Below are 123022 nucleotides of genomic sequence, written 5' to 3'. Positions count from 1 at the left end.
ACCTTCAATTTATCGTACCCTATCTCTCTCCACTCTATCGCGTATGTGTATACCGCTTTAAATGAGGTCATAACACCTAAATACGCTAAATGCAATTATTTGAATGTTATATAATCACCAGATTGTTCACTATATAAAGATCTAATCTTACCACAATTGGTAGAAGTGATTTGCTAAAACGAAGAATCGAATGTATTATTGTTTAAACCAGTAAATAAGCCATTTCACTGGACACACGAGCTTTAGAACTGTTTTAATTATATGCTGATTGCCTTTATGATCTGATTGGCTAATGATTGCCATACAGCCTTTAAATAGGTTTGTGTAAAGCCTGTCTAACATCCGTCTTGAAAAAGTCTCCGTTGCCATAGAGACGAAACGCGTCGACGTCACATCCGGTTGCGTCAGCAAAGCCTCCGTGATTCCCTTGCTTCCCCGACACCACCACCAGCTGGTCTGCCGCGGTCTTCAGCCCACAAGCCACCGTCATCTGGCAGCAGCTATTACCTCTCCATCTAGCGGTCGAGCGTCCCTCCCGCTATTCCATCCTGCCGTTACTTCTCCTGGTTATCCCCAACAAGCTGGTCTAAAACCATCAGATCCAGCACACAGCGGGTAGAGCTTCCCCAATTCAAGCTCCCCGCCAGCAGCATCATCTTCCGGGTACGAGCTGTTACCAACCTAAAGCTCCCCGACGCCTCCCACTACCATATCAACGGAGGGTGAGATAACATCCACTATTTAAAGTGCCTCATTCTGGGCACCGATTTACCAGCTTTATTAACCCCGCATGTGCTGTGCATTCATCTACTAACTCTGCTATTCACCCATTTGCATCATCTTTTTCCACCCCTTCCATTCCCTCATCATTCTGGCTACCCCCAGTGACTGGTATTATTAACCCATCACGGAGTACTCCATAGCTTGCTAACGTAAACCTAATGGCCATTTAGGTATTTTATTTTGTTGTATACATTCATGTTATTAATCTATATGTATGAATTGTTTTATCTTGTTTTTCTTATATATAAAAAGATTTTTGTACATTTTCAGCAGTGTGTCCAGTGTCATTCTATCCAGTGGTATTAGCTTCTAATTGGTGTACTAGCAGCGCAAGGTGGTTTAAAACACTACAGTTTCGTGCACTCTGTACATAGCTCAGGTCTTACCGCTCAGGGCCGGAGCTGACATCACACGACTTCCCTTCAAATGCCTTGGTGCGCCTGCGTTTTCCCTGACACTCTCAGAAAACAGAAAGTCACCACCCACAAATGCCTGCTTCCTTTTAATCAACTTGCATACGACCAGCTATCAAAAAGTAGCATGATTTTTTTATCACAAGATGGCCTCATGCATGTGTTCTATGAGCCGTACGCATGCAGAGTGCTTTGAATATCTCCAAACCTGCGAATTTGCAGCCGCGCGATCATAGTCTCCTGCCTGGCCCAAATTTATTGTGTGTCCGAAAAATGGGATGTGATCAAATCACCTAGTTATATCTGTTGCATTTTTGGAAAAGACAAATCCTAAGCGGGGTGAGACATTTTTCTATCCCTGAGTTTTTCGAATAGATTCACACTGGTATGCCTCTTAGTGATGCCGATTATACAGAACGTACACTGCCTTTGAATGAGTTGGCACTCTTGAGTTATATATTTCTGCTGCTGCAGGCAAAACACCCATTTATTGAGCTGTCACAGTCATATAATCTTTAGTTTGACCACTACTGCTTCAATAGAGATGGAATTTTGTAGGGACTCAGGACATGAATTAACGGTCTTAAATTAGATGCATTAATGGCTAATTCGACAGAGATCTAATACTAGCATAGCGGTCATGGCTTCAGTGGTTCACTGTGCATCTGGATGGCAGCTTTCGTAAATCCTGGATTAGGAAGGAATCAGTCTTTGCAAATTGTTTGTAGGACTGATCATTAGATGTGGAGATTGTTGATGAAGCGGTTGGAGGTGGAGATTGCATGTGCTGGGATTGCGTAGAGAGCTAGGAGCAAGATAATGCTGGACTGCTTGTATGACATTGCTCCAAATTATGCAACAAGGTGGAGATTTCTAGATCTTTAACATCCCTACCTCTACTTACTTTGGCTTTACAAATGGTACAGATGGCTTGACAAATGTTGTCAGGATTTGGGTAAAAATATATCCACACACAAGAGGTGGCTTGCTTCGGCATCAATTTTTCCATTTTAAAGAGGACACCTCTACTAGACTCAGAACGAGGAGGTGTTGCATCATCATCAAATGAAGTTACAGAAGAGGAGGCTTGATTTTGTTTTTTTACTGAGCTTCTGCAATAGCTATTTTTTCTGGTACATAAAACAGCAGTAACACTAGCTGGACCACCACTTGCAAACATTGCTTGGCACTGTGTGTAATGTATGGCATGTTGGCAATTTAAGTTTTTCAGCAGTAAACATTCTCTTTATTATTAGAAGTGATGTTTTCTTTAACATTGTGAAATATTTAGATTTCAAGTGCCTTTTTTTAAACTTTGTGTCTGCTGCACCACCTTTAGTTGATGTTGAAGTACTTTCATGACTGTCAGCAGACTTTGTGCTAGTACTGGGTTGCTGCTCTCGCTCTTCTATCAACTGCACCATTTCTACTCATGGAGGCACACTGGCACCTAAAGAAAGTTATTATTTTACAACACAATACCTGAATAACACGTATTATTTATTTTTACATACTGCGGCTCACAACTTCTATCAACCCTTTGGGTGCCAACATCTCTGTGAGAGATGGTCAAAATGTCCACTTAAAATACCAGTGTCGCTCACATTAGTTATATAAAATAAAATAAAAAATGTAGTGTGAAATAAGATTATATTTCCTATATAAAAGGTAAACATTAGAGGTCGTTATGATGGATAAAAAATTTTGCTTGCCAATTTTCACACCAATTTTGTCAAATTCACTTGGCAATCGAAGAGCTAATGGTGGCACACTAGCACTTAAAATTTTTTATTTTTGAGAGTTTTATTTATCTTTTTAACCCAGAGCCTGTACTGAACACACACAGTTAGGGACTTTTTAGAATCCAAAACATCTGACACTGGGAAGATTATGTTTTTCCTTGTTTTGAATCCAAGCCTAGTGTGAAAACCCAAGCCTATGCCAGAACTATTCAGATATGCCAAATTCAGGTGGGAATCCGCACATCTCAAATGGCGATAGATTGTAAGCATGGCCCAATTACCTCTTTATCTGTCTGTTAAGGTTTTGTTTATAATTGTAAAGCATATATGGACTTTGAACCTATTGTTTGTTTTATTTGAGTTATCAATTCATATGCATACTGTTGCTCTATATGTAGGCAACAGGCTGTTTTCTAGCAGATGCAAATGAGTCACAAGACAATTTCCTTCAGGTTGTTAGTAGATTAGAACATGTTTTTAGTGTCAGGATGAACTGGTCTAAGACCCCAATACAGTTGGATCTGGGATGCTAGGTCCTGTTTGAGATTTAAAGAGGTGTACCTTTTACATAGTATATTTCATTACTTTTAGCCAATAGGAGATGGGAACAGAACACTGCTCAAGGTTTGGAATTATAACAGGATCATTACTGCTTCATACTGCTGAGGTAATGAGTTAAATTCCAACCAAAGCACTGGATGTGGAGTTTATATGTTTTATTTGTGTTTGCATGTGTTTTCTCTTTGTATCTATAAGGATATAGAATTAATATTCCCAGTTATACTTTTGTTTGCTATAATTGCAGACAGTGGAGAATGTATGAGCATACTTAGATAGGTACTCCACCGATTATCCATAACCTCTTTTAATCCTGACACATATCATTTGACAGGGGGAGGTTAGGTTGCGGGGGAAATAAAGCCGTAGGAGGGCTCATTTAGTTTGTAGGAGGGCTCAGTTAGTCCATGGGGTAAAGTTGAGCTGCGGGGGTAGTCAGGCTTTGGGAGCATTAGGTGCTGCAGGGGGGAATTAGGCTGCGGGAGGGCTTGGTTAGGCTGTGGGAGGGAGTCAGGCTGTAAGAGGTTAGGGTTTAGGCAGTGGGAGGCAGGAGGGAAGCAGTCAGGATGCCTCTGTATTCCAACAAAATGGATAATCTGGCACAGTGCTGGAACCAAAGGTGCCAAAATATCTGTGGTCTACCTGTATTATATGCGCACTTTTTGGATTGATACCTTGGAATTTTCTCTCAGCTGGGTATTTGCTTAGTAAATTTAACTGTAGATCACAGCGCTGCTGAATATGTGTGCGCTATATAAGAAACTGTTAATAAATAAATAATAATTTGAGTTTTATTCTTAAAACTACTTACATTTTTGCAATAAAAACGCACTTGATTTAAAAAAAAACAAATGTAGAAGCATTCTATGCATACTTTATTTCATAATTGTACAAAATTAGTTTTCTATTAACTTACTCTTCCAGAACTGAGTATTTGTGAATCAGGACCAGTCTGTAGCTGATAACTTTAATTACTCAAAAACAGACTTCACAATTTTGCAAAACTTACACCTTTACTAGCAACTTTAATTACTTCATCATTACATCATAAATTACGCAGTGTAAAGTCCGCCTCCATCAGACTCACAGCTTTATAAAAAAAATCCTCTAATCAAAGCCAGAGATCCTCACTTGAGGTTACTAACCCAACGGTGGATTCAACACATTTACATTTATCTACATTTCAGAAAAAAATTATGATATTGATCCTTTTCATAAGATTTTTTTAGAAGATGATCCAATGTACAATTACTGTATATTTGTAAAATAAAATAAGATACGTTGTGTCCTAGTATGACCAGAAAGTGCTGTTACCTTTACGGTTCCTGGCAATTCCATGAATTACCATTTCTACAAACTGACATACCCATTAAAAACTAGGGTCAATGATTAGATTAGATCATTTCAATTTGTCAAGATAGAAGGCAACATTATATACAGTAGTGTGAAACAAAAATGCTATGTAACAGCAAAATTCATTTAAAAATGAAAAAGAAGATCATTAGCAAAATCATATTGTATATTGCCCAGGAAGCAGCAACGAATATCCTTCCTGGGGGAATATCAGAACCAGACCTGTTCCCGCAATAACGGTAGTTGCTCCACAATGAGATTTGGCCAGTAGGTTGGTGTGGTATAAAATGCTGTACTGATCATTCCCCAGGGCCACAGTCAAATTAGGCTTTGAGACTATTATACAAGTATCTACATTTTAAATTCCTAATCCTAGAAATGATAAAAGATCAGCAACTACATTACTTTTTACTTCATAAGAAAAGAAGAGTAAATTGCAAGAGTCCTATTAATTCCACAAGGTCTTGCAAAAGGCTCAGAAAATGTATAACGAGAAGTGTGTAGATTCCGATGGTCACACAAGACTCCCCGGCCAAGAGACCACCGTCAGCGTGACCCTGTTCTTCTGCTCTTTCAGCATAGGGATCAGCTCTGCATTGCTCATTCCCACGGCGGACACACCATTCACTTCAACAATCTCATCTCCGCACCTAAACAGAAAATACACACTAAATGTCGTTTCCAAAAATTTCGGGCTACCCTATCTCATTCATAGGGAAACAAAACTGACAAATAAGCCAGGAACCCTGTGATAATCTTTCACAAATGATATTTTGTATTGGATCACCATACTGATAAGGTTCTATCTACATTTTAGTTATTTGAATATAAGAAAATAGCTTAATCATGACAGGACATAAAAAAAAAATACTGTATGTATTACATATTAATAAATATTAATGTATCCATGTTCAATTGCTGTTGCACTAAAGTAAGCTGGACACATGATTGTAGTAGAATTATTATAATGACATTAGATCATATTTTGGGGGGATTTTAAATCTAGCATATGTTTTGCCTGAGCCATTTCTTTGCTTCATGAACACTACCAGATATAGGCCCTTATTCTGGTTGGTGCGGATATGTCCGCGTGCGTTCGTTCCACCAATGTTTGTGTCTGCGCATGTGCAGAGGCATATCTGCGCATGTGCGAAAGAGACATACGTCCAAATTCCGCATTAATTGTTTACACTACGAACAGGGGGAGGAGAGGGGCGTGAAGGGCTGTTCGGCCTCATTAACATATGCATACGCCCCGCGTTTCATGGGCGTTCCCATGGAAACGCTGGGCGTACGTATGGTAATGCGGCTGTGACGCACGTGTAGGGGGCGGACATATGACATTGCCGGATGTCAGCTGCCCGCCCAGATCCCTGCTTTTGCACGGAGAAATGCCCGAGTGGTCTGAGCTCGTGGGAGCTGCCTGACCGCTCGGTCCTGCATTCGATGGTATGCGACCATCGAATGATGGGGGAGGTTCCCAGAGATGGAGGAGGTGTATACATGAGAAATCCACTCGTGCTCCGTGCGGTCAGCGGCTTACCGCATTCGGACGGAGTGAGCGATCCGTACGGAAGGCGGGGTTTAGGACGCACGGTCCAGGCCGCATATTTGGCTCCGGCCGCACAGACCAGAATAAGGCCCATAATTACACAATTGTTTAACCTATTTATATTACATAATATTTTTATTTTTAGTATGTTGAACACATAGCCACTGGCAGAATATGTTGCTATATTTGTGAGCAACACCATTAAGAGATATCGGGGGGTATGTAATCTGCCGCCGCTATTTCCGACGTGGGAAATAGCGGCGGCTCCCTATTCAATGCTGTCATTAACGACAGAATTGATGCGGGCTCACGGCAGAACGGGCCTGACTTGTCGTTATCCGGACCGCAGATCAACAATCTACGGCCTTTTTTGCGGCCACGCCCACTTTGCGCCCATCGGCAGATGGGACATTGAATCCCGTCTGTCGTTATGCGGTCAATCTGACTGCAAACGGGCCAGGATCACGGCTGATGGCAGTTATCGACAGCCGTGATCCCACATTGCATACCCCCCATTGGAGGGGTTATTTAATTAGCCCCGATAATTGTTCTCCTGAGGGAAAAAAATGGGTGTAATTTTTGACCGATGGTCATTCTCACACTATCCAATAGAATGTCCTGTTTTCTGGTGATAACACATGGAATCCAAGATAAGTATGCAGATTCCATGTGTTATTGTGGTTCAGATGGCTGCTTTTTGTGGAATAGAAGTGCTGGCAACTGGGCTAATTTAATAGTTCCCAGCGAATGCATTAGCTGCAGTAAGTTACTGCAACTAGGAAAAATTCCGCAAAGGGAAAGGGATCAGGCGCTTATGACATGACATAAATGTTTATATATGTGTGTTTTTTTATCTATTTTGACAGTAAATAATATTAATTGATTTCAAACTATTGTCTTAAATTTTCTAGCGCTGCTCACATGCCTTGTGCGTGATTTGTGGTTCAAGTTACTGCAACTAATTTAATTACTCCCAGTAACATACCTCCCAACTGTCACGATTCCGTCAGGACAGTCCCTATTTCATCCGGACACAAGTTGGGAGGTATGCAGTAATTAATGTAAAAATAATGTTCCAAAAACACATAAAACACTGCTAATGAAACCGCTTCAGCTCAAACACTTTCAGACATAATCAGAAAAGGACAACAAATTTGTTTTGATGATCTAGAACAGGGGTGGGGAACCTTGTTTGTGCCAAGGGCCATTTGTATGGGGGGGAAAATCCTTCGGGGCCATATGTAAAATTTCTCTTACAAATTGTCCTGCTGCAGCCGTCCCACACTCCGGCGGCTGCCGCTGAATAGGACTGACAGTCTCCAGCTGCTGCTGATTAAGAGTAATCTCACGAGAACTACCGACCTCTCGGAATACCCCTGTACTTGACAAAGCCACCGGGTTGGTGGGTGGGCCCACTCAGACCGACTACGGGGGCCACATACGGCCCCCGGGCCTGAGGTTCCCCACCCCTGATCTAGAAGGTTATCCAAATAATGCAATTTGCAAGTGTATACTTGCAAAATGTTACAATGCAGTTATTTAAAAAATGTATATATAATTTCAGCACATGCTACTTCACTTACTTCAGTCGTCCATCAAAAAAGGCTGGTGTAGCCGGCACTATGGTTTTAATGAAGAAAGGCTGATTTCCCTTGGTCTCTTCATAACCTCCAACAATGCTGAACCCCCAGCTTTCATAGGTACTCTTCCGTAAGGAGATGTGCTTACACCAGTGCAGGGAGCTGTGGTTAGTAAATGAGAAATTGCAACTATAATAACTGCAAAAGATTTTGTTATACATCGTGTTGCTACATTACAACCGATTACAAAGTGAATTATGTTTTGTAAAAGCAGTTCAGACAGTTTGGGGTACATGTGAACTGTTGGGGAGTAGTATGGGAATGTTAGAGAAAGCTGAAATATGTCCCATTCAAATAAAATCACAAAATAAGTTTTTTTTTTTTAATAGAATTGATCCATTGTGAAGACTAATGGTGTCCACACACGCACCGATTTCACTGCTATGCGATTTTGGCTGTACAATGGTTCTTTACAATTTTTCTGCCAGAATTAAGCATGACCCGATGCAATGGTTATTTTGCTGTCTGCGATGCCATGCTGTGCGATTTAAGCACATTTTTTCACTTGATTTTTCTGACCTTTATTTTGTTCTAGTTCACATGTTTTAAACCTGCAATAAAGTTGTTGATAACAATTTGTATGTTGAAAAAAAGTAGTCTGAGGTACTTTATTTCCCAAAAAAAAAGCATCGTATAGCATTGGCTCGTATGCCTGTATAATGCTGAGCCCGATGCTATGCGATAATGTCCAAAAAAGTAACTGCTGCACATACTTTTTTGGACATCCTAAACCGGGAACGCGCATAGCAAAGCATCGCGTCACACACGCCGCCCGAAAACACCCCGATAATTGTACGCACGATGCGTTTTGTACTTTAAAAGTATAAAACGCATTCTATAATCGGTGCGTGTGTGGGCTGCATAACTGCCATAAAATGTTATTTGCAAATATAAACATGGTTACAAAATACCTGGGTAGACCAAGCCAATGAGCCCAAAGAGGAGACCAGATGCCCCCAGGATCTCTCATGACAACACCACCTTCTGAGGCCTCTACTAGTCTCTCCCCAGCCAACTCCAAGGCCTTCAGGACCACGGTGTGGGAGGCAGCATTGGACTTTAGTGCAGACACGGCATCCAAATAGCTCAGACAAGTCAGGTCAGTCCCATTGATACTAAGTAGCACATCACCTGTACAGAGGAGACACCATTATAACCTGTGCAGGCAAGCAGCATACCGACAATTTCTATTAACCTACAATTTTGGTCTAGAAATTATATTGTTGAAGATCTGGTTTCATATCTATAATCTTCAGTCTTTTTTAGACAAGTGTTAAGTCCCATACACACTCGGCAACTTTGAGCTAAAAGTACAATAGCTCACTTTAGCTGTTTTGAGCTCAAAATCGCCTAGTGTGTACGGTGATGAGCGCTGAATGCTGCCGCATTATTGCCAGCTGAGTAAACCACATTCCTCAATCTCCTAATGTGAAAAGTGGTTCACCTGCAGTGAAAATCGCTGGGCTGGGTTAAAATCAATCAGTGGGTATGCACCTTAAGTACTCAGTGAATGTTTGGGTTGCTCCTGAGAATACAGATATTTGTGCATGTCAGTAGACAATATAAACAGCTACAACTGCTGCTATATGGATATGAAGATACATAGGGAATGATAAAACCGGGTCCCATTCATAAGCCTTTTCAAACTATTTAATGTAATTCCTGACAATGTAAGCAATTTCCAAAATACACATTATAAGAAAAACACTTGTGGTGTGTTGCTGCATACACTTCATTTAAAAAAATTGTAACATTTTGTTAATTAAATCCCCACTCCTTTTCGGGCAGGTCTCATATGTATGGCCATTGTTAGGAGTGATTTCTAAATAAACATTTCTACTATGTATTTTTACCTTAGAAATAAATGCTGCAAACTGCATATAATTCACTCATGACGTATTACCTTTCTTTATTCTGCCATCTCTGTAAAGACAGCCAACTTGCTGAACACTGGACACATAGACGGGGAGCTTGTTTTTATGATCCCGGCCTCCTCCTATGGTGATTCCCAGAGACTCTTTGGGCTCTTTCTTCACAGTGACCGTCTTCTCTGGGCCAGAGTTTACCTGATGCGGGTCCTACATTATAAGTATGGGATAAAAAGTAATACTGTCAGTTACAATACAACAGGACACATTCTATGGAGAAGATGCTTGCTCCTATATAGAATATAACTAAACTTCAACACTAGAATTAACTAAACTTCAACACTGGTCTAGCGTAACCTTTTATATTCAAATAGCTAGTCTGACAGAAGTGAACAAGTCTGCCCCTAGTTGTTGTAGTGAATACTCAATATTCTGCTGTTGTACACTGCTAAATGGTCATATAAGGGGTTTGGGGGTCCAACCAGCCCCTCCATAAAGTTACAGAATTAAGGGGAGCTGAAGGCTGCCTAAGCATGAAGCAATATAAGAGCCCTGACTTAGGGTCAGTAAAAGTTCAGGCAGTGAAAAAACTCTGTTTCAGTTTTCTGCCTAGTGATAAGGTTGGCAGAAGTAGTTAGCCTATCAGGAGTTAAGGGGGAGGGTACAGTATAGCACTACTTAAGCCCTAGGGATCATGTGACCTCCACCTTCTTACCTTTGGAAGTGCTGGTATCCTGTGGTCTCCTGCGCAGATCTGGTAAGTGGAATATTCTTTTCTCTGTCACCTTAAGCATTAGAATGCCTAGGCCTAGACGATCTGCTCCCCCTCCCCGCCGGCTGGTGGACGCTGCCAGGCCCCTTGCGGGGTACCGGCGGCCCAGGGTGAGAGTAGTGGGCACAGAGGATAGGGCCGAGGCTTTGCCTGCCCCCTCTGGGAGCCCGGGAGGTGGCCTGGTTAGTGTGGTGTCTCCCCCTCCCTCCTCTCCCGCTCCGGCGCCGACCGGGGTGTCGGGGGTGGGCAGGGAGCAGGCCGGCAGCCTGGGGAGGTCCCTGCCGGAGGTTTCAGTGGCGGGTGTGATAGTGCAGTCGGGTTCCCCGGCGGGGTGCTTGTTTGCGGCTGAGGGGCAGGACGCGGCGCTGGCTAGCGCGCGCCCTGCTCTGTCGACGGGTGACGCGGCGGGGTCGCTCGCGGGGGTGTTAGGTCAGCCGGCTCCCTCGGCGGGGAGCGTTCCAGCAGGTGAGGTGCAGGGCGCGACGCTGGCTAGCGCGCGCCTTGCGCTGACGTCGGGTGACGCGGCGGGGTTGATGCCGGCGCCTGCTGAGAGAGGCGCTGGGCAGGATGCGCAGGCCTCGGCTCTGGTGAGCGCGAGGCCTGACGCTGTGAGACAGACGGCGGGGACTCCCTCACAGCCTGCTGAGGCTCGGGGGTCCCCGGCGCTGCGGGAGCACAGGCCGGAGAACGTGCAGGGGGATGTGTTTGGGCAGTTGCCTTCCCTTGCGGGGAGCAACTTGAATGTGATCATAAATGCTGATGCTGTGAGGGAAGTGATGTTGGGTGAAGGGGGGGGACGGGCGGGGGGCGGCCAAGCAGTTTTGGGTATGGGAGGAGCGGGCAGAAGCTATGTGGGTGGGAATGTTTCTGGAGGCTGCGGATATGGTGATCCTGGATTAGGGGGTTTGAGTAGCTGCAGACCCCAGTATATAGTGGGAATGGGGGGGAGTGGTTTGGCTCCCCCCAACTCTGGGGCTAGCCAGGGGTTTCCACCTGAATCAGGGCACAGGTGGATGGGTTCCAATGCCATGATGGGGCAAGGGGGTAGTGCACCAGCGCCACCTGCAGGGGTAGGGGTGGCAGGAAACGTTTTTTATGCCAGTAGTTCTGTGGCCACTTCTGTGCAAATGCGGGGTCCTGTAGCAAGTGTTTACCCGGGCTTTCCCTTAGGGGGGGGGGGTTACATCTTCAGCAGCCTGGCAGGGGGCTCATTCCTTCCCAATGCCTCAGGTTTCCCCCATGTCGGGTTGGCAGGGACAGGGCCCCCCCCACAGCTCCCCATATTTTCAGTCACATGTGGGGGGTAGTGGTCAAGGGGTGTTGTCACAGGGGCCCCCCCTTTAGGCCCGTTTTTCCCACGGGTTATGGTTTTCAACATAGAGCAGGGTACCAACCGGGGTTCATGTCCCAGCCAATGTGGGGGCCCATGGTTTCACAGGGGTACAGCTCACCCAGTTTAGCGGGCAGTGTCTGGGAACAAGGGTCAGGTTATTCTGGTTTCTGGCAGCCTCACATGGGTCAGGGTTACGAGTGTTCCCAGGGAGCCGGGGTGGTGGGGGGGTTCCCTCAAACATCGCGGGGAAATGGTACACATCAACAGCGGATCCCGGTTTCAAGTGCTTTTGAGGTTGTCCCTCCCACCCCGGAGGGGGCTTCGGCCCCCGTCGTGGCCGAAGGGGGTAGTGTTGTTTCTCCCCCCCCCCCCCCCTTCTCTGGTTGTGTTTTCACAGGCGAGTGCGGGTGCAGGGACGACAATGGCATCCAGGAGGAGAAGTCGGGAAGTCAGAACAGAGACAAGGACAGCCCCCGAAACGTCTGCAGCAGTTTCCGGGTCGGCCGTTGCGGCCGATGAAGCTCCAGGGGCATCGGGCACGGGTGAGTGTGCGGGTCATTCATCTTGTGATTCCACAGATAGCGACACTAGTAGTGTGGGGTCGGATACCCCTCGGCGCCCGCGTAAGTTAGCCAGGATGATTGCGCGTCAGGTTGCTAAAGTTACCACAAAAGACAAGCCTGTGGGTGCAAGCGCTGCTCCTCCATCTGCGGAGCCACCTCTGTTCACCGAAATGGTTCATTGTGCGAACACAGCGGTCACCAGGGGCATCCGTAAGAGGATGAGGGAAAAGATTAGAAAGGGGAAATATGTGGATATTTTTACACTAACTGATGATATTAAGCAGGCTTTTGAGAAGGCGAAAAAGGCCGATGGAATAGGGGAGAATGCTTTTAGAAATTTTCACCAGTGGCTGAAAGGGTTTTTAGTTTTTGCAGCCTGTTATGCTGAGACGAGGGGATGCCGCTGGAAGTCACAAGTAAGGCCCCCCTCGCCTATAGTGGTGGCTGAGTTAGGCAGGTGGCTTAGGAGCTACCCGGATCGGGAGGCTTCCAGTTTCTTGTTGAATGGTTTTCGCTCGGGTTTTCAGTTGCCGATCGAAGGTTCTGTGCTTGTTGTTTCGGTTAGGAACTTAAAATCGGCCAGGGATTTTCCTCTCATTGTCCGCCAGAAAGTGGACGCGGAAATAGCGCTAGGGCGTATGTGCGGTCCATATGCGGTACCGCCAATACAGGGTTTATGCATTTCTCCGGTAGGTGTTGTACCCAAGAGTACCCCGGGTAAGTTCAGGTTGATCCAACACCTATCTCACCCCCACGGTGGGTCAGTTAATGATGCTATACCGGAAGAACTGTGCAGGGTTAGGTATCAGCTGTTTGAGGAGGCCTTGCAGTTAGTGAGAGGCTGTGGCCGTAATGCGTTGTTAGCAAAGGTAGATGTTGAAGCCGCGTTTAGGTTGTTACCAATACACCCGGATTCCTTGCGGTTCCTGGGTTTCAAGTTAGGTAGCGAGTTTTTTGTAGATAGATGTCTACCTATGGGGTGCTCGGTTTCTTGTGCGTATTTTGAGAGGTTTAGTTGTTTTTTGCATTGGTGCATTCAGTCGGCTTCAGGGCATCAGGGTATTGCTCACTACCTTGATGACTTCCTTTTTGTGGGTCAGGGCGGGAGCAAAGTTTGCGAGAAGTTATTGGAGGTTACTGAGAGGGTTTTTGGAGCGTTAGGGGTTCCCATAGCGGAAGGGAAAACAGAGGGTCCAACCCATTGCCTCAGTTATCTGGGAATCGAAATTGATTCCCAGGCGGGATGCTGCCGTCTCCCGGCGGACAAGGTTCAGAAGCTGTTGGGACTCATTGAAGACTGCCTGGGTAAGCGGAAAGTGCGGTTAAAACAGGTACAGTCCTTATTGGGATCTTTCAACTTTGCGTGCAGGATCATACCCATGGGGCGTGTTTTTTGTCACAAATTGGAACGGGCAACAGCTGGTGTTGCACGGCTCCATCATTCGGTTTACCTTTCCAGGGAAATCAGGGAGGATTTAAAGGTTTGGTCCTCGTTTTTGGTTTCTTTCAACAGGGTAGTGTTGTGGCCTGCACCTCCTTGCTACAACAGTGCGTTGCAGTTATTTACGGATGCGTCAGGCAGTTGTGGGTTTGGGGCTTTTTTCAGGTTGGAGTGGTGTGTTTCGGGCCAAAGTCCTGGGTGGATAGGGGCTTTACCAGGAACCTGTTGTTATTGGAATTGTTTCCTATTGTGGTGTCTCTGGTGTTGTGGGCCCGCGATTTGGCTGATAGGCAGGTGGTTTTTAGGTGCGACAACATGAAGGTAGTGCACGCGATTAATAATCAGAGGAGTTCATGCCCGTTCACCTTGCGGCTGCTCAGGCATCTAGTATTGCAGTGTTTACGTTTTAATATTAATTTCTCTGCCAGCCATGTGCCGGGCATAGACAATAACATTGCGGATGCATTGTCCCGTTTCCAATGGGAGAGGTTCCGGGAATTGGTACCCGGGGCGTCTCCAGTGGGTTTGACATGCCCGTCTTATGTCTGGCAGATCATCAAACCGGGTTAGTGGGGCTGGCCAGAAACGCTCTGGCTCCTTCCACACAAAAGGCATATGATGCAGCATGGAGGGATTGGCAGGCCTTCCTGGGTAGGTATGGGCGGGAAGGTGAGTCCATGGAAGATAGGTTGGGTGTTTTTGTGTGGGAGCACTACGAGGCGGGTAGGGCTAAAGGGGCCATGTCGATTGCCCTTGCGGGCATAGCCTTTCATTCTAGGCTGCGAGGTCTGGAAGACCCCACTCGGTCCTTTGTGTTGGCCAGGGCCATGAAAGGGTGGGCCAGGGCCAACCCGGCGCCAAAGGACGCAAGGCGTCCCATTGATTTGGCACTACTGAAGGATATGGTTAAGGTATTAGCGGATGTGGGGGAATCTCCTTTTGAGGTGCTCCTGTTCAGGACCGCTTTTGTGTTTGCATTTTTCGGGGCATTTAGAGTAAGCGAATTAGTGGCTAAGAACAAAGCGGGCAAAGAGGCAGGTTTGTTGGTGGGTAACGTCCAAATGGCTAGTGGCAGCGTGTTATGCAGGTTGGTCAAGTCCAAAACAGATCAACTGGGAAAGGGGCGCTGGGTCACATTGCAGGCGCAAAGCGTTAAGGATATCTGCCCGCTCAGCTTGGCGCAAGCTTATTTAGGAATCCGCCCTGCGGGGATTCAGGGGCAGTTTTTGTTGCATGCAGATGGCAATTCACTGTCAAAATTTCAATTTGCTGCAGTTTTAAAGCAGTGTTTAGAGGTGCTGGGACTAAGGCCCCAGGAGTATGGGACCCATTCCTTTCGGATTGGGTCGGCTACACAGGCGGCGGCGTCCGGATCGTCGGTAAGTGAGATCCGGGCGCTAGGCCGGTGGAAGTCGAATGCATACAAGTCTTATGTTCGTTTAGATAAGTTGTAGATGCGCCTGTTGCGCCAACCCTAAAACGAAGTTTACTGTCGGTTTTGGAACGGCAGCGTTCCGGAATCGATGGTGTGAAGGTTGCTTTTACTTTTTCCTCCACGGGGGCCTTAATTCAATTGGCAAAACTGGTCCACGGGAGGTTTTTTAAGTTTTCTCCTTCACATGGGTTGATTATGTATCAAGTTGTGTTTTTAAGAATAAGATACTGAGGTTAGGGAATCTCCTTATTTTTTCAGTTTCAACGGATTCATCAGGACAAATACGGCTCATCGGCCATTCTTTTATTTATTGGGCCGGTAGGCATCCAATGGCGAGGAGGTCACATGATTATCTTGGTGATAGGCAGGTCAGGTGGATAGGAGTCCGGGGCCTGCGTTGGGTAGAGTTCCTGAAAGTGCTCATGAGACATGAGAGGAACTGGGGCAGGCCTGAGTGGCTGGTCATTCATCTCGGTGGTAATGATCTGGGTATTACCAAAGGGATTGACTTGATTCTAAGTATCAAGTCGGATCTGGTAGCTTTGAGGGCACACTGGCCTAGTGTTAAGGTGGTGTGGTCAGAGATAGTCCCCAGGTTTCATTGGCGGGGTGCAGTTAGGATCTCCGCCATTGAAAAGGCTCGCAAGAAAGTGAACTCCGCCATAGGAGTTTTTGTGAGAGCCATGGGGGGAATTGTGGTCAAACATCCTTCACTGGTTTTGGGCAGTGTGAGGTTTTATCGTGAGGATGGGGTGCATCTTTCCCCTGCGGGAAATTGCATTTCCTTGGAGGATATTTTTAGAGTTTGGGCCTGAATACTCGGGTTAATGTTTTTCGGGATCTTTCCTGGGGATGGCGGTGGAGGTTGCCTTGAGGCAACCTTGTTGTGGCGGAAAGTCGCTACCAGCCAGCGGTCAAAGGGGGGCATAAGCGGTCATCGTGGGACACCACCCCTTTCGTAGGACGGCGAGTGGTCCTCGCCATGCGGGTGGACAAGGGGCGTTCCCCTGCGGGACCGCCCAATTTTTGCTCTGCCAGGTTAAGGGGTGGTGAGATCCTCACGATGCAGGTTGTGCCAGTTAGGAGGCGGTGGTGAACCCCTCCTTAAGTTTAAGTCACGTGTTTCAAGTTGACTGGAGCTGGCGTGTGGTAGCGACTATAATTTTTTGCCATCCTCCATCTTTTAGCTTAACGTTAGGGAACTGATCTTTAAGATCCCAAAAATTCCAAATTTAAATTCTAGTTTAGCTTAACAAGGTCTTCAATAAATAATTCCTTGACCTTTTTAAACGTAATTCTGGTGTCTGAGTCTTTATTTTGTCAGCGTGTTTTATTTGCGTCAGTCTCAATTATTTTAAGTAAGAGGTTTTGTACTTATGGTTAAGTAAAAGGTTAATTAAGTCATGGGCTACTTAGGGGAGCTGAAGGCTGCCTAAGCATGAAGCAATATAAGAGCCCTGACTTAGGGTCAGTAAAAGTTCAGGCAGTGAAAAAACTCTGTTTCAGTTTTCTGCCTAGTGATAAGGTTGGCAGAAGTAGTTAGCCTATCAGGAGTTAAGGGGGAGGGTACAGTATAGCACTACTTAAGCCCTAGGGATCATGTGACCTCCACCTTCTTACCTTTGGAAGCCCTCCCGCCCTCCCTATTTTAACACTCAACGGTGTGGGATGGTTATCCCTTGGAGTGCTGGTACGCTTGGTCCTTTTTAAGCAATTTTTGTGGTGGCTTTTTAGCCAAAATGGCGGAAAGTCGCTACCAGCCAGCGGTCAAAGGGGGGCATAAGCGGTCATCGTGGGACACCACCCCTTTCGTAGGACGGCGAGTGGTCCTCGCCATGCGGGTGGACAAGGGGCGTTCCCCTGCGGGACCGCCCAATTTTTGCTCTGCCAGGTTAAGGGGTGGTGAGATCCTCACGATGCAGGTTGTGCCAGTTAGGAGGCGGTGGTGAACCCCTCCTTAAGTTTAAGTCACGTGTTTCAAGTTGACTGGAGCTGGCGTGTGGTAGCGACTATAATTTTTTGCCATCCTCCATCTTTTAGCTTAACGTTAGGGAACTGATCTTTAAGATCCCAAAAATTCCAAATTTAAATTCTAGTTTAGCTTAACAAGGTCTTCAATAAATAATTCCTTGACCTTTTTAAACGTAATTCTGGTGTCTGAGTCTTTATTTTGTCAGCGTGTTTTATTTGCGTCAGTCTCAATTATTTTAAGTAAGAGGTTTTGTACTTATGGTTAAGTAAAAGGTTAATTAAGTCATGGGCTACTTATAGAACTGCAGTAGTGTTTCTTTTCCTTCAAAGCACAGAACTCACAGGATTCTGCAGTTCCACCGCACCCAGACCACTGCACTGGCTTCGGAAAGCATAATATTTGAAGAGTGGGCTGAACCTCATGGCATCATTTTTGAATATACAGTATACCAGCAGCTACAATTACAGCACCCATGTATCTTCTTGTTGCCACCAGACTTATTTACCTGAAAAATCTTACTTTTCTACACAGTAATTCTTATACCCAGATTAATAGATTTAGGGGTGTATTCAATCTGTGCAGAAAATCAGCACTTTTTCATTTAGATCCAACCTATTCAAATTGAGGTGACTATTTTCTGACTGTCGGAAAAATCGTCACGGTCATAAAACAGGTGGATTGGCAAATTACTCACCGATCCACATGCTTAGGTCGAAAATGCATCTGCTTTTGACTATTTTCCACAGATACAGATTCTACTTAAAACAAAGTTGAATCTGTATCAGCGGAAAAGCCTTCCAAACAGGGCCGCAATTTATAAAAAAAAGTTAAAAAACAAAAGAAATGAATGTTGAAGCAAAAACACAAAACAATAATGCCAAACAATGGATAGCATTGCTGCATCAGGGACAACATCGCACCCTCCGTACACACAGTACAGTGGATGATGGCACGATGTATCTTGCCACATTAAAATGCATGATGTCATTCCCTGAAGCATGCCGGACAGGAAATCCCAGGATGATCCGTACGATCATGGGTAAACACTTAGCCAGGCACGTCCAAACTATGGCCCTCCAGCTGTTGTGAAACTACACGTACCATCATGCCTTGTCACAGTTTTGCTATTAGGGAATGCTAAAACTATGGCAAGGCATGCTGGGATATGTAGTTTCACAACAGCTGGAGGGCCACAGTTTGGACATGCCAGCACTAAGCAATGTCATAATAAATTATTCCGATCCAATTTGAAATACTATTTTGTCTGATTAATTGCCTAGGGCAGTGGTTCCCAAACTGTGCGCCTAGGCTCCCTGGGGTGCCTCGGAGCACTTGGTCCAGAACCAATTCAAATTATTTGTGGCCAATAAAACAGGCAAAATCAGTGCTTGGGGCTTCCAATTATAAAATATGTGGGGAAACAGAAGTGAATCGTGTTCCCCACCACGTAACTGGACCTAAGGATGACATTTAAGCACAACTTATTGCATTTAATTTTTTTTATTATTATTCTTGGTAACAAACTTTGGCCTAGGGGTGCCCTGAAAAATATTCTGATACTCTAGGGTGCCGTGATTCAAAAAAGTTTGCGAACCTCTGGCCTAGGGAGTACACGGCTTAAGAAAAGCATGGCCCCTAGAGAACTACAGGAATCAATCTCCCATACCCATATTGCTCCAATATTATGCTAACATACACTTATAGCAAGTGTATAAGCTACAAATAGTGTGCGCACGGATAAGTCAGAACTATAGTAGTAACCAAACAATTGTTATATAATTAGTATAAAAATAAGACTTTTCAGGACACTATTACTAATTCTTTTTTTTATTTTCTTTCGAACAACCATCTTCAAACAACCAAATAACCAACTTCCATGGTACGTTACTTTTGTGTACATGCCCTTCCCATCACCTGCTGTAAAACTGCTGAAAACATAGCAGCTACTTTACAGCCACTTAGTGCCCAGGTCTCTGGGTATGCATTACTGACCCTTTGGTTTGTGGCCTTCCTTCGGTATGGACGCATACTGGGCCTCTTGCGTGCATGTACAGGGCTTTCTCCATTGCTACTGCTGCTTCCAGATGACGTTCCTTCTTCCATGACATCCATAGGCAGTACTGTACATTGTCTGAGAACCACAAAGTTCACCCGCGCCTCACTCATCTACACAAGGACATGTCACACAAGATGAATACCAATGTGTCATACAAAACATATAAGAAACTCAAATATACAACACAAAGGCAGGTATATATAGGAGGTAAAGAAAACAGTGTTTGTACATATTAAAAAAATCCAATTCACAATCGGCAGAATTATAGAACTACTATAGACTTTCTAAAAGGACTCATACTTTTCTACTCTCCCAGAGGAAACAAGTATCAAACATTCTGAAGGGGGACCTGTGGAGAAGCTGCCCATAGGTAGATTGTGGGCAACTTTTCCACATGTACTCTTTATTATCTCAAATATTGGTGGCATTCTCCCACATACTCAACCCTCACTGATCCTACATATTAGTGCTACATGGACGGGCCCCGGAGATGCGGATATTGGTGCAAGTGCTCATATATGGCTTAATGCATACTCGCTGACTTTTACAATTGCCTCTCTGGGAGAAGCCCGGGGAGGCCAGCCGAATCTCCTGGTCAGGGGGCGGAACAAGACGGCTGACAAAGTCCCACCCCCAATCCATGCAAATGAAACAATTCGCGGGTCCGTGAGTAGGGGGTGGAGCTAAAGTGACGCAAAATTACGCAATTTGAGTCATTTTGTCCCCACCCCCTCTCCCCGAAGCCGCGATTTGTGATAAACGCCAGAATACGATCAGCGGGGAAGTTGGGTGCAGGAGCTCTGGCCGGAAAGCGGGAGACTTGCCCACCTTTCCGGGGAACCGAGAGGCGGACCCGATTTTCGGGAGCCTCCCGGCCATTCCGGGGGGGTAGGCAAGCCTGGCTTAATGCATCTTAATTTACCAGGTATGAAACACCAGTATCTGGTCACACTGCAGAATAATCTACAGGTCATCAAAGGCCCCTTATTGTGATGTCTACAGGACATAGAGGTTCCACAATGAGCAAAAACTAGATATTACAACTGGAAACATAACAGCCAACAGCAGAATTCTCTAACTTTCCAAAAGAAAAACCAAAGGGTGAGAGATACAATGCAGTCAACACTTTAATTTACAAGTCAATTTAAGCTAGTCACACCCTGATATATAACAGATCAAATAATGGATAAAAAACCCTCAGATTGTAGCTTCAGGATGAATACTAGTAGTAGTAACAGCCACTAAAAGGTGATTCCGCCTAAAATTTAATTATCACAAATTTTATTCCTCAAGTTTTCTTGGGGTTCAGAAAGTCCTGGGAGTACCCTAAACTGCACAGGTGCCACTCTCCTCCTGGGTTCTTGCAGGCACAGATCACATGCTCCTAGTCTGATAAAGAACACCACACTGGCAGGAACAAGTTGCTGATTTTGCGTGGCAAAAAAAGATAAATTATAAAAAGGGCACTTGGAGGTGAGCGGATTCGTCAAGCAGCAGCACAGTAAAATGGGAAGTCACTCCCACATAGAAACAAATATAGTAACGGGGAATTTACTGCGCTAAATGACTGGTGTGCAACATTAAAATAATATATGCATGATGTAATTAAAAAAACACAATTGAAAATACACTTGTAATAAACAAATTCAAAATACACTTATAGTAAAATAATTTCATAAGTGTCCAATTGGCCCAGACTGGAATGAAATTAGAACTAGTTGGAACAAGTGTCTGTTCCAATAGTGCCCCTCTTGTGGAAGGTGGATATGGCGGCTCCACTTGCATATAAACGGGGTTTCTTTTTGTATCATGGCTTGTAGAAAGGTGGCATTCCTCCCAAGAGGGATTGGCCAGATGTAAGTTGGAGTCTCTTGGACAAATAGCAGCCAAAGTGGATATCCTGCACCATTCCAGTTTTTAGAGGGGGGGGGGGGGGGGGGGGTGTCTGGTTCGGTCACTGGTTCTGTAGCATATTTGTCAGGGTGGTCTTGTGCTCATTAGCAACACCAGCCCCTCCCCCCCTTTAAAAACTGGAACGTTAGATTGCATTCTGGACTAAGGGTGAATATATTCAGGGCCTAATGCAGAGCTATGACATTATTTTACTGTAAGTGTATTTTGAAATGATTCATTCCAAGAGTATTTCCAATTGGGGTTTTTTAAATTAAATTCAGATTGTCTGCGTGGCTGGTCCAGTCTCTGGATATTTGTCTGTGTGGCCACTCCTGCCTGTATGTCAGGGTTGCCTACTTTTGAAAAATCATTTCAGGGACAAAATTAAAAGCCAGGGGGCGGGCCTTGCGACGCCAGGGGGCGGGCCTTGCGACGCCAGGGGGCGGCCCTTGCGACGCCAGGGGGCGGCCCTTGCGACGCCAGGGGGCGGCCCTTGCGACGCCAGGGGGCGGCCCTTGCGACGCCAGGGGGCGGCCCTTGCGACGCCAGGGGGCGGCCCTTGCGACGCCAGGGGGCGGCCCTTGCGACGCCAGGGGGCGGCCCTTGCGACGCCAGGGGGCGGCCCTTGCGATGCCAGGGGGTGGCCCTTGCGACGCCAGGGGGCAGGCCTTATGACGCCAGGGGGCAGGCCTTATGACGCAAGGGGGTGTGCCCTACAGTATTTTAATAAGCATTACACGTAAGCATACACTTGGGCAGGGATGGAGGCACACAATCAGGGGCACAAATGGCAGGAACTGGCACACATGAGGAGGGGAGAACATGGGCAGGGGTAGAGGCACACATGGGCATTATGACAGTATGTCAGATAAAAGGATTATATGCCACATTCTTAAATGTACAACACAGTTTGTATAATTAATTGCATGGTCTGTATTTTTTGTGTAAACCAAAACAAGGTCATGATGGTACCGTTATATACATGCTGCACTTAAAGAGGAATCTGAAGGGGAGGTGCCAGCATGGAGATAAAAGGCTTGTACTGTATATGATGACCTATGGAACTGGCTGGGAGGTAGATGAAGGATGTGGCATAGGGAAGGCACAAGCAACATGGAGCTGATAGATGATTTGGCTCCATCTGTGTAAAGTCAATAAATCACTACATCAGCTCTCACTAACCGATCTCAGAGGAGGAGAGCAGAGGATGAAGAGGCTGCGTTCATATTATATGATCGAGAGAGGCTGAGTGCTGAAGCCGTGCTGCGAGTATACTGTACAGACACAGACAGAGGCACGCAAGAGGATCCCTTCCTCTTTCAGTTTCTCCCGGCCGCAGCTGCGGCTTCCTTCACTTCCGCGATGGCTACGGTGCATGCGCTAGCAGCTAGATAACCGCGATGACGCGCCAACGTGATGATATTGCGTTGGCGGTGTCAGTGATGTTAACTAGCGCATGCGCAGTAGCCATTGTGGAAGAGCAAAGCGGCAGCTGCGGGAGAAAGGGGCCGACCTCCGGGAGTCCGTGAGATGTCCCAGAATTCCGGGAGTCTCACGGACATTCCAGGAGGGTCGGCAACCCTGCTGTATGTGTGTCAGTGTGCCCGGTCCTGTATCAATCTGAAAAGCCAAGGCCACTTGCTTGCACTTTCCCCCCAGACTGGAAGTTGTCAGCCAGCCCCAGAACAACATGCCCATACTATGTTACATCTGAGTCTGAATAGTCAAACCTCTGTGACCGTCCAACACATTTCTAATACACTTGAACATGTACTGCCCCTCTGTATGAACACCATTAGGAACAGATGCACAGATGAGAAACATACTGTAGCACAAGAAATAATGTAATAAAATAATAAGCTGAGTTTCAGTGAAAAGATAATACAAGAACGGTCTCTGCAGGTGCAACATCCCATTTACTTATATCAGACAGGGATGTTGAGGTGTGGGTGCTTACTAATATACTGACAGTTGTGAGCGAATTGAGGAAGAGGCCACTTTGCATCTACATTCTAATCCAGTGGTTCCCAAACACAGTCCTCAATGCACACTAATGTGACATACACACAGGGCGGTACTTATATGTTAGTTGGGCGCCCGCTATAGTTAGTACGCTCATAACCCCACTATCCATGTCGGCATGGAGTTGATGTTACATAGTGTGGCGAGCGCAGCGAGCCACCAAGCCCGAAGCCCAAGCCCGAAGCGTAAAAGTGTAAAAGTAAGCAAATAGCTTAGTGGGCGCCCAACTAACATATAAGTACCCACAGGGCAAATTTAGGCCTATTTCTAAGCGATCTGTCTAGACTGCGATGGTGATGCACGGTTCCGTGCGTCACCATTGTCTGAATAGATCTTGAAGACATGTAGTCAAGGGTGATTTCCCTAACCTGCATTGCTCAGCCTTGTAAGATCTACTGGAGGCAGGAACGAAGGTCAATGGCTGAAATGTTCTCTGTAAAGTGGTGTGTAAAATGTGTGCTCCACATAAATAATTGTGACAAACATAATTCAATATGCAGTATACCTTCATATAGATACATTTAAATCTGTTCACTGCATTGATAAAATGACTTCCCCTCTCATAATAACAAAAACTGCTGTTTAATCCAATGTTCGTCCCGTTGTCAGTGGCTGTAAAAGTCATAAAGAAGAGACAGCTGCTAGCCAGGGGGCAAAGAAACACTAGCATTTGTGGAGAGTGTTAGAAGTGGCACAAGGAAGCACCTTCCTTATACACAGCCACTTAGCTCTGCAGACTAAGGAGCATCTGCTTATTTGGAATGTAGTATGTAAGTGGAGATTTCAATCAGCTCCTAAAAAGCCAATTTACATTCCTAATGCCAGGTTTTACTTAATAGAGCTTATATGTGGAGTACGGTTCTTCCAACCCAAGGGCATAATCCAAGCCAGAGAACATCATGGTGGCTGGATCATACCATGTTAAGATTGTGATTGCCTCGCACTTGATGACATCCTTGGAGAAAAGAAGTCAACTGGCTTCGCTGAAACATGTGGTTACATTGTTCCTGAGATGTGGTCTGGCATGATATATAGTGCCACTGCTGAATGGTTTTCATTTGGTGTCATATAATAACCATGTTGACCGTGTTGACCAATAGTGGTCTACTATTGACCTTATTGGTGTCAACCGCATCCCCTTTTACTGAAATTCTAACTTGACACCAAATTTAAATCAAATACCCAACTTTCAATATAAAATATGCAGTATAAATAAGTCTCTCAGTACAGACATTGGCCAAAGTAAATTGTAGTACCTGAATAATTTGTGCCGCTGTCTCTGGCGTCCCCTGCCTGAGATCATGTCCATTAATAGACAAGATCTTGTCATTACACCTTAGCTTTCCATCCTTTGCAGCCAGACCACCATCTAACAAATCCAGGACAAAGACCCCAGGCTCCTCTGTCTTTCTGACTAGCTTGATGCCTAGAGGCTCAGACCGATCCCGTTTCAGCAGAGTCACTTGGATGACTTCCTTGTTTAGGTTGGCCGTGGTACTGCCCTCTGCACGCTGGGACCGTTGAGAGAAGCCTTTCTCTTGCAGCACAGTGAGGTACAAGATCGAAGAAGGCTGCCGAAGCAAGGCGATGGCTTGACTGTGGGACACGTTGCTAATGTTCAGTCCATTCACCTGACAAATAACAAAAGCAATTACTATGAATCAGGTAAACATATGTGCCAATCAAACATGTCAGAAATGTCGCTTTTAAAATTGTGTACGTATAAATTCCTAAATAAAATATATTATACTTCTAACAGGCTTAGGAAAGGTTAAACAAAAGAATGTCACATCTAGTTTTCAGTAACTTGCGATCATGAAGCAGGTGACTTGTTAGGGATTAACTTTTTTGACCCGCTGACAATTATAATTCATGACAAATTGGTATTTAAACCCTTGATTCAATATCTTCTTTATCACCAATATGATCTGCCAAAGGCAAGTATGCAGTACCATGATCTCTTTTTTTTTTATAAACACTAAAAAAGATCTAGCTATCCATTGTACTCATTAATTTGGAGTATTATGGTGAGTTTTGAGACAATGCGAGATGCACAAAACAAAAAATGCCGTAAAAAACTGTTTTAGTGGTTTTTACCACATTTTTCAAAAGGCAGCAAAGCCCTTCTGTCGGGGCTACGCTGCGGGTGGGGGGTGTTACGCCAGTTCTAGATGGCGTAACCCCATAGAAGCCTATGGGCTTTCCTTTGTATCCCCCGGCGCCCTGCAAGAGCTGTCCTTTGCGTTAATAATCACATATGTTATTGCATATGCGATTATTAACAATGCGAATGACGGCGATGTATGGCGTAGGCGGTTAGAGAATCCCTAAAAAGAAGAGAAACGGTGGTCCACAGACAGTGGGCAACCGTTCGCAGAAAGGATTCCTTTTTGGAGGCACACTTTTGAATTATCATCTCTGATAATTCAAAAGTGTGCCTCCAAAAAGGAATCCTTTCTGCGAACGGTTGCCCACTGTCTGTGGACCACCGTTTCTCTTCTTTTTAAGTATACTAGTACTTGATTCCTGGGGGCACCTCCAACACTATACAATTGTTGTATGTCATCAACTATATTGTCTCTCCAGTTGGTTCTTTAATTATTGTTTATCACTCTCTGTCCTGTGCATGATACTACTTCTACTTGCCCCGGTTAGAGAATCCCGCCCAGTGTATTAAGCCTAGGAGAAAGAAAAAGTAACATCCAATAAGCTTACGCCAAAGTTAAAAGCTGATTGGTTTGTACTTTCCAAAGCGTGATAAATCTCCCCTTTTAAGAGGTAAAATAATATTTTAGAGTTTGATTTTGATTCCATGGAACATTGAATGCCACTAAAAGTCTTAGGGTGGGATGCACGAAGGTAAAATTGCGGTAAAACTCCCATTTTCAGGGGTTTTACCGCATTTTCAAATGTATTAAGACCCGGCCGTGTGTTTTCACCGACCAGGGTATTGCCACCTTTGGGTGGCGATACCCTATAAAAGCCTACAAGTCTATACCCTATAAAATCGCCACCTGCCCCACTCCCTGGCCGGCATACCTCTGTCAAATTCCTACTCCCCCTAGCAACACAGCTGGATGTCCTTCTAGCATCAGAGGGGAGGAATGCTTTTTAACTTGAACTGGCTGTTTAAGCTTTCGTTTTTATCCTGTTGTATTTATATTTTATATCTTTTATTTTATCTTTATTAATTTAATTTTCCGCTGCTATATTTATTTACCTGCTGCTATATTTATTACCTGCTGCTATATTTATTACACTGATACATGGACTTCTAGTTTCAGATTATTAGTCCTATGTAAAGAATGTTGGGGCAAACTTTGCCCTTTTCCAAGATGGAGTCCGCGGCATCACATTACACTTCGTGTCATTAAAAAGGAACCCGCGGCTACAACAAATGATCTGGAGAAGGAAAAATGCCCCCTGACGCTTTGGAGATGAAGCGCCTTGTGTATTAGAGGTATAGAGAAGAAAAACGGAGACCGCGATTAAAGCGGTACTTCCGGGTACCTCTGCTGAGTATAGGAACCTAAATACCGGCGTCTACGGGGGATGACGTTTATGCGCACACCCGGCCACCCGCAGTACGTGCAGTAAATGCCGCAGGGTGCGAATTCATTGACGGACCATCCCCCATGATCAATATCCGGTTCTGGGTCATAAATACTGGCAGCGGAACGAACAACAGCACTCTTCTGAAGAAGGACCATCTGGGTCCGAAATGCATTAAGAGACTGTGCTGTTTCTTTTGGATCCCTATCTGGCTTACTGGCGAAACCTGCTCCCTTGTTCCTGGACTGTGTGGAGGATCGATTCCGGAGTTGGACTTCACATCAGACTGGGGTTTGAACTGTGGGATACGTGTGAGCAGCCTGTTGCCTTGGGATAACATATTTGTGCCTTTTTAACCGTCTACCTTTGTGAGTGTATCTTTATATTAAAAACCATCAATGTGTTTAAATACTACACTATGATCTGTTTTTGATTTAACCCCTAATGCTGTACCCTTGATTGGGGAACAATATAGGGGTAATCTCTTTTCAGAGTGAAAAATCTCCTTTGAAATAATCTGCTAACCATCACTCATAGGAGAAGGTCATGTATATTTAAACCTATCACTATTGGTGTGATCTTGGTTCTTGGGAACATCCCAAAATAGCGCTATAGGGTGAACAAATCCTTCTTTTTCCAATATACTCCCCCTAGCAACACAGCTGGATGTCCTTCTAGCATCAGAGGGGAGGAGGAAGAGCCCAGGACACCTGCTTCCTGTCCAGGGAGAAGAGCTGAAGAGAGGGAGCCCAGGGATGGGATGGGATGGGATGGAGACACCCCCCCCCTGCACACCACATCACAGGTATTGCGGGGGCCTCTGTCACCGCATTTTGATGATAATCGCATATGTTAGTACATATGGCATAACATCGCAGCGGTGGCGAGCTGATGTATTTTAATACATCCCGCCCTCAAAATATATAATTTGGGGGTTATTATAAATTACTATCCAAATCAAAATGTATTTCAAAGTTAAGAGTACAAACACTCTGTATCTAGGGCCTGCTCAGAAGCCAAACACACACATTGAAGGTTATATAAATACTAGGTTACAATACGTGCTGTGTAATTAAGCACACCAAGAAAAGGTCATTGCCCCATAGTGCTTACATTAACTAGGGAGTGCTTGTCCCATATAACCACAAGTGACAAAGATTCTGTGCAGCACTGTGCAGATAAAGATTCTTTGTGCACTGTGTATTACCATATGAATCTGAATGTATACAGCAGAATGTATCTGTGCATTGTGCTGGGTATTCACTTAACAACCCACAAATTTATTTTGGTAACCTAACTTATGAATTTATTGTACAGTGGAAGGTGTAATGATTAGCATTCATGCATCCAAGAACTGGGGTCTTCAGTTCAATTCCCACCATGACCCTAACTGCGTGGAGTTTGTATATTCTCTGTGCTTAGGTGGTTTAGATTGTATCTAAATTGGGTAATTTTGGCCCAAATTGTTCTGGTGTGTACCCTACATGACTCTGCCCAGTGATATACAGTGCAGAGAAATCAGGCCCTGTAACGCGGGGGTAGGGGAGAGGGGGCAGCTACACAGGGCAATTCAGCATCATACATACATACACACACACGCACAGCTACAGTTGTACTGATAAGTTTACATACCCTAGCAGAATTTGTGATTTTCTGGCCATTTGTCAGAGAATAACTCACAAACTTTTCTTTCTTTTAAAAAAAGAATAAACACAGTTGTGTGGCAATAAATGGTTTCACCCAACCACTAACCATGAGTGAAAGAAAAGTTTGTGAGTTATCATTAATATTCTCTGACAAATGGCCAGAAAATCACAAATTCTGCTAGGTTAGGTGATCTTATGAGCACAACTGTGTATAAATATAGCACACATGTATGTCACAAACATGAAAACACACACATACTGTATATAACTATATATAGCACACATTTATGTCAAGCTCCCGAATATACACACAGTGTCACAAACACCTCTTTCACATTAAACAAAACAAAGCAGCCATCAAAGCAAACAAAATACAGCAAATAAACCACAATCAGTTATTAAAGATGCACCCCCCAAAAAAGTTAAATTCAGACACACACCTGTAAAGCATAATACAGTGAGTGTGGATCTGGTCAATGTCCTTTTTCACCTCCCCCCAGTACCCCTCGACATGAAGGACACATACCTGCTGGCTGCTGCAGAGAAAGTGGAAACAGTCACTACCTCAACCATCCAGCCAACTGCTTGAGAGGAGCTGCGTGCTTGAGCTCCCCCTACTGTACAGAACGGATGGCCATCGGTGGGTTACCCATTGATGGTACACCTTGATGTTGTTAACCCATCTGCAAGGGAACCATCAATGGTTTTACCTATTAATGGTCATCCCTGCTTTACAATACAGTAGGCGGTGGGCCAATAAGAGCCTGGGGAGGACCCTCGCAGGACTGTCGGGGGCAGAGCAAAGCTCCGTGTCCCGGCACTTTGTAAAAACAAAATGTAATTATATTTTTTTCTAGCTTCTGCATCATATATGGTGGAAATCCATCTGGTTTTCCCCCATCGATGGCACAGATCATCAATGATTTCAAACCAAACTGTTTATATATGTAATTAATTAAAGAGAGACAAGGAACCTTACATTCAAAATTATTCACCATTGGTACCGTCAAGTGCTCTTCTGTAAGTAGCCTCCTCTATACAATAACAACTCAGTTGTAATATATAAATAAATAAAAAAAAAATTAAGAAAAAATTAACTTTTAAATGTCTGCAGATGCCCAGAAACACATCACACAGATAATTTAACGGATAAGAGACAACCAGTTTTGGGTAAAAAGCAAAAGAAGTCTTGTGGTTATCAGTCATGCAGAAACCTTTTTTTTTTGCGCGATTTTGACAAATAATTATCAAGTGTCCAGAAAACAGGCAGCCATTAAATGCATTGCTTAGTAATCTCTGTGCCCTGTAAAACAAGCCTGTACAGATGGAATGTTTATTTTCCTTTTAAAAGATCTACAAACGATCTTTTCTCATCTGCAGATCTCCTGTATCTGATCACTTACATCAGTGATTCCCAACCCTGGTCCTCAAGTACCCCCAACAGTGCATGTTTTCCAGGTCACCCAGCAGGTGCACTCATTATTCAGACACATTTTAAAGGACCTACAGGTGGAGCTAATTATTTTGCCTGTGATTCTGTGTGGAGACCTGGAAAACGTGCACTGTTGGGGGTACTTGAGGACCAGGGTTGGGAACCACTGACTTACATCTATAAAGCTGGGTACACAACACATGGTTTGTTGGACAATTTGTCGATCAGCAGAAAATCAGAATAATGAATTGTCCACATCATCCCCTACATGCTGCTTTATCTGGGTTTTGGTTAGCACAGTGTGGAATCTGTACCCACTACCTACTTTATACCAGAGATGTTGTTAACAACCAAACAATTATTTAAGGGAATTTAAGAAAAAAAAGTTAAAGACATTGCATCATTTGCAATTCGTGTAATGTGTACCCAGCTTAAGATGTTAAGGTAAACTGATGCGGCTAGACATGAAATCTTCACTTAAAGATCAACTAAAATTCAAAGATTCCTTTAAAATATGGCAATTGTATCACATGAGGAAATCCAAGTTTAAATCAAACTGGCAAAGGGAATTGAATAAAAAAAACAGTTTTATGTTCTTTAAATGTAAGCGGATTGTGAGAGTCTAAGATTTTGTGTGGCAGAAGATACCTCCAGAATGTGATCCCCTGGCATAAGTCTGCCATCCGCGGCTATTAGAGAGTCTTTGAGCACATCCTGTATCACGATATTCCCAAGGGGAGTATCTCTGCCCCCCACAATGCGCATGCCAAGCTCCTCTTCAGGGTCATCACGATGTATCTCTACTGTACTCGTCTCTGCTACCAGACTTGTCCTATGAGTATGATCTGGCAGAGACATGAAACAAATTAAGACACAAGGTAAGAAAGACCGGTCAGACAAGACCACCATTTTCATAACTTATGTACCAATCACAAACTTTTTAATACTCACCATCATCATTTTCATCAAAGGCTGGGTTTACCAATCCTGGCTCTGATGTTCCAAGAGATACCACAGCAGCCAGAGAGGACTCTGCCAGGACCTCAGCAATGCCACTAGTTGGGGAGAGTTCAGTCTCAGGTGAGTCTTTTCCTGAACCTATGAGGGCGCTCCTCTCTCTAGCTGCCCTGTACTTCCTGAAGCCTGTGCATCTGACAAAAAGAAGCATGTTTACCTGTAGATGGAAATTGCTTTATACAATAAGGCCTTACTGAAAAATATAGTCTAAGATTTAAAAAAGCTACATATGCAATTGTCATATCCAAAGTATAGGAAAAAATATTTAACATGTATTTAAAGACGTTTTTAAAAACAGCAGCATGGTGCCTTCAAAAAGGTGTTTGTGCTGTCTCTCTCTTTCCTGGAAATATCCAAAGCCCTTCAGGCATATAACTTGTTTTCATTTATTTAAATGTACTAAAAAACTTACTAGATCTGTATTTAGGCATATACATACATGGCAAAAAATAGTATTTTCATTTTGGCACACACACACATATATATATATATATATATATATCAGCATATCTCAAGGAAATAATGACACTACGCTACCTCCGCACTGGACACGGTATGTAGCATTGGGGACTGGTGCGCAGTTCAGAAATGGGGAAGTAGTCACACAGGGTCCCTCAGGGCTTGCAGAGAACTTAACAGCCAGACCAGAAGCAGGAAGTGTGCGATACAAACAGTGATCCCCATACATTGCAGAATTGTTTTACGCAAAATGAACAATAGACCCAGCCCATAAGCTTCAGGTCTAGCTTATAATGGAAATCTGTTGCATTATAAATTTGTTCAAATTGAATAAATTTTGATAAAAGACGACTAATTGCCTATGCACAATTTGTGAGTTAGATTTGTAAAAGGTGCCTATACACTAGTGCAATTGTGAAATTTGGGCCCTTTTCACCCTCTTCTGAAGAATCGGGCTGAGAAATCACAAGAAAAATATCAAATCCTATGTGTTTTACCTCTAATTAAGATCCAATGGGCGGTCCCATGTGCATCAGATCGGAACCGGAGATAGCTATGGCTCCTACAACCTACAAAGATTTATCTGATCTCGCAACCATGACTGGGATCCCATACAATACATCGGTATCCGTTTAACAGTGTCTAGGTCAACAGTCAATAGGTCGATCGCTATAGGTCAACAAGAAATAGGTTGACACATGAAAAAAAAATACACTAGTCAACATCGACAAAAAGTTGACATGCCAATGGCCAATACATGAAAAGGTCAACATTAATTTTAATGTTTTTTAAAGAGACTTCTTACTTAAAATATCCACGTCGGCATAGAGGGAGGATATAACAGTGTGTCACGTATATCAAGGCACCGGGCCCAAGGTGCACTCACCAAGCAAGGGGTATAGTTACACTGATAGGAGGTCCATGTTGTCATAAACAAAAACTTGTGTTGACCTTTTACTGTGTCAACTATTTTCTTGTCCATCCGTTGCTTCTGTCGACCTTTTGAGCATGTTGACCTAGTGCATGTCAACCATTTTGTTTAGTCAACATTTTGCCTGTCAACCAATAGTGGTCGACCTATTAATCCACACCCCGATGCATCGGATGCGTTCCTGACACCGCAGTTCACGGGAAACTGCATGCGACGGCAAGCCCCCGATAAGTTGCACTAGTGTATGGGGGCCTTAAGTGTTATTATCAGTGGAGTGATGGTAGCTGTGTATCATGCAGGGTACACAGTGGGTAGTAAACAGAACACAGTATCACTCATTATAATGACTCATTAGAAACATGGACTCTGCTTTTTCCAAATGAACAGTTTTAAGTTCAACAAGCCCGTCATACGTAGCTCCAATGCAATGCTCTGTGACAAGTGTAATATTTACAGAGCTGTCCCAGTGAGCTCTGGGTAATCATTAATCAAGAACATGGATTGTAGCAGACACCCTTGATCTTCATGTTCTTCTGTAGCTGGTGCTACATTGCACAAAATGTAAATGTTTTGAACTTTGATATCGGTCTTGGTGACAGCAGTATGCTTTCCCCTTCAGCTTCAGGAGCTACGTGGAAATGTATGCAAGAAACAGGCACAATCGGGGCTCATACCAAATCAGTGAGTTTATGAGTGGTAATCCCCGATTTTACACAAATGGAAAAGGCTATTTAATTAGGGATACGGTCATTTGGTCATTAGGTCTTATGTCGACACCTGAAATAATTGGAACTGGGTAAGGTTGACAGGGTCGGAAGGTCGACACAAGCATTAGGTAGACAATGGGAAGGTCAACAGTCAAAAGGTCAACCTCAGTTTTTCATGTTTTTTGAGCAGACATGTGCTGACAGGCGGTATTTCATGCCCTACCGTCCACTACAACGTGGTGAAGAATAGAATAGCGTGGCGAGGCGGACGTGGTACACTTAGATGATGTCCATGTCAACATTCGGGACAAAAATGTGAAAAACTCATGTCAACCTTTTTACTGTAAAACCTGCTCATAGTCGAAACAGGAAACATAATGCTTGTGTCGTCCTTCCGACCTTAACCATGTAGAACTATTTCAGCTGTCGACCTAAGGCCTGTCGACCTTCAGTGCCAAACCCAATGCATGTCGACCTAACTTGGGTCGACCCAATGACTCATACCCATTTAATGGAATAGCCTTTTACCACCCCAATGCGGTAATTAGCTGACAATTATCTGCAACCCTCGTGTACACAGTGCAGATTGGCCAGGTATTTTTTACTAGATAGCCAAAATTGCACCTTATGTACACTATGGGCAATAGCGATGTGTGGCCCCACGATCACCCGGCAGACTAGACTGTGCAGGTAGTAATCAGTAAAAGGTAATTCTGCCTATGTGTGTATTCTGCCTATCCACAGATCAAATATACACAAAATCACTTAGTGCACAAAACCAAAATTGCCAGCAGCCTGCACGTGAGTACACCCCTTTAGGCTAATTGAATATGCCCCACATTATTATATAGAGCTTCAATACGTAGTTGCAAATATTCCTCAGAACTAGAGATGTGCAGAGTCGGATTTACCTGGATCTCAAAATGGGATCTTATTGGCTATCGGCTGTCACATGTTTTGGCTCCAAAAGACGTAACAGTTGTATAGCCAATAAGATCCTATCTTGAGATCCGGGTAAATCCGAACCTGCACATCTCTACTCATAACCAGTTTAACAGGTCTTTCCACATGATAAGCCAATTTCTTCATTCGTACGCATCCTCATAAACATTCTATTTTTATTTTCTCCTTTTGTACTTTATAGTTTAGTACATCATTACCATCAAGCACAGCAGTTTATTTAGTTGCTCTTGCAAAAAACGTAGACTGCTTTTATTACATAGGGATCAGGGGTTAAAGTGGGGGGAACTTAGTGGAACAGAGTTCTACCACCTGTAATGGTAAGGTTCAACATTTCAAAATCCATCTAGGGTGCCCTGGCTCTGCCTAATTGGCAAGGAAAAGGAGTTCCACTACCTCTCCAGGACTACTTAAAGCCATGATAGGCATACAATATTGCAGGTCTCCTTCAAGGTTTGTTCACATAGTATGTAGTGGAAAAATGTGCACTTTTACGAATCCAAGCTTTTGTGTGTGCAATAAGGTATAAGAAACAGGTAACATCATAAACCATTTAATGAGGCCTTACAATTTCAGACAGAATGACCTTATAAAACCTACATAACCTGCATTGTTGGTGTGTCTTGAGGACCGTGGTTGGGAATGCCTGCTGTATAGTGTAAACTTGGATCCTCTGTTTGGGGCGAGCACCTCTAGCGACGCAAGTAACCCGTGGCTCATACAACATCTAGCCCTACAACATCATTGGGTTCGTGCCATTGTGGCCCCATTGTCGCATCCATCTGAGGACTTCTCTGCAACCCTGCATTCGGGATTGGACAATCCCCAACCATCAGTGGTAAATATCAGCCCCGTGGGCACCCTCATCTCACTAACCAGTTGCACCCCCAATCTGCTAAACAAACTTTTCATTGGTCCCCATTCAGCCTCCGGTCCAGATTTATCAATATATAATCACCATTTTTATCTATTGTTGTGTTATTTATGTCTTGTTTTTTAATTGTTATTAAATATCGTATGATCTTTCATCAAACCAGCGCCACTTTTCTTTATCTTCTTTTTGCCTGGGTCTATTGGGGCTGACAACCCCAACATTAAGTGGCAGTTCTTGACAGAACACCCTTGGTAGCGCCTGTCTGTGCACCCTAGGGAGCACACCCACCTTTCTGACCTTATAAAGAAACCACTTATCCTAATTTTTGCATTTTTCTGTAACTACAGTAGTTAGTATCTGAGAAGCACACTGACAGTACATAGGTCAGGGAATGGCAATGTATGTAAATATATGCACTCAACTAATTACATTCAATTCTAATAGGGAGAAATCGGATTGGACCCTACAGATTAAACCTGCGGTTGGGTCTGATCTGTAGGTAAGCGCCAGTGGTGAAGCCCCATTGGCACACACCTGTGTGCAGGGGGGGCAGGCAGTGGCAGGGTCCATGCTGTGCTGAGTGCCTGGGGGTGACCATGCAGCAGCAGGATGGGCAGTGTCCAGGAAGCACTGAGCTGCAGGTGCCTGCACCCACTGCACGCTCAGCCAATCAACGGTCAGTCTGCCTTTAGAATTTTTTTTTAATTCTGCCACTGCTGGCCGCACAGCACCTGCAACTCGGCGCTTCCCGGACATTGTCTGCCCCGGCGCTGCACGGTCATCCCCGGGTGCTCAGTGTAGCCTGGTACCCACCACTGCCTCCCCAGGTTTTTTTATTTTATTTTAAATCTCCCGCCCCCGCTGCTCCCCGGGAGTTTACATGGGATCATTCACATGCGATTTAATCCATGTAAAAAATGGCACATCAAGTGCCAAATCATTAGTGAGCTCTTCTAGTGTATGCTGGGCCACTAGTCTACACTTCAAGAAACGGTCAACCAGGGTTTTTACAGATTGGACCATATGGTATTGTACATTGGAAACATGTGGACTGAACATTGCCTCTCGCTAGTCAACATCCCATTGTCTGTATCAAATATTAAAGCTAAAAGACCATTTTTTAGGTTGTCCTAAGTGGGAACAAGCCATGCCTTCTTTATTTAGAGAAGATGGCCATACTATTCTACATACCTAGAGCACTACTATCCAATGAACTGGATAAGTGCTGTCCCACTTGAGCACTGGACAAACTTGCAAACACACGCAGGTACATTTCAACCAGAGTTTTGTTGAATGTAAACTACATAAAAAATATTGGCAAACAGATGGGCAAATGCTTAGTACCCATTAATACGGCTTTCACACTGCCAAAACGTTTTAAAAACCCGGTATTTCATATTGCAGTAGATTACCGTTTTAAATACCGTTCAAGTACCATTCACATCAGTCAACCCGTTTAATCTCCTGAACACGTTTCAAGGCAGAACGCAGGGGCCAGTCTATCACTGTAGTCTGTTGTTTTTACCAAATACAGTTTCAGAGACATTCTCACTGCATAAAAAAACGGTTCTGAAACGTGTAGGATGGAATACCGGTAAATGAACTCTGGCGCTTTCCCACTGCAGCGTTAAACGTTTTGAAATGGAAAAAAAAACGGCAATGTACCATTTAAAAAGTGCGGTGTGAAAGGGGTATTTGTCTGCACTTGAAGTGTTTTAAACATATGTAGTGCTTTTTTGGGTTAACAGCCATATGCTTATAGTGTTTTGTACAGCTCTATGTCAAAAGGTAATAGCATACAGTTACATGAAGCCAGTCATTCATTTAAAGAAGAAATAACCATGCCCTGATTAATGTGAAAGAGTGATAATACCTTGGGTTGGAAAGATTATGAACAGCCCTATTATTGTGGAATATTACAGAAGGTATCCTATAAAATATAGCATCCAACTCAAATTCTTGCAGAGGCCAATTCCAAAAATGGAACACTGTCTGACACATAGGAAACATAAGTTTGACAGTATCTAAAGGCTCAGATAATGGGAACTTCAGGTGTCATAAAGGAACATATTGTGGCTGTACATGTAGAACTTTAAAAATGTCTGAACCCCTGGAGCAGGCCAAGGAAATCTAGAACTTCCAAACCTTATGGTAGTCCTTTGTGAATGCTGGCATGTTGGATCTAAGGATTCAATCTTCCAAAAGACCTTTTCTTCAGAAAATCATGACTTCAACAGGACGGTCTGTGATCAGATCATGTGAAATATATTCTTTGATTATGCATTTTGAATATTTTGTGCAAAGTAAATGTTGATTGTTTGGTACATGATATGCTTTCATTTTGATGCAACGCTTGTGTTGAAACTGGTAAGTAACGTTACATGAAAAGACCATTTTCCTGGAATGACCCATGAGGCTATTTATTGGTCTCAGAAGAACAGGAGATGAGTTCTGACCAGAGTCAAAGCTGGGCAAGACCGAACTTCCCAATGCCATGTGCTCTCAGAAGGATTCGATTTTCGGTCTAGCAAGGAAATGTAAGAAGCAAAATGATATGTTCTTAGATCTGGAAGCATCGACTTGAAGAAAAGAGCTCTTTCCTCCAAGCAGCTTGACTCATGGTCTAGTCAAGTTCTAGTCCAAATATCGCTTTTCAGGGTGGGATTATCACGCATCACATTTCGAAAGCTATGCATCCTGACACAGATAGCATGCATACTGAGGTTTATTTAAACTGTACTGTATGCATATTTAAGTAAAGGATGATTCTCCTGATCAGAGCTGCCCCTTGGGTGTGAAGACTTCTGGGTTTATGACAGTGCATGTACGAGTCGTGGGGGGGGCATTGGGAGGAATTTGATCTCTCTGGTATCATTGCGGAGAAACGCAATGCCATCTATAGATAATGTTGCCTATTGAGCATCAACTCCAGAACGTTTTCCTCTCTGGGGCTTACTGCACATGGGGCATGCGTCCAAACCTCTGAGAACAAAATTTCTGACATTTTCACTCCATTTTTGGCATTTGGCATCTTATTCTGAATATGAATAGCAGCCAAAGCTGCCACACCCAAGTAGGAACTGCTCCATTTGTCTGACATGGTAACAGGAATGCAATAGTTCAAAATAAATCCGCATGGTACAGATAAATAGAGGAAAATATATTTTTCATCTACCAGAAACCAATCCTGTGGATGATGAAAACAGGCAGATAATTCCAGTACAAGAGCAAAACATTTCGAAGACGTTTGCACCAGTTACTGTATTGCAATGAGTATAATGATAAATCATTTCTAGGGGGATATAAATGAAGAATGGAGTTTCACAAATTGTAAAATTAAACTCTAAATGGGCCTAGCTCCTACACCAGCCTCAATACCACCATATTCGCAATGTCCACCAATGAGAAGTGAGAGAAAAGGAGTATAGTAGGTATATACAAATACATACAAATATATTCATGGACAACACAATCAGCTTTTTTACAGCAGGAGGATAAGGAGGTAGTAAGACAAGAAAACAGCATTTACTATCACCAACAAACATAAAGGAATTCACTGTTAAGAAGCTGGTAAGGGGGCTTTCCCAATAACACTACATTTGTAGATGCTTAAGAAGGTATTTTTTTTCTTCAGGGGAAACACAAGCAGAATTTACAGCCTCACTAACTAACTATATTATTGCAGAATTGTAGATTTGCCATAAGTGGTCCATCTACACCAAAACTAGGAAACTAAGTTTGGGCTCCAGAAAAATGTCTGACGCCCAAAGTAACCCGATTGGTAAAAAAGTGAATTCACCTGTAACTAATCTTCAGGGGAAGCTGTATTTAGGATTCTGATTTCCTATAATAGGGTGAAAAAAAACACAGTTTGCTTAATGCTTCTTACTCCGTGCAATTCTCAGCTTCCATCTCATGACAAAGGTAGGAGATTGGTCATACAGTATGGATACAGCCAAATATCCGGTTGTTATATGGAGGGAGAACAGGCCTGGTTATGTAGCAGTCTGCACTGTATCATACGATCAATATATTGATGTGAGCGGCATAGAACAGCTACATGTTCTGCATACTGGATGTAGTAATTAGTATCTGTGTATACTAAATGTTCCTCTCAGTCCCTACTTGATCCAGTGGGAGAGGTTGAGGACACAGGATAGCCTTGCATCACTTAATATGTATTTGCACTTGGTTAAACAATGTTTAACAGACACTACTAAAATTCATATAAACCTATCATCTACCTAAATCTTCTAGAGCTGGGAGGGCCCGTCCATTCAGTTACATTGAACCACACAAATACTCATACACACATCATTTTCTAATGTATATGATTTAACTCACAAGTACACAGTAATCAATATACAAAAGTGACCAAAAACAGACACTTTTCAGGTGTTTTTTAAGGAAGAGAGCGATCAGCAAAGTGTCAGAGCACCACGAGAAGTAGAATGATATGACAGTGTAATGTATGTGTGTACCTGTTGCGTAGGTGCGGCTCCAGGTCACAGCGCTGCATGATCTCTTTGCATTCCCCCAGGATGGGACAGATAATGCTCAGCTTGTCCAGCAAGTTTCTCACCAGAAGACTGGATTTGTGACAGTCCTGAAAGCATAACTTTTTGCGGTCCATAGGACAAAAGTCTTTCTCGTGTAGAAAATTCTTTAGGCACCTGTAACAGTAAGTGTGACCACAAGGAGTGTCCATTGGTTGCAGCAGTGGCTGTAGACATATGTGGCAGACCAGCTCATCATCTACCTCATCCTGGAAGTTGTAGATATGGTTTTCAGTTACCAGGTGAGACTGTCCACAGTCATGACAGAGCTCAAGTGCTGTGGGGACTCCATCTGGAGATACCGGATCAGCCATTGCCTGGTTATATTCTCTGCAGATTAGGAACTGCCAGGATTACAACGTAGGTGTCCACAGCATGACTTGCTAAAGAGAAAAAGAGAAGGAAAGGTTATTGTAATTCCAGCAACTGTATATTCCCCATCCTCCTAGGACAGGAGCATGCATTATAGTGATCAATGCTAAACAGAGCTGTCACCGTCCGAGATTCACATAACCATGACTGGTAGGAATATGTTAATAGAAGTGTTACTGCATTTGGCATCCAAAAAGGGAGTAAGGTGTGGCATGTGTAAACTAAGCAATGGTTATCACATCACAAAAGCACTGTACTTTGTAAGTACAGTATGTGCTACCGATACTACGCAATTTGTTACTAGAAATACAATGTAAAACTGGACGCGGCTATACAAAGGAGGATATAATTAGACAATAGCTATTTGCAATGTTAAAAGAGTCTAATCTAGTACTACTGTGGATTGTTGTTGAGAGATAAATAAGAAAGGAAGAGGTTAATGCTGAATGCTACACACCACCGGCGATGCAGCCAGATACAGGATGCCTCTCTGCTTTACAGGAAGTAAAACATTAGGCTAAGTGCTGAAATAAAGAACTACTGGTTCAATCCATACTGAATGCAGCATGTTACTGCACTCTTCCCTGCTCCTCCGTGTCACTTGCTGCATTGCTATGACCACGTATGAAGCAGCACACCATTGGTCTCTGACGTCTGCAACACCACAATGAGGGAGGTTACAGATAATAAATCACAGATAAAGCTATAGAATATGCTAAATACCTGCATGTTCCAGTGCAGTAGCAGTGGGCTGTGCTTCTAATGTAACATGTCCAGGTCATGTTGTGACACATGTATACATGCTAGAAGGTTACAGGACAGATTACAGACTGAGCAGACACTGGACAGAGGATAAACAGACAGGTCAGCAATGCATTATATTCAGTTTGCCTACAGCCAAGCACTCCATTGTTATAGTCATGTTTACAGCACAAGAACAAACAGGAAAACCGAGCAGTGGGTGTGTCGCAAAGCAAAACCCTTTCACTTGCAGCTAATCTGAATTACATAACAGTTCCATGATGCAAGGAAGTATGTCATACATATATAATTGCTGCTCTGCTAATTCAGTAGCAAAACAATTATTGAAATCCTTATAAATTAATTCTACACATCAATAGTGTAAAACCCCACTGGCACTAGGTATGGCATACCTGCAGTCACTGGCTATGGTTCATCACACTTACTTTCCTCCGGCTGGTCATGGGTAAGGCACAGGTACCAGGGGGTCCCCTGAATAATCAGGAGTTTAATTACGGTTGCATTGTGGGAGTGGACTACAGGTGTCCGTGCAGCGCAGAAAGAATTGGGCGCCAGGCCATCTCATCAAACAGCAATAAACAGTTTATTTAACATATAGCAGGGATGAAGCAGGGAAAACTTCTGAACACTCTCCTCCAGCACACAGCATAACGGTTACATCAAGGCACATCCTCCAGCACATCACTTAATTGCAGCGGCATAAATATGGCAAACAACAGTTCATACCAGGGCATCCTGGGACCAGTAGTGCTACACATCACAGGTTACTGTCTCTCTCATACATAACAAGGACTCTTGTCAATGGGGGGCTACTCAGCATGCCGCGTGGCTTCGACCACTCACCCAGATACGTCCTCTCCTGAGACTCACACCTGGCACTCTTCCAGGGCACCTCTACAGGTGGGCATCACCCTCTCACTGGACTCTGTGTACTGCTGCTCTCACACTGCGATCTCTCTCTCTCTCTGGTTCCTTGCTGGGACTGGCAGCACTCCCCACATGTGCTGTGAGGGACTGCATTCGCCTCATGTTGCTCTGCAGAAAAGCACCCACAGGTGCTGCTGCTGCTCTCTCCATAGAAGGGGTGCAACTCATGACTGCTGTTTCCAAAGCTGGGGACCATGGAAATGACAGTTAGCCATTCCATGGCCCCAGCAACCATCCATGCACCTTCACTGTTCACTCCAAACTTGTGCTGAATCTGCTACTTTCTAACTACACTTCCTGTCTTCCCCCTCTGCAGGAGGCTTGCATGTGATCACTGCCTGATCCCCAAACTTCTCCCAATCAGTGCACAGGAAATAGACCTAGCTATGCATGATAAAACTAAATGGTATTAACCCTTGCAGTACCAGGGTATTACAATAGCACATTTCATTTTGTGCGGACATGTAAAGTCCGTGCTAACTCACGCCATGTCGCCCGGCCTGCCCACACCCTTTCACTGCTGTCATGGTGGGACACAGAGGTGCATCCACCACTGAGAGCCTGGATAGGACTGTGTGCAGGCAGGCTGTGTATTTTATCGTTTACCCTTTTCACACCAGAAAATGCAGGGACTTACCCAGGAAAACCGTCACTTCAACAAGCAAGGACATTCCCAGGTTGGCCCCTTTCACAACACTCTTGTTCCTGCATTTTCTGGTGTGAGGGGGCAGCGGCATCCAGACTGCAGGGATCTGGGCAGCAGCGGCTAGGCGCTTGTAGCGCTATTTGCAGGGCATCGGGCCAGGAAGCGCTGCTGAATTTAAAAACATTTTAAAAAGACTGGCCAGATGCTGATTGGCTGAGAGCATCCAGCCAGTCTTTTCAATATGTTTTCAAATCCAGCAGCACTTTCCGCCCTGCTGCCTGGCAAATGGCACTACAAGCAATTAGTCACTGCTGCCCAGATCCCCGCAGTCTGGATCCCGCCACCATTGACCGTACCCCGCTACCCGATGACCACCACCCGGACCCCACTGCCCATGTAAGTTCCTTTCACACCAGTCAGTAACCCGGGCTGGTTGCAGGAGATACCGTGCTAGCCAGCAGGGTTGAAATCCCAGGAAAATTTTCCTGGGAATTTGGCCTGGGAACCTTGCACACCAGCGCTAGTCACGGGTTGTTCCCGGGGCCAACACGGGAGTTTTGGCTGGTATGAAAAGGGTATTTGAAGGGCTGTGCTGTCTCTATGAATGGCTGTGCTTTATGGGGGGCTGTGTTGTCTAAGGGGGCTAAACTGATGTTATGGGGGAGCTGTGATGTCTGATTGCCTCCCCTCCTATATTCTGTAGGAGACTCCCTGAAATAGCAGTAATCTCCCTCTCTACCTAATTAGTCTAGCAATCTCCCTCGTTTCACCTAGACCAAATTATGTAACGGTTACATTTTTGGGGGGAAAAAGGAATGAGAGACTGATGATTCAATGTAAATGTATCTATGTAATTTCCCAGCATTATTGATCAAACACAATGATCCCTATGGCTACATGCATGTCTTGTAGCTATTTATATGGAACCAAGTGTAAAACACAATAGATGAACAATCCTTGTCACATTCTTTACCAAGTATAGTAGCTCAGTAACTGTTTTGGGGCTCATCTACATTTGGATGTCATATTAAAAGATTCCACTCAGATGTAGCAGTACACGCCCAAGCTTCTAGGTGCCATGTTCACAATCTCTCCATATATGGAACTAGACACGCCCTTTGGGTGGAGCATGACATGCCCCCTCAATAAGGCACTCTACAAAATTCTACTACCAAGTATAATCTATCTGAAACTAGTTTTCAAAAGTAGGCAAGTATGCTATGGGGCTCTGCTAAATACCGCAGGATACAGATAGAGCCACGGGCATCTCTAGCGCCGGCGCACCAAGATGACCCATCTCAGCACACCGATCGCCAGAACAAGGATGTGCGAGCATCCTTGTCTATTGCTGCGAATGGGGCGCGCAGGCATCACATGTACACATACCTCATTTGCGCTGCGTCTCGCTGAGAGCGGCATGAATGAGCGTGGCTCCAACTGAAGATTAGTGGCCCTCTGGCGTTTTTTTTTTTGTTTTTTTATGTGGCCCACACTGTCTTAAAGGTTGAAGACCCCTGATGTTCTGTGATTTTATCTACTGTTTATCAACGATTTTTCCATAGAAATTATGCATTTTCTCCTGTTCCTTGAATAAAACATGACCTTTAAAAAAAAAAAAAATACACAAACTGAATGCTGTTCGACTAAAGGTACACACAGGGTAATTCGTCGGGCGCCTATTTCGGTTCGCCATGACAGCTGCCAGGACCTAGAGGGGTACGGGCATTGACTAGCAGGGAGGGAGGGTCAGCAGGGGGGGGGGCAAGCTGCATTGAGCAGCATAGGCCTCGTTCCGAGATAGTAGAAAAAGGATTGCGCTGCACAGTCTATTACTACTTTCTATTCCGATGCCACGGGGCCACGCATCAGCATCAAGTGCGGCAAAACACTGTGCAATTTGCACTAACTTGTTATAGATTTTGACAGCCCAAATTGCCCCGTGTGTACACAGCTTAACATTGATTTAGGTTTCTTTCCATTTCAAATGGCTTGGTTTACATGTCCACTATGACTCAAATGGAACCTTGCAGAGCAGACAAAAATTATTATGAAAATCAATAATGTTCTAGAGATGTGTTTTGTAACCAATGTAAAAGTAACAGTATCTAACTGAATCACACAGCTTTAAAAATTACCTTTCTAATGTAAAACGTGTTTGTGGTATACTGGTCTACCCTCCAGGAATGGCCGGGAGGGTCCCGCAAATCGGGTCCCCCTCCCGGCCCCCCAGTAAGGAGGACAATTCCCCAGCATCACTGCCGAATCCCCCGCTCCCCATTCGCTGTATAAAATCATGAATTTTGCAGGTCTGTGGGGAGGGGCTAAAATGACGCCAATTGCGTAATTTTGCATGATTTTATGCGAATTGCATCATTTTAGCCCCTCCTCCAATCCGTGGACCCGTGAATTAACTATTATGTAGACTGCTGTTGTAGAGGCTTATTTACATGCACCAAAATAGCCATCAACTCAAGTACTCTGCATGCTTGGCACCATCGCATCACTGTGTTACAGCGCAACAGTTGGAGACAGTCTTTCATAGTTTTGGTAACTCTCCAGGAAAGTGCAGGAGTGGTCTCAAATTTAGGAGTCTCTCAAAGCTTCACTGACTGAGTTGGCCTAGCTCCCCGTGCCATTCACATCCCAACGGGGTTGACGCAACTTGCATTGAATTAGGTCATCCTAGTCCCTGCTACAAAATTCTGTAAATCGTGGCTTTAATCAGCAGGGAGCAGGGCTACAGTAATGTCTAACCCCACAATTGCTGTAAAATGTCCGGAATTATTTATCAATAATGCTGTCTAGACATAGACAAACTATATTGCTCATGAATTATGCATGGATTGAACATTAGTTCTAACACTGTCAAGCCACATATCCCACAGTAACTAGGAACATATAGTACTGTACTGTTCTCTCCTGGTGTACACTAGGTGCGTATAGGCCAGCTCTGCACCCTGTGCAAATATACCTTTTTTTGGCACATTGTATGCTTGCTAATGACACAAATGTATTCTCTGTAACAGTAAAGGGTTATGTTTTCACAATAGTTTTAGCTAACAACCATTCAAAATTAAACCATTAGAAGGTGAGGGAAACACCCATATTGGTTGATGGTAGGTTTTGATTGATGAAGGTGCCATTCTTCCCAACATTTGTAAAATAGGAAGAGACAGCTGCTCCCTAAAAAGAGGCATGGCCTCACTGAAAGGGGGCCTGACCTCACAGCAATTCCGAAATTGCATTCCACTTCACCGTTATTTATCATTGTGGGGGGCTAGGCCAGCACTCAATGAGCTGCTGGAATGCCCCCTGTCCCCTTTGTCTTTGCAAATAAACGTTGTGCACATGCGTATTCACAAATTATCTGGGGGACTCCCCACTGCCCCCACCAAAGGACACTGCTGCCCGTGGATCAGTCATACAAAAACGTAACTATCCTGCAGTCACGGATTATTAGGACAGCTGGGAGATATGAATGTGCATGCTGACAATTTACTTCAATCACAATAAACACCCGATAACACATATGGCCTCAAATTACAGAAATGGCACAGGATGCATTCAGTATGCCCGCGATTCGAATGCCAGCATTCAATATCCCAGTTCTGTAATCCCGACTGGTAGTCCGTCATAACTGGAAATGTCGATGCTGGAATCAAGGAAGCTGGCACCCAGGTGGTTAAGTATGACGGAGCGGGTTTAGATAATAAGGATGGGCTAAATTCAATTAAACGTAACCTGTTGTTCTGGACAGTCACTTTAGCGGACTTCTGCTTCACCATTAATTCAGCAGTGTGAGACGAGTTAAACTTATCAATCAGTAAAATGACCACTATCACACACACAAACACAGAAACCGCCCTGATAGACCAAAATGTTCGGGGTTTTTTGGTTGTGACCCATGGCCGTTGCCCAGACTCCCAACCATCGCGGCTATATGCTGCAATTTGTGGGTTGTGGTTAGGGGGTGGAGCCAATGTGGCAGGTTTTTTTTTCATATTTTTCTGGCAAGTACTCTCATCCCTTGCCTCCTTGGGGTTTCCTTTTATGCATGAAGGTGTGTGTGTGTGTGTGTGTGTGTGTGTGTGTGTGTGTGTGTGTGTGTATACTGCACAATATCCCTGCGACAAGGGCCCCTATTCTGGTTCACTCGAGTCGCAAAGGCAAATTCCTTCTCAGATGGACAAAACCATGTGATCTACTCTGGAGTCTAGAGTAGTATCAGCGCTTATAAAATAATTACATTTACCACCTGTGAAGGATCTGCACAATATAAAGTGAAAACAGACAAGAAGAGTACCTTCGGTGACGCCCCCGCCAACATACACACACACACACAAACCAATTCCCCATGTTTGGATTGGCCCACAGGCCTGTCAATAAAAGAACAGGGGTAATCATCAGTTGTGGAAACCATTGATGTCATCCATTGCATAGTTGGAAACTTACCATATTGTCATTGATGGTGACCACAACGATGGCCATCCCTAACTATGTGTCCATTTCATATGAATGAGCCCCGGTGGTTTGATTTCCCACTTAGACATTGCAACGGTGAAAGTGTGTAATCTGAACTGAGAACAAAAGTCATCATACAAATTACTGATCCTTTTTAAAATTCATGGTACGTTCTCACTAGCCTGCAGAAGAACAAACCAAAACCCATGCATACTAAACAATGGATTTTGTCAAGTAAACTATAAATGCAAGAAGAAACATTGCATAACACCGGCTATGGGAATTAAAGTCAGGAAAAAAGCAGACACTATTTTCCATTATGCTATTTGGTGAATCACCTGAAGATGTTATCTGCAACACAGCATTAAGCATATGATGGTTTGTATACAAAACAGAGTGATTACCATCACCGCCAGACTTGCATGACTAATAACCCCATGAACTCCCACTTGCTTGGAAGCTAATAGCTTCTCCACCATCCTAAAATAGTATAGAACTGTACCAAGTACAAAGGGTAAAAGCATGTTAGACTATAGTAAGTAGCACATGCATAGGTTCTGTAATGAGTACTATTGTTACAGAAATTATATATTTCACATGCTAAATGACGTACAAACATATTTACCTTGAGAATGCATGCAAAAAAAGCTTTCAAAACTGGAACGTAATCAAAACACAGATAAACATAATGATCAATGAAGAAATGGATAGCAATTGCAAAGACTGGTGTATGGGACTACATCTAACAGACAAAAATAGTGAACGGAAAAACTGCTAATTTTGCTGGTCACCCTTATAAACCAAACCATCATTCTCGCTTTATGCGACTATCTCTCTCTGTTAAAATATTAGATCCCTCCACTTCCTCAAAGTGGGTGGTCTGCGTACTTGATGATGTAATGTGTCATATTATAATCATTATATTTTGTCTTTTAATCACACATAACTGTACTGCTTCCGGTAGATAAATAGTCATTGTCTAGATAGACAGACAATAGCGCTACCCTCAAAAGGACAACATGCAATAGGTCGACAGGGTGAAATGGTAGACACATGACAGGGTCGACTTAAGTTTTTCATGATTTTTTTTTTTAACTGGCTTGTCCTTAATTCACCATCCATGTCAGCATAGAGGGAGAATATAAAAAGAAGCCCGAAGCATGGCGAGTGAAGCGAGGGAACGTGTTCCGTTTGTCCATGTCGACATTGTCACCAAAAAATTGGGAAAAATTCATGTCTACCATTACACGTGTCTGCCCTTTTGACAATGGCGACCTAATAATTCACACCAACTGTACATAACCAATATTATACCGTATTTCTAAAGCACCATCATAGTCACCCTCATATTCTGCAGAGTCTTACTTATTATTTACAAACAAAGAAGCACATGAAATAGACAGATGACCCTGATAAATAAGCCATTATGGGGGGTTGGGATCATTTGGTCTATTGCATTATGGTAGAAAGTCATTAGGTCGAATCCATTAGGTTGACATGCTAAAAGGTCGACATGATTCTAGGTCGACATGGGAAAAGGTCGACATGATTCTAGGTCGAAAGGTCATTAGTTCGACAGGTCATTAGTTCGACAAGGTCATTAGTTCGACATTGTCTATGTCGACATTCACAAGGTCGACATGGGGTTTTTCACTGTTTTTTTACCTGAATGTCAACACAGTCGACATGGACACAGTTTAAAGTGCACTGCATCCCCTCGCATCGCTCGCTGCGCTCGCAATGCGACTATTTTATTCTCCCACCACGCCCTAGAGGATGGTAGGGCATGAAATACCGCCTGTCGGCACATGTTGGCTCAAAAAACAGTGAAAAACTCCATGTCGACCTTGTGAATGTCGACATATACAATGTCGAACTAATGACCTTGTCGAACTAATGACCTGTCGAACTAATGACCTTTCGAACTAGAATCATGTCGACCTTTTCCCATGTCGACCTAGAGTCCTGTCGACCTTTTAGCATGTCGACCTAATGGATTCGACCTAATGACTTTCTACCATAATGCAGTAGACCAAATGACCGCATCCCATTATGGGGGGGGATGAATTAACATACATCGTTGCCCGGCCGCCGCGATGCCAGCGCATATGTATTAACATATGTGGCTGGCATTGTGGTGCAGTGACGGAGGCCCCCCGCGATACCTGTACTGTGGTGTGCTGGCCGCCTACTGCTCCCCTCACACCGGGACAGCTCAGCCTGGCTATCCCCAGCTCCCCCTCTCCCCCCTGCAGCCAGAAGGACATCCGGACGTCTTGCTAGGGGAGTAGGGGCTTACCTTCTGGGGTCCAGGAGGACCTGCAGCAGGAAGGTAAGCCGGGGGGAGGGGGGAGATGGGGGTCCATGAGGCGTCAGAGGCAACGAAAAGAAGCCCATAGGTTTCTATATGGTATCGCCACCCATCCTGCCCGGCGGTAACGGTGCGGCTGGGTTTTAGTACATATGAAAATGCGGTAAAACTGGGGTTTTACCGCATTTTCAGCTTAATACATCCCACCGTAGGTGTGGGGAACAATGAACATTAAAGTGGCAGAATAAAAAGTTATCTATTGTTTATGGGCATACATGGAGGGTGAGTCACTGGTTCAAGGCAGTTGGCTGCCACAGGTGCCAGATCTTTGGCAAATGCAGAACACGAGTAGGCCTACTGTGCTTGTTCCTGGGTCTGGGCAATTGGTCATTACAGGAAATCCTTGCGGTTAACTGTTTTTATGGGGGCTATCCAATTAGCCCCCGATAAGCTGTTGGGGTACGCAGCTTATCAGGAATTTTGTTTCACTTTCCTCAGGTGTTTAAGGGTGCAGTTTTAGTCCCAATCTGGCCTGCTGTCCCCATATTATTATACAATGCGCAAACTTTATCATGCCATGAAAATGTTGCCTTCGCTGAACTTCAGGTGGCATTGGTTCCCAGACCTTTACTCCTTCCTAGAGGAAGGAGAGACGGTTTTCACAAAGGGATCCTTTTGGATGAATCTTACCCGGATTAGCTCCTTTCACTGGATCCTTTTGGATACACCTGTCCCTGGTAATCTCCTTCCGCTGGGCATCAGGAACTTTTGACCTTATTGGGGTCCATCCGCACAGGGGAGCATGCAGTGAACTACATGCCCATTCACACCCGGCGTCTGCACATGCACAGACGCCCGGTGCGAACAGACATGCAGTTCACCGTCCCATTCACAACCACCAGTGCGGCAGATGGACACGCCCATGGGAACACCTAGCATTTCCTGGGTGTTCCGATGAAAATGCTGGGCATTCCCATGGAAATGAGCCAGGGGCAGGCAGCTCACCGGATGCTAGCTGCCTGCCCTGTCATTGTACAGCTGAGAGTGTCTTAGTTTTGCCTGCTCGTTCCACATCATTCGATGGTCGGTGACCATCGAATGCTGTGGTCCGCGCCATCAAGGCTGCAAATGGATGTTTATGCAAAACATCCATTCGCAGCCGTGCAGGCAAATTCGGCGAGCGAGGGGAAGCAGGCAGCTGGACGAGTGGCGGGTGGTCCATTGTGCGATTGCCTGAACCACAGTTTGTGCATGAGCTCTAGAACAACAGAGTTTCCCTGCTATAGAAGTAGTGGTGATAGGCAAGGCAGCAGAGAGCCTGGTTGGGCCATGATACTTTTTAGGGTGTGTGGCCTAATAGTGTGAGGTGAGGCCACACACCATAATATATGTGGCAGTAGGCATTGCAGGGACAGCCGGTCTACAGATCATGTCTGTTTTAGTATACCCCAAATGCAGTTTAAATCCCGGCGTTCAAAATCCCGACGCCGGAATACTGGACGCCGAAATCCCGACACTCTCGGAGGGAGAATAAATTAGTGTGCCGAGCATAGCGAGCCACCGGGCCCGCTGCGTGGCGAGCGCAGCGAGCCCGCAAGGGGGGGCGATCCACGTCCCCCCCCTTGTCGGGATTTCGGCGTTCGGGATTCCGGCGTCTGGATTTTGAACGCTGGGATCCCGACCGCTGGCTTTTCATGCCAAATCCCCCACAGCTACTCGAAGGCATTTTGATACTAAATTAGCACTGCAGGACATCATGCCCCTATAAATAAAATTCCTCTATATATCATATGTATAAGGAGAACAGTACAGAAAAGCTGGACTATGGTCCATAGGGCCTAACTAGGTTTTGGGCACCCCCCCGCCGTTAAAGGGAGGGCGCCCACCCAGCCGCACGCCCGCCCGCCCATGCAAACCCCCCATCCCCCGCAGTCTTACCTACGTTCAGTACGCGCTGGTCCCGGCTCCCTTTTTCTGCTATGAGGACCACCACAAAATGTCCGCCCCCATACAGCAGACAGTTTCAGAGAACTGTCTGCTAAATGGGGGCGGACATTTTGTGGTGGTCCTCATAGCAGAAGAAGGGAGCCGGGACCAGCGCGTACTGAACACAGGTAAAGACTGCGGGGGATTGCGGCGGGGTGTAACTATAGCACTGCAGACCCCGGCGCCTGCACATGCACAGCGCCCCCCCGCGCGGTCACGGGGGCTGCGGTGCTATAGTTACGCCACTGACTATGGACCCATTAAATATATTACCATGAATGCTGAAGAGTAAAGTGTAAATAAATAGTATATGTCATGTGGGTGGATAATAAATAGGGTGAGGGAGAAAGAATTGTTTAACTGACAATTTAATTGCCTCTCTGGTTATTAGACAATTGGAAAGTGCAATTACATTAATTTAACTTCCCTATTCATTCAGTGATCTACAGGCAATACACGTGTTATGTCCTGTACCTGAATGTTACCCTCAGATGAAGGCATATTCAAGAAATGGTCTATAATTGAACAGAAATATTATGTCTTTGAAGAGTGACATTGTACAGATTATCCAAGGCGTAATCTCTATAATGTAACATTCCAAACTGTATGAAAATGTATTATCACTAAATTAGTGAACAAGACAGAGCCAGCAATAATGTAAATAGCTTAAATGAGTATACTTTAAGCATATAACTACTGTAATTTTAGGCCATGACTTGTGATATCAGCTCTGACAGAACAATGCAGTAGTAAGCTATTCTATTAAACCAGGGCTGGGCAACACCGGCCCTCCAGATGTTAATGAACTACACATCCCAGGATGCTTTGCATTAGTTTTGCTATGTGGTCATGCTGAAACTGATGCAAGGCATGCTGGGATGTGTAGTTCATCAACATCTGGAGGGCTGGTGTTGCCCAGCCCTGTATTAAACTATACTAGAAAGGTAAGAAAAAGAAATGTATTTACCTAGAAGCCTAATCCCGGCAACAATACTGCAAAATGGAAGCGAGGTAATTCCTGGCTGTGTGGGGGTCAAAATGGCTGCAAGGTAGAGTGTTTTACCCTAAACCAACAATGAACCTTTCAAGACTTACAAGATTATTTTACTAATTATAAACCATTTATTTGAAAATAATTTTGCATCTAATAAACTGCAGCTGTCCAAGCATGGCTGCTTCCAAGTAGCGGAATTCTAAGCAAATGCACCTCAATAGTTTGGACACCACACAACAAAGCCTTTGGGGAAAGAAAATGCAGTTTTGTACTATGGACACATGGCAGCAGACTGTAGTCATCATCTGAACAAATTTTAACTAGTAATGCATAATATCTGATCCAATAAAATGTTGATTGTGATCAACGGCCACTTAGACCTATACAGGCAATAGTCAGACATGCCATGCAAGTCCTGTCCTATGTGGACCACCTAAAGCATGCACTAATAATACCACTTTCAGACAGAAAAATACCAGGCCTGCAGGATGGGAGGGTTATGGGGGCAGGGGGAAGGTAAACACTGCACAGTTAGGGCCATTGTGGGTATTGAACCCATGACCTCAGTGCTGTGAGGATATGAAGATTTTACCAATTGTAGTACATATTAGTTATTTACTGAACAAATATTATTAAAGATAATCATAAAAATACAGTTACTGTGTGAAGAGCAAGGGCTTGGCACCATCAGCCTGCACTAACATTTCAGTTACTCCCACTCCTCTGTGCAGGACAGTTCTAGCTCAGAAATATCCATACAGTAGGTCTCATTGCACGCTCGGCATGTTTGAAATCTCTCTACAGGTCTTCAATGATATTCAGTACAGGGGAAGGAAACACACTTGTCAACTGTCCCTGAACACCTGGGGTGAAATGTAATAGGCAGGGCCGGACTTGTGCCTAGGCCCGTGAGGCACCGGCCTCAGGGCGGCACCATTTAAGGGCGGCAGGCAGGCTGACATTCTGTTAAATAGCAGCATGGCACAGCGGGTGGGCAGCGGTGAGCGCCGCCGCCGCAGACATGAATTATTATATGTTGGCGGCAGCGCCGCTCGTCACCCGTCACTGCCCACCCATTCTGCCATACACATTACATCACCACTTAGTGGCTGGGTCCTACGGTCCCCCTGTGTATCCGGAAATGGCTCAGGCTCACTGCTGCCGGCGCCCGCCCATTGGCTACTCTACACACACACAGTCTATTGGCTTATTATTTACAAACAAAGAAGCACATGAAATAGACAGATGACCCTGATAAATAAGCCATTATGGGGGGTTGGGATCATTTGGTCTATTGCATTATGGTAGAAAGTCATTAGGTCGAATCCATTAGGTTGACATGCTAAAAGGTCGACATGATTCTAGGTCGACATGGGAAAAGGTCGACATGATTCTAGGTCGAAAGGTCATTAGTTCGACAGGTCATTAGTTCGACAAGGTCATTAGTTCGACATTGTCTATGTCGACATTCACAAGGTCGACATGGGGTTTTTCACTGTTTTTTTACCTGAATGTCAACACAGTCGACATGGACACAGTTTAAAGTGCACTGCATCCCCTCGCATCGCTCGCTGCGCTCGCAATGCGACTATTTTATTCTCCCACCACGCCCTAGAGGATGGTAGGGCATGAAATACCGCCTGTCGGCACATGTTGGCTCAAAAAACAGTGAAAAACTCCATGTCGACCTTGTGAATGTCGACATATACAATGTCGAACTAATGACCTTGTCGAACTAATGACCTGTCGAACTAATGACCTTTCGAACTAGAATCATGTCGACCTTTTCCCATGTCGACCTAGAGTCCTGTCGACCTTTTAGCATGTCGACCTAATGGATTCGACCTAATGACTTTCTACCATAATGCAGTAGACCAAATGACCGCATCCCATTATGGGGGGGGATGAATTAACATACATCGTTGCCCGGCCGCCGCGATGCCAGCGCATATGTATTAACATATGTGGCTGGCATTGTGGTGCAGTGACGGAGGCCCCCCGCGATACCTGTACTGTGGTGTGCTGGCCGCCTACTGCTCCCCTCACACCGGGACAGCTCAGCCTGGCTATCCCCAGCTCCCCCTCTCCCCCCTGCAGCCAGAAGGACATCCGGACGTCTTGCTAGGGGAGTAGGGGCTTACCTTCTGGGGTCCAGGAGGACCTGCAGCAGGAAGGTAAGCCGGGGGGAGGGGGGAGATGGGGGTCCATGAGGCGTCAGAGGCAACGAAAAGAAGCCCATAGGTTTCTATATGGTATCGCCACCCATCCTGCCCGGCGGTAACGGTGCGGCTGGGTTTTAGTACATATGAAAATGCGGTAAAACTGGGGTTTTACCGCATTTTCAGCTTAATACATCCCACCGTAGGTGTGGGGAACAATGAACATTAAAGTGGCAGAATAAAAAGTTATCTATTGTTTATGGGCATACATGGAGGGTGAGTCACTGGTTCAAGGCAGTTGGCTGCCACAGGTGCCAGATCTTTGGCAAATGCAGAACACGAGTAGGCCTACTGTGCTTGTTCCTGGGTCTGGGCAATTGGTCATTACAGGAAATCCTTGCGGTTAACTGTTTTTATGGGGGCTATCCAATTAGCCCCCGATAAGCTGTTGGGGTACGCAGCTTATCAGGAATTTTGTTTCACTTTCCTCAGGTGTTTAAGGGTGCAGTTTTAGTCCCAATCTGGCCTGCTGTCCCCATATTATTATACAATGCGCAAACTTTATCATGCCATGAAAATGTTGCCTTCGCTGAACTTCAGGTGGCATTGGTTCCCAGACCTTTACTCCTTCCTAGAGGAAGGAGAGACGGTTTTCACAAAGGGATCCTTTTGGATGAATCTTACCCGGATTAGCTCCTTTCACTGGATCCTTTTGGATACACCTGTCCCTGGTAATCTCCTTCCGCTGGGCATCAGGAACTTTTGACCTTATTGGGGTCCATCCGCACAGGGGAGCATGCAGTGAACTACATGCCCATTCACACCCGGCGTCTGCACATGCACAGACGCCCGGTGCGAACAGACATGCAGTTCACCGTCCCATTCACAACCACCAGTGCGGCAGATGGACACGCCCATGGGAACACCTAGCATTTCCTGGGTGTTCCGATGAAAATGCTGGGCATTCCCATGGAAATGAGCCAGGGGCAGGCAGCTCACCGGATGCTAGCTGCCTGCCCTGTCATTGTACAGCTGAGAGTGTCTTAGTTTTGCCTGCTCGTTCCACATCATTCGATGGTCGGTGACCATCGAATGCTGTGGTCCGCGCCATCAAGGCTGCAAATGGATGTTTATGCAAAACATCCATTCGCAGCCGTGCAGGCAAATTCGGCGAGCGAGGGGAAGCAGGCAGCTGGACGAGTGGCGGGTGGTCCATTGTGCGATTGCCTGAACCACAGTTTGTGCATGAGCTCTAGAACAACAGAGTTTCCCTGCTATAGAAGTAGTGGTGATAGGCAAGGCAGCAGAGAGCCTGGTTGGGCCATGATACTTTTTAGGGTGTGTGGCCTAATAGTGTGAGGTGAGGCCACACACCATAATATATGTGGCAGTAGGCATTGCAGGGACAGCCGGTCTACAGATCATGTCTGTTTTAGTATACCCCAAATGCAGTTTAAATCCCGGCGTTCAAAATCCCGACGCCGGAATACTGGACGCCGAAATCCCGACACTCTCGGAGGGAGAATAAATTAGTGTGCCGAGCATAGCGAGCCACCGGGCCCGCTGCGTGGCGAGCGCAGCGAGCCCGCAAGGGGGGGCGATCCACGTCCCCCCCCTTGTCGGGATTTCGGCGTTCGGGATTCCGGCGTCTGGATTTTGAACGCTGGGATCCCGACCGCTGGCTTTTCATGCCAAATCCCCCACAGCTACTCGAAGGCATTTTGATACTAAATTAGCACTGCAGGACATCATGCCCCTATAAATAAAATTCCTCTATATATCATATGTATAAGGAGAACAGTACAGAAAAGCTGGACTATGGTCCATAGGGCCTAACTAGGTTTTGGGCACCCCCCCGCCGTTAAAGGGAGGGCGCCCACCCAGCCGCACGCCCGCCCGCCCATGCAAACCCCCCATCCCCCGCAGTCTTACCTACGTTCAGTACGCGCTGGTCCCGGCTCCCTTTTTCTGCTATGAGGACCACCACAAAATGTCCGCCCCCATACAGCAGACAGTTTCAGAGAACTGTCTGCTAAATGGGGGCGGACATTTTGTGGTGGTCCTCATAGCAGAAGAAGGGAGCCGGGACCAGCGCGTACTGAACACAGGTAAAGACTGCGGGGGATTGCGGCGGGGTGTAACTATAGCACTGCAGACCCCGGCGCCTGCACATGCACAGCGCCCCCCCGCGCGGTCACGGGGGCTGCGGTGCTATAGTTACGCCACTGACTATGGACCCATTAAATATATTACCATGAATGCTGAAGAGTAAAGTGTAAATAAATAGTATATGTCATGTGGGTGGATAATAAATAGGGTGAGGGAGAAAGAATTGTTTAACTGACAATTTAATTGCCTCTCTGGTTATTAGACAATTGGAAAGTGCAATTACATTAATTTAACTTCCCTATTCATTCAGTGATCTACAGGCAATACACGTGTTATGTCCTGTACCTGAATGTTACCCTCAGATGAAGGCATATTCAAGAAATGGTCTATAATTGAACAGAAATATTATGTCTTTGAAGAGTGACATTGTACAGATTATCCAAGGCGTAATCTCTATAATGTAACATTCCAAACTGTATGAAAATGTATTATCACTAAATTAGTGAACAAGACAGAGCCAGCAATAATGTAAATAGCTTAAATGAGTATACTTTAAGCATATAACTACTGTAATTTTAGGCCATGACTTGTGATATCAGCTCTGACAGAACAATGCAGTAGTAAGCTATTCTATTAAACCAGGGCTGGGCAACACCGGCCCTCCAGATGTTAATGAACTACACATCCCAGGATGCTTTGCATTAGTTTTGCTATGTGGTCATGCTGAAACTGATGCAAGGCATGCTGGGATGTGTAGTTCATCAACATCTGGAGGGCTGGTGTTGCCCAGCCCTGTATTAAACTATACTAGAAAGGTAAGAAAAAGAAATGTATTTACCTAGAAGCCTAATCCCGGCAACAATACTGCAAAATGGAAGCGAGGTAATTCCTGGCTGTGTGGGGGTCAAAATGGCTGCAAGGTAGAGTGTTTTACCCTAAACCAACAATGAACCTTTCAAGACTTACAAGATTATTTTACTAATTATAAACCATTTATTTGAAAATAATTTTGCATCTAATAAACTGCAGCTGTCCAAGCATGGCTGCTTCCAAGTAGCGGAATTCTAAGCAAATGCACCTCAATAGTTTGGACACCACACAACAAAGCCTTTGGGGAAAGAAAATGCAGTTTTGTACTATGGACACATGGCAGCAGACTGTAGTCATCATCTGAACAAATTTTAACTAGTAATGCATAATATCTGATCCAATAAAATGTTGATTGTGATCAACGGCCACTTAGACCTATACAGGCAATAGTCAGACATGCCATGCAAGTCCTGTCCTATGTGGACCACCTAAAGCATGCACTAATAATACCACTTTCAGACAGAAAAATACCAGGCCTGCAGGATGGGAGGGTTATGGGGGCAGGGGGAAGGTAAACACTGCACAGTTAGGGCCATTGTGGGTATTGAACCCATGACCTCAGTGCTGTGAGGATATGAAGATTTTACCAATTGTAGTACATATTAGTTATTTACTGAACAAATATTATTAAAGATAATCATAAAAATACAGTTACTGTGTGAAGAGCAAGGGCTTGGCACCATCAGCCTGCACTAACATTTCAGTTACTCCCACTCCTCTGTGCAGGACAGTTCTAGCTCAGAAATATCCATACAGTAGGTCTCATTGCACGCTCGGCATGTTTGAAATCTCTCTACAGGTCTTCAATGATATTCAGTACAGGGGAAGGAAACACACTTGTCAACTGTCCCTGAACACCTGGGGTGAAATGTAATAGGCAGGGCCGGACTTGTGCCTAGGCCCGTGAGGCACCGGCCTCAGGGCGGCACCATTTAAGGGCGGCAGGCAGGCTGACATTCTGTTAAATAGCAGCATGGCACAGCGGGTGGGCAGCGGTGAGCGCCGCCGCCGCAGACATGAATTATTATATGTTGGCGGCAGCGCCGCTCGTCACCCGTCACTGCCCACCCATTCTGCCATACACATTACATCACCACTTAGTGGCTGGGTCCTACGGTCCCCCTGTGTATCCGGAAATGGCTCAGGCTCACTGCTGCCGGCGCCCGCCCATTGGCTACTCTACACACACACAGTCTATTGGCTGCATATCCAGCAGCTGAGCGGTGCGCAGATCCTCCCTGCACTCAGTCAGTCACAGTGGGGGTTATTCTAGTCCATTCTTTCTGACAAAATCCTTCTTAGATGGACAAAACCATGTGCACTGCGGGTGGGGCAGATGTAACTTGTGCAGAGAGAATTAGATTTGGGTGGGGTTTTTCTTCAAAGTGAGATCTATATTGAAGTGTAAAATCATGCAGTCAGTATATACCCTGCACAGAAACAAAATAACTCACCCAAATCTAATTCTCTCTGCACATGTTACATCTGCCCCCCCTGCAGTGCACATGGTTTTGTCCATCTAAGAAGGATTTTGTCAGAAAGAATGAACTAGAATAAACCCCAGTGTGAGAGAGACTGACAGAGACACTGCTAATCACTCTGTACTAATAAGTGCCTCCCTCCGGGTCATCTGTACAGTGAGCAGCCCAGAGTGCTTAAAAAATATTAAGGTGGGCTACAGTTAAATTTTAATGAAATATAAAAATAACAATGTATATACATATATGATTACATCTGAAACAGGGGGGACACAAAAATGTTGTGCCTAGGGGTGGCCTGACCCCTAAATTCACCCCTGGTAATAGGATGAGAGATTCAGAAAGTGAGAGATTTGGTAAGAAATCTCCAGGTGTTTTTTAAAGCGGCAATCATTTACTCTGCACAGCCAGTTTGATTTTGAAGTGTAAATGATTACACTTCAAAATCAAACTGGCTGTGCAGAGTAAATGATTGCCGGTTTAAAAAAAACTGGAGATTTCTTACCAAATCTCTCACTTTCTGAATCTCTCATCCTATTACATTTCACCCCTGATATCCTTCCTGAAAGGGGGCATATTTACTGAAGTGTGGGTTTATAGTGGAGATGTTGCCCATAGCAACCAATTAATCTCTTGCTATTATCTACAAGGTACTAAATGATAACTAGAATCTTATTGATTACTATGGGCAACATCTGCACCTTTACTAATATACCCCTAGCAGTCTCCTAGCTGGGCACACATATAGCACTAGCACGGCGCCCCCGATTTTGATCAAAGTGCATCTTATACAATCGCATCGCATCACATGCAATATAGCGGCATGCGATGCGATGGGATGGGATTTTTAATTGTACAAGCACCCTGATGGGTGCTTACAATGTTAAATGCGCCCACATTGTCAACGCCACCCCCACTATCAACGCCAACCAGAAGCGTGGCAAGCGCAGCGAGCCCGCGAGGGGTCAGCGGTACGCATCCTCCGACCTTTTCATACCCCCACTATCCACATCGGCGTGGAGTGGCCTTTAGATAGTGTGGCGAGCGTAGCGAGCCACCGAGCCCGAAGCATGGCGAGCGAGGGTTACTTTACATGTATTCCGCGTCCGCTCGCCACGGGCTTGTATTACGCGTCCGCACGCCACCCTTCGGGCTCGCTGCCCGCACCACACTATCTAAAATCAACTCCACGCCGATGTGGATAGTGGGGGTATAAAAAGGTCGGAGGACGCGTACCGCTGCGCTCGCCACGCTTCGGGTTGGCGTTGATAGTGGGGGTGGCGTTGACAATGGGGGTGCATTTAACAAGGAGAGGAGACAGATGCCGGTGCTCCCTGCTCCCGCCGTCGCCCTCCTCTGCTGAGTCTGCCGTGCATGCTGCTCCTTCCTCCCGGGATACTGTGATCGTGAGAAGGTGGAGAGATTGCAGATGGAAGATGGAGTGGAGCCCGGGTGGGGGACAGGGTTGGACACATACTCACATGAAGATACCGAACAGTGGCAGCCGACACCCTCTCACTGCTGCACACAAGGTTATGTGCACTCCCTGTAGGCCCCGCCTCTACAGTCCCGCGCTGTGCATCCTGCTTCTAATGCTCAGCCTGCTTCCGGCTGGAGGCTGCGGGCCACTTAAAGTGACATCACGGGCTGCAATTGGCCCCCCGGGCCGGACTTTGGACATGCCTGACCTATGCAATTCACCTGCAATTTGGGCTCTTTTCCTGCAATTGTAAGAAAATAGCCCAAATCACAGGCATTTCATGATTCCTGTCCATTGCCTGCGAGTTGCACCAGCTGCAGAAGCAATCTTTTGTATTGCTTCTTCAGCCGGGCAGGGATCGCATACAATATAGCTCATGCAATCCTGCTTCCCGGGAAGGTCAAGGGGGGAATCATGGGTGACTTCTCCAAAGGGGAGAAGTTGCTGCAGTGTATGGGGGCCTTAACGGACCTGCATCACCCCTTAGTCAATGAAAATTGCTTGTAACTAAACCAGTGGTTCCTAATCCTGGTCCCAAGTACTCTCAACAGTATATTTTCTCCAGGTCCCCACACAGAGAGGTAGTTGTATGAAGCAGTGATAAGGGAGGAGAAGTGATAAAGTGCCTGGTACTTTATCACTGCCCAATCGGCTCCTAACTGTCCCTTTTTAAATCCAGCCTCTAACTTAACAGTCAGAAGCTGATTGGTGAAATAATTACTTCCACCTGTGGATCTATTAAAATGAATAATGAATGCACCTGTGCACCTGCCAGGTGACCTGGAAAACATGCACTGTTGCGGGTATTTGAGGACCAGGGTTTGGAACCACTGAACTAAACAATACAACTTTACTGCATCATACATTTAAATATATCAAGACTAGACCGACGGATGGGCAAAAGTTTATGCTTATGCAATTGTTGTTCCAGCAAAAGCTGCTGTAGCAGGTACAGAAGAACCTGAGAACCCTCAATGAATAAGAATACAATCATGTGAAAAACAATTCTAACTGGGGATGCCACTTACACATTTCGCTGCAGCACCCGTCCCATGCTCCGGTGCCTGCAGCTGATCAGGACCACCAGTCTTCTGCTGCATCTCGTGAGAACTACCACCCACTCGTGAGATTTCCCCATTATTGACTCCCGGCAAAGCCGCCGGGCGTGTGGGTGGGCCACTCACACTGGCTACGAGGGCCATTTACAGCCCATGGGCCGGAGGTTCCCCACCCCTGGAATAAACCCATCTTTGAACATAGATCGTCCCTTAACATGATAAGGTAGTGTGCAAAGGTTGAAGATGATTAGTGAAAGCGTTCGAAAGTTAGGGGAGATGCACTAAAGGGAAAATGCTGTAAAAACCTGTCATCCCCCTCAGAGACCACTTGTGAAGCTACCACCACAGAGAGTGCAACTCCCCCAGAGACCGCTTGTGAATACTACCACCACAGAGAGTGCATCCCCCTCAGTGACCGCTTGTGAATACTACCACCACCACAGAGAGTGCATCCCCCTCAGAGACCGCTTGTAAAGCTACCACCACAGAGAGTGCATCCCACTCAGAGATCGCTTGTGAATACTACCAGCACAGAGAGTACATCCCACTCAGAGACCGCTTGTGAATACTACCACCACAGAGAGTGCATCCCCCTCAGATCATACTTGCCTACTTTTGAAAAGCAGTAGGAGGGAGATTTTAGATGGTAGCAAAATGAAAGCATAAATCACAACAGAGGAGGCACACTTGCCGCGGGAGGGGGTGTGGCCTATAATTGCGGTGTCACACGAGGCGTCTATTTATCGCTGGCCAGCAACTAATGGGGGATCCTATACAGAAAATGTGCAGCATAAATATAAAATAGTATGAAAAAATATACAAGAACCAAATATTAAAGCTATAGGTAAGTGCCCCTTGTTGGAATAATCAGTGAGGCAGGCATTCAGCTAGTAAATTACTGAGCATGACAGGAGGAGTGGAGCATGTATTGGGTGCCAGTCGGGGCCGGGGGTGGTGGGAGAGAGGATCAATAAGGATCAGGCTTAGTGGGTGGGAGAGAGGTTAAAGAATCAGACAATGTTATACTTACTGCTGCTCCCGGCCTCCCGGCTCCCACTGCCCGGCTCACTGCCACTGTTCAATGCTGCTGCCGCACCTCAGTTCCTCCTCTCCGCTGCCCTCCTGCTCCTGGTGCTTCCGGCTCCCGCTCACACTGCTGCTGCCGCTCACTTCAGCGCTGCTACTGCTACCCAGTGACGCACCATGGCTACCCACACAGCCCCGCGGTGGCCCACGGAACATGCCGTTCGCACATGCGCAGTTAAACATTTTGGGAGAGGGGACAAAAATCCGGGAGGAACCGAGGGATTTGCAAGGGAGCGGGAGGAGGATTGAAAAAAAACGGGAGACTAAATGAGGGAGGGTAGGCAAGTATGCATTATACACAGCCCCCATATTACATTATACACAGCCCCCCATATTACAGTATACACAGCCCCCCCATATTACATTATGCACAGCCCCCATATTACATTATACACAGCCCCCCATATTACATTATACACAGCCCCCCCCCCCCCATATTACATTACACAGTCTCCCCCCCACACACTACACAGTGTACCCACAGTAATTACAGCCCCCCTCCTCCAGACTAGTACACATAGCCCCACAGTGCCACATTACACACATCCCCTCACTCCCCCAGTACACAGGACAGCACTCACCTGGCTGTGTTGTCCCTTCCTGGGAGGTGCAGCAGGGAACTGGCACTGTGGTAGATGAAGCACATGGCAGCCGGTGACTAGGGATGGACATCGATGGTCGATGTTTCGGAAACATCGATGTTTTTCTTTCGATGTTAGTGTTTTTACCATTTAATGGTGACCTTCCGATGTTTGTCACCATCGAATGCTAATCATTCGATGGTGTACCGATGGTGGCTTATTTTTTGTAATTCCCAAAAGATATGCCTCCCCTGGCTGCTGTGTCAGGGAAACTTCCTAGGTTCGTTGGAGGCTGTCTGACTTTCTCCCTGCTTCCCTCCCTCTCCCTCTCTATGGTTGCTGTAGCTGCTAGGCAACAGGGCCCACTGCTAGTTCTGATTGGCTCTCCCTGACTCAGAGAGCCAATCAGAGCACAAACCTCACCCTGCAGCACCAGTCACTCAAACAGCAGCAAATTTCACAGACACACTGAGCTCTGGAGGATTCAGAGAGGAGGAGAAGTCACTGAATGTTATACCAGCTCAGGCAAGCTACAATAATAATAATAATAGGTACACAATACAACTAGCTACAGATATTTGTGAATGTCAGTCACATACAACACTCATTAATATACTGCATTAGTATTACCAGGCAGCAACCACTATATCATCATCAGTGAAGTGTTGGTCAGAGATTGTCTGTTTCTGTGAATATAGTGAGATAGTGAGGAACAATATACACAGTCCTGGGGTACCAGTGGAATGAACCAAGATAAAGGTGCCCATACACTGCTGTGACGTCTCGCAGCAGTGTACGGACACAGGACAGCCTGCAGGCTGCAGGGACCTTCCCGGCGGCAGGAACGCATGCGATCCGTTGTGATAGATTGCATGCATCCCTGCTTCTCACCCGCCTCACCGCCAGGAGGAACGGGTGGCTGCCTGCCGGTCTGAGCACCTGGTCGGGTCCGATGCGCATGGGACCCAACAGCATGTCAGGGAGAGGCGATTTGGTCCGATTTAAGGGGTCGATTGGTCGCAATTGGCCACAATCGGACCAAATCGCCTCAGTGTAGGGGCACCTTAACTGTTTTTATATATAGTGAACTATTTTTTATATTACGTGACCTTGTCGCTAGCGATTGGTCGCTCAGTGACCGAATTGCTGGTTATCAGTATTTTACTGGGGACCAGTGATTCTTGCAAGTTCCTGCGACCAGCGACCGTCGCTGGGCTGCGGTGGGAGCGCACACACGGCGAAGGTCGCTAGGTATCACCGGCAATATGGTCACTGAGCGACCATATAGCTGACGATGGAAGCTAGAATCGCCTAGTGTGTAGCATTATAGTGGTGCCCCCAAAGATCCTGGCACCCTAGGCAGCTGCCTAATGGTAGAGCCAGCCCTGCTCATTGCAATATTTATCTCACCATATAAATGATGTGATGACTACTATACCGTCATCTCCCTTATTTGTGTGTGTGTGTAGGTACACTTGCCTTAATAAATAGACATTTTCCTATCTGGAAAAATAGTGAAACCTAAAACGAGTTAGTTTACAATTTATCTAATTTTATTACATTTTGATTACTTGCTGTTAAAGTGTTAATAATGTGTTCAAAATTTTTATACTACTTCATCATTGGGCATTGTGTGAATATTATATGTGTATATTATACACACAATGTCCAATGATAAAGTAATATGTTGCTCAGAGCCTGGGCCCTGCCACCAAACTCAATTACTACCTTACAAATGGCAATACAGGCTTTTGCGCATGCACTAGTCATATAACTAGTTTTCACCATCGAATACTTTTGATTCGATGGTTAGTTACCATCGCATCGAAAGTTTCAATGGTGGAAGCACTGCCATCATTTGATGGTTGGCTTCCGATGTCCATCCCTACCGGTGACAGGAGCAGGAAGAGCATTGCACGGAGCTCACTCACTCTGTGAGTGGGTGGGCGGGGCCAGCAGCAGGGAAGCCCTGACTGACGGCTCTCCTGCTCTTTCTGCTACACAGACTTCCCACAGCACGTTGGCCGGCAGTCATGTAGCAGCGTGCAGGCAGCGCCCGGCGCCCCCTGGGAATCCGTGCGCGCGCATGCGCAGTAAGGACTTTGCGAGAGTCCCCACAAAAACCGGGAGGTGGAGGCAGGTTTGCGGGGCAGCGGGAGGCTCCTGCAAAAAGCGGGAGTCTCCCGCTGAATGCGGGAGGGTAGGCAAATATGCCTCAGATACTGCTTGTGAATACTACCAGCACAGAGTGCAGCCCCTCAGAGACCGCTTGTGAATACTACCACCGCAGAGAGTACATCCCCCTCAGAGATCGCTTGTGAATACTACCACCGCAGAGAGTGCATCCCCCTCAGAGATCGCTTGTGAATACTACCACCACAGAGAGTGCATCCCCCTCAGAGATTGCTTGTGAATACTACCACCACAGAGAGCGCATCCCCCTCAGAGATTGCTTGTGAATACTACCACCACAGAGAGTGCATCCCCCTCAGAGATTGCTTGTGAATACTACCACCACAGAGAGTGCATCCCCCTCAGAGATCGCTTGTGAATACTACCACCACAGAGAGTGCATCCCCCTCAGAGATCGCTTGTGAATACTACCACCACAGAGAGTGCATCCCCCTCAGAGATCGCTTGTGAATACTACCACCACAGAGAATGCATCCCCCTCAGAGATCGCTTGTGAATACTACCACCACAGAGAGTGCATCCCCCTCAGAGATCGCTTGTGAATACTACCACCACAGAGAGTGCATCCCCCTCAGAGATCGCTTGTGAATACTACCAGCACAGAGAGTGCAGCCCCTCAGAGACCGCTTGTGAATACTACCAGCACAGAGAGTGCAGCCCCTCAGAGATCACTTGTGAATACTACCACCACAGAGAGTGCATCCCCCTCAGAGATCGCTTGTGAATACTACCAGCACAGAGAGTGCAGCCCCTCAGAGACCGCTTGTGAATACTACCAGCACAGAGAGTGCAGCCCCCTCAGAGACCGCTTGTGAATACTACCACCACAGAGAGTACATCCCCCTCAGAGATCGCTTGTGAATACTACCAGCACAGAGAGTGCAGCCCCTCAGAGACCGCTTGTGAATACTACCAGCACAGAGTGCAGCCCCCTCAGAGACCGCTTGTGAATACTACCAGCACAGAGAGTGCAGCCCCCTCAGAGACCGCTTGTGAATACTACCAGCACAGAGAGTGCAGCCCCCTCAGAGACCGCTTGTGAATACTACCAGCACAGAGAGTGCAGCCCCCTCAGAGACCGCTTGTGAATACTACCAGCACAGAGAGTGCAGCCCCCTCAGAGACCGCTTGTGAATACTACCAGCACAGAGAGTGCAGCCCCCTCAGAGACCGCTTGTGAAAACTACCAGCACAACAGCAAGAGTCACAAGTACACTTGATGGCATCTTTGCACACTCAGTACGTATTATATAGCTGTCTGCATAGACTGATGTTTTAGGTTTACAAGCTGCATACTTGCTTTGTGATATTACATCTCACTTTGTGCAGTGCCATCTACAGAAAACTGCAGTATCAGGACTTGATTGTTTTAGGCATTAATTACTATTCCACAACCACCTCCATTCCCCTATTTTATATATACTATTAATGTATCAAGCTGTGCTCTGCAGAAATCAGAGAAACACTTCACAGAATAACATCTACAGTAAAAGTACAGTCGCCAAATACGGAAAAAGAAACTTGTTCAAAAAGCTTACAATCTAAATCTGCTAAAGACACACAAAACCCGATGTGCTGAGGAAAGAACTAGTGGAGGGACAACTTTCACCCACACTGTTACTAGTACCGGTACTGCCTCTCCTGCAGCTCAGTAGCACAGACATGAATCTATATGTACAGTAAAGCGCTGCAGAAATGTCAGACCAATAGGCAGATTACATGTCTCATGGTTAGCTACAGAAGATACAAACCCTGTGCTTGTAAGAGAGACAGACACCGACCTTTCTCTTTGTAATCCTAGATCTCCATTCCTTGGTATGAAGAAAGCATCCCTTGACAAACCCTACAGTCTCTGTTTCCCAGTAGTGCGGTACTGAGCAAATCTCCCTTCTCAGAGAATGTTTAATAGTTGGCCTGTAATACGCTGTAGGTGAGCAAGCAGCTGAGAAAACTCCTGCTTGCCAAAACCCTCCACTCTCCTGTGACATGCCAGGAATTTCCATCTTATTAATGAGCACCTCGTGCAGGGAGGAGCTGGCATAGGGGGAGTAGGGACCAAAGAGGCCTAGTCGTCTTCAATTTCCTGAACCCTTTATGCAGCTCCTCAAGTTTGCTCATTTCAATGCTAGCAAGAAATATTGCTTATGTAGGGCAGTGGCATATGGGTGTTTTCCCAGCTTCAGAAGTGTAACGTGTATAGCACTTTTATTGCAGATACATAACTGTCTGCCGAAATATAAAGTATTTCACCTAGAGAACATTGCAATTCAGCACTTCAGAAACTTGGTTAAAACTTTGAGTACGTTTTTAAAACTCTACAAGCAAACATTATAACTCTGTGACATCCTTACGGTAAAGGCTTTACAATGCTGCTGAGCCAGTCTTTCACTTTGCCAGGGACACCTGGAGCCTTTGTACAATATACTGTAGGCTGCAAAACCGGCCATTATTCCAAGGCATTTTATCAACTGGGGAACAGCTTCCAAAATCCTCTCTAATCCATTGTCAAGTTCAATTCCTATCAAATACATTATACATGATACAGTGCTCCTTTAAAGTTTTGGAAGATCTCTGATACATCTGGAGAGGCTGGGATCATTATCTGCAACCGCCCTAAGATAGAGGTTTTTAAACAGTGTTTTGGTATTATCAGAGATATTACTAAAGTTCGTATTTCTTCTAAAATCTACTACTAGACAAATTTGGACAAAACAAGCTGATAAATTATTTGGCCCAGGTTCAAAAAATATAATTTGAATCCCCCCCCCCCCCCCTCCATTCCAATGCAAGTTCACAATATACCACAAAGCGGCACCGAAAAGGGGGGAGGTGGATTTTTACCCAGACCCGAGTCTGATGGAGGGGTCCGCTACCCACATCCACGTTGCAGAGAGTTGGGCCGTAGGAAAGAGGATAGAACAGCCTCTCTCTCTCCCAAGCCTAGTACACAAGGGGCAGCAGCAGCCTGTCCTGTCTCTTCCTGCGTGCGGGTGTACAATCCACCCGCTGCTATCTTTTTACAGGGGTGCAGCCACTGTCCACTCCCTTTCATTTTACCGGGGCCCAGCAGAGATGTCAGTGTAATGCATCTGCTGCACCAACGGTAGTTCCGCCTCTGCGTGCAAAGTCTCAACACTGCCATACTGTATGCTGGATATCCACTCTATGAAATGAAGTCACGCTGGGCAAAAACGGCCGAGTCAAGTCGTTCCAACAGACGGAATTCTGGATTGAATACCGCCCTTTGGGGGTTAATCTGATTCATTCGGAAAGGCACAATCACTCTCTAATGGACAAAACCATGTGCACTGCAGGTGGGTCTAGGGTTACCGCCTTTGTGTTGAGAGATTCCCGGACAGTGGCCCGCCCCTTGACACCCCCCATCCACACCCCTTGACCCGCCTTATCGTGTTTTTTTTTTAAACATTTGCTTCAAATCTATTCTTGATTTTGCACACGGTAATGCCACATACACAATACGTCACACACTGATTACAGTGTGTGACGTATTGTGTATGTGGCATTACCGTGTGCAAAATCAAGAATAGATTTGAAGTTATGCCACACACCGTGATGCCCAGTACGCCAAACACTGTATTGCGCATTATACATTATGCCACACACAGTGATGCCCATTACATGTTAGGCCATGACTAGACTATTTTTTTTTAAAAATAGGGACAATATGGACAGTGCGCACACTCTAATGCCCATTACATATACCACACACTGTAATTGTTATTACATATTATGTCATATAAGTACTGTACATGTTAGTTGCTAGGGGTTTATTGCTCGGTGCCAGGGCCTTCATGCTCGGTGCCAGGGCCTATTGCCAAGGGGGAGGGCAAATGCTCCTTGCCAAGGGGGAGGGCAAATGCCCCTTGCCAAGGGGGAGGGCAAATGCCCCTTGCCAAGGGGGAGGGCAAATGCCCCTTGCCAAGGGGGAGGGCAAATGCCCCTTGCCAAGGGGGAGGGCAAATGCCCCTTGCCAAGGGGGAGGGCAAATGCCCCTTGCCAAGGGGAATGGGAATGCAAATGCAGGCAGGCACAGGCTGGCAGCTGGAGCCAGGCAGAGTAGATTGCTTTGCAACCTGGACACTGGAGGTGACCATCAGCGGGAGATCATGGCGCTGCCACGAAACAAACAGCCAGCTAGAGACCGGCAGCGCCATGAGGATGAGGCGTGCCTGCGGCTATTTCAAATAGCCTGCCTGCCCTGCTCGCGGTCCGGCAGCCAATCACACAGTGATATAAAGTTTGTTGTGTTTATATCACTGTGTGTGTCCTGATGACGGGCCCTGGCCCGAAACGCTGTTGACCCCAATACATTTTACACTGATTCAAGTCCTGGAGTGACGCCCTAATTCATTGTCTATTATGGTGTACCTTGGAGATGCACCTGGGAAAGCATATGCTGATCATGCAGGGGGCATTAGGATGAGCTGTTTTGCTAGAGGCAAAATCCATGTGTCTAGCACCTGAATCCAGACAATAGGCATTCCCTGTGGGAACATCACCTGGTGTTATCTACAGAACAGGAGGGAGAAGTGTGAGCAGCCAGTAATCATGAGTGCGTGTGCTGACTACTTCATTTAGATCATATTACATATAATGGGGATTATTCAGAAATTATTTCAAACTATAAAACAAAAATGGCAATAAATCAAGATTAAGATAAATAAGACAGTATAGGTGAAATGCATCAATGCTAAAACAGGAGCCTAAACTCTGAAAAATGCTGCTTACTAGGCGAGCTGTCATTTCTGATTCTCTTTGAGCATATACTATGTTAATAAACATTGTTATGTTTGTGATGACTGGTAGGAAGCATTGCAAGGAAAATGCGATTCGTCATGCGTCCCGATCCATGTCTGCATTGCTAGAAACTGCCATGTTTTTCTTCAAGTGCACAGCAACGCATAAATGAATATTTTAGATCACAGTTCACCCAGCATTTTCCCATTAACACTTATGATCAGTGATAATAATATGAAACTCACAGACTAAACTGTGAACATACAGACTGTCATCTGGTGGGGGTCTGGAAGTCTGAGACCCCCAACTTTCAAAATGTTAAAAGCTTTTCTCTGCAAAATGTAATTCTATGCAATGTCAGTGTTTGACATAGCCCTATATTGCCTCCTCTGCTCTGCAGATACCGAAGGACAGAGGGATACGGTCACTAGTTCTACAAGCATTAGGTCGACATGCAGGAAGGTCAACAGTCAAAAGGTTGACATGGGGTTTTTCACATTTTTCTTGAGCCGATATGTGTCGACAGGCAGTATTTCATGCCCTACCAACCACTAGGGCGAGGAGGGAGAATAAAATAGTGTGCTGAGCATAGCGAGGCACTGTGCCTGAAGCATGGCGAGCGCAGCGAGCCATGCAAGGGGACTCAGTGCTAGGTTGCAGTGTCTATGTCGACTGTGTTGAAATTCGGTTAAAAAAAATTGTGAAAAACCTTTTGACTGTTGAGCTTCCCATGTCGACCTACAGTCATATCGACCTAATGCTTTGTCGACCATCATGCTGTCTTACCCAATGATCCATACCCGATGTGCACTATCCCCATTCTGTGATGAATCCCTTCTTCACAGCAGTCTTATGTAGAAGGTTCCTACTCTGTCATTTACATTTATGGAGTTATTTGTAGAGATGTTTTGCAGAAGAGAGACTCTGTACAGGTCTATAGTTTTAATTAACTGGATGAAATAAATAAAGGGCAATGGGTAGTCAGATATGTGCTATATGCATACAAATCCTGGTCCAGACATCTACACAGAGAATGGAACATGATGTGCAGTCCAGTGACGGTATATGTACCATACAATTCAGTTTGTGAAGGGCAGAAAAAGAACGGTTGATTGGCCGTCCAACAGAAAATCATTGTTAAATGAAGGATACATTTACTAGCTGGAATAGTGTGTATAAAGGGTTCCTTGTATTACATATGCTGACACAAAAAAGCACTGGCGAGCATTCCAACCACAGGAAATTCTTACTCACAGGAGCCCAAGCCCACCGACTGAAGAGTGGCGTAAACCAGGAGGGAGGAGAAAATCCACAGTGTGGACAGCACAAAGCTGCCTATTCACTGTGCTGCTACGTGTGTGTAATGACCTGTTCCACTGCACCTCTAGGAAATCAGCAGCAACAAGCCAACTCAGCACTAGTCACAGCGTCTGCAGAAGACGAATATCACATATGCTTCCATAATACCTCCTCTTATCAGTCATAAAGTCATCACTATCAATGGCACGCCTCTTCTCAAAACTGAATTACATAATAAATCATTGCATGTCCCAAGGGGAAAAAATCTGGTATCAAATCTACTGCAATGATGACTGTTAAACTAAATCCTCACATTGCAGAACTACAACTCCCAGGAATCCACATCAGTCAGAGTAATATAGTAGCTGTCAAATCTCAGAATTATAGAAGCATTGGCCTCATTAGCATGAGAACGCCCAGCGCTAATATGCTAATAAGGGCCATAGTCACCGGTTCACTTTGAGCCCTGTCCCAATCACAATGCCACTTATTTTACACTTCAGCAGCAACCAAATGCTTTTGGACAGGTACAGTATACAATGCCCACAAAGATAAGAAGATCCGATCACTGGCACAATCCCGGACCAACCCATCGTGACATATAAGCCCTTGTCAGTACTACTGATATTAAGTAGAATTTGTAGCAGACAGCATTGATCCCTCTATTATTAAAAAATATATGTGTTGTTATCTACACAAATTTATTGTAACATGTAACAACTAGAAGGGAATCAAATTGTAAAAGAGATTCAAAACCGAATGGTGCCTACACATGCAGCGATTTGCCCCAGCGATTTTGCATGGGCGATTTTCTTTGAGCTTCCTGTAATCTAGATCGCTCAGAAAGTGTCAGCGATGTGCGAAGCCATTAATGCATAGGTGATTTTAAGTTAAGCAAGGAAAAAAAAGAAGGGAGGCAGGGAGTGTTCTGGTGACGTACTGTAGATTGCTGATCACTATCCCTCGTTTCTGACTAGATTTATACTGCATGCATGATCTACATCTCCCGGTGATATCGATGCGCTGTGGGCACCACACACACATGTATGCTTCATTTCTAAGCGATCTTGTCAAATCTAGTCAGGCTGCTTAGAAAATAGGCCTTTATTGCTAGAGTGTAGGGCCTATAACACAAATACACGAGTTACAACACATTTTTTGCACATGAACCCATTTCATTAACCCTTTCAGGTCCAGCGTCGTCAGGCTTAACAACCCTAGCGATAGTAGCAGATCCAATGGTGAGCCACTTTAAAATAAAAACATTAGCATTGTACAACATTCAATGTAGACCATTTTTGAATTAAAAAAAAAATTACAATTAATTTAAACCAGACTGTTTGAATTGCAAAAAAAATGGACTGCAAAGGGTTAAGGATGACTTACTGTAGTCCTATAGTAAGTTCGATATAGACAAAGATGTTAGCTTTGGGTCACCTTCATTTGAAAAGGGGTAGGACAACAGCATATTAACAATGAATGCAGTTTGTGCTGTGCACACAAGCACCATGGCTCCTACACTGCAACAGCATCTATCTGGCCCCATTCTGTGCTATTACATTTGGGAAAGAATTGTAAAATCCAGATGAGCTGGCAGAGCCATATCATATCAGTATTTAACTCCGCCCCCACCTTCCACATTGACATTTTGTTACTTTTGCCCCCAAAGTCAAACTGCAGGCATTTGGCTCCTCCCTCAACTTCCACCATCTGTTGCTCCAGTCCCAAGAGTGAAGCACATTATCTAATTATTGGGTTCATAAGCTATTATTTGGAAAGTGTGTATGTAGGAGCATAGAGTGTAAAATGGCTTCAGAATCTGGGAATAAATAAAAATATGAACTGGACCAAACAGGATCCATTCCTCAAACTGTGCATTCCGGAGCTTTTAGTGTCTGGTCCGAGGGGTATCCTGTCCAGGGGATGCCTGTGACAGCTGTCATCAGGGACATGGGAAGCAGAGATTACAGCCTCCCCTAAAGGTCTGGACCATTCGGTGTTTTTGCTACATCCCCGGATCATACAGGAAGACTTTCTTCTCCTCCTCTCCCTGGCAACATTTGCCACAGGCACTGCTGGACGGGACAGTACAAGCAGTGGCGTAGCTACTTTTTATGCGCCCCCCCGCCGCTAAAAAAAAATTCGCCCCCACTCCCCCTCCCCTCGGCAGCCCCCCCCCCCATGCCTATACCTGACCACCCGCTGCTGTCTGCGGTACCTGCCTGTCCGGTCCCATAGCGCTGGCTCCTGCTGCTAATAATGAAACGTGACTCTTAGAAAATGGCTGCCCCCATACTGCAGACAGAAAACTGTCTGCAGTATGGGGGCAGCCATTTTCTATGTGTCCGTTTTCATTATAGAAGCAGGAGCCAGCGCTAGGAGAGACGGGACTGTGACAGAGCAGTCACAGCACGGCAGGCAGGCAGGCAGGTACCGCAGACAGCAGCGGGTAACTATAGCCCCGCAGACCCCCGGCGCCCAAACTTGCTCTGCGCCTCCCCGCCACCGCGGGGGCTGCGGAGCTATAGTTACGCCACTGAGTACAAGCTCCGGAATGACAGAGATTGGATAAATGAAACCTGACCGGCCCAGGGTTCCAGGATCCGGCCCAGGGTTCCAGGATCCGGTCCAGTCCTGGTTTTTAAACATTCCCCGTCAGATCTGGAAATCGGGAAAGCATGTGCTGCACATGCTTTCTCCGTCCTGGCCTCCAAATGCAGTTGAAGACAATAAAAAATAACAAAGAGCCCCCACAATTATTTAAATATTACAACAACAAAAAAATCTCAAAATGTACCATGCCATAATGGAGTTGAAGATAAGGAACTGAACATACCTGAATGTATATTTGATTTGTTGCTTACAGGCATTAAGGGGTTAAGCTGACAGGACAGACAGTGGAGGAACCGACTGCCGTATGTTTGATGCATCTCATCATTGCTGCACCAATCACCACGTGTGACTTCCGTGGCGATTGGCTCGAACCAGTCACCACACCCATGCATCTAATTCGCTCCCACGGCTGATAGAAAAGCATTGAGCAGCGATGTTGCAGACAAGGTGCATGGCTACATCTGTATTAATCAATATATCTGCAATGTAATGATCAGAACAAATTTGTATCGTACACATTGCTTTGAGTATACGGCAGATAGCAATTTATATATTGTGCAGTGTGTACAGTGGTGCGATATATATTGTGCACAACGCTCTAGTGTGTACCCGGCCTTAGGCTGCTAAACAAGTACATTTATATCTAGCTTTGTTTCCTCTGTAGATGCCTGACAATCATGTACTCAGGAAGTATGTTTACAGTAAACATAATTGTGTGTTCCACATAATGGGAAGAGATGTATCAAGTGGTGGAAGGAGTGGAGAAGTTTCCCCAGTAGCATCCACACAATGATAGGAATGTGCTGATTGGTTGCTATGGGCAACTTCTCTACTATTTTTCAGCCTGATAAATCAAACCTATCCTAAATACAAAATATATTTTAATTATTCCCATTAAAGAAAGCAATTGAATATGTGGCACCCCTGTTCCATGAAACCCTAAATATGTACTTCTCCCTCTGGGCTTCCCGAAGTTATCTAGGTACCAAAAGAAACAAATGCGCCATATGATTACTGCCACAGCTTGCCAGATAGCTGCTGATGGGAAACTACTTGCCCCTCATCTCTGTGGGTTATCTTATCCTACATATGGTACATTTATTCACATGACTGATTGATTGTGAGACACCGCACAGAGATTTGCAGCTGCCCCCCCTCCCCTGGCTCTGGCCCTAGCCCCATCGGCTCAAGCGCAGATCGGCAGACCCAGCCGGTGGGGGGGGGGGGGGGGGGGGGTCGGCGGAGCTAGGGGACAACTTGGAGCTTTAAGCAGCAGCTGAAGCATGGGCCAGACAAGTAATCCCCAGGTCAGTCATCCCATCCCCCATTCCCAGACCAGGCCCCCCCCCCCACGTAACCAACCTTCCCTAGCCCAGTGGCCACCACCACCATCCCAGTGTCTGTCTTCCTTCATCCATGATCAGCTAACTGCCCACATACCACTGCCCATTACCTAACCCCCAGTCACAGTGACACCTCTCCCCCCCCCCCTCCCCCAGTCATAACCTTAATCCTCAACCTATTGTAACCATAACCAGCCTGTCTGGTCCTACCTTATACTCTGTCATAACCCTCCCCATCTACTAACCCAACCCCCTCATTCTGGCAGAGTACTGGGGTCCTTTCAAAATGCTGCTATGGGCCCAAACAGGTCTAGTTGTGTCCCTGTCTCCTCTTCTACTTTTCTTTCATGTTGCATGTGGAGGAGTTTTCTTTTCTAACTCTCTGTTATATATCTTAAAAATGGATCATGATTTTGTTTATATTTAGATGGACCTGGGTATTCGTTTTGTTGTTACTTGCCTTCCTACCTCTTTGTTGGTTTTGTTCTATTAACATTGTTATATGCTGGGCTAACAATGTGTAAAAGCTACACTTTTTTATGTTACAGCCGGATTCCAAAAATGTTCCCTCAAAATTCTACACACAATACCCCATAATAACAATGGGAAAATAGTTTTTTGGGTGATTTGTGCAAATTTATTAAAAATAAAAACTAAGAAAACACATGTACATAAGTATTCACAGCCTTGGAATTGAAGCACTATGAATACTTTCCGGATGCACTGTATAGTACATCACCGATGTAATTGATAAGTTTGTTATTTTCTGTGATCTGCTAAATAAAACATATTCAACATAGATGGCAATTGGATATATTTATTATGTATAATTTGTATTTCTCTTAAGCTAAACCGTAGTTACAGCTGATTTATAAAAACAAACAGAATTTTCTAGTGCTCGTATAGACATTAACACTGGTGGATGCAGCTGCTGCAGTAGTGGCTGGTAATGCTATGGACGATAGGCAACTTATTGGCTGCTGGGTAATTCCACTCATCTAGTGTTCATTCTAGCACCCGCCATCTTTGAAAACCCATGCAGTTCCTGTTCCCTGCCTGGGGTGTCGCTGTCTGCTCTGGTGTTTCTAGCACATGTCTGGTTTGCATATCAGTGCTGATATTCAGACCACACTGTGCTAGAAGCACTACAGCAGACAGCGACACCCCAGGCAGGAAGGATGAACTACATGGGTTTTCAAAGTTGGCGGGTGCTAGAATGAACACTATGATTATCATATACAGTCCAACCACCGGGGATCCCGCCGACTGACTCCCCATGGCCTGTTACCAAGGTATCGCATTTGAGGCTGCATGCGATACCTTGGATAAGTGTATGTGGGCCTTCACTCTCATTCATTAAAATGTATCACACAAACTACAAAAAAGAAAAAAAAATCTAAAATCCCAAAAAGGTTGTTAATGTTACCTTGTTTGATTTATCCATTGTTTCTATGTATCTCTGTAGTGCCTTCTTAGGGGTTTTTTTTATGTAATATATTGGCACTTATGTGAAGCGCTTTATAAAGCAATTGTGCCCTGGGACAAACCCCAGAACAACATGGTTTATGATTTGGGTTGGTGAAAACCCATGTGTTCCTGTACAGTAATTACAAGTTGGAACAGTTTGTTTTAACCTGGCACTGAAAGGTCTGTAGGACACGCCAAACATATTTATTCTTGGACAGGAATTAAAAATAACTAAGTGCACTACACCCTCTCCAGACAATATTAACGTGGGCAGACACCAGGCATAAGAGAGCAAACCATATACTTACAGTCACTGGCAAATGTCAGCACTAAACCTGTTACTCACATTAATGAAGTCAAGGACACTACTTTAATTATTATAATTGCTGCCAAATGCCTGGAAAGAACATTAAAATTAGACGTATGGTTTTATACAGCCTCGCTGTCTATTATGTTCTGAAATGTAAACGCATGTCCTATTTATATGCATTAATGCACACTAGACACTACCATAGGTTGTATTTGGTGAAAGCACATTAAAGACTTTATCGCAGGAACCTCACTAAAAACATGAACATATTCTGTTGCTCTAATACAGTTCACATGCGCATATCCAAAATCAGGTCACAGATGGTGCATTGGGGCAGATGTATCAACCAGCGTTAAGTGCAAATATGCACTTAACGCTGGTTAACTGGGGGGGATTACGTCCATCCCTAATGTATTACTAGCGCACCTAACGTGCGCTAGTGACAGCCCGCCGAGTTACGCTCGGCGGGGCTGTCCCTGCAATCCCCCCCAGGGATTAACGGCCGGGGTGATGTATTAACAGCCTTCAAGGCGTTAATTCACCCCGGCCGCTTCGCCAGCTCAGGGCTAGCGTTGTCCTATCCCCCACTATGGGGACAACGCTAGCCCTGCGTCTGGCTTGGGCTGCGCTGGGGATCTCGCGTGAACAGCGAGATCCCGCGCATGCCCAGTGCGGCCGGCCGGGGGACAGGAGATAGCGCATCAGTATTAACTGATGCGCTATCTCCAGAAAGGGACATCGCCGAAGGGGGGAGTTAACGCTCCCCCGCTTCGGCAGACAAGATGTTAATACATCTTGTCGATGTCCCTTCCTGCTTCGCCTCACTATTGAGGCGAAGCAGGAAGTATCATAGCGGCGCGATAAGCGCTGCTATGATACATCTGCCCCATTGTCCTCTACAAAAAGACAGTATGGTCACATCAACATCAACATCTGCTTGGGCTATGTGTTGTGCTTCTAAAGTGCTAGGCTACCTCCAGCGCTAGACCCCCTCTCTCTCACATGCCATTGGTAAGCAGTTGGGACAACAAGCTCAGGTTTTCAGGATAAGCCACCTGAATTTAGCAATGAGATATGCAGGATCACCAAATAAACAGAGTAAGCACCGGCCTATGGACTGAGGTTGAGAACCACTGCTCTACTGTATTAATATAATGTATCTATTTGCAACTAAAGTACATAAGCCATAGACATCAGATTCACATTACAGTTTCCAGATCATAGACCAGTGGTTCCCTGGGGTGCCTTGGGACACTTGCAGGGTCCCAAGCCTTGGTTTGGTGGTCAAGGAGTAATTGAAATAAAAATTGGTCAGTAGGCAAAACTAGTGCTTGTGGCTTCTCATTATAAAATATATGGAAAAACAGAAGTGAATCCTGTCCCTCACCACATAACTGACCCTAAGGATGACATATAAACACAATTTGCTTAATTTTATATTTTTTGACTGCATTTGTCAATTAAAAAATTTGGGCCAAAGGGCACCGTCACAAAAATTATGATACTCTAGGGCGCCGTGATTCAAAAAAGTTTGGGAATCACTGTCATAGACTGTTGGTTGGTAAAACTAAAAACATACAAGATAATTTGCGAGGATTTTGGGTGGCTGGTTGCCTCTACAAGGCCCTACATGTCATGTGACAGACACAGTTATAGAAGTGACATTATTTCTCAGCATAATTAATAATAGTGGGAGTAGGATTTTTAACAATGCCTACAGCACTGATTAATAGTAATCTCTCAAGCATCGAAAGGAAAATGCTACTAAGTAATAATTGATTTACAAGTATTAAATAAAGGGCATTCATGGAAGCGCACATTAAATAAAGGGCATTCATGGAAGCGGACATACATGTATGGCATTGTCATTTCTAGCATTCAAATGGGTTTTGCTTTCGATTCCTAACTTAACAATTCTGTTTGTTATAGCTTACAGAATTAACCATTGCTGGCATTGTAGTTTTGTCCTGTGGATACTGGATAGCTGATAGTCACTGTACCAGTGCTTCTCCCAGCCTTAAGGTCCATACACACTGGGCGTTTTTACCCAGCGTGTATACACAGCGATGATCCATCTCATCACTGGGGAAAAGCCGCTCAGTGCATACACACTGAGCGGCTTTCCCCCTGCCCGGCGCTGTCAGCGGAGGGCGGACAGCTTTGCATAGCGCAGCGTGTATATGGGGCTTTACAATCCAGGTTTTATGGATAACCATACTTGAGCATAGGAACCTCAAGCTAGGAACACACTAAGATAGATAGATAGATAGATAGATAGATAGATAGATAGATAGATAGATAGAGATCCGGCGGATCTGACGCATGCCATACCCAATAGCACATACTGGGCACTGTTTATGCCCGATATACACACTCCCGCCATTAATAGATATGTCTTCTGGTTGGCCTTGCTGCAGGGTGACAGGAGATATCACTAGCTATACCATGCTACCAAGTACAGCATTGCATCCCAAGTTACTCTGTCACACAATCCCTCTGCACATTGGCAGGATACTTAGATTTTACCAGCTGTGCTCAAGCATGGATATAGCCTTTAAACCTGGAGTGTTAGTGTGCCTTGAGGACTAAAGCCCCATACACACTAAATGGGTTTTTAAAGATATTTCTCAGAAAATCCCTTCTCAGCGATAGCATTTAAAAACACATCTATTGTGTTTGTTCAATCTTGTTAACACCCCCTTTTCGTCTGTGCATGCAGCTTAATCCGACAATATTGTCAACAATGGGGCTTGAGGGTGAGAAGCACTGCACTATGCTGATCAATGACAAGAGAGGTACAACCCAAAAGCAAACAAATACAATTAACATAATGTACAACTTGTAGGTAGAGTGTCACTATTACAGGCTATAATTTCTAGCTAAAGCTCAGGCAAATAATGAAGCAATATTACATACAGGTCGGGTCTCCCTTATCTGTGTATACCAAAACCTTGGATCTTCAACACAAGCAACGCAGCTACTAAACCCATGCACCCGATCTAGTCTATTTTGGTCACGTATGTGGGTGGCTGATATGGACTTTGATCCTGTTAGAACTTATGCCAGAATCCAAATGTGTCCTAAATCTTCACCGTTATATATTTAAAATAAAATGTGCAGCTTATGTAAAGTAATGCTTTAATTCTGCCATAAAAAGTAACCATAAAATGACAATAATATTCTTATAACCTATTACTCCTTAAGGTGCCCATACATGCTGCGATCATTGCATGCGTTTTGGTCCCGATGGCACTGCATCGCACCACACGCAAATCGCATGCAATGCCATCGGGACCAGTTCAGAAAGTATGCGCAGCACTTCCTTTTGAACTGTGTAATGGGATGGGAGCGGGAGCGAGCACCGCACCGTGTATGGGCACCTTAATAACAGCATTGTAAATTCCATTACTTTACTGTGAAATTCACATCAAAACACATTTACATACATTGGCTGTATTTCATTAGAAGTAAACTGAGTATTAACAAATACTTGCATAGCCCTCACAGCAAGAACCCCAATTATATTTAACAATCTATAACAATAATTGTATGAAAAGGTGTTAGCCCTATCACATTCAATCTGAAATCCAGGATAAAGTAGATGTCAGCAAACAAAATCTGTTGTGGAACTACAAGTCTCAGCATAATCCCTCCGTTCCACAACAGCTGAAATGTCACAGGTGTCCACTTTGTTACCGACCTAATAACATAAGCCTCCAGCCCTGAGGTAATCAGCAAACAATGTACTGCTCATGTGACATTTGATCAGTTGCTTCCTGTGTCTTCTAGTGTAAAAATAGACCTATTTCTAAAATAGAGGTGAAGGTGGGTAACTGCTATCAGCAAGCCCTAATAAATAATGGACTACCAGTCACTGATACATAAAGAGTTGGGGTCTCGGGGCAAAGAGATCCCCAGGAAAGGACTCACCTGAACCAACAGCTGCTGCCGGGAAAGTTGCAGGAGTCTCACCTGGGTGGAGAGGGAAGTGAGTCATAGGGGGGAGGGCCAGGAGGGGAGCAGAGCAGGTAACCTGAGACAGGATTCCATGTCACATAGACACAGCAAATCCATATGTATTTCTGCACTCAGTTATTAAAAGTTACTGTATGGTCATTACACAACCATAAGATAATTGATACATCTGTATACTGTATTTTGGGAAAAAAAATATCTATTTAAAGGACGATCTGATATAGAAATTACTCTTCATATTAATATAGTTTTGATTTGTGCCTCTCCTGCCCAATTCAGGGGCCTAATTCAGACTGGATCACAAAGCAATGTTTTTCTCTAAGGGCAAAGAGCGAGATGTATTAAGCTGAAAATGTGGTAAAACCCCCGCATTTTCATATGTACTAAAACCCGGCCGTACTGTGGGCGGGATGTTCAAACATCCGCAGCCCAGCTCTGCCCCCCTTCGCCGCTCATCGCCGACATAATTATCGCATATGCTGTAACATATGCGATAATTATGGCAAAGGACAGCTCTTGCATTAAGAGCTGTCCTTTGCGCATACCTCCCAACTGTCACGATTCCGTCGGGACAGTCCCGATTTTCGGGTCCTGTCCCGACGTCCCACCCGCGGCAGGCATTGTCCCGCTGCGGGGGGTGGCAGTTGGGAGAACCCCCAATCTAGTAGAATAGACGCTGTGCGCATGCGCACAGCGTCTATTCTCGTATGAAAATGAGGTTGCGGCTAATTAGCATAAGCCATGCCCTCATTTGCATACGCCCCGCCCCCTTTTCGGACGCTCGCGCGGCGAAGTTGGGAGGTATGCCTTTGCGGTGAGAGTCAGCGGGTCCCATGGGGACCCAGCGGCTCTCCCCTCCCTCCCTTACCCAGCGCTGCTGCTGCTGCACCGGGCTCTCCTCCTCCCTGCACCCGGAAGAGGATCATAGTGCAGGGAGGAGGAGGTCACTGCCCAGACACAGGTGAGGGGGGGTCGGTGAGGGGGGTCGGTGCGGGGCAGCGGTGGGTCGGTGCAGTGGGTCGTGTTAGAAGCCCCCTATGTGGCATTGCCAGATATTTGTGGCGATGACCCCCATCGCTGTAATCCGGCGGGAGATGCTTAGAGCATCCCAAAATGCGGTAAAAACCCGATAACGGGGTTTTTACCGCATTTTTAGTTTAGAGAATCTCCCCTTTGGGTGGCGATACCCTATAGAAGCCTATGGGCTTCTTTTCGCCGCAACCCCACCGCCTCTGCCGCAACCCCGCTGTCTCGCTGACCCCCCTTTCCCCCTCCCTCCGGCTTACCTTCCTGCATGTCCTCCTGAACCCCGGAAGGTAAACTCCTCCTCCTCCTAGCAAGGCAGCCGGATGCCACTCTGAGCTGTCCTGGCTGCAGGGGAGCAGTAGCAGGGAGGTGACGGAGACCCCCCGCACACCACAGTACAGGTATCGCGTGGGGCTTCGTTACCTCACCGCGATGCCAGTCGCATATGTTAGTACATATGCGCTGGCATCACGGCGGGGGCATGGCAAAGGGCCATATATATTAATACATCCCACCCAAAACCATGTTACAATGCATGGGTGGCAAATAAGAGAGAGTTAAGGTGCCCATACACTACTGTAGCCATCCGGGACCTTGCCAGGGTGGCAGGATTGCATGCGGTCCTTTCAGGAGGGGGGCCGAGTCGGAGGTCAGACGGGCAGCAGGTCCAACGTCCTGCTCAGGTCCAATGCGCATGGGACATCAAACACATCCCATTTGGGATGATTTCTCGGCCCAATCTGTCGGGATTGGGGGAATTCAGTCCAAATCAGACAAGTGTATGGGCACCTTTAGATATATGTAACTTATTTTGTTTCTGTGCAGGGTAAATACTCACTGCTTTATTATTATACTGCCATTTAGATTTCAGTTTGAACATATCCCACCCAAATCTATAAATCCTTACACACTGGGTGACTATGCCCAGCGTAGATGGACAGCGATGGTAGCGTTCATCACTGGGGGGAAAGCTGCAGTGCATACACGCTGAGCGGCTTTCCCCCTGCCCGACAGAGGGGAGAGGACCGTCCTCAAAGCCGCTCATCTGGTGGTGTTACCACCAGATGAGCGGCTTTCCCAGCGATGATGCATTGCGATCCATGCTGAATTACTGTAGGACTAATATGTGAAAAATGTAGAAGAATCAACTGTGTGCTTATTGTGTTTTTGTACATCTTGATTTTGTGTCACAATACAACTGGCAGAAATAAATACTTAGAGAAATGTTTTTTTTTTTGTTGTTGTACAGTATCTGCTTTCATACACACTGGGGCTCATTGTGGGCAGGATGCTATAAACCAGAAATGCGGTAAAAACACCATTATTGGGGCTTTTACCACATTTCTGTATGCTCTAACCCCCCCACCACAATGTCAGCGCAGCGTAAGGGAATCGCCAGCAAAAGTTAGCGATTCCCTGCAGAAGCCTATGGGCTTCTTACCACAGAGCTGTGTGAGGGATCCGTCACGGATCCCTCCCAGCATGCCCCGCGGCCGGCGCCAGATGAACTCTTGGGTCTCAGACCCGGAAGTCCAGGGCCAGAGCCGCATTGCAAGGGGCAGCTCTTATTGCAAGAGCTGTCCCTTGCGTTACTTATCGCATATGTTAGAGCATATGCTGTTATTAAGAATGTGAAGCCCGGCGATGTAGGGTGGTGGATGTTAGAGCATCCCGCCCTATAAGGGGGTAATTTACTAAGATGGAAGTTCTATGTTATGTGCAGTACGGATGGTGTAGTGGGTTAGCATTACTGCCTCACAGTGCTGAGGTCATGGGTTCGATTCCCACCATGGCAATAACTGTGTGGAGTTTGTATATTATCCCCATATTTGCGTGGGTTTCCTCCGGGTACTCCGGTTTCCTCCCTTAATTAGCCTACCAGTATATTCCTCCATTAATAAGCCTACCAGTATATAAAAAAATATACTGGTAGGCTAATTAACTCCCAACAAATTAACCCTAGAATGTCTGTGTGTGCATGTGGTAGGGAATATAGATTGTAAGATCCACTGGGGCAGGGACTGATATTCTCTGTAAAGTGTGCTATATAAGAAACTGTTAATATATAATAAAAAAAAAAATACAATTTCAGATGGGATGTTGCTATGGGCAACCAATCATATACGTTCTATTATCTTCTAGAAGGTGCTAAATAAATAAGTAGATTCTGATTGGTTGCCCATGTGAAATAGAACTCCCATCTAAGTAAATTTCCACTGGTTATAGCGCATTTAACACTTACCTCACTTCTTATATCTCCCCCTGTTTCTCTGTGGAATCAGAATATGCAACTGTGAACATCCTGCCAACTTCTGCCCTCGAAATATATAGAGGCACCTCGCCACCTTGCCAGTGGTATTATGCATAGGAGAAGCATAAAATTCCTAGCGACTGATTGGCAGCCTACAATTTGAATAGAAGAAGAAAACATAACTCGACTCCTCCCTCTCTTTTGCACCCCACATCCAAGCGCTGGCCCATTCTTGCCGGTTCCAGTTACGCAACATTGCTCGCATCAGGCCCTTTCTCTCATTGAGTGCAACTAAACTTATCATCCATTCACTGGTCATCTCACGGCTTGACTACTGTAATGCTCTCCTCACCGGCCTCACTCGATCCCAACTGGCTCCTCCCCAATCTGTCCTCAATTCTGCAGCCAGGCTTATCTTCCTCTCCCGCCGCTCTAATTCTGCTACTCCCCTTCAACAAAATCTGCACTGGCTCCCACTCCCTTACAGAATCATCTTCAAACACCTCACACTCACATACAGGGCCATCCCTAATTCCATTGCTCCATATATCTCTAACCAGTGGTCAAAGTGGAAATTTAAAAGTGGGGATATGGAAAAGTGAAGGATGTTGCTATGCGCGCGCGCTCCAGAAAAAGGGGCATGGCCACTGTAAAGGGGGCGTTGCCACTTTAAAGGGGCATGGTCCTGTGTAGTGTGCCAGGCCATATACCTCTTATATACATTATTCAACACAATAGTAGACCCCATAATACTTGCCCCTTAAACATTATGTGACACACAATGAGCCAAAATTCAAATGGAATGAGCCAAAAATCACATTATACCACACGAATGGAGCAAAAATTTACGTTATGCCACGTGGGTTGAGAAAAAAAAATCACGTTTTGCCACACAGATTGAGATAAACTTTACACTGCATGTCCCTGTAACCTACAATACATGTCCCCTACATCACACCAGTGACACATGTCCACTACATCACCTGCATCACACCACAAGTCCCCATCACCTTCATCACACCGCACGTCCCCATCACCTTCATCACACCGCACGTCCCCATCACCTTTATCACACCGCACATCCCCATCACCTGCATCACACCGCACGTCCCCATCACCTGCATCACACCGCACGTCCCCATCACCTTTATCACACCGCACATCCCCATCACCTGCATCACACCGCACGTCCCCATCACCTGCATCACACCGCACGTCCCCATCACCTGCATCACACCGCACGTCCCCATCACCTGCATCACACCGCACGTCCCCCATCACTTGCATCACACCGCACGTCTCCATCACCTGCATCACACCGCACATCCCCATCGCCTTCATCACACCGCACGTCCCCATCACCTGCATCACACCGCACGTCCCCATCACCTGCATCACACCGCACGTCCCCATCACCTGCATCACACCGCACGTCCCCATCACCTGCATCACACCGCACGTCCCCATCACCTGCATCACACCGCACGTCCCCCATCACCTGCATCACACCGCACGTCCCCATCACCTGCATCACACCGCACGTCCCCCATCACCTGCATCACACCGCACATCCCCATCACCTGCATCACACCGCACATCCCCATCACCTGCATCACACCGCACGTCCCCATCACCTGCATCACACTGCACGTCCCCCATCACCTTTATCACACCGCACATCCCCATCACCTGCATCACACCGCACGTCCCCATCACCTGCATCACACCGCACGTCCCCATCACCTTTATCACACCGCACATCCCCATCACCTGCATCACACCGCACGTCCCCATCACCTGCATCACACCGCACGTCCCCATCACCTGCATCACACCGCACGTCCCCATCACCTGCATCACACCGCACGTCCCCCATCACTTGCATCACACCGCACGTCTCCATCACCTGCATCACACCGCACGTCCCCATCGCCTTCATCACACCGCACGTCCCCATCACCTGCATCACAGCGCACGTCCCCATCACCTGCATCACACCGCACGTCCCCATCACCTGCATCACACCGCACGTCCCCATCACTTGCATCACACCGCACGTCCCCCATCACCTGCATCACACCGCACATCCCCATCACCTGCATCACACCGCACATCCCCATCACCTGCATCACACCGCACGTCCCCATCACCTGCATCACACTGCACGTCCCCCATCACCTGCATCACACCACACGTCCCCATCACCTGCATCACACCGCACGTCTCCATCACTTGCATCACACCGCACGTCCCCCATCACCTGCATCACACTACACATCCCCATCACCTGCATCACACCGCACATCTCCATCACCTGCATCACACCGCACATCCCCATCATCACACCGCACGTCCCCATCACCTGCATCACACCGCACGTCCCCATCACCTGCATCACACCGCACGTCCCCATCACCTGCATCACACCGCACGTCCCCATCACTTGCATCACACCGCACGTCTCCATCACTTGCATCACACCGCACGTCCCCCATCACCTGCATCACACCGCACATCCCCATCACCTGCATCACACCGCACATCCCCATCACCTGCATCACACCGCACATCCCCATCACCTGCATCACACCGCACGTCCCCCATCACCTGCATCACACCGCACGTCCCCATCACTTGCATCACACCGCACGTCCCCCATCACCTGCATCACACCGCACATCCCCATCACCTGCATCACACCGCACGTCTCCATCACTTGCATCACACCGCACGTCCCCCATCACCTGCATCACACTACACATCCCCATCACCTGCATCACACCGCACATCCCCATCACCTGCATCACACCGCACGTCCCCCATCACCTGCATCCCACCGCACGTCCCCATCACTTGCATCACACCGCACGTCCCCCATCACCTGCATCACACCGCACATCCCCATCACCTGCATCACACCGCACGTCCCCATCACCTGCATCACACCGCACATCCCCATCACCTGCATCACACCGCACATCCCCATCACCTGCATCACACCGCACGTCCCCATCACCTGCATCACACCGCACATCCCCATCACCTGCATCACACCGCACGTCCCCCATCACCTGCATCACACCGCACGTCCCCATCACCTGCATCACACCGCACATCCCCATCACCTTCATCATACCGCACGTCCCCCATGACCTGCATCACACCGCACGTCCCCATCACCTGCATCACACCGCACGTCCCCATCACTTGCATCACACCGCACGTCCCCATCACCTGCATCACACCGCACATCCCCATCACCTGCATCACACCGCACATCCCCATCACCTGCATCTCACCGCACGTCCCCATCACCTGCATCACACCGCACGTCCCCATCACCTGCATCACACCGCACGTCCCCCATCACCTGCATCACACCGCACGTCCCCATCACCTGCATCACACCGCACGTCCCCATCACTTGCTTCACACCGCACGTCTCCATCACTTGCATCACACCGCACGTCCCCCATCACCTGCATCACACCGCACATCCCCATCACCTGCATCACACCGCACATCCCCATCACCTGCATCACACCGCACATCCCCATCACCTGCATCACACCGCACGTCCCCCATCACCTGCATCACACCGCACGTCCCCATCACTTGCATCACACCGCACGTCCCCCATCACCTGCATCACACCGCACATCCCCATCACCTGCATCACACCGCACGTCTCCATTACTTGCATCACACCGCACGTCCCCCATCACCTGCATCACACTACACATCCCCATCACCTGCATCACACCGCACATCCCCATCACCTGCATCACACCGCACGTCCCCCATCACCTGCATCCCACCGCACGTCCCCATCACTTGCATCACACCGCACGTCCCCCATCACCTGCATCACACCGCACATCCCCATCACCTGCATCACACCGCACGTCCCCCATCACCTGCATCACACCGCACGTCCCCATCACCTGCATCACACCGCACATCCCCATCACCTGCATCACACCGCACGTCCCCATCACCTGCATCACACCGCACGTCCCCCATCACCTGCATCACACCGCACGTCCCCATCACCTGCATCACACCGCACGTCCCCCATCACCTGCATCACACCGCACGTCCCCATCACCTGCATCACACCGCACGTCCCCCATCACCTGCATCACACCGCACGTCCCCATCACCTGCATCACACCGCACATCCCCATCACCTGCATCACACCGCACGTCCCCATCACCTGCATCACACCGCACGTCCCCATCACCTGCATCACACCGCACGTCCCCATCACCTGCATCACACCGCACGTCCCCCATCACCTGCATCACACCGCACGTCCCTATCACCTGCATCACACCGCACGTCCCCCATCACCTGCATCACACCGCACGTCCCCATCACCTGCATCACACCGCACGTCCCCCATCACCTGCATCACACCGCACTACCCCATCACCTGCATCACACCGCTCTACCCCATCACCTGCATCACACCGCACATCCCTATCACCTACATCACACCGCAAGTCCCCCATCACCTGCATCACACCGCACGTCCCCATCACCTGCATCACACCGTACGTCCCCATCAGCTGCATCACACCGCACGTCCCTATCACCTGCATCACCTGCATCACACCGCACGTCCCCCATCACCTGCATCACACCGCACGTCCCCCAACTCCTGCATCACACTGCACTACCCCATCACCTGCATCACACCGCACTACCCCATCACCTGCATCACACCGCACGTCCCCATCACCTGCATCACACCGCACGTCCCCATCACCTGCATCACACCGCACGTCCCCCATCACCTGCATCACACCGCGCATCCCCCATCACCTGCATCACACCGCACGTCCCCCATCACCTGCATCACACCGCACGTCCCCATAACCTGCATCACGCCGCACGTCCCCCATCACCTGCATCACACCGCACGTCCCCATCACCTGCATCACACCGCACGTCCCCCATCACCTGCATCACACCGCACGTCCCCATCACCTACATCACAACGCACGTCCCCCATCACCTGCATCACACCGCACGTCCCCATAATCTGCATCATACCGCACGTCCCCATCACCTGCATCACACCGCACGTCCCTATCACCTGCATCACACCGCACATCCCCATCACCTGCATCACACCGCACGTCCCCCATCACCTGCATCACACCGCACATCCCCCATCACCTGCATCACACCGCACGACCCCATCACCTGCATCACACCGCAAGTCCCCATCACCTGCATCACACTGCAAGTCGTCGTGACACAGTGGCGGGATTCTGCACTGCTGCAGCTGCTGTCCAACAGGTTCTCTCTCCCTCCCATGGTGAACAGATGGCATAAGTGGCCAGTACATTGCGGGGAGTGCACATCATCACCCTAATTTGGCTCCGAATGGGACACGCTTACCTCAGGGCTTGACAAATTTTTCTAAAATATAGGAGCCAGGACAAAATTTAGGAGCCAGACAAAGTAAATCACACCCCAAAAATAAAAATTACTGAAAACTTGTACAAGGTGTACTTTAAACTTAAAGCAGTATGAAACAGGAGGGCCCTGCGGCAAAATTACAGCGATCCTGTGCGGTAATATTCCGCCCAGATCGCATTGTAAATGCGATCAATGGCAAATGGGGGCGTTAGTATGTTGATTGAGTCCTCACTACTTATATTTAAGCTGTAATGTGTATTGAACTGTGGCGCTCTTTACCTGTACTCTATTTTTGTTATTTATTCAATGTAAAGCCAAGTTTTGTCTCCCTGTAGTGTTCCTTTGTACGGCGCTGCGAAACACTTGTGGCGCCTTATAAATAAAATATCTACAATTAAGGTATTCTTTATTTATTGAAAGGATATAAAAGTATGGTGGTGGAGAAAGAACAGCTGCACACACAGGGCCCAATTCAGACCTGCTCACTAGGCTGCATATATACACTGCCCAGCGAGCAGGTTATCGCTACCACGGTGAACGCACGCCCACCCCACCATCATAGAGCCCACCAAAAGCCTTTGCAATGTGGCTCAACCAATTTGCAATATGTGGCAACCATGTGCATAAAGGAGAGTAAGCCTGTGAGCAGGGCCCTCTGAGCTTGTACGTCGGATATTACCCAGTCTTTTTCTATTGCTGTTTGTTCCCAATTGTAAAGCGCAATGGAATGTACTAGTTCTATATAAGTAAAATATAACAATTAATCATTTAATTATTGAGGATGTCAGGAATGTGCTATGAAGCCCCATCACCCATCTACTGGTAGTGTCCTAGCATAATTATTAAAAGATCTATGCATCATATTTCATAACAAGAATACAATAAAACCACTAACAGCACACATTATGTATAACTAACTGACACACACGGCATTGTCCTAGTTTAAGCCTTCGAGTTTTTAAATTATCAATGAGTTGGATATAACGGTTATCATTTATAAATAATTGGCAGCTCTTCCAACACACCCATGGGGTGGCTGCCGAGTGTCGTTTTTTTTTGTTGGGGTTTCGCCAGTAGCCCTATTCCCCAGTTTTCCTTCAGGTGTAAAAGTGTCCATACACGTTACAATTATTGAATACAATATTGTATTTAATGTTGTATACAATAATTGTAACGTGTATGGGCACCTTGACTGCCGGCCCGATTGCTGTTCATGTGTGCAATGTGTAGTGACCAACCTTGAAAGGAGTGTACACCGTAAGATGCTGTGGCGTTGGTCTCAAATTGCATTTGGGGATTCTTTGATGGATACAGGGAGGAAAATCATGCAGCGGCCTTGCACTTTTTCTCACTTGATAAATATTCCCAGACCTGGGCAGGATCCCACGGCCAGGCTCTGGAGGATGAGGTACTTCCGGCAGCACTGTGGTCCCTCTGACGCCCTTGGAAGTCTTATTGGGGACACAGACACGGTTTCTCTCCACTCGCGTCTTGATAAACTTGGCCTTGCTTCCGTAGGTCATTGTGCTGCGGGATTCTTCATAAGCACTATCCGCAGGGCTGATGTGCGTGATCATAACCAATCGGCTTTTCCCGCTCAGTGCTCCCTTTAGCAGCCAGGTCAGCTTGCTGTCCCGATAGTTTATATGGCTGCCCGGTCTGTCACGCAGTGCCATGATACACATCCTGAGGGTAAGAAGGGATCGGTTGATGTAACCTCCTTCTTTCATCGTCTGGCCGCTGTTCTTAGTCTGGCTTGCTCGTTCTGATCCCGCAAGGTCTACCATGTACAACTTGCCTGTGCTCACACTATCACTGGCTTTCTGCTTTATGGTAACCTGCAATACTGCATGTGAGCGGGATGAGGTCTTATTAGCGGCTGTGGGAGCTTCTGTGCGCCGCTTGTTGCCCTTCTTCAGCAGGGTCATGGCTTCCTCAGGAGTGCTAAGGGAGAATGTAGAAATCCCTTCTATGTTGGTGTTGCCATTGGGATCCTCTCTAAGGACCAAAGACCTAGAGGAAGGTCTTAATAGGTCTCGGACGGTTTCATTATAGATCTCCGCGTATGATAATGATACAGAGAAATTATTTTTTTTCCCAGTCTCTTCAATGGCTTTGAACAGGTCCTTCAGGGTGCGATATATTACTCCAGGGTCGCGGTCCTTACCCATCATGGTGAAGGTCTTTCCGGTGCCTGTGGGGCCGTAGGCAAATATGGCAGCATTGTACCCAGACAGGATGTCACCCAATAAGGGCTTCACTGTGGAATCATACACAGTCTCCTGTTTAGCTGCCTGGTCAAACACCTGGTTAAATTGGAATGTTGTTTCTCTTGTCCTGGTGGAGCGCAGGACATCATTAGGATCCTCACCGGGGTCCTGCAATAGCACTGTCTGCGGTCCGAGCTGGTGTGTGATGCATCGGGCGCGGTTCTTAGTCTCCGTCAAATTAACGGGACGAATGCGCAGAGCGACAGTCATTTGGTGGTCTATAGCTTTATTAGCTTTCGCCTTCTTCATTTTATATCAAACTTCAATCTTCAGAAAAGAGTGAAAAATTATATGTGTTGGCACAAGTCCAGCAATATCAGATATGACTCAGGAAGCAGTCAGCTGCCAGTGTTCTACCCATCACAGCCCATTGTGACATCATCGGCCCATTGTGACATCACTAGCTGCCATGTGGCAGAAGGGCACTGCTATGTATCTCATTCAGGGCCTGCTTTTACAGAAGTGGTATCGTCTTATGCATACCCTCCAACATGACCCATTCCATTAGGTACAAAATTCTCTGTTTCTGGACTTCCCTGCCAGTGGCAGTTGCAGATGTGAGGCTGCAGCACAGTCCAATATTCAAAGAGGGGAGCCACATCTACCATACCTCCCAACATGACCCTCTCCAGGAGGGACACATTGCTCTGTTTCTGGGCTTTTCCTTAATTTATGATTACTACTACCTGTGGTGAAATGCCTTTCTTGTCCATTAACCTGTGTGAAACAGGTGAAGGCAATCATACATTAAGAGGAAAGTCCAGGAGCAGAGCATTCTGTCCCTCCTGGAGAGGGTCATGTTGGGAGGTATGCATCTACTGCCACCCCAAACATCACTGTCCTGGACTCACTGACAGTTGATGTGACCCCCCTCTTTGAATTTTGGACTGTGCAGGAGCCCCACCTCTGTAATTGCCACTGGTAAGGAAGTCCAGGAACAGAGTATTTTGTACCTAATGGAATAAGTCATGTTGGAGGGTATGCTTATGGTCCCCCTGGGATGTCTTACCTCTTACTTATTTACGTGATAAAAGTTAATAGGCACAAAGAACCTTATAGGCACAAAGAACCTTTTATCTCTGCATGTTTGTAGCCATACACAGCAGTGGGAGCAATTGTATTAGTTCTGAAAGAAAATATATGTTGCCCACAGATGCCAGTGGAAGTGCGCCTCCAGTGGCCAAATTATTAATTACTTTAGTATAGTGTGAATACTGCTTCATCTCTCGCGGCAGTTTTATAATCAGGAGAAATATACTAACCATGTACAGTTACCTTGTAATAAACCAGCTCATGTCCTCTCTTTCTGCAGTACAATGCATTAAGGACCGCCAAGGATATTATGCCAAGGATCATCACAAAAACCATGATGGGGACTGGGACAGATGAGGATATGTTAATCCAAATTCTCATCACCAGGGCAGAGGTAACAGGCTATAGTTTGAGAATGGACATTGTGCTGCTAGGAGGACGCACCATTTTTGTGGGCACACCCATGAAACGCCAGGTGTCCACCCTGGAATGATCCTGCCTGGGACGGGGATGAATTCGGACCTGTGGGAAACCTCCGGGTGTGGCCAGGAAAAGCCTGCTCACTCAGCGGCTGTCAGTGCGGACTGAGCAGTGGGAGAGGTGGCAACGCTGGATCAGGTGAGTATGAAAGTGTAAAATGGGGGTGTTTAATAAACGTATACATTTCTGGCTGTGTGTCTCGTTATTTATACATTCTTTTTACAGGTGAAATATGAGACCCAGCGGGCAGATTAATGCCCCCACCATGCTGGGTGTTGTAGTTCTCCTGTATAAAGTAATATGTTTTCATCTATTTTTTTGCCTGGGATGCCGAGGACAGCACCGGACTTAAGCCCTGGACAGAGGAACCCCCTTTAATGGGGGTTCTGACTCCCCCATTAGGTTCATGGTACAGCCGGGGGACATTGTATAAAAAGTTTCCCCCAGCTGTGGCATGACACCACTGGCTGTTGGAGCCCAGTGCAGGTTCCAAAATATGGGGGACCCCCAGTTTTTTGTACCCCATATTTTTGGAACCAGGACCGGTTCAAGAGCCCAGTGCTGGTTTCAGAAATATGGGGGACCCCTACGGTTGTTGTCCCCCGTGTTTTTGGAACCAGGACTAGCTCAATGAGTCTGGAGCTGGGTTGGCTCAGGGGAGGGGGGGGAACCCTACACTGTTTATTTTAAAATGTTCGCTTTAACACATTTTTGTTTTTGACAGAACCATGCACAGATATCACTGATCTGTGCATGGTTCTGTCAATTACTGAACCTGGTGTATTTGTTTTGTAATTTTTGTTAACATTTACCAAAAATAGCGAATTCTATACTTGATAATTGGAAAACATCTGGGTGCCAATTGTAATGTGCGATTTTTTGCACATAACAAAATGTGCAATTTTTACTGCTAAATGTGCGAATTAAATCACAATTTGCACACTTTTACATTTGCGCTTTTTAAAAAACGTACAAATTCTGACGTTTTTGATCAAAATGCGCAAAAGTCAGAAAATCTCATCCTACTACATGTCACCCATAATGCCTACATGAGGGCAAACTGCCAGCCCATCACCAAGAACTATACCTGCCATCACACAAAAGAAGGGCCACTGGTTCCACATGTGTGGCCTAACTCAGTAGGGCAGAATCAACCTAAACTTGTATTTGCAGGGAGATCAACCCAAGACTTCAGCAAGACCGCCACTGTTACTATTCTGTCCCTCAAATCAATAAATCTAATCTGACAATAAGCAAGTGCCCTAACCAGAAAATCACTATTAGTAACCACCCCCCACAATGAAAATTGTTTGTCCTTAAAATTCATACCTTTTGCTAGTAACAGCAATGGTGAAATGTTATACTGCTAGGCCCTGTCCTGACAATGGAGGTTATTCAGACCTGATCGCAAAGCGCATTTTTTATTAAATGGACAAAACCATGTTGATCTGCAGGTGGGGCAAATGTAACGTGAAGAGGGAAAGTTAGATTTGGGTGAGTTATTTTGTGCAGGGTAAATACTGGCTGCTTTATTTTTACATTGCAATTTAGATTTCAGTTTGAACACACCCCACCCAAATCTAACTCTCTCTGGAGTTTGTATATTCTCCCCGTGCTTGTGTCGGTTTACTCCAGTTTGTTCCCAGATTTCAAAAATATACTGGTAGGTTAATTGTCTCCTGTCCCAACAAAATTAACCCTAGAATGTCTGTGTGTGTGTGTGTACATGTGGTGGGGAATATAGAAGGTAAGCTCCACTGGGGCAGGGACTGCTGTGAATGATCAAATATTCTCTGTAAATGGGCTGTGCAATATGTGTGCGCTTTATAAATAAAATAACTAGTAATAATAATAATAATAAAAAATAAATAATATTTCTTTGTTTTCAGAGCCGCATAAACAGCACAACATCCTGGATAGTAACTGATAAGTTTGTGTGCTAAAATCTGTCATAGAATAAGGTACCATACCATTTACCACTATAGTGTCTGAGGGCTCTCTTCATCATTGTAGTTATCAATAATTAATATCCAACTCACCGGGAGTAGCAATGATGGTGGATACAAAGTCACTGGAGCAATCCACTATGCCTCCGATGCAGGGACAGCTGATTGGAAGATGAGCTGCCCCTGCAGTGCTTGTATGCATGCATGAACAACAGCCCTGTATTTTTTCAAATAGAGCTGGAAAGGGGTGTACAGTATGTTCACATCCCCAGGCACCCTACCCTTAGGAAGTACCAGGTGCCTTATGAAGATGGAAATAGTTTTTTTTTTCAAGTGCCAAAACTTTCTGGAGCTTGAGGAATTTAAGTCTGCATACTAGTGTGTAATTAGTGGCAGTGAACAGGGGCTGCAGCCGCTGCATTACAATCACTCACAGTGTATCACTGCATCGCCCGCTGCCAGTGCCACAAATTCAATGCCGTTGCCTGAACACAGAAGCTAAATATGCCATGGTGATGGGTGAATGTCAGAGGTCCATGCCCAACTGGAGGTGGAGGAGGGGCTGCTCTCACTCTTCCCCTCCCCTCTATGCCCTCCCCCCAGTAGTAATGCTGCTCGCCAGGGTCCAATGCAGGGGCTGGCAACTTTTAGCCTGGGGGGCAACTCCAGAGCACCGGCCCATAAGTAACAGCGCATCGTTAAATGGAGGTTTTCGTATATGTATTAATAAAAAAAAAAAAAAATAATAGGACACCACAGGCTGCTCCCCTGTATAATATCAGGACCCCCACAAGATGCTCCCCCTGGCAAGTTATGCCAGAACCAGTGGCATAACTAGCCATATTGGTACCCTGTGCCAGAAAGGAAATTGGTGCGTGACCCACCACCACACTAAAAATAGGAGAGTGCGCGCCGCGGGCGCACAGCAAAATGTAGGAGCGATACTTCATGGGGAAGAGGCGTGGCCATACAAAAGTACTAATAACATCGTAATGCTCATAACACATTATACCACACACAGTAATGCCCATTATGTATTATGCCACACAGCGTAATGCCCCTTACACAGTATACCGCACATCATAATGCCCATATGATATTACGACACACAATGCCCCAAATACACCTGCATATGACTTCATAATGCCCAGAGTTACCGACAGTAGCAGCGCAACTTATACTGTACATAACGTCCACATCAGTTGCCGACAGTAGTAGTATCACAACTTATACATAATGCCCACACCAGTTGCTGACAGTAGTAGCGCTGCTTATACATAACACCCACATCATTTGCCAACAATAGTAGCGCTGCTTATACGTAACACCCGCACCAGTTGCCGACAATAGTAGAGTTGCCTATACATAACACCCGCACCAGTTTCTGACTCAGGGGAGGGGGGGGAACCCTACACTGTTTATTTTAAAATGTTCGCTTTAACACATTTTTGTTTTTGACAGAACCATGCACAGATATCACTGATCTGTGCATGGTTCTGTCAAATTACTGAACCTGGTGTATTTGTTTTGTAATTTTTGTTAACATTTACCAAAAATAGCGAATTCTATACTTGATAATTGGAAAACATCTGGGTGCCAATTGTAATGTGCGATTTTTTTGCACATGACAAAATGTGCGAATTAAATCACAATTTGCACACTTTTTTACATTCGCGCTTTTTAAAAAACGTACAAATTCTGGCGTTTTTGATCAAAATGCGCAAAGGTCAGAAAATCTCATCCTACTACATGTCACCCATAATGCCTACATGAGGGCAAACTGCCAGCCCATCACCAAGAACTATACCTGCCATCACACAAAAGAAGGGCCACTGGTACCACAGGTGTGGCCTAACTCAGTAGGGCAGAATCAACCGAAACCTGTATTTGCAGGGAGAGCAACCCAAGACTTCAGCAAGACCGCCACTGTTACTATTCTGTCCCTCAAATCAATAAATCTAATCTGACAATAAGCAAGTGCCCTAACCAGAAAATCACTATTAGTAACCACCCCCCACAATGAAAATTGTTTGTCCTTAAAATTCATACCTTTTGCTAGTAACAGCAATGGTGAAATGTTATACTGCTAGGCCCTGTCCTGACAATGGAGGTTATTCAGACCTGATCGCAAAGCACATTTTTTATTAAATGGACAAAACCATGTTGATCTGCAGGTGGGGCAAATGTAATGTGAAGAGGGAGAGTTAGATTTGGGTGAGTTATTTTGTGCAGGGTAAATACTGGCTGCTTTATTTTTACATTGCAATTTAGATTTCAGTTTGAACACACCCCACCCAAATCTAACTCTCTCTGGAGTTTGTATATTCTCCCCGTGCTTGTGTCGGTTTACTCCGGTTTGTTCCCAGATTTCAAAATTATACTGGTAGGTTAATTGTCTTCTGTCCCAACAAAATTAACCCTAGAATGTCTGTGTGTGCGTGTACATGTGGTGGGGAATATAGATTGTAAGATCAAATATTCTCTGTAAAGGGCTGTGCAATATGTGTGTGCTTTATAAATAACTAGTTATAATAATAAATAAATAATATTTCTTTGTTTTCAGAGCCGCATAAACAGCACAACATCCTAGATAGTAACTGATAAGTTTGTGTGCTAAAATCTGTCATAGAATAAGGTACCATACCATTTACCACTATAGTGTCTGAGGGCTCTCTTCATCATGGTAGTTATCAATAATTAATATCCTACTCACCGGGAGTAGCAATGATGGTGGATACAAAGTCACTGGAGCAATCCACTATGCCTCCGATGCAGGGACAGCTGAAGATGAGCTGCCCCTGCAGTGCTTGTATGCATGCATGAACAACAGCCCTGTATTTTTTAGAGCTGGAAAGGGGTGTACAGTATGTTCACATCCCCAGGCACCCTACCCTTAGGAAGTACCAGGTGCCTTATGAAGATGGAAATTGTTTTTTTTTTTTTCAAGTGCCAAAACTTTCTGGAGCTTGAGGAATTGAAGTCTGCATAGTAGTGTAGCAGAGGTGGAATTAGTGGCAGTACAGATGGTGCATTGCACTTGGGCCCTTTACAGTGAAAGGGGCTGCAGCCGCTGCATTAAATCACTCACAGTGTACCACTGCATCGCCCGCTGCCAGTGCCACAAATTCAATGCCGTTGCCTGAACACAGAAGCTAAATATGCCATGGTGATGGGTGAATGTCAGAGGTCCATGCCCAACTGGAGGTGGAGGAGGGGCTGCTCTCACTCTTCCCCTCCCCTCTATGCCCTCCCCCCAGTAGTAATGCTGCTCGCCAGGGTCCAATGCAGGGGCTGGCTGGCAACTTTTAGCCTGGGGGGCAAGTCCAGAGCACCGGCCCATAAGTAACAGCGCATCGTTAAATGGAGGTTTTCGTATATGTATTAATAAATAAAAAAAAACAATAATAGGACACCACAGGCTGCTCCCCTGTATAATATCAGGACCCCCACAAGATGCTCCCCCTGGCAAGTTATGCCAGAACCAGTGGCATAACTAGCCATATTGGTACCCTGTGCCAGAAAGGAAATTGGTGCGTGACCCACCACCACACTAAAAATAGGAGAGTGCGCGCCGCGGGCGCACAGCAAAATGTAGGAGCGATACTTCATGGGGAAGAGGCGTGGCCATACAAAAGTACTAATAACATTGTAATGCTCATAACACATTATACCACACACAGTAATGCCCATTATGTATTATGCCACACAGCGTAATGCCCCTTACACAATATGCCGCACATCATAATGCCCATATGATATTACGACACACAATGCCCCAAATACACCTGCATATGACTTCATAATGCCCAGAGTTACCGACAGTAGCAGCGCAACTTATACTGTACATAACGTCCACATCAGTTGCCGACAGTAGTAGTATCACAACTTATACATAATGCCCACACCAGTTGCTGACAGTAGTAGTGCTGCTTATACATAACACCCACATCATTTGCCAACAATAGTAGCGCTGCTTATATGTAACACCCGCACCAGTTGCCGACAATAGTAGAGTTGCCTATACATAACACCCGCACCAGTTTCTGACAGTAGTAGCGCTGCTTATACGTAATGCCCACACTGACACCAGTCGCAACAGCAGTAGTGCTGCCTATACATATGCCCCCACCTGTTGCCGACACTAGTAACGCTGCCTGTACATATGTCCACACCAGTTGCCGACACAAGTAGCGCTGTTTATACATATGCCCACACCAGTTGTCGACACTAGTAACGCTGCCTGTACATATGTCCACACCAGTTGCTGACACTAGTAGTGCTGTTTATACATATGCCCACACCAGTTGCAGACACTAGTAGCGCTGATTATACATATGCCCACACCAGTTGCCGACACTAGTAGCGATGCTTGTACACATGCCCACACCAGTTAAAGAAGTACACTCACATTTTACTTAACTAGTTCAGGGCACTTCAGGCTGGCAGCTCATCCTCTCCTTCTTTTTCCAATAGATGCTGACAGTCGTGTAGCTCCGCCCCCTCTGGACATTAGCCCTGCCCCTTTTTTCGGTCCCTGCAGCTGACCAGGAGCAGGGAGGGATCCTCTGTGCTGACCGTGCTGCTGCCTGTAATGCAGTGTGATATAGGCGAAGCAGCTGCTGGCAGCCACAGAGGACTGAGCTCCTCAGACGAGTCCACAGCCACTCTCTCTATAGCGGCCTCCTGCACTAGACATGTCCTCAGTGCAGGAGGCCGGCGGCCATGTTTCGGAAGACCAGTCGGAGACTGGTCAGCCGTGGCTGCTGCAGCAGCCTCAGAAACAGGCGGCCCGCACACAAATAGATTGAGCGGCCCGGGGGGCACATGGCACCCTGCCCCCTGGCCCAGCCCGCCCCTGGTCCAATGTCATGCTCTAATGATAGGCCCCAGCAAGGAGAGTCTCCCAGATGATGCTTCAGTCAGGCATGCTGCTCTGTGTCTCATCCAGGGCTTTTGCAGGCACAAGGTTCATGGAATGGGTGAAAGGTTCTTCACTCTTCCTCTCTCTCAATTTACTCCTTTCTCTCTCCCTCCCTCTCTGCCTATCCTAGAATTCTTTCTTCAGCTCTAATGTTAAACTCCCTTGTTTTTAATTGCTTAATCTCCCCCACTGATATATTACCTTTGTGTCCCAATAAGCCACTTCAACCCATTACTCACTCCTACGGAGACCTCACATGCCCTCTGTATATACCCTTCAGCCTCTGCCTTTAACCCACTGCCTCTCCATGTCATCTTCTCCTCATCACCCACCGCCTTTCCCTATAACTCTCTGTGGCAGATGTACTAATCAGGAAAAGTGAGAAAATGGAGAGTGATAAAATACCAGTCAACCAGCTTCTAACTTGAATGCTATAGGCTATGTTCCCAAAAATGACATTTAGGTTGGCGGTATATCACTCTCCATTCTATCCCTTTTCAAGGCTTAGTACATTTTGCCTTCTGTATCTTCCTCCCATCCACTTCCCATCACCCACTCTCCATCTGTCACGCTAGGGGTACCTTGTGGATCTGTCTGAGGCCTGGAGGTTGGGTGTTTGCGGCTTGAAGGAGACTGGAGAGTAGCAGGTTTGATATAACTCTTTATTGTAGCACCAACATGAGAAGGCAAGACCATATATGAAACTGTAGATTGGGAAACCCAGTGAAGTACCTGGGCAACAACTGAAAGTCCAGAATGATGGGAAAGGTCCCAGAGTCTCTGTTAGCTTACTGGGGAACACAAAGACGGACTGTGGGGGCAGACGGCACTGGGCAGTAGACGCCGGAAGTCAGCGACATCCGAAGACTGACAGCAGGTGCAGATGCAGACAGCAGGATGGAGAAGCGTCAGCGGGCACGGAGAGCTGGCAGTAGATGCGGAGGCAGACAGCAGGATGGTGAAGCGTCAGCAGGCACGGAAGACTGGCAGTAGGTGCGGAGGCAGACAGCAGGATGGTGACGTGTCAGCAGACACGGAAGACTGGCAGTAGGTGCGGAGGCAGACAGCAGGATGGTGAAGCGTCAGCAGGCACGGAAGACTGGCAGTAGGTGCGGAGGCAGACAGCAGGATGGTGAGGCGTCCGCAGGCACGGGAGACTGGCAGTAGGTGCAACTTGGACCACAGGCAGACGTGATGATGTGTCAACAGACACGCAGGACTGACGACAGGAGCAGCGGATCGGCAGCAGGAGTGGCGAGGTGACAACAGGCACGCAGGGCTGGCAGCAGGTGCAACTGGTCGACAGCAGGAGTGGAGATGTGTCAACAGGCACGCAGGGCTGGCAGCAGGTGCAGCTGGTCGACAGCAGGAATGGAGATGTGTCAACAGACACGCAGGGCTGGCAGCAGGTGCAGCTGGTCGACAGCAGGAATGGAGATGTGTCAACAGACACGCAGGACCGGCAACAGGTGCAGCTGGTCGACAGCAGGTGTGGAGATGTGTCAACAGACACGCAGGGCTGGCAACAGGTGCAGCTGGTCGACAGCAGGTGTGGAGATGTGTCAACAGACACGCAGGGCTGGCAACAGGTATAGCTGGTCGACAGCAGGTGTGGAGATGTGTCAACAGACACGCAGGGCTGCAACATGTGCAGAGGTTTGTGAGACTGTAGCAAACCTGAAAGGGCTGGAGGCAGAGTGCAATTGCAAAGTCCAGGGAACAGGTGTGACGCTGTAAGGGCTGGGAGCAGAATGCAATTGCAGGTATCCAGATATCAGGTGTTGAACTGCAGGTAACGAAGACAGGGATATCACAGGGCAAGGACAGGAGCTCAGGCTGAAGCTTCCTCCACAGGGATTGACAACAAAGCACTGGCGCCTGTATGCCCCAGAGGGCTCTGCTTTATCCCCCAGGGCAGATCCTGATTGGAGGAGTTGAACTGGAGCTCTGAACCATTGGCTGGCTACAACAACATGGCGGCGCCCAAACTGGAGACAGACAACCTTGTCTAGCTCTCATGCTGGATGCGCATGCCGCAGGCCCCAGGAGGATGGTCGCGGCCGGAAGACCTAGACGCCGCGCTCCCCGTCCTGCACCCAGACGGATGGCCCGCAGGCCCCGCCGCCGGAGATGAACAGGTGAGCGGCGCGTCCTAACCGCGGCCGTGACAGTACCCCCCCCTTTTGAAGTGGACTCTGGACACTTCCATGGTTTTCTTGGATATTGTTGATGAAACTTACGGACCAAAGTGGGAGTATTGACGCGAGCAGCATCCACCCAGGATCGTTCCTCTGGACCGAAGCCTTTCCAGTCTACCAGATGTTGGACTTGCCCTGAACGAACTTTAGAGTCCACAATTTTTTTAATTTCAAAAGCAACATCATGATAAGCCTGAGGCTGAGGAGACTTGGGTATGGATAATGGTTGAAGAAGGCCAGCTGGGGCTTGACGAGAAGACTTGTGACGAGAACACTGGGTACAGGATGCTATGAAGTCAGTGACATCTTTCTTCATGGACGGCCACCAGTACACTCTTTTAATGAATTCTAAAGTTTTCTTTATACCACAGTGACCAGAAAAACGAGAGGAGTGTGCCCACTGTAGCAAAGATGACCTGAGTCCAGTATCAGCAAAAGTCTTTCCTCTAGGAATGGATACTACAGCAGTCTTGGCAAACACTGTAGGGCTTAGAACTGGGCTTATGGTTTCCGTCTCTGGCAGAGAGAATGGATAGGTTCGGCCCTTTGGAGGCATTTTACCTGGAATAAGGTCGATGGGACAGTCCCAGCACCGATGCGGAGGTAATTTGTCGGCTGAACCTTTACAGAAAACGTCGGAGAAGGCTTGGTAGGCTTGAGGAAGAAGATCAGGAGATGTAGGCGAGGTGGACTGGATGCGCACTAATTCGGGAAGACAGGTATGACGGCAGTTCGTACCCCAGGACAGGACCTCCATAGTGCTCCAATTGATTCTTGGAGAATGTTGCTGGAGCCAAGGAAACCCCAACACTACAGGATGGTTCGCTTTAGGAATAATGAAGAAAGACAATTCTTCCTGATGCAACGCCCCAACTTGAATCTTGATGGGCAGAGTTCGATGAGTAATGGAGGCTTGAGGAATAAGACTCCCATCTACGGCAGATAAATGGAGTGGCTGCGAAAGTTTCTGAGAGTCCAGGCCGTGATAGGACACAAACTGGGCTGAAATAAAATTGGCGGCTGCCCCAGAGTCCAGTAAAGCAGATACTACGAGTGACCCGTTGGGTAACACCACCTGTATGGACAGCAAAGAGTCGGACTTGATTGGAGAAGTTTCTACTCGTCCTAGGTTGGCCTCTCCGCAACCAACTAGGACCGGGAGTTTAACGGACGACGGGTACATTTGGCTAATAGATGACCAGATTCCCCACAGTACAAGCATAAATTCTGTCCTTGTCTTCTCTGGCGTTCTTCGGGAGTTAGGCGAGTATGATTGATCTGCATAGGCTCATCAGAAGAATTTGGAGGAGGAGTAGGCCCTAGGCGAGGAGGAACGGAACTAGACTTGCCTCGCTCTTGCCGGGATCTCTCTAGTTGACGCTCACGGAAACGGAGGTCCAACCTATTGCAGAGCGATATGACCTCACCCAGCGAGGTAGGAAGATCTCGGGTGGCTAACTCGTCCTTCATGCGTTCAGATAACCCTGCCAAGAAAGTAGAAATTAGCGCCTCCTCATTCCATTTCAGTTCAGATGCCACAGTTTGAAAGTGGATAACATATTGAGAAACGGAGCGGGAGCCTTGACGAATCCGCAGGATTTCTGAAGCAGCAGAAGATACTCGTCCCGGTTCGTCAAAAATTTTTCTGAATTGGGAAATAAAGTCGGAGTACTTGGAGAGCAGAGGATCATTTCTTTCCCAAAGTGGGGAGACCCAGTCCAATGCAGAATCTGATAATAAAGAGACAATGTAAGCCACTTTAACACGATCAGAAGGAAAGTTCATTGGTTGCAGGGAGAAATGTACTTCACATTGATTGATAAACCCCCGGCAGGTACGGGGGGTACCATTATACTTAGAAGGGGTAGACAATCGTAAAGACGAGGAGACAGTCTGTGACGGAGGATTTGAGGCTTGCCTTTGAGATATGCCTTGGAGGGCTTGAGTAACTTGCTGCTGGGATTCCTCCAGTGCTCGCAGCCGAGCGACCACATTTTGGAAGAACTCCTGGCTGGCGGACGGATCCATTGGGCCAGTGCTTACTGTCACGCTAGGGGTACCTTGTGGATCTGTCTGAGGCCTGGAGGTTGGGTGTTGGGTGTTTGCGGCTTGAAGGAGACTGGAGAGTAGCAGGTTTGATATAACTCTTTATTGTAGCACCAACATGAGAAGGCAAGACCATATATGAAACTGTAGATTGGGAAACCCAGTGAAGTACCTGGGCAACAACTGAAAGTCCAGAATGATGGGAAAGGTCCCAGAGTCTCTGTTAGCTTACTGGGGAACACAAAGACGGACTGTGGGGGCAGACGGCACTGGGCAGTAGACGCCGGAAGTCAGCGACATCCGAAGACTGACAGCAGGTGCAGATGCAGACAGCAGGATGGAGAAGCGTCAGCGGGCACGGAGAGCTGGCAGTAGATGCGGAGGCAGACAGCAGGATGGTGAAGCGTCAGCAGGCACGGAAGACTGGCAGTAGGTGCGGAGGCAGACAGCAGGATGGTGACGTGTCAGCAGACACGGAAGACTGGCAGTAGGTGCGGAAGCAGACAGCAGGATGGTGAAGCGTCAGCAGGCACGGAAGACTGGCAGTAGGTGCGGAGGCAGACAGCAGGATGGTGAGGCGTCCGCAGGCACGGGAGACTGGCAGTAGGTGCAACTTGGACCACAGGCAGACGTGATGATGTGTCAACAGACACGCAGGACTGACGACAGGAGCAGCGGATCGGCAGCAGGAGTGGCGAGGTGACAACAGGCACGCAGGGCTGGCAGCAGGTGCAACTGGTCGACAGCAGGAGTGGAGATGTGTCAACAGGCACGCAGGGCTGGCAGCAGGTGCAGCTGGTCGACAGCAGGAATGGAGATGTGTCAACAGACACGCAGGGCTGGCAGCAGGTGCAGCTGGTCGACAGCAGGAATGGAGATGTGTCAACAGACACGCAGGACCGGCAACAGGTGCAGCTGGTCGACAGCAGGTGTGGAGATGTGTCAACAGACACGCAGGGCTGGCAACAGGTGCAGCTGGTCGACAGCAGGTGTGGAGATGTGTCAACAGACACGCAGGGCTGGCAACAGGTATAGCTGGTCGACAGCAGGTGTGGAGATGTGTCAACAGACACGCAGGGCTGCAACATGTGCAGAGGTTTGTGAGACTGTAGCAAACCTGAAAGGGCTGGAGGCAGAGTGCAATTGCAAAGTCCAGGGAACAGGTGTGACGCTGTAAGGGCTGGGAGCAGAATGCAATTGCAGGTATCCAGATATCAGGTGTTGAACTGCAGGTAACGAAGACAGGGATATCACAGGGCAAGGACAGGAGCTCAGGCTGAAGCTTCCTCCACAGGGATTGACAACAAAGCACTGGCGCCTGTATGCCCCAGAGGGCTCTGCTTTATCCCCCAGGGCAGATCCTGATTGGAGGAGTTGAACTGGAGCTCTGAACCATTGGCTGGCTACAACAACATGGCGGCGCCCAAACTGGAGACAGACAACCTTGTCTAGCTCTCATGCTGGATGCGCATGCCGCAGGCCCCAGGAGGATGGTCGCGGCCGGAAGACCTAGACGCCGCGCTCCCCGTCCTGCACCCAGACGGATGGCCCGCAGGCCCCGCCGCCGGAGATGAACAGGTGAGCGGCGGGTCCTAACCGCGGCCGTGACACCATCACTTTCTCTCTCTCTCTCTCTCTCTCTCTATAGGGCCAGATGTACTAAGCTTGAAAAGTGATAAAATGGAAAGTGATATCCACCAGCCAATCAGCTCCCACCTGTCATTTTTTCAAACCAGCCTGTGACATGGCAGTTACGAGCTGATTGGCTGGTGGTTTATCACTTTTCAAGCTTAGTACATCTGACCCTATGGGGTGTGGTACAGGGGTCCGACGTCGGGATCCCGACTGGCCCCCCCACGAGGGAAAATAGCAGGTGGCTGTCGGGAACCTGGCTGCCGGTGTTTTGACAGTCGGAATCCCGACGTCGGGTAAATGCATGTCGGGATCCCGACTATCGGGACCCCGTCCGGCACCCGACCCTATGCAACCCTCTCTCCATCACCTTCTTCTCTCTGTCACTCTCTCTCCTCTCTTGGTTACCCTCTGCTTCTCCCTGTTACCCTCTACCTATCAGCCACTGCTTGTCACCCTGGGCCAGATGCACTAAGCTTCTAAAGTGATAAAATGGAGAGTGATAAACAGCCAGCCAATCAGCTCCTGCCTGGCATTTTTCAAACACAGTCTGTGACATTGCATGTGGGAGCTGATTGGCTGGTGGTTTATCACTCGGCCCACAACTCAGCCCCCCCAGGTAAAATCGGCCACTGTAGTGAAGCCAGATGCAGTCTGTGAGACTGCACTGGCTTCTCTGTGACTGGCAGTGACTTCCTATTGGAAGTCTGACCGGCGAGTCACCAAGGCAGTCCCATTGGGAGGTGTTCCCTCCCTCCGGGACGCCTTTCTGTGGGCTGCCGTGTGAATTTGCTGATTGTGCATGCTGGTCCCGGTGCCTGTCATTTGCATTGTGCAGGCGCCGGGACCATGATTCCTTCTATGGGCTGTTGCCGAAGCAGCCATAGAAGCTGGTTGCATGCGCAGTACAGAGGTTTGTACTGCGCATGCGCCAGTTCCGGCGCCTGTCATCAGAGGCGCAGGGCATCTGCAGGGACCGGCGGCGGCGACAGTAGGAGGTGCCTGCATTGTGGTACCCCGGCAGCCCCCCTCCCCAGAAAAGGTACGGGCCGCTACTGTATACATTGCACTTGAAATTCTGACTATGGCCAGTTTGACTATACTAGGACACTAGACTGTATACTATATATTCAATATTGGCTCACCTGCAGAGATTGATGATACGTCCGCCGCTGAGTCTGGGGGGGGGGGAGAATGCCGCTGCTGCCGAGCAGAGAGGGGGGAGCCACCGTTGCCGAGTAGACCCGGAAGGGGGGGGGGTGCGGCCGCTGCTGCGGAGTAGAGGGGGAGGGGAGCTTGAAGCGGAGTCTGGTGGGGAACGATGCCGCCGAGTCCGGGGGGGGGGGGGGGGGGTTGTTGGGGTGTTTGGTGTGGGGCACCGCTCACATGGCTCCAAATGGGGGGGGGGAGCTGCTCCCATGCTGCCCTCCAGTGGCAAATGCCTAAGGCAGGGTTGACAAACTGAAGGGCGACATGCATCAAGGTCAACACACCTGAAGTTCGACATGGGCTTAGGTCAACAGTCAAAAGGTCGACATGGGGTTTTTCAAATTTTTAATCCTAAATGTCGACATAGTTGAGATTCAGGATAAAAAGTACACTGTGTCCGCTCACATGGCTTGCTGTGCTCCCCATGCTTTGGGCGAGCTACTGCTCGGCACATCTGTCCGCACATAGGGGCTATAAAAGAAAAAAACCATGTCAACCTTTTGGCTGACGAACTAGCCCATGTCAATCTAATGCAGATGTCGACCTAGTGATCTGTTGACCTAAGCTCGCGGCGACCATCAGGTGCGTTGACATTGATGCATGTCGACCTTCACTGGTCGACTCAATGCATGTCAGCCTTTCCGTTGTCGACCTAGTGACTATATACCATTAGGAAAATATTCCTTTGCGACCTTATTACAGAACATATTAGCTCATGGGAAACTAGACAGTGAGTTATTTACTAATATTGTTTAAAGGTGCAAATCTTAAAATGTCATCACAACCAGTTAGATGTTTGCTTGCAATGCTGTGAGAGCTTATTTGTGTAAATACTGGATAAGTGCATGGTATTGTCTGATTTCTCTCCAGTCTCTGACTGCCAACCCCCATGCAAATAGTCACAGGCACTGGGATCACACTCACAGTTCTACGCCTGCCAAACAAATGAAACAGCTGCACAGGAGCCAACGCTGACAAAGCATGTGAACATCTTGACAAATGGTGGCTGAAACTGCATTCAGCTTGCTAGACTCGGATGAAGCTGGAAGTAGATTTATACACTACAATGTTTGTCTGAAAGTGCACAGTAGATATGTATGCGAAGGCAGGCAAATAAATTATGAGGTACATTTATCACAGGTGGCAGTAAGCCCCAAAAGTATATGTCTTTATGGTTGCATATGTTGTTAATAAGGAAATATTTGTCAGGGCTATTTAACAAACAAACGTTTGCAGTTTTCCTAACACTGTCACTTTCACTCTAGTACTGTGTACAGTATGTGTATCTATCAGGCCACGCATGTGCATCTATCAGGCCACACGTGCATCTATCAGACCAAGCATGTGCATCTATCAAACCACGCATTTGTTTCTATAAGGCCACGTATATGCACATCAATCAGCATCTGCTTCTATCAGGCCACACATGTGCATCTATTAGGCCACACATGTGCATCTATCAGGCCACGCATGTGCATCTATCAGGCCACACGTGCATCTATCAGGCCATGCATGTGCATATACTGTATCTGACCACGTATGTGCATCTATCAGGCCACGCATGTGCATCTATCAGGCCACACATGTGCATCTATCAGGCCACACGTGCATCTATCAGGTCATGCATGTGCATATACTGTATCTGACCACGTATGTGCATCTATCAGGCCACGCATGTGCATCTATCAGGCCACACATGTGCATCTATCAGGCCACACATGTGCATCTATCAGGCCATGCATGTGCATATACTGTATCTGACCATGCATGTGCATCTATCAGGCCACGCATGTGCATCTATCAAACCACGCATGTGCATCTATCAAACCACGCATTTGCTTCTATAAGGCCACGTATATGCACATCAATCAGCATCTGCTTCTATCAGGCCACACATGTGCATCTATCAGGCCACACATGTGCATCTATCAGGCCACGCATGTGCATCTATCAGGCCACGCATGTGCATCTATCAAACCACGCATTTGCTTCTATAAGGCCACGTATATGCACATCAATCGGCATCTGCTTCTATCAGGCCACATGTGTGCATCTACAGTATCAGAGCACACATTTGCGTCTATCAGGCCATGTATGAGCATCTAACAGACCAAGCTTCTGCTTATATCAAGCCACGTATGTGCATATATCAGACCACACATCTGCTTCTATCAGACCATGCATGCGCAGAGTAGAATAGTGACTGTCAGCTGGGTAGATGCATGGATGCTAATACTAATCTTTCAGGATGTTTTTGTTAAATTACCGGAATAGACACAGATCAAGTGCAGATTTATTATTATTGCATACCTCCCAACACTCACGATTTCAGCGGGACAGTCCCGATTACCAGGTCCTGTCCCGCTGTCCCACCCGCGGCCGGAGGTGTCCCGCTGCAGAGGGGGCAGTTGGGAGCCCCCCCCCAATTTAACAGAATAGACGCTGTGCGCATGCGCACAGCCTCTATCCCCGGCCGAAAACTGGGACGTGGCTCATTTGCATAAACCGTGCCCCTCATTTACATAAGCCACACCCCTCATTTACATAAGCCGCACCCCCTTTTTGGGCGCTCGCGCGGTGTGTCCCTATTTCTGCAGCTACAAAGTTGGGAGGTATGTTATTCAACATAACAAATTGCACTCATATTAGTCAATTATAGTCACAAATAGGATAGTTATGGAGCAGAGTAAGGAATACTGGTTTCACATATTGCTAAATATTTGGTTCTCCATGTGGTCATTATGGAGTAGTTGAGTCCACCAATCACTTACAGCTATTGGCTCACCCCTGCTAGGCATGCTTTGCTCACTGACTCCCCATCTTCCTCTCACAGTTCATATCTTAATCCTTACCATACTCCATCTGTATATTAAACTTTACTTAAGAGTCTTTGGTTGCTTTACCATAGACAGGGATACTATCTGTTACTCAATAAAATATAGACAGGATACAAATAGGGGGAAATTTACTAAGCTCAAATGACTAGGAATAGGCATATTCGAAAGAATACAAACAGATTTCACCAACCATTTGAATGGTAAATCCAAATTTACTATCAGGCCGTATGCTATATACTGTACGGCCGGTTATAGTGGCCAAAATACGCCTGGAAAATACTCCTTGTTTTCCATGCATATTTGGCTGAAGCCTGCATAGATCAATCAGATATGTGCAGGGTTCTCTGTAATAAATAAACAAACAGCGTGCAGTCCTCCCACCTAACAATTACCAGTCCCGGGCTCATTGAGCCTGGTCCTGGTTATAGGAAAGGGGGGCGGGGGGGGGGGGGTGGGCCATGGGCCAGTCCTGGTTCCAAAAATAAGGGGGACAAACTGAGTGGGGGTCCCTTTGTATTTTGTAAACCAGCACCGGACCCAAGCAGCCAGCAGGCTAATGCCACAGCCAGGGGAGATTTTAATTTTATATACACGTTCCTCTGGCATTAGCCCTTGGCTGATCAGCCCGGCTGAGACCATGGGGGAGTGCTGACCCCACAATAAAGGGGCTCCCGCTTCCAGGGCACCTTCGGCCCAGGCTGAAGCCCAGGGCTGTACCGGTGCCCCTGGGTGGTGGGCACCATGCTTATAGCCATAAAGTGTAAAAAGAAGAAGACAAAATATTGAGTTATGTTGTGGCACTACAAGTCCCAGCAAGCCTCCCCTGAATGCAGGGGATTGGCGAACTGCAAGTCCCAGCATGCAGGGCATTAAATGCAAACTGGGCCTTGTAGTTTTACAACATAACCAATAGCCAAATAAAAGACACAGACACCCAGAAAAATAAAAGTTTAATACACACTATAATCACTTGTAGATACTTACCTTAGTGATCCATTAGGATACATGTGAAAGGAAATTATACTGGCCAGCTCTTGCGGTGTAGATAGCGTCCTCTACATTGAACCTGTTTTATTTGTGCCCGTTGTCCACTGTATCTCCAATTCTTTACATGCGTATTACTTCCCACTGCTAGTAACAGTCATGATGTAACGCATAGAACTCACACTTTCGTTGCAGCCTACTGTCAAAACATGACAACAAGGGTTGGATAAAACAGAGCTTATAACACCATAAGACTTATGTAATATCACATTGTATCTCTGTCATGTACATGCTTGTAAATATCATTAGAGGCATTACACAATACAGAAACAATACGTCAGTGCTCTCCTGTGTGCAGGAAAATCCTTTCTTCTATGATACTTTGCTTCTTGCCATGCCTATCTAGCACATTAAATATTTAGCACTGGCAATATTTAAGAGGCGCCACAGCAAGTTTATTGTGTCATCCGGACTTACTTCCAGCAACATAATACTTGTTGCCCTAGAAACAAACGAGTTGAAAACAATGCAATATACTATCTGTTATAAAATGAGATGAGTCACTTCTCAGAAAGTCTAATCATTGCACCTATTAGAATATCAGACGTATTCCTTCTGCATGGGATTTAATAAGAACTTATTTCAATCAAATTGACAAATTAGTAAATAAGCCAAATGCCCCTAAAAGTCAGCAATGTTAGTTCCAAATCTCCCATTACTACTACAATACATGGTATAATGCTGCCGTGCACAACTATAAATGTATATATTTTCATGATCTTGTTATATTTAGAAGCTTACATTAAGCCCCATACACGCTAGAGGAAAGGACTTTCTGAGAGATATCATTCACTATATTGTCTAGTGCCTACTTTGCATCAAAAAATACTTTAACCCTTTGAGTGCCACCAACACTGTGAGAGATGTTCATAATATCCACAAAAAAATGCCAGCGTTGCTCACATTTGTTGTATAGATTCAAATAAAAAAATGTTGTGTAAAAAAAAAAAAATACTATTTCCTACAGTATATATAAGGTAAACATTAAAGGTCAATATGATGAATAAAAATGTTTGCTTGGCAATTTTCACACCTATTTTGACATATTCACTTGGCACTCAAAGGGTTAATATAGAAACAATGCCAAATACAGACCCCCCCCCCCCACAACAAGGACAACTCCCAACATACACAATTTAAAACCCACATCTACATTTTTTCTACAGCATATCAAAGGACCTCACTTAGGGCGAGATGTAAACCCCGGTTTTACCGCATTTTCCTATGAATTAAAAATGATACCGCAGTGAAGGGTATCGCCACCTTTGGGTGGCGATACCCTATAGAAGCCTATGGGCTTCTTTTCGCCGCCCGCCGACGCAAACCCGCCGCCTCGCCGACCCCCCCTCTGGCTTACCTCCTGAAGGGTCCTCCTGGACCCCGGAAGGTAAGCCCTGCCTCCCCCTAGTGAAGCAGCCGGATGTCCTTCCGGCTGCAGGGGGGAGGAGGAAGCGCTGGGGACAGCATGCATAGCTGTCCCCGGCGTGAGGGGAGAGCGTGGCGGCTGGGAGGTGACGGAGACCCCCCTGCACACCACAGTACAGGTATCGCGGGGGGCCTCCGTCACCGCACCGCAATGCCAGCCGCATATGTTAGTACATATGCGGCGGCATCGCAGCGGGGGGGGGGGCCGCGAAGGGCGGCGATGTATTTTAATACATCCCGCCCTTAGAAACGTTAAAAAACTTGTTAAAGAAGATATCCGTAACATTTATGAAAAAATACATCATATAATCTTTCTGTGGAGGAAAAACAAGCCATAAAAGATTAAAATCATATAATATGCTTGTAATAAAAACAGCAGACAAGGACGGAGGCTTAGTAGTGGTAGATAGAGAGCAATACAACAAGAAGTCGCTAAATCTCCTTGCAGATACAGATACATACAGAATATTGCCATCTGACCCCACAAAGCAATTCCAAGAAAAACTCAAACAACAATTAAAGGAAGGCTTCCAGATAGGCCTTCTAATAAAAAAAAAAAAAATCAACGTTATAACAATTAAACACCCCAAAATGCAAATGTTTAATAACTACCAAAAATCCATAAGAATTTGGATAAACCACCTGGCACCAATTATGTCACAGATAGGATCAATGACTACCAATCTCTTGAAGTACTTTGATCATTTCCTACAACCACTAGTAACTAAATAAAAAAGATATTTGAAATACACAATCCATACACTACAGATACTGAAGATCACAGAATGGGAAGCCACATTCACGCTCTGCAGAAGCAATGTAAAATCATTATATACCTGTATCAGGTGCAAACAAGGGTGTGATCACACATTTCCTTTTCACCCAATCCACTCTACAAAATGAACAAATACATTTTAAAATGAAAAAAATAAATAAAATTACTACATTCTCAATACAACCACTTTTGGTACGAAGAAGAATACTACTTACAATACAAACAAACAAAAGATAATGCGATCGGCACCTCATTTGCTCCATCATATGCAAACCTCTTGTTGCAAAATTAGAAGATGACCATGTTTGGTCAAACAATGTTTACATGGAACATCTACTGTATTGGTATCAATATACTCTATATAGACAATGTACTTTTTATCTGGAAGGGACCACAAGATACTATAGAACATATTAACATCAATGATTTGGGTTTAGAATTCATCACTACATTCAGCCAAAATAAAAGTGACCATCTCAGACCTTGAGATCTTCATAGAGAACCATCTCAACAAGAACATATGTTAAAACAGTAGACGGCAACAACTTTCATTCCAGAATAATCGTGTATAAATTATAGAAAACCAAGGACACTTAGACAAGAACTCACCGCCAGTTATCTACATACGGAACAGGACGATAACCCAAAGAAAGAAACAAAAGGCTTTTTCCGCTGCACATCATGCATAGGATGCAGAACCCAAATCGCGAAGACATCAAAATCATTAACATCCTATGTCATCTACCTATTGAAGTGCCTATGTGGCCTCCAATATGCAGGACAGACCAAAAGAAAAATGAAAACATGATTGGACAAATACAGTATATCTACAATATTGAAAAGGGCCTCGCAACACATAGTGTGTCCCAACACTTTTCTGAAAAACATAGCCAGAACCCAAAAGATCTGAAGTTCTTGGCTATTCAAAAAGTAGAACAAGATTGGCGAGGTGAAGACCTCGTAACACACTTAAAAAAAAGGAAACAAAAGGGATCTTTGATCTGCAGACACTAAGGTCAATGGGACTAAACATTGATATTTTTATTTTTATATTTATTTTCATATTTATTTCTATTTTCGTCCCTAAAATATGCCAATAGCTTTTACAGGCACCAGAAACATTTGGTTGCCACTGTTTTTAACTAGGTCCCATTGCAGGGCTTCCACTTTTATAAATAATATTAAAGGACAATATTTATAGCGTCCAGCAGACCAAAAGACATCCTTGACAACAGAGTGAACAGAGCATTGGCGAGGACATAGGAAGTGGTCGAACCACAATGTTACAGACTTCCGGCAATCACACAAGTGCAGAGAAACCAGCCGAGCGCACGCCTAGACCGGCGATACAAAGGTATGTGACGGACAGTTAGAATCATTGAGCTGGCCGAACGGATAATACTGCCCTATTCCATAGGTAATCAACAGGCTACAGACCGCTCTACCACCCCGCTACCTGAAAGGAGCTGTAAACATTGGCAATCTAGTTTATTTTAATTTAATTTTTTATATTATTTAATCCTTATTTATTTGCATTTGCATTTTTATTTTTTATATATATATTTATATATTTACTTTTATTTTTATTTATTTCAACTTTTATTTCTCATTTATTATTGTTTTAATCAAATTCTATTCTTATCCTCGCTCCTTCCTCTCCCCTTTTCCACTTCAAGCTCTCCCCATGCGTATTTTGAGGTAGTACTAGTGTGTACAATCAATATCATCATTAACGATGAGTGGTGAGTCTGGTGAACATGCAGTTAAATTTGGCTTTATACAGAAATGTTTAGCGGGTCCTGTTGACGTCACTGAACGATATCTGCGGCCGATATTGTTTGGTGTGTATGCTAAATATCGACCGGCCACGGCCGATAAAGTTAACTATTTTGCATTGGCCTAGTTGCCTAGTGTGTATGGGGCTTTGGGGCCTTATTCAGGTTCACTCGCCCCCTGCGTATTTTTGCAGGGGAGCAATGGTTTGCAATTGCACATGCACATAGTCAGTTATGTGTGTACGCGACCACGGTGAATAGATTATTCGCTGGCCGCTTACACACAACAGTGCAGGCAGGGCGTGGGGTTGTGGCCCGGGGGGATTCATCCATGGGAACGCCCAGCAGATGTCAGCTGCCCAACCACTTCCCATACAGGCACTCACAGATGTAAGACATCAAAGAGGTGTCTTAGATTTGTGAGCACTTGAAAAATCATTTGATGGCCGGCGACCATCGAATGATTTTGTGCCCGCACGCAAGGTTGCGAATAGATGATTATGCAAATAACCCATTCGCATGGCTGTGAGTAGTTGCGCCATGTGAAAGGGGGTAGGGGCGGGCATCTGTGCAGGTGGCAGGCGGTGACTGGTGACTGGTGGACTTGCAAGGCTGCGAAATTCGCAGCCTTGTGAGTCAACCAGAATAATGGCCTTATAGTCTCTAAATTGCCTTAAAAAATGATTAATTTTAAAAGAACTGAATTGTAAAAATAATTTTATGATGGGACTATGCGCACCTTGCTAGAACTAGTTAAGGCAGCATGCATTTTGAACTACATGCGATGCGATCTAGTTCAAAAAGTACATACAGCACATACATTTTATGCTTTGTGATGTGCAATGTGTGGTAGCGCACATCGTCTCACAAAGCAGAATCACAGTGTGTATGGTTACCTTCACTCCTTATAATGCTTAATCTCCAGGATGTCTCCATTCCTAGAGACCTACAACCAATGGAGAGGAGAAAGTGAGCCACATCAGGGTGACATTATAGTAAAGTGTGCCTCATCTATTTCTCTCACCACAATTGTAATTAATTTAATAATACAGGGACTGATCACTCATCTGCAAATTTGCAGATGACTGTGAGTAGTTAGCCGCTGTCAGGGCTGCCGTCAGAAATGTTGGGGCCCGGGACTGTCAAAATCCCAGGTGCCCCCCCCCCCGACGTCCAACACCGCCTTTTAACTAACTTTTTGTAACTTATTAGTGGCAGCTCCTCTCTCCTCTCTCTCCATATCACGAGCAGCGGCAGCATGCAGCAAGTCTTGTGACTGTACCTGTGACTGTGCTGCTGTGCTGCTCTTCGGTCAGTCACTCTCAGTCATGCGTGGCGTGACGTCATTACGTCGGCTGCTTAGTTAAATGATGCTGCATCATGTGACTGCAGTGCGCAGTGAGTGTGCACAGTCGTAATGTACCGTCCCGGCCACCAGGCTAATCAACTTGGAGCCGGGCAGCGGGCGGCAGGCGGGCGGGCGGCCCTGGGGGTGAGTGACTGCTGCTGGGGAGAGTTGCCGGGGCCCTACCCTCGGTCAGAGCCGGCGGGGCCCAGGACTCAAGTACCCCCAGACCCCCCCTGTCGGCAGCCCTGTCCGCTGTGCAGAGAGAAATAAATCCTGCTCTGTGTAAATTTGTAAGTCAATTGTGAAAATATCAGGTATCCTGTCACACATCTTTCCGCAATTCCCTCACAATTCCCTCACCATCGAATCATTTTCTCAGTCTGTGCAATTATGAGTAAACGTGACCCTTCCACAACTCTGCGACAGAGGCGGGCTGATCAGGGCCGAGGCTGACGTCACACACACTCCCTTGAAACACGTGGGCACGCCTGTACTTTTTCAAACAGTCCCAGAAGATGTCAGGTCACCACCCCAAACACCGACTTCCTGCTTGTCAAATTGCAAAGGGAATTGGAATGAGATATTTTCACTGTTTCTGTCACTATTTGGGCACGAGCATGTGCACTACGACCCGTAAGCATGCACAGTCATTCGATAATCAAACAGATTGCAAATTCGCACAATAGTGATCGACTCTGAGTCAGGCCCCTACTTACCTGTACCGTATTTAGAGTTATCAGTAAAAGGCAGCTATATATTATTGTCATTTGTTGTATGTAATAATGTAGAGAGAGAGAGAGAGAGAGAGAGAGAGAGAGCTGAAGTGCTCAACAAAAGCCATTCTGTCACCTATTGCCTGCATGGAGTGATAACATAAACTGATATCTAGAATATCAGTAGTGATGATTACTTATACAGGTGAGAGTTGAAGACTGACAGCAGAGGACTGTACAGAGGAGGGGGGGGGGGGGGGGGGATTGAAGTCCTGCTGCATAAAAGTGAAAGTAGAGCCCGATATGTATTACAGACCACTAATCCTGACATCGCTAGTGTGGGTATTTATTGGAAAACTGCTGAAGTAAGGAATGGTATAGCATACCTCCCAACATGACCCTCTCCAGGAGGGACACATTGCTCTGCTCCTGCACTTCCCTCTTAATGTATTATTACCATCACCTGTGTTGAAACACCTTTCTTATCACTTAACCTGATTAAAACAGGTGTCAATCATACATTAAGAGGGAACTCCAGAAACAGAGCATTGTGTCCCTCCTGGAGAGGGTCATGTTGAGAGGTATGGTATCAGGGACGTGCAGTCAGGGGAGGCAGGGGAGGCAGAGCCTCCCCTGTCACAATGATAAAAATAATAAAAAGAAGATATTTATATATCTTCTTTTACTATTTTCATCATTTCTACCTCTCCGGCTGCCTCCCACTGCTGCATGTGAGAGTGGGAGGCAGCGGGAGAGGTGCCTCCCGCTGTTAACATTAAAACACCGGGCAGCGGGGGGCGGGTAGGGGTGGGCAGGGGGCAGGGCGCAGCAATGGGCTGTAAAAGCCCATTGAAAATGAATGGGGAAGCGGCACTTATACTGATGCCGCAATGACAGCGGCACCAGTATAAACGCACGCCCCCAGATGTGATTGGGCCAGCAGATCCAGTGCTGGATCCGATGTCCAATCACACATGCAGCAGCGCGGGCAGCGGGGAGTTCGGCCGGCGCCTGCAGGGAGAAAGCAGAAGATGTCACTCACCCGCCGAGAGGACTGGCCGCCGCCACCGCCGAGGACAGGTGAGTCTGCCGGGTGGTGGGAGGGGAAGGGGGGGGGGTTGCATATACCGGCGGTCCATCACCAATACCCCCTCCCCACGCTAAGTCCATCATCGAGAAGCCTTGGGTGCAGCTGTTTGATTGAAATTGACAAATACCACGGAACTCCAGAGGGCACCAAAGCAGTTAAATAAAGGTGAGCGATTCCGCTGTGAGATGATCCCAGACCGCACGATCCGGTCACAGCTTAGCACATGTAGCTCCTTCTACCCAACATACATGTGGGGAAAATCCGCGGTTAGGGTAGATGAGAAGCGGCTGCAGCTCAGAACGCGATCAGGCTGCTGCCTGTCGGCGGGGACAGAGTTGCTTGTTTTACGTGTGCTACACGTCACTATCGCACGTGGAGTCATAGCGTCTGTTGCATATAATGGAATGGCAAGCAAATCAGCATAAATCTATATGTTGTCTGAAAAACGTGCGCATTTAACAGTAAACTGATGATCATCATGCCATCATTAGAGCACTGAAGTGACAATGGCAGGGTCTGTTATAATGACAATTACAATCCAGGTCTCAGTTTTCAGATTGTGATTAGCTTTAGAATTAAACACAACCAGAACTGCAGCGTGCGTCCGAAACTATATGATACAAATGAGAAACAGAAAACTGTTGTACAACTGTTACTAATGTATTGTTCACCCTGGATACATTAGTGGATACAATCTCTAACAAAGTTCTATTCAATGACCACAGCCTATAACTCATATGAGGAACAAAGAGGGGGGAGGGGGAGGGGGGGGGGGGGTGGTGAGGTCAGTGCCTCCCCAGGCAATGACCTCACCGCACGTCACTGTATGGTATAGGTATCTACACAACCCAGCAACTTGCAAAATCCATGGCAGCATATATTTACTGAGAGGGATTGGTCATACGTAGGGCATACCTCCCAACTTTGGTACCCCTGCCGGCGGGACGCTGCTACTGCGCGCCGAAGGCGCGTTGAAATTTTCGTGGGGCGTGGCCTAATTTGGGGGCGTGGCCTATACTCGCGGCTCCCCGCAAGGCCACGCCCCCATTTTGCCGCTATGGGGGCATGACCCAGAGGCTCTGTGAGCCTCTAGCCATGCCCCCAGCCCCCTGGCTGCGGGAATAGACGCTGTGCGCATGCGCACAGCGTTTATTCCCCGCTGTTTGGCAGCTGACGGGGGGACTCCCAACAGCCCCCCCACACCGCGGGACATTGCCGCCCGCGGGTGGGACATCGGGACAGGCCCTGACAATCGGGACTGTCCCGATAAAATCGGGACTATTGGGAGGTATGCGTGGGGTTACTTACCACCTTTGTGTTGAGAGATTCCTGGACAGTGGCCCACCCCTTGACACACCCACCACCCACCCCCTTGACCCGCCCCCCCGCTCTCCGCCCCTTGGCCCACCTTATGTTGTTTTTTTTAACACCGTAATGCCAGTTACACCACACACTATAATGCCCATTATACGTTATGCCACACACTGTGATGCCCATTGCATGTTACTCCATACACTGCAATGGCCATTACACATTATGCCACACACCATGATGCCCATTACACATCATGCCACACACCATTATGCTCATTACTCATTATGCCAGGCAGAGGCGTAACTAGATCTGTCTGGGCCCCATAGCAGAATTTTGAAAGGGCCCCCCAGCATTCCACCAGAATGAGGCTGGGGGATTTGGGGTCAGATTAGTAGATGGGGAGGGGTATGACAGAGTAGACAGCAGAACCAGACAGACTGGATACTGGTTAAGGTGACATGGCGGTGAGGATTACGGTTATGGGGTGTGGGGGCTGTGACTGTACCGGCTGAGGGTTAGGTGGTGGGCAGTGGGATGTGGGCAGTACGCTGAGTAGGGAAAGGGGGCAGGGTGACAACACACTGGGAAGGGGGGGGGCACTAGGCTGGGGAAGGGGATGGTAGCACTGACCTGGGGATTGCTTCTCTGGCTTGCACAATCCAGCTCCTCAGCTCCAGCTGCTGCTGCTTGTAGGTCCTCCATGATCCGTGCTGGTGCAGAGGAGGGGGGAAGCCACCATGCCATTCCCTTTATTTTGTGGAGCCTTTAGTTAAATGGCACCACAAGGGTTCCGCAGTGCCCAATTACCAAGTACACATAATCTAAATAGGAAAACAGTGACTTACAGTTGAAGATAATACAGGGAAAATACAGGGTAGATGATTATAGGAACATCAGCTGATTACTGCAACATAAGTATCCAGGTGGCAGCAAACAGCATGCTTTGGTGCAGTTGAAGACTACTGAAGTAAGAAAGAATAAGCACATGAGGTAAGAGGTCCTTGCTTGTGAGAGCTTACATTCTAAAGAGGAGGGGCAGACAGACAGGGTTGACACAGGAGGGGTAGATAGGGAGAGGAACAGAAGGTTAGGAGGACAGTTTGCTGGGTTTGGTGAAGAAGTGGGTCTTAAGAGCCCGTTTGAGGTTCTGTATAGAAGTGGAGAGTCTGAGGGGGAGAGGTAGAGAATTCCAGACTAAGGGCCAAATTCTCTAAGCTTCAAAAGTGATAAAATGGAGAGTGATAAACAGCCAGCCAATCGGCTCCTACCTGCCATGTCACAGACTGTGTTTGAAAAATGTCTAAAAGGAGCTGATTGGCTGGCTGTTTATCACTCTCCATTTTATCACTTTTGAAGCTTAGAGAATCTGGCCCTAAGGGAGCAGCACGTGAAAAATCTTGGAGGTAGGTGTGGGAGGAGGTAATAAGTCGGCAGAAGAGCCAACGGGTGTTAGCAGAGCGAAGGAAACGAGTAGGAGTGTAAAGGGATATAAGGTCAGTGATGTTAATGGGAGAGGAGTGGGTAAGGGCTTTGTAAGTGAGTGTGAGAAGTTTGAATTGAATATTAAAGGGAAGGGAAGCCAGTGAAGGGCTTGTAGAAGAGGGGAGGTGGGTTTTGCAGTTACTTAGTAGAGATTGAAAATAGTTAAAAAAGCCAAAATCATGTATTTTTGCAATCCAAAACTCATTTACAATGTTTGAGTGGGTTTGGATTTCTATAGCTCTGAAGTGCACATCTTGATTATTTACAGTGTGCAGGTCACCTCTTCCCTCTAGTTTAGTGGTTCCCAACCTTTTTTCTCTCCCGTACCCCTTGATTAGTCTTTTCATTTATGAGTACCCCTCCTCTCAATTTGATATATCCACAGTACTTAGTGGAAGTGTGCAGTATTTGTGTACTTATATTAAAGAGTGGCAGAAGAGTAATGTGAAGCCAGGAATTGGGCCTCTCCGTGCCTGGCCACTGGCTGTGTACCAAGGCTGTGTTTCCAGGGCTCACGCTGCCTTTAGGATTATTGCCACTGCTTTCTCCACCCGTCTCAGTGCGGGCAGATGATTGCTGATGCTTGCGGGAAGCTCCCAGTGGATTGCTGGTCAGGCAAAAGCACATGGAGATGCTGATGACACTGCAGGTGGAACCGGAAGTGACGCAACGTGGTTCATCTCCATGGCAATGGGAAACATCTTCTGCCATCGAAATACTTTTTCTTCTTCCACCATTAACAATATTATTTTCAGTACCCCCAACTGGTCTGCAGAGTACACCCAGGGGTACTAGTACCCCAGGTTGGGAACCACTGCTCTAGAGGTATCCGGACCCTTAGCAGTGCATGTTTTTAAGGGCACCTATGCATCTTTAAACTGTGTCAGTTATAGGCATGGAAAATGAGAGTGCATAGGACTCCCAAACACTGCTATTGGACAGGACATCTAAAACAAGTGTGTGGTTGCTATGGGTTATAGCAGGCCTGTATAAGTAGCGCTATCTTCTAAATAAACTCCGTAAGTGTGTCCTACTATTCTACCATGACTTTATTATACTGAATATTCCCCATAATACTGAGATTTCCCTCAAATTGTACCCTGAATCCACCACCTTTTTAAATTGACTGGATTGAGCAATTATACCATTAATGTACTATGGGCCTTATTCTGGTTGGTGCGGCCGGGCCGTACGCGTACGTTCCGGTGTTTTTCATGATCTGCGCATGTGCAGATACGCTAATGCGCCGGCGCGAACACTCCACAACGCTTACGGCCGGGTCTCAACGTGCGAAAAAACCTGTACGCGAGTGTACGGGTAATGGGGGCGGCATAGGGGCGTGTTGATGGGAGCGGCCGAAATAATGAGGGAAAATGGGCGTAAATATGGGCGTACACAGGGGTGTGCACCAAAAATGAGCGGTGCTACCACCGCACGATCGACTAAGGCACCGTTCATTTCGGACACAAAACAGGCGGCCGCCAACCGCCATCTCAAACCACCCCTACAGATACCGCATGCCAGCGTGCGGCTGAGTTGGCTAATTAACGCTGATTACTACTCAAACACATACACCTGAATGTAATAACCAATGCTGCAGTCTATTAAGTCCAAACCATGATTTCACTGCCTGCAAGCCACACACACAGCACGCAAACACATTGGAAGCTTATGTTTCTATACTTCTCCACATTTAAAGGTTTGTTTAATTTAAGGTAAGAATCTTTTTATACGCTAAGGTAGGTATTTGCTAAACAGTTAGACACATTCACTACGTGCTTTCATAGACTTTACGCAGTAGCACACTCAATCTACACAAGTCGACATGTGTCAACGTGTTCACTCTAATACTAACATAGGTTTTGTATTTAGGATACAATAACATAAACCACATCTAACACCTACAAAGGATGTTTCAGCAATGTTTGAAGCCCATGACCACTATTTTCCACACAATCTTTGTATAGTACCCAAAATAATGACCTGTACCACTATCTCATCTGCTATGA

The 123022-nt window shown here is 46.4% G+C and overlaps 1 protein-coding gene across 7 annotated transcripts; it reads right to left on the bottom strand.

Moving 5' to 3' along the window:
• Positions 1 to 4350: 4350 nt before the first annotated feature.
• On the bottom strand, positions 4351 to 80821 carry LOC146035690 (ligand of Numb protein X 2-like). 7 transcript variants are annotated; one of them, XM_083159272.1, is made up of 10 exons: positions 80724 to 80821; positions 39456 to 39913; positions 30978 to 31177; positions 30675 to 30871; positions 24653 to 25027; positions 19418 to 19591; positions 9945 to 10119; positions 8953 to 9172; positions 7985 to 8143; positions 4351 to 5499 (listed from the first exon to the last, which is right to left on the bottom strand). In XM_083159272.1, exons 2-10 carry the CDS (start codon positions 39842 to 39844, stop codon positions 5364 to 5366), a joined length of 2025 nt encoding a protein of 674 aa, XP_083015398.1. In that variant the 5' UTR covers positions 39845 to 39913; positions 80724 to 80821; the 3' UTR covers positions 4351 to 5363. The 7 variants fall into 7 exon arrangements, with proteins under 7 accessions (XP_083015398.1, XP_083015403.1, XP_083015401.1 ...); XM_083159277.1 differs by lacking the exon at positions 80724 to 80821 and adding an exon at positions 79710 to 79773; XM_083159275.1 differs by lacking the exon at positions 80724 to 80821 and adding an exon at positions 66785 to 66932.
• Between the last annotated feature and the right edge of the window lie 42201 nt (positions 80822 to 123022).

This window comes from Crinia signifera, chromosome 9, assembly GCF_055691185.1.
Source record: "Crinia signifera chromosome 9, ASM5569118v1, whole genome shotgun sequence".
Classification (NCBI taxonomy): domain Eukaryota; kingdom Metazoa; phylum Chordata; class Amphibia; order Anura; family Myobatrachidae; genus Crinia; species Crinia signifera.
The sequence above is the reverse complement of the archived record's forward strand: the minus strand, read 5'-3'. Positions and strand labels throughout refer to the sequence as shown.

Coding starts and splice junctions, on each gene's coding strand:
- LOC146035690 (XM_083159272.1), bottom strand. CDS start 39,844: ATGGCTGATCCGGTATCTCCAGATGGAGTCCCCACAGCACTTGAGCTC. Junction 9,173..9,944: donor AGATGGCAGAATAAAGAAAG/GTAATACGTCAT, acceptor TCCTCTGTACAG/GTGATGTGCTACTTAGTATC. Junction 5,500..7,984: donor TTTTTTGATGGACGACTGAA/GTAAGTGAAGTA, acceptor TTTTCTGTTTAG/GTGCGGAGATGAGATTGTTG.